This window comes from Grus americana, chromosome 9 (assembly GCF_028858705.1).
Source record: "Grus americana isolate bGruAme1 chromosome 9, bGruAme1.mat, whole genome shotgun sequence".
Lineage (NCBI taxonomy): Eukaryota > Metazoa > Chordata > Aves > Gruiformes > Gruidae > Grus > Grus americana.
Window position 1 is genome coordinate 29,245,440 of NC_072860.1, and position 141,916 is coordinate 29,387,355.

The following is a 141,916-nucleotide window of genomic DNA, read 5'->3' on the forward strand; positions in this document are numbered from 1 at the left end:
TTTTCCTGGTCTAAACAGCAGAGGGCAGAAAGTCTGTTATAAATGACAAAGGAGAATTGCTATACAATCATTTTCAGTGTTTGTCTTCTGGTAAGAATTCTTCATAGTCTCAAAACTTAGCTTGGAATGTATTTCACCTTTTATTTTCCAAATTCGTGATCAATCTTAAACTGAAAACAATAAAACTCCCAGTTTGCAGCCACTGTAAAACATTGTTTCTTGAATCTGCTAATTAATTTGCTAAGCCACTTGGCAAAGAACAACCATAACTAACCATATTCTTAAAACTCGGGATGATGTAATTTGGTGGTGTAAAATGTTTCTATTCTTTTAAGCATTAAGTAAGCTCAAGCAGCGATGCTTTTCTTCCCCCAGCTTCTTTAAATCCTTTTGAATGAACTCTGTACAATCACTGCCCATTTTGTAAAATCTATTGCTTAAGTTTCTGATCCAAGTTTTAACCGATTCCCCATCTCTGAAGTGCATTTAGACTCTCCTACAGCTTTATTTTCTTGCGCTTTTGCTTGTCCCTGCTACTCTTGCAAGCTCTTAATGTACTAGACTAAATACCTTTTAACTGGCTTTCTAATTAATTAGATGTTCTTTGGATTATATGGGGTTAGTTCAGATATACACATATGTAAATAAAATCAGTATCTGAACTTTGGATTAGGCCTACAATCCTCATTTAACAGAAAACCTACTGATCTAAGATTTTATCTTATGTTTTTAATTTAATGTTAAATGCGTTAGACCTGTTTTCAAGTGCCGTTTATGAAATGTGTCCGTGTATAGACTCAAAGGTATGAATGGTGGTTTTGTTTCGGTTCCAGTTTTTATAAGAATGCCCGTTTCCTACGCTCTGACTTTGTAATATTAACAATAGATGATGTGTAGGAAAGGAAGTCCAAGATTAGGAATAACCTGGCAAAACTCCCCGAGTAAAGCTGTGCTGTTTCTTACTTATCTCAATAAAGGGAAGGAAGTCTCCTGTCCCTCAATGCCTGGCTTTGTGGTTAGGGTCAGGTACATTACAGCACAATCTCGTTTTTCACTCTTGCTGATTTTATTTTCAAGATAAGTGCAAATTGTGGTAGTTTGATTACTGCAGTTGTATCTTGACATTTCAGTCACCCATCAGATTATTTGTATCGCTAGAAAACACTTATTTCATTTCGGGTTCTGGGTTTTGATTTATTTGAAATGTGGCAGGTTTTAAACATGACCAGTAGTTCTACTGAAGATGGAGTAGTGAGCAGACTACTTCTACTTGCATAAAAGTGTAGTTTTTACTGTGATTGTGTAATAGAATTTTAGAATACAGTTTAGGAATTACCATGACCATCAGCTTTATGACTTTCTTATTCTAGATTCTTTGTGACAACTTATTCTAGATATATAAGGACAGGCAAGCCTTCAGTACATCTATCAAATTAATGAAGTTTGTACGAGGAACACCACTCTCAATAGTTGCATCTTGATTGTCCAAAAATGTAGATAATATTCAGGCTAAGATACAAGCCATAGTGACCAGATATGCTGCAAAACACATTTAATGGTGGGGGAAAAAAATGTATCTAATACGTAAGAACTTTCTACTGATCTTACTCTTTTCCTTTCCATATCTACTGCTCTGGTTTTTTTGGGTTTTTTTTTTTTCCCCCCAAAAGGAAAACTTCAGTAAACAGAATAAAACTGAATTTCACTTTATGGAATCTTTATCTTACTTCGTAGTGTGCTTGTGTGTGTGTGTGAACATTCAACATAGTATTCCCAGTGCTCCTAACAGATACTAAAAGAGCTGCAGAAGTCAGGAAGCTTCTCTACTAGGCCTTTCCATCACCTTGCGTTCACAGGTCTGCCATAAAATAACAAAAAGTTCTGTTCTGTTAGGTTTGTCTTTAGCAGAAGCACTAAGCAAGCCCTAAATTTAGAGAAATTCTCCTGTTGGTACTTACACTATTATTGAGACAAAATCTGTTGTAAATATTTTTGTTCTGAATTTCAGGGATTTGTTAATAGCTTGACATAGGTCACCTTTAAAATCAATGTTGTTTATGTTTTATTACATCCAAATGTATCTTCTAATTTACAGATCTAAGAATTCACAAGTCTGCCAAATACTTCTCAGGTCTTGCTGAGAATCACAGTTTTGGATTTTGCTGATAGACTGTTAACAGTCTGAGGTGGAAAGTGTGAGCACACCTTACCCACTTCAGTAACAGGGCAGCCAGCTCAGCCAGCAGCGGTGATGAGCTCGTCGGATGAAGTTGGCTAAGACAGACCGTGCCAAAGTGTTCAGATGTCCCTTCCTGGGAAGACGAGCCCTCTTGGATGGGGGCATCCAGGTAGCAGATGGCTGCAAACGGTTTGAAGGATGGGAGCAACTGGAAATGTTCCGCGTAGGCCTACAATAAGATAGTGCTTTGAGAACCAAGAGTTCAAGCCCCAACAAAGCTCACTTGGGATCTTTTGAGAAACTTTGTTACATACAGAAGATGAGACTTTGTCATTTGCCTTGATTTTGTAATTACTATAGGTTGTGTCACTTTTAAAAAAAATATTTTCTTCAGTGATCTTTGCTTCTTCACGTGATCTGATTATTGAGGGAATTTCCTCCTAACTGTGGCTGATTTAGGGACGTGTTGTACCTAAAATCTCATGCCACAAAGAAGTCTAGCATACAGTCTTATAGTAGATGCAATCAAGAATTCACAAGAAAGCAAGATACGTGCCTTATAAATCAGACAACAAATATCCTAAAACGTATGCCTGCATTTTGAGTCCTTCTATTTAGGTTGGTTTTACCATAAAAAAGTTTTCATCTTTTTTGAGTAAGTTCTATAATCACACCTTGTAATTTTTTAATACCTTGCTACACCAGGTCCAATATTTCAGATCTTCCTCACGAAAAATCAGAAAACCAAAACAAGAAGGGAAGCAATACTATGTCTTCCACTCTTCCCAGGTATCAACATTAGAAAAAAATGTGCAGCTTTATCTCTGTCAGACTACATCTTCACTTCATGGTCTCTCAGCTAACGGATGGAAATTGCCTATTTCTGTCCACCTGAAGAATACAGGCGCTCACTGGTCTGCATACGAGCACCCACTCTTGGGCTTTTCCCTGTGCAGCTAAACAAAAGGGACATGGAAGAGAAGTACTTCATTTTCTGCTTTGCTGGCTGTTCTTGCTGTCACCTACATGCTCAATGGCAGGACCATACCTTAAGTGATTGTTTCAGACTCGTCAACTTCTAGAACAACAATTTGCCTCTCATTCCAACAGAGGTTCCTATCAAGGATGACTTTCCAGGCAAAAAGAAAACACATGATGAAAACAGGGAATACTGATCATGACTGTTACTTTTATTCACTAGGGGAAATAGAGGATCCTGCAATTGAAAAATACATGGAACAAATCACGTAGGCCTTATCTTCTGCAGAGAGGGGAAAAGGTGAAATACACAGCGCTGAGCAACAAGTACAACCAACAATGTGTGCTCAAGATGTGTTAAGAAATATATGACACTGTGTTTTTATTTATTTTTTTCTCTCTATATACACACTTACTAGGTAACAAGTGGTATGTTTTATGCTAGGAGCAGTAGCAGGATGTTGGAATAATTAGGCTTTGTTTCAAATTGCCCTGCTGAGCTTGAGCAAATCATATGCCCTCAGTATTGGACACAGGAAATTCAAACTGGAAGACTCTCCCAAAATATCAAATCTGATTGTAATTAAACTATTGTTTCCTGGCAAAATCTACATGAGAAAACCCTCTCCATGTACGTGCAGTTTTTATTAACAGAAAACTGTATCTTTCTGCAAGTTAAATTAATTATGCTAGAGAAAGTACCTTCCATGCTGGTATGAATCTCAGTACCCCGCTGCTAAAGTTTGCAGAGCTATTCCAGAATATTTTTTTCCTCTGTAGTTACTCCTGTGTATTTTAGTCTTGTTAGCTGGATAATTATTCTGCTATTGTCAGCAGTGTTCACACAAGGAGCCAGACTGATGTAACTATTCCAGAACAACTCTTGCCAATAAGATCATACTGTGGTAAGGAATTTATTTTTTTTCTTTTTCAATTCTGGACTTCTATTCTGAAGCACCAGAGCAAACCAGGTCCCAGTTTAATTTTACATGACTATTTTAGGATTTATTTATCTCATAGAACTTGGCCAAAAATCTTCCAAATCTGTCTTGAGTAACTGAAAGTCTTAAAGACTAGCTGGTTTTCTGTCCTTTAAACATTGCTACCGTTTCCACCAATGTAAATTTGTTTCCTATTTAATTTATGCGCAAAGTCAGCTGTATTAGCAAACTCCTTTTCATCAGCAGTTTAAGCTACCTGAACCAAGCTGACTATGGTGTGGCTACGCGTTCTGTTCCACTGTCTTCTTGGGAGGGGGCACGCTAACCTCAGTAAAGACGTTGAAACAAGCAGCTGTAGTGTGGTGACTTCTGACGTGGCTTCAGCTGTTTGCAGACTAGACACCGCAGCTTTTCCCAAATCACTGTTCCAAACTGTTTAAGTGTGATCCGACTTTGTACTGACATGGATGAGCAGTGTTTGTATGTCCCATTCCTCTGGCTTTGCTCTAAGGGGAATAACCTCTGAGACACAAACATTGGTGCAATTTTTTGGTTAGCACAGCTGTTTCTGAAACGAAATGTCTGAGCAGTCATCTACTATAGATGTTCACATAGCTTTCTTGCCAGTAAAATTACATCAACTTATAAAACAACATGAACTAAGCTGACAAAAGATTTTTTTTTTTTTTTTTTTTTTTGCTAGCAGACTGTGCACATTAGAGGTTTTGCTTGGAGATGTTGGCTGGGGAGGTATGCTGACACAGCTGTTTCGGTGAAACTGTAATATACACCAGGTCTTTGTATTAAATAAACCACATTACAGCTGGCCACATAGGATATGCTTTGCATGCATTCTGAGGTGCCAACCAAAGTCTAAAAGCTGTTAGCTACCTGAGAAACAAATAGCTGTGAAATGCACACAGGTAAAAACCAGAATCTTAAGCATTGATCCCTTTGTTAAAAACCACAATACATTAACTGAAGTGTATCTTTCCAGCAGAAGTCCCTTGAAAATTAGATTAATATAGAACTATTAGCAAGAGCATAATATACAAAAATGTCTATCAAGCAATAATCAATTGCCACAAGTGCAAATAAAAATTGATTTGCATGACAAACTATATGCTTTTTAAAGTGTAAATGTGTGTGTGATGCACATGAATACCTTTGTATAGTGAAACTTCATGTAACACATTTACTGTTCCATTTTATTCTCTGTTCTTCATTATTCATTTTGGAGGAATAGAAACTTTCTTTTCTTCCCTGAGAGCAATTAGATGTAGTTAATGACCGCTTAAAGTGTTTTTGCACAGTGCGTACCCAAACAGAAGACAGGCACTCTGCATGCTCTTCCTCGTCTGCACTGTGTAATTGTTACGCGGCTACCCAGAAACCATGAGATTTTTCCAGAGAATCCTGAATGTTCTGTTTTGTAATAAACATCACACACACATCTTCACCTATGTAGGCTTTCTCAGAAAAAAATTAATGTATGTAGGGCTTTGATACAAAGCAGTGATAGATCTGGATTAAAAATTACAACGTGTGGTATTGTTTCTTTAAACCATTAGATGTTCATTATCTTAAGGGTACATTTGAAAGTGCACTTACGTCTTCTGGCCTGTTTGTTTGGCTTTCCACTGAGGTATAGATTGAATTTGCTGCTAGAAAATGTATGACAAATAGGGTATACTCAAAGTACTGTACTTTTATAAATCCTTCAGTTGAACAGAAAAAAGACTGTACTATTCAAAAACATTTGAACAGCACATGAAATTGAGATAAAATAATGCTATTGTCTTATTTTTTATAATGTACAATCTTGTAATTAGAAGAAAGAAGTAATTATAAGGAGGTTTTCTACATCACATTTGTGGTTTGGTTCCTTTATGACTTAAACCAATCCCACTGCGATGGAAGTGTCATTGTCTTCCATGGACTTGAACGTACTGAATCATTTTCTGTAAAAGCTGGTGGTCATATCCTATTTTTGTGTCCAAAGAAAGAAGTTACTCTATTCTAGACAAAGAATAATAACAACAATACAATGAGAATTTATTCTTATGGTTTTAATCACTTTCAGATTAGCGGAGAAAGATGCTTTAGCCTACACCCAGTGGTGCAATAGCAGCTGATTATATTACTCGGTTAAAGTGCAGCTGAAATACTAACATCTTGCTGAAGATGACAGTTCTAGCTGTAATAAATACTGCTTAAGTTTAGAAAAGATGTGCAAATACGTACTCATGAGATGCCACACTGTCTTATGGAATTGGTCTAATTAATGTAGGTGAGATGGCACCAAGAATGAGGTTATCAGAGCCTTGCCTGGAATAGGCATGTCATCTGGAAAGGAATGTAATAGGTGGATGGGTGTGTCTTTACTCAAGGATACAGAGGCCTGGAGGAAGCAAAAAAACCCTTGTAAAGGCTGTATGAATTATCACTCATGTTCAGATCATTATCTGTACGATAACCACATGCACACACACACACAATCATCTAATATCCAAAGGTTTTAAACAAACAAACAAAAAAATCCAGAACAACATTATATGTACTATCTGCATAACCCTGGAGCAGGTGCTGCAATTAGCACAGCTGTCTGAGCTAGTAAAAATGCTAGCAAGGGACCCAGTAAGGAAACAGTAGAAGAATGGTACAAAAGATAGCATGGAAAATTCTCAGGGAGGGAAGCATAAACAAGTCTCAGGAGTACTGGGTTTCCTGACCAGAAATATAGCAGATGTGGGGAAAAAAACCCCAACAAAACAAAACAAAAAACCCAAGGAGGAGATCTGCCTAGCCAATGGAAACATGAACAGGAAATGTAAGGAAAAATAAATGACAGGGAATATTTGTTGAAGCAAGGAAATCAGGAAATGCACAAACAAGATCTGTTCCATAGAGCTAGCTGATCCTAATCCGGAGTTCATGTACAGGCTTAAACTGTGAATCTCAGAAGCTACGTTACCAATATTAAATGTAAGACTGATCAAGGGACAAAGTAAGTTCAGAAAAAAATGACTTACCTAAGACTTTTCTAATGTAGATTCTGATTACTGAGGAGCATGTATTCTTATCTGTCAGTATAGCCTGGACTCTGTCCAAAATGCAGAATTAAAATGAAGAAATGCATTACTAAAATGAAGTGCTGTGTTTGTATAGCCGATGTGTGATATCTGTACGTGTGTAGTCATAAAACCAGCATTGACGTTGGCAAGTGAACAATATTATTTACAGATGCAGCTACTGAATTTAAGCAAATTCTGAGTCACATCACCATTCAAAAGTCGTTCCAAGTGCACCAAAAAATGGGAATATAATATAATTGTATGTATTACATTTAAGCCTCGGGGATGCATTTTGATTACAGCTCTGGCTTCTAGCGCAGACTAAATAGAGGACAAGTGACTGTGAATAGGCAGTCAGGATAGATCCATAAAGTATCCATAAAGGATTGATGATACAACTCTGCACTGAATTCGTACCTGTCAGCAAAGGGCTAAACCTTGCCTAAACTACAACAAAGCAGTCGTAGTCCATGTCACCATGAATGCTTCCTTCCTTTTTTCCCCATTATGTGGCTACTCGCTGCCACAGCATCACTAAATTATGCTATGAAGCTTGCATGTGAACTAATTTCAGCATAATTTCGCTTCCAGAAATTCGTATCACCCACAAACTTCCTGAACAATGGCTTCAAAGCAAAGCTAACTAGGTTGACAGAAATTCAGTCGCATCAGGAGAGAAAACGCTCTAAGATTCCTTCAACACTAAAGCAGCGCTTTTAACTGCACTGCGTGACGGGAAGGCGCAGCTGCTCGGCCTGCCGCGGGCCCCGGGCGATGGCCGGACCGGGCCAGCTGCCCCGCCAAGGCGCCGGCACCGCTCCCCGCGGGGCGCCTGGGGCCCTCCACTGCGCGCAGGGCTCCGGGCCGACGGCGAGCGGGGCCGCGGCCGCCGCGCTCACCCGGAACGCCCCGCTCGGCCCCCATGGCGCCGCCTTCCCCTGGCCCCCGCTAACTTCGTGCGGGACGGGGGGTAGCGGCGGCCGGAGGGATGCCAGGACACCGGCGGGCGCTGAGGGACACCCCGGCCGGCTGCGGCTCCGCTCCCGGCGGGCTCTGAGGGACACCTCGGCGGCCCCTGAGGGACACGCCGCCCGTCCCCGGTGCCGGCGGGCTCTGAGGGACACCTCGGCGGCCCCTGACCCCGGCGGGCTCTGAGGGACACCCCGCCCGTCCCCGGTGCCGGCGGGCTCTGAGGGATGCTCCGGCGGGCCTGAACCGGCCCAGACCGTGTCCCCACCGCCCCGAGAACCCCTCTGCTGCGCGGGAAAACCGCCCCCGTCCCGCAGCGCCTGCGAGCACCCAAAGTTTCCGAGGCCGTTGTATAACTGCGGGCGGGGCGGGGGCTGGGCCCGCGCCGCTGAGGGGCGGGCGGGAGGGGCCGGCGCGGCCCTCGCCCCGCCGCTGCCCGGCGCGGCCCGGCCCGGGGGGAGGGCGCCGCGCTGCCCGGGGGCTGACCCGCCCGCCCCTCCGCCGGCCGCCCGGGACACCGACACTGCTGGCGGGGGCGCAGAGGCACTTCCCGCGCCGCCTGCCCGCTCCGGCTGAGCGGCGCCGCTCCCGCAGAGCCGTCCGCTCGGCTCCGAAGGGCACGTCCTCGGCGACGGCCTTGCAGCGGGGCCGGCCCGGCCACTGCCTGCCCCTGGGACGTCTGCGCCCGCCGCCGGGTGGAAGATGAACCCCGCTCCCGCGCCTCCGCCGCCGGGGCAGCAGGTGATCCACGTCACGCAGGACCTGGACACGGAGCTGGAGGCGCTTTTCAACGCGGTGATGAACCCCAAGCCCAGCTCCTGGAGGAAGAAGATCCTGCCCGAGTCCTTCTTCAAGGAGCCCGACTCGGGCTCGCACTCGCGGCAGTCCAGCACGGACTCGGGCGGCCCGCCGCCACGGCCCGCCGCCGCGCAGCACGTCCGCTCCCACTCCTCGCCCGCCTCGCTCGTGGGCTCGGGCGCGGCGCAGCAGCACGCGCACCTCCGCCAGCGCTCCTACGACGTGACGGACGAGCTGCCGCTGCCGCCCGGCTGGGAGATGGCGCTCACGCACACGGGACAGCGCTACTTCCTCAAGTGAGTGGGGCGGCGGGAGCTCCTGCGCTCGGCGGCGGCCGCAGCCCCGGGGCGGGCGCGGGGTCCTGGCCCGGAGGGGGAGTTGGAGTTGCCGCGGCCCGGTGCGCACCGGGGGAGGGTTGTCGGCCGGGTTTCACGGCGGCCACGCGGGGCAGAGCGCAGAGGGGCGGGGGGGGGGGGGGGTCGCCGTTCCGGCCGGACGCGAGCTGCGCCGTGAGGCGGGAGGGGACGCCGGGGCGGGGGGCAGCGCCGTGAGGGAGCGCTGTGAGGCAGCGCCGAGGCTTTCCGAGTACGAGGTGCGTGCGGGGCGCTCCTTCCCCCTTCACGGGTGCGGTGGCGGTGAAGCGAGGCGCCGGGCGCGGGCTGCGGGGCTGCTTCCAGAGGCGGGAGGAAAAGCCCTGCCCGTAAACTGTCGGTTCCGTACTTCTCTCCTGCTTGGCCACGCGTCCGAGATTCAGAAACTAATTTTTTAAAAATAAGTTCAGTAGCGGTTGTTCCAGGGAGTTTTCCAGAACGTGGGAACAGGACACTGTGTGACCCGGTGGAGGTAACGGGCGCTGTGGGTGGGGGAACTGCGTAACCCGGGCTCCCGGCTCCCCAGTCCGGGCTTTAACGGCGAAACCGCCGTGTTCGGATCCTGAGCGGCTTTTCACAGCGGAATGCGCGGCTGCAGTACAAGTGGTGTGTATTATATTTATAGCATCCATATCTGTAGGGACACGGGAGGAGGCTTCCTTATTTTAGTGACAGATTTTGAGAAGTGTGGTAACGTAGCTGCCTGTCCCTTCTGGCCAGTAAGTTTGGTCGGAGTGTTTTATTTATGACATCTGGAATTTGATTCAAAGCAGTTTAACAGGCCTGGAGATAGGTAATAATTGTAATATGTGGTAAGGCAACAGTACCTTATTTTGGTAGATTCTGTATCTCCGCTCCAGATTCACTGCAGATTAAGTGGCACTGAATTAACCTGGTGAACATGCGGTGGCAGAATGTTTACCAGTGAAATAAAACATTTACTGACAAAGCATCTACCCAAGGATTTTGAGGGAGTTAAACTGCCAGGGCTACAGGAGATCATTTACTCGTTTACTACAGCCTTCTCAGTCAGAAGAGTAGTATCTTGAGTTCACATTCAACCACGTGCGTATGTGTATTCAGCCGTTATAAATGGCATATAGACAGCGCACGATGGGACTTGGGAAGGAGAATGTTCACTGTTTAGAAGAATTAATAAATGCATCATTTACATGATTCTGTAATGATTTCTTGGCCTTGTGGCTTTGGAATCTCCAAAGGATTACTCAAGAGCCCAGTCTTCTAATTGCTCTGCACAGAGTTTAGATTTTTGCTTCTTGTCACACTCTGAGTTACTAGCAAAGCACGAAAATACGTTTCGTTTCTCTCTGCCATTCTGTATGTTACTTTATACGGTTTATAATACCGGGTGGACATGTACCAGGGTCCGAGTTAGGACTTTTTATTAATTTGGTTTACCACCTGAATGAGAAGATCTTGTTGCTCTGCACTTTGCATATATTTTTCTCAATAGAACAGGGCAGAGAAGAAGCAGCTGACTGATAGGAGTGCTGTAACAGATCATTCGTAAATAAATATTTTATATAAATTCTCACTAGGGCTTGGCCAGCAGGTGTTTTCAGATACCTCTGGCTAAAAATTACATAACGTACTCTTTGTCTGCTGTTTGGTTTTTGACAAATATCAGAATGAGCTCATCTGGTTTCACCTCCCTATCACGCATTTCTGACATAGAGACAGAGTTTTCCAAGCTGATGGATTCTTGTTGCTTAGGCCAAAAATGCAAGTCCTTTACAAAACAAAAAAAAGCTATGGATAAAACCCCAAAGTGTCTTTCATTTTTTTCCAAATCCTATCAACAGTAATATTCTGATTATCAGCATCCTTTTTATATATAAAATAAAATTTTCATTGTGTATCTAATTTATTACCTAGGTTAGTCTTTGTTTTGTTTCCCTAGTTTTATTTATCCAACAAAACTTTTCTCATTTCTATAAAAATGAATTGGAATAATGTATCTCTCTATACCTATAATGTATGTATTTATACCTCAATGCTTTTGGGAGTAATACTTAGCTATAATATAATCACATATGAATTATAATATTTTGCAAGTGGTGTAATGTTTTTCAGGTGAAAATAAGAATTTTCTGAAGAAACTTAAAATTGTTTATGGAAAGCGGCATTTAAACTTACGTGCAATAATAGGTAGGGTTCGATTAGATGATGTGCTTGAAAATCCTGTTTGGTCAAACCAGGCATACAAGGTTACATTTTCCTATATTCAAGGCCTGTCTATAAAAAACAAAACAAAACATTTCTTTCCAGCTTAATGATAAAGATTTATTTATAGTCATTAGCAAAAGAAAATTGAGGAGGAGATTAAAAGCAAATAGCCAAATTATGTCCTGTTACAGCCTTTACTATCTGTTAAAGTTTAGAATGCAATTTGTTGTATTTAAACATATTTTCAAGAATTACTAAACAAAAGTAGTGATGGGACTTTCAATGAACAGTGAGCTAACCTTGTTGACCGGGAACCAGCTATAACTTGAAGCAGTCGCACTCCTGCATGTCAGTTCCTGCAGAAATTTTCTGGCTGTGACTGGAAGAAACATAAGTAGCCTGGGGACCACTCCACCCTGTAATTAAATACCAAGCTGCAAAAGTGGGGGGGATGGAAAACAGACTAATGAACGCTCACTTACGGCAACGTTATCTAAAGCATTTTTCTGTGCGTGCATGTGTGGAAAAAAACTTAAGTGTGATAAAAAGGGTTTCTGGAAAGACAGGCAAACTGCCTCGCGTAGCTCTTATGTTGGTAAGTGGGAATATCAGTTGCGTATTGATCCACATGCTGAGCTGTGTACACATGTTCTGTAAAAAGAATTTTTCAAGTATTACTTTCCACCGATTTGTTTTTCGGTGGTACAGCCTCTTATTTCAAACGAAGACTAAGGTTTTAATGTTTTCTCAGTGTGTGTACAGTGCTTCTTGGTCAGACTGATTTCATTCCAGAAGGTAAACAGAATATAGAGAGTAGGCGTTTGCACGCAACAGATTTGTGAAACTGCTGCCGCTGTTATCTTTATCACAGTGTGTTTTTTAAAATGCTACAGTGAACATTTTGCCATTCCAGGACATACTTGCCAGTAAATCCTACTCAAGGGGAAAGAGGGCTAATTACTTTTAATATGTTATTTACTTGATGTGTTCAGATTTTTACTGCTGGTTCTGTTGGTGGAGAAGCTCGATTTAACACATGGTCAGTTTTGTATTACTGAGCGTGTTCAGCAGGACAGCAGGAGAAGGAAAGTAATGTAAACACTATGAAAATACTTTTTTTTTCCGAAAATGACAAAACAAGTAATATTAAGACAGTTGAAGTGCTCAAATGATTTCCAAATATAGCCTTTCCCTGAAAGCCGTTTGCGTTAATTCTGTAGAGATTGTTATTGTTTTATGTTGATGTTGTGCTTGGTGCTGTACGATATTCATAGTGGAGGTACTTTTCTGCCTCAGACATGGGGGAGGAGATGGACAATACATGAGACAGTTACTCGGTTAAGTTCTGATAAAAATGTGGAAAACACTAACACCTTTGTACGACACTTTTGCGGTAGCGTTCCACAGTTATGACCGCAGTTGCTCCTGGACGTGATGCATGCCCTGTCAGGTGGGGCTTACATCCAGGTAGCTTGCTTTAGTCCTTGTCGAAAAACGGTGCAAAGCAAGAGGCCGTGCATCCTCGCTGGTTTTGGTGTCATGTATTAGAAAGAGACATTTACAAAGGCGTGCTGCTTTTAGAGCATTTAATCCACGCTTGAAGGGATTCGTGTGGATTATTCAAGTGTCACTTAGTGCCTGAACTGCTCCTCTTTATTACAAGTAAGTTATAATGTGCAAGACGGTGTCAAGATGTATTAGTACTAATGACTTTTATCTGGATTGAATGCATGTATCCGCTTTAAAGAGTTCCTGACAGACGGGAAAGCTGTGATACAATACCAAAGCTTAACTGATGGAAATTCAACTTTAACTCACCTTTGTAACTCATTTTACAGATGCTTAGGAAGTTCTGAGATTGGAACGTACGCATCAAAACTGAATTTGTAAGCTGTGATTGACAGCATTAGAGGTCTATCTGATTGCTCCTTTAACTGGAAACTAGTTCAAATGCTGTTTTGATGATGGTGTTATAAATCCAGAGAACTTCCTTCATTTTTGTGCAATCAAGAATTGGTTTTTATCTTCCTGCTTCCTGGGATCAACACAACGTATGGAGTAATTTCAGCCTCTTGATTCTGAGGTTGGGCCAGATGCCATTTTGGCAAAACTTGAGTGATTTGGCTTTGTCTAAGGGACCTCTAGTGTAATCAAATAGGAGAGAGGGTCAGCACGTGAACTCCTCAGACATACGCAGTTAGGTCATTTAATTCCTACAAATTAAAACATGAAATACATGAAATACAAACATAGGAAAAATAATTTTACGATCAGAAATAAATTGTTATATTCTCCTGATTTAATCATCTCTGGTACTATCTATAAGCAACAACAACAATGGAATTTCAAAGTTGTCTCTCAAAACAGAGAGTTAGTTTGCTATTTAGTTTATTGCAAATATCAGGCCTTGATAGGATTTTTGCCCAATTGAGGACAGAATAAGAATTTCAGAAATTGACCTTATATGTTGTTCAGGAATAACTGTTTTGTTTCAGTACAAAATATTGTCTAAATATCTGGTAAGGGAGAGTTAGATAGATAAATTTTAATATGCTCCCAAAATTAGGTGTGTAAATTTTGAAGTAGAGACAATAGAGTTGGTAATCACAACAGTATTTAATAAGTTTTATTAGAGAACTGTTGATATTGAAAGTTATTATTGGAACATACTAATAAAAGCCATAGACACTAGGCCATATTCTTGCTGTTACATACTTCGTAGGCTGTTTGGCTTCATTAGAATTGCATACCTATGGCTCCAGTCACAACTTGCATTTCAGTCATCACAGCTTTAAAAGCGTCTCAATTTAATATGTATGTACAGAATGCAACCATATTTCAGATACATCTGCATACGCTTGATTTAAGTACTGTACTTGGCAAATACATTAAATAATAAACACTGGCAAAGTATAGCCATAATTATTTTGTAATAATCTGCATACAAAGTTAAGATCTTTATTTTTAATATTACATGAAAGAAATGTTGTTTCTGGGTAGTTTTTAGGTACCTTTTTGATTTATAATGTTTTCTTATCGGTATCTTCCACTAAATAACGAGTAAGTGCTCATGATTGTATTCGGCTTGATATGTAACTTGATAGGAATGTTCAGACAGAGCAAACAGTAAAGTTCATGTGACCACCTGAAAGCCTGCACTGATTTTGTTTGTTTGTTTGTTTTGTGTTTTTGTTTTTGGTTTTTTGGTTTTGTTTTTGAAGATGTTCGTTAATTTTAGATTTTAGATGAACTCTTTTACAAGTGCATTTAATCAGAGTGTATATACTGCCTAAGAAAATTCTGTATGATTAGCTCATAAGTACATCAGTAAAACAGTACCAACAAGGATTTATTAATTTATTTTTTTATTTTATTTTGTTGATTTGAAAGGTTTAATAGATTAACTTTCATATTCAGTGCTACATTAGAAGTAGTGAATTGAACTAAAACCAGAACTGCAATGGTCTCCACAGGAAAAAAAAAAGGAAAAAAAGTTTGACTGTAGTAATTTAATTGCTTTTTGCTTCTGTCAGTGCAAAGGAGTATATATAGAAGTGCAATATTGAGAAATAAAGAATAATTAAAGTAGTATGCAAAATGAATGGACAATAAATGTGATCAGTGTGTTATGCACAAAGTGCAAGCTTGGATAGGTTTTCTGTACTGTAAGTTATAAAGTTGATAGTGAAACAGGTGTAATTAGTTTTTTTTCTCTTACAGTGAATTGTCTGGCTGAACTGTTTCATGGGTTGGAATTTGCATTTTGCGTAATCTTTGAAGTTCTGTTGCTTTTAATTGAGTACACTTGCTAACATATTTTTCAGGAGAAGTAGGGCTGAACCGTTTACTTTTTTCTGGTGATCAAGTCAAAATTCACATTTTGTGTATGAAAAAAGTTTTGTCTATATTTGATGTTGCATATCTTTAACTTGGTAAGGACTTAAAATCATGTCTTTTGTAAAATATATGCAACTTTAAATATAGACTGCATCTTCATTCACAGCAGAATGGAGCTTATGAAGCATTTTCACTGACTTTCGATTGAATTTGGTGAACTGAACGTCCTTCTATTTAACAGGAGGCAGGCTCTGTCATACAACATCTGATCCTATGGTGAAATTTTTAACTACAAAGCAGGTCTCAGGACATTGTATGTGCCATATATGTTAGATGATCTGTTCTTTGTATTTTTCTGTAGCTTACATTTTAATAATTGTTGGGCTATGATAATTATTTACCCAAATTATATTTTTTAATACAGAAGTTAAGAGTAAGTTTATATGTTCATTTGCTGACAGTAGTTTACAAATAATATCTTCAGATTAATTTTCATTGAATCGTAGAATGGTTTGGGTGGGCAGGGACCCCACAGCCCACCCAGTGCCACCCCTGCCATGGGCAGGGACACCCTCCACCAGCCCAGCTTGCCCAAAGCCCCATCCAACCTGGCCTTGAACCCTGCCAGGGAGCCAGGGGCAGCCACAGCTTCTCTGGGCAACCTGTGCCAGTGTTTTAATACCTCATGTTTTCAAACTAAATCGTGAAACACCGGGTGGCCTAGTAGTTTATGGAAAGAGCTTTGTAATACAATACACAGATTTTTAAAGATCAGAATGTCAGAAATATTTTTAATTTAACGTTATAATGGACCACATTTTGGTTCACGAGCTTAAAATTTTGGGTTTGGTTTAACACACTTTTTTTGAGGTAACTGCATTTGTTGCTGAAGGCACGTGAACGTGTCAAGCGTTCAGATTTAGTTACAACAACAACGGCCTTATAGCAGAAATCCAGTGATCCTGTTTCTAGTGTCTTTGGATAGTCCTGTTCAGAGCTGGGTCACATCTTACTGACTGATAGGTGTCTATTTTAGAGCTTGGCTGAAAAGGGCTGGTGAAAAGAGCAGAACTTGGTGGTTTCAGTTGTTGTGTTTTAGACTGACTCTGCAGATCTGCTGCAGCCGGAGCGATGGATGTTGTTCATTGATGCTGGTTGTAAATGAGCTGTTTAACAAAGTCTGCTTTGAGTACTACCAGTAAGATCTGCCAGGGTTAAGCTTACAATTTACAGTGAGGTGAAAAAAAAAGTTATTCGTATGTTTATTTAACTTGGTGGAAATTAAAGTTTTTCTTCCCATTGACAATTATAAATATTTGGAGTAGATTACTTTAAAATCAGACTGATTCACTGAAGGAAATTTTGACCTGGATAGACAAATAACTTCTTTTGATATAAATTTATAAAGCATAGCTGAAAAGAGAAATTAAGCTAATTTCTATGTTGATGTTGGAGTCCCTCTTAAAAACTTTAAAAACCACCACGGATCTATAAGCTACTTTTTTTCCTCTGAATTTGGTAGTAGGAACAGCTACAGAGTTTCAGATGAAAGCTAATAATTATTCATTTTCTGGTCCAAGACAGTGTCATTTCATGATCAATAGACTATTTTCTCAGAATCTAAAATCACATCCCCTGTGGTGCTTAAGAAAATTTGGCGGTTAATTGGTGCTTAAAATATGATGCTTAATAAAATCTGAGGATGAAAGCAGATCTGGAATAAAATTGCTTCAAGGACACCTTCAATTTACAGGATGTGATCCAATTCCCTCTCTTGTTGGGTTTTCTGAGTTAGGATATAAGCTACATTTTTGACTTAGCTGTAAAGTGCCAGTGAAGAAAGCTTTAAGCAAGGCTACACTGACCTTAGAAGAGTTACCAAGAAGGTTTTCCTTTGAGGAAATGTTTAAGAAACTTATTGTAAAAGACTGTCTAGACACAAAAGTTGCACTAAATATAGACGCGTGCACTTCTAAATGATTTATGGAAATCGATGACACCGCTATACACGCTATCGTGTTGACATAAAATTGGATATGTTGGACTGATGTACACTTCGAGGCTAATAAATGAATAATGCGCATGCAGAGAATTGCATTGGTTTAATGAAATTTGTCTTAAATGAATGCTTTATTCTTAGTGTTAAATCCAAAGTCCAGGAGTATTTGTGCATTAATGGATGACAACTGGCATGCATCCATCTCATGATACAACCTGAAAATACAATTGCTTTGTGCATTAATCATTAGAAAAGAATAGCAATTAGCGTCTTTTTAGAAAGATGTGTATAGAATAGATACAGGCGTTAATTAAGAATGGTACCATGAAAATGTTTTTGGAACCGTCTGAGAGGTTATTGGCTTTACTAATGGTTTGGGTTGCTCAAAGAAAGAAAAATGAGCAGTAGGTGTATTTTTATAATTTTTGTGAGCTGCTGTACTCAACATCAAAAAGATGGTCTGCCTGACCGGCTTTACACTGTAGCTGGTAAATAGGCGACAGTACGCAGAGCTGTCTGCTTCCGAAGTTGGTGAATGTGTCCAACTTTGAACAGGTTTGATGGTGTAGAATCTGTAAAGTCTGTCCTTTCCAGCTTTTTACTGCTCACTTCTTCAAATCATGTTGGAAGAGTCGGTGGTTACGCTTTGACTTGTTTCCTGTTCGGATGCTTTGGATGAAGTTGAAAATTGGTTTTACCCATAATTCCGTCTCTTTGATTAAGGAGGTTATTACAGGACAAGAGCTTCTTTGTAACAGCATATTTAGTGCTCAGGGGCCTAGCGTGACTAGGAGGTACAAATTGTATGGAAGCAATTAAATCCAAAGGAAATGTCATGTGGGCTGAATTTCGACATACAGACTTGTGGCATTTTGCCCCTTCATTTTAGAGAGAGAGAGAGGTGGGATTGATGTGGTGTGGAGGTGGGGGGGTTGGTTTGGGGATTTTTTTACATTGAATAAATCAAAGTCCAGATCTAGGGTGAATGCTGATGCCTGTGACTGTTGTATGAACTCTTCAAGAATGTAAAACTTGGGAACGTAGCACTGCACTGCAGCGTTCCCTACCTATGACTATTTTTAAGGCAGATGTGACTGAAGCTACCGTGAAGAGGCAGATACAGGCTTGCTTAGAGAACTGAACAGAATGTATTGTGTTAAAACTGAAATAATTACTTAGAGTGTTACCACAAATTACTACGATATAAGGGGAGATGTGAGAGTTGGCTATCTTCATTTCCTCATGGCTCACAGCACGCACATAGGCAGTTAACAGCGTAAGCACAGCAGTGGTAGAGCTACAAGTCCAGGCACAGCTTTTCCTGCAGTAACGTGTTTGTCTGCCCATACCCCATGCAACATCTGCTGGCCCTTCACTTGGTCATAATGCTCCTTTTTGTTCATTGGGTATTGATCTGTCCCTAATCCTTCTAGGGTTCAATATTGTGACCGTCGTTCAGGTTTATGAATAGAACAGGCTGCCCAGGGAAGCGATCGAGTCCCCATCCCTGGAGGTATTTAAAAGACCTGTAGATGTGGTGCTTAGGGACATGGTTTAGTGGTGGGCTTGGCAGTGCTGGGGTAATGGTTGGACTTGGTGATCTTAATGGTCCTTTCCAGCCTAAATGATTCTATGATTATGAATGGTACATTTGAGTTTTAATCCCTACCACAAGTAATGCTTTTTTCTACCTGTGATCAATTTGCCTAGTCTATCCACTGTTGTAGTTTTTACTAAACGTTCTACGTTCCTCTTTTTCAATGATTGATTGGTGAATGATGGTGCAAGCGTTACAAGATGAAGTAACAGTCTTCTGTCAAGAAATTCTTAAAGGTTGTATTAAAGCGTATTGTGTTTCCAAAACCAAAAATTGTATTTGAACTGTGAGATTTCTGGTTTTGTGAGATTCTTAAAGGCCACTAGCAGTCTTAAATTCTGTGTGGGTTATTTTTGTAAGAAGTTCACAAAACTTCTTGATTGACATGTTTTCTTAGGCTTCACCTTCACTGTGAAGCCCCTAAATACAGCGGCATCAGACAAGAAGGAAGTACGAGTCATTGGGAAGCTGACCTAGGTTGAAGGAAACAGCAGTGCAGTTCCTGTTGTGCTGCAGAGTGTGACTCAGGAAATCACGTAACCTCTCTATGCCTTCATCTGTGGTATGTAGAACTAGAAGAATATGTCTTCCCACTTTCTAGTAGTTCATGTGAAATAACGTGTTAAAGATGGAGGCACTAGCACGAAACTCAGAAGTATCTATAGTGGTATTGATAATGCAGGGCATATGCATTAAAACCTCATCGGCGTCCGTTCTTGTCCATGAAAAATTTCTGTACTGAAGCAGATTTGCTCCGTGGAAGTTCTTACAATATAAGCTTACATCCTTTTGCAGTGTTACCATTCTAATGGGATACAAAGCTTGTGTTTCCATAGGGCAGCTCAGACTTTAACCACCAGAATCGTGCAGTCATTGGGGATTCTTGACCATTCTATCAGCAGCATGAGTTCAAAATCCCTGGAGAGGACTACAGATTGCTCTTTAATATCCTTCTCCTGTGGACTTGTTTGTAAAAACTAGCTATAGTTTGTGAAAACTACAGCAATGCCCCAAACATGTTTGGAAGTAGAACAGAATTTTTCATAGGAGCAGACTTCACAGATGTGAGAGGAGGGCAGCTTGCCCAACTGGAGTTTGTTAGATTTACAGACCATATTTTCAATGGTCTCTTTACCTGATAAATCATTTGGGGGATGTGGGTTTCGAGTCTCCTTTTTAAAAAGGAAGAAAGAAGAACAAACCCAAGCTGTTTCGTGTCATTTGATTGCCTAAGCAGCCTTTTTTACACATTAAGGTTCAAATGCAAATGATGTTTTCAGAATTTTCTCAAAATACGGTATTTTCAAAACCTTCAAGAACAGAAGTAATTACCACTCGAGAAAGACTTTGCATTGTCTGCTTAGTTGGACAGTTTGGACAAAGGTAGCTTTTCTAATCTTAACATCAATTGTGTATGATTTCTTTTACAGCCACATAGGACATTACATTGTGTGGATACACTTCTCTGCAGCCTCTTGCCAGTGCCATTATTCACCTAGATTAGATATCTGGGGACTCAAACAAAGCAGGCTTTGCATCAGTAAATGGGTACAGCCTGCACTGTGTGATCATCACTGTACAGCTTTGTGGGGAATGTAGTAAAAGGTCAACATTTTTGAGCTTACAAGAGCAGAATTTAGTGTGGGAGTTCTTCACAAAAGGTTTTTTTAGTTCACATTTGGTTTTGACACTACATTTTCCTAGTCATGTTTGTCATTTTACTCATTCTACTGTATATATTTAAACACAAAAGTAACTGCTTTTGCCTTGAGAGGTTAGGAAAAAAATATTTTTTTGCAAATGTATATGGCTTAATTGCATAGGCACATGTCAAAAACAAGGATTTGATGTGAAGTTAATGTGAAAATTGGGAACCGGATTTTAATGGTGAATAAATGTGTGTATATGCAATCTCCAACTCCTCTAACTGCCACGGCAGCCCTGCTAGCAGGAGGGTTGTAGTGATGTTAGTGATTCTAACCATCCCTTCATACTGCAGAGGATGTACCTAGTATAATTTTGTTACAGCCATTCCTTTAGTGAAGACTTTTCCAGTCATGGGATGATGTCACAGATGCTGCCATCACTGTCTCTCGGCCCTGACATCACCTAACCGGTAGATTATAATTTTAGACAAAACTAATTTTTCATAGAGGTGGCAGAGGGTTGTGCTTCTTTATTCATGTTTTATATTTGGCATTTTGATCTTCATCTACTACTGAAAGACTTTATGGCAGTGGAGAATTAATAAATTATGCCACTGCAAGAGAGTGGACAATGTAGAATTGAATAACTAAAGTAAAAGAGATTTCTGGTGAGACTATTTACAGCTTGTTGAAAGTGGAACATGAAATGATTGATATTTAAGATAATTTAAGGTTTTGCTAAAGATTCAGTATGAGAGTAGTCAGTAAAGGTATGTATATTGTAAAAGGTGTCTTGTCAAAGCTAGGAAAGATCCTGGTTTGAGATTTCTGACATTCCCAGGATTAAAAAAGCATCCTTTTAAAATTCTGCCAAACTTGAAAGCAGAAAAATGTTGAATCAGTCAACATATTAAGAGAAAGAAAGAGGGGCACAATTCCAATTTAAAAAAAAAAAAAAAAAAAAAGCACGTATTTATCACAACTTCTGGAGCTACTGATTTCATATGACTTTTATCTTGATTATGTTCTGTTTACATTAGTTTAATTTTTGAATATGATTTGCTCTAAGTTCCCTCCAAAAATAATATAAAAAGCTCAGTTTCAAAGTTATTCTGACAGCCTTGTAAAGGCCCCTGTAGAAAATTGTTGGTACAAAGGTTGTGGATGTGATCACCTATAGTGGAGCCTCAGCTGAAGGTCACCCAGTGAAAATTCTATAAGTTTTTCCACCCTTGGGATCACTCGTTACTGTTCTTTTTGTCTTGCTTTTAATTTACATCCGGAAAGGGAAAATAAGGTTCTCTGGGAAGTCTTGAGACATTTTTTTTCAGTGTCACACTCGGCCAAATGTAATTGAACAAATATTTTAATTTTGAATTAATAGTTCACTTTAGTGTTTGGGGGTTAATTTTTTTAAAAAAGACAATTTCAGAGGGGTTTCTTGAAATGTGCACTTGAAAAGTGCCATTGGACTTGGTCTTCTATGGCTGTTTATTTAAGTCAGCAGGAAAAAACAAGTTGATGTAATGGAAAGGCAGAAGCTTAGCTGTTTTGATAGGTTTTAAAAGTGTCTTTATCACCTCTACAATCTAAAAAAAGTGTTGCAAAACATGTTATTAGATAATTTCCTGGTACAATGAAACATCTCTTTTCCAAAAGATGCTTTGTAAAATGAAATTGGTGATTGTTACGCTGATTTTATTTGTTGCAAATGAAAAGTTTGATCTCACAAATCCATACTCGAGTTAGATTACTCTTGTGAGTAGCAATTATTTAATTAAGCATTTTCAAGATTGAATCCAGAAGCAGAGGACTCAAACCTCCCTGCTTTATAAAGGTGTGAAACACAAGATTTGAAAGACGTGCCGGGTCACCCGGCAGGGATTTATCTGTGATGGTGACGTGACTGGGGAAGGCTGCAGCGCGAGGCAGTAGCTGGAGATCGCAGCACCCGATGGCGCTCTGTTCAGCGTGCAGTCCTGTTGGAGAGACACTTCTCACCGCGGCGGGAACACTCAACTACCCGTTTCTCTCTCTCGGGTCCCACAGTGACGAAGGGCTGGTAGATCAGGCAGCCTGACTACCTGCATCTGGTATGCAGGGGTGCCAGGTGACAGTGCATCGCCGTGCGGGTGCCTGAGCTGCTGGTGACCGTGGAGCGTGGGTCGGGACTCTTCTGCTATGTTGCAGTTCCTCCTTGGAGCCTGAGTTGGGCAGAATATGTCTTTCAATGGAAATTCAATGGAAAGAATTGCATCTCTCATCTTCCCAGAGAGAAAAGAGCTACGGAGGATTAATAAGAGTGTTTCTTACCCTTTTTTAATAGTCCAAATATTGTTTCAAGTTCTTATTATCTGATACTGCCAATATTCCTCATTTATCCCAATGAGAGTCTCAAAAATCACTGGGTCGTTTTCAGTCGTAGATTGTTGTTCAGGATCTGAGAGGTGAGAAACTCTCCATAACTTCTGTAGGGAACAGGTTGTTTTAAATGCTTACTGCTTACCAAGATGAGGCAAAAGTTTACTTTTTGAGGTTTTTCCCTTTGGAATTTCTCTTTGTAGTACCAAAAGTAATGATTATTTTTTCCTGCAAATAGCTGAAGTAAGGGAATCTGTGTACTGATGTGTTCGGTAGCTGTCCCAGCATGGAGACCTCTTAGCTAGGACTTTCACCAGATGTGCTTGGCTTTTGATGTTAATTAAAATAACCCTGTTGACATGATGAATAAGCTGATGTTGTTCACTGATGCTTCCATTTGTCTCACCCAGCCATAGCATATTGTTAGATAACTCCTATTCAACAATGATTAGAATGTAAGGTTTTTTTCCTTGGATTCTATCTTGTTATGAGAAAAATAGTTCTGTTCTTAGCATGCTGTAATAGTTCTTGCCTCAATATTTTACTTTTGTGGGGTTTTTTATTCCTCAGATTTTCAGTGGATTTTTTTTCAGAGGTGGAACACACAAACACAACAAGTATATAAGCAACAAATGTACAGTTTCTTCTTTGCACTATCTCTCTTTGTGAGAGCAACATTCTTATTTTAGGATAGGCAAAGTACTTGATATGATGGAACTATTATAATGAATGTAATTACTTTAGGCTACCAAAAAGGGACTTTCAAAAAATGCTTGGTCATTTTCCTAAATTTATTAAATAAGTAAATAGCACATTAAGAGGTGTGCTATTGGAAAATATGCTCTAATTGATTTTTACCTGATTTTGCTTTAAACAGAATTAATTATTTTGGACTTCTTATGAACAAAAGAAAGAATAAAAGTGGAAAGAAAAGAAGCTAAACTATGTGTAGAAGGTTTACGTTTCAGGTTCCAGAGCAAATACCAATCTAGTGCTGATAGAAGTAGTGTATGGCGTGTGGACCCCTGCCAGCAACATCTTGGAACAGTAGTACAGGAATGTAGAGAGTTTATAGCTCACCATGGCCTTGCAGCATGCAACACCTTGGAAGTGCACCTGCAGGTTATGGGGCCAGTCGTCATGCTGCTTTTGATTGAAGACGACTTTAAAATTCTCAAAATATAGGCTGGTGTGTTACTTTAATGAAAATAATAAAAAGCAGAATGCTTCAGTAGCTAGTTCATCTGAATAAATTGCATTGCTGGCCCCGAGGTTAATCATCCAAATTGTGACCATGTACATGTCTTTCCCATTCAAATCCTGTAAGTCTTGTAAAATTACTTAACTGTAAGGGCTTTTTAACTGAGATTTCTCTGACTGGAAAGACAACTGCTTTTGAAACAGAAATAATGAAAATGAAAAAGGCATGTAAACATTCCCTCTTTAAAATTAGCAGAGTATCATCAGAAATGATGATGTACATCTGCACGGTCTCCTGTTGTGTTTTCTTTTGGGAGGGGGGCATCTACCAGGCACTGAAGGCAGTGCTAGGACAAGAAGAGATTTAAAGCTGAGTTTACTCTAACGAGATGGGAAGTGTCATCCAACTTCAAGTGAGCAGCTGGGGCCTTTATAGCTTCCCCCTCAAAAAAAGTTTAGACCAAAAGTTTGCAAAAATGTTGAGAGTTAAGTTTTTTCATGTAAGTAAATTACAGGAGAGTTTTGTCAACCTTGTTTGTTTGTGACGGTATTAAAAACCCCCTCATGTGTTCTTGAGAAAAGGAAATCTGAGTCATTGACACTTTAACAGTTTTGCAAAAAAATTTTTGCTGTGGGACTACTTAATGTAAATTTTGATATACAATGACTATTTTGTAGAAGCATGGGATGTAGTAGGAATCTAGTCCAGGCCCCTTCTATTAGAGACAACTCCTTCATATAATCCGCTTTCATTTCTTAAAAACAGTTCCTAAGCTTTTTTGACCCTGCTCTTCCTGTTAACGCAGTTGCAGAAATTTCTCTGATAGGAAGAAATCTTGTTTTAATATCCTGCCTTTTTACAGTGTGTAATGAGTGTTATTATGTGTGTGTAATGAGAATATTACGATAGGAGTATAAATTTGTAGGCTTCTATATCTATTTGTCTGCTGTAATTCAATGTACAGTAACTTCACAAATAACTTTGCAATTCTAGTCCACAAATTATAGAGAGGAGGATAGCTCTTGGCATTAACCATGCCAATACTCACCCAAATTTATGGAGAAACATTGTTTTAAGCAGTCATTTGCAGTGACTGAATGAGTCATATCATTATGGGATTTTTCTTTCCATGGTAGACTTGCTCTGAGGACAGAGGGATGATCTAACTTTGATTCATAGAACCCCAGCCTGGTTTGGGTGGGCAGGGACCTCCCAGCCCACCCAGTGCCACCCCTGCCATGGGCAGGGACACCCTCCACTAGCCCAGGTTGCCCAAAGCCCCATCCAACCTGGCCTTGAACACTGCCAGGGAGCCAGGGGCATTCCTTACATTGAGTTTAATTATATCAACAGCTAGATCTACTATTTCTTGTGAATTATTTGACAGAAACAGACTTACCGTGACTTTCCATTGCCAAGTATTTGGATGAAGTTTCATGCTGCTGTGGTTTGTCACCATTTCGTGTTGCAGCATGGCAATGTGTGAACAGTCTATGACACCAGAAGTGGTTTCAGGTGCTGTACATTCCAGAAAGCAACTCTTGCATGGTCTGGGGTTGTGCTAGATAAAAGGAATAATCCTATTCATGTCTGATGGTCTGCTTTTTAAAAAATGCCTCAGATTTGAGAGACCCACTAGCTTATCATATGGAGATGCTTGTGTTGATTTTCTTGTCAAATAATCGCCAAAATTTAGGCATTGTAATGGATTCCAGTATTTGGTGCAGTATATTTATAGTCAAATACTTCTCAAAACGTCCATTAAATTTTGAGGTTTTGACAAACTGTTTTTTAGCAATTATCACAGATCTTTCTTGTAACAGCGAATATTACATTAAAAGGTGAAAGAGAAGCATAACCTTGCATATAAACCAAATGGGGATGCCATTAGGACACAGGAGCGCTGTCAGTTCCCATTTTGTGCTACTTTTCCTGTAGATACAGACATATGTTTGCATTTGTTTGAGTAGTTTTGGGGTACTGTCTGGTTTGCTTTACTAAAAGCATGCCTTTTGCTGAGGATATTGTCTCATGAACATTTCCTTTTTCTGCTGGGATGGCCTCTACTAGAACAATATTTTCAGTAGTCTTTTTTTATCTTGGAGAAACAAATGTCTCATTCATTTTTCGAGAAAAAACAGGAAGCTGTAAAGAAGACAGACTGAAAAAGAAATGTGTACTCTTACAATTTAATTTATAAAGGTATAAAGCAAACTGGAAGTAACTCATTGTTAGATACTGAGGGGATATTACAGTTTTACTGTTTTCCTCATATTATCTAAACCTCATGTGAAGAACAATTAAAGACGAGCTTGTTAAAAAACAAAACCAAAAAAACCCACCTACACATATGAAATCTTCCAATTAAGGCAGCTTCAGCACAGCAGCATGTGTTCTGAAAACATCCAGTCTGTGCAACTGTGTGAGCTGTGCTACCTGTCACAGCGCCCAGTACTGCTGCTGCTGCGCTGTGGCTGGTACAGATTCTCACTACAATTAAGTGCTTTTCAAAGCAAGAGAAAACACCAAGTGCGGAAATTTGAGTCGGAAGTTCTTTCTGGCTTGTAGGAGTTTGAGATTTTTTGGAAATGGATAAAATGTTCCAGTTAATTTTACTGGACTGACAACCCCTGCATATTAATAATCATGTCACTAAGCATGGGTCTTTTTGCTATAGAAATGATTAGTCCTAGAGGCAAACTCTTCTCTGATTTGCATACAGATCTGTTACTCCGGCCTTCCTGTATGCTGGAAATAACCACGGACATTTTGCACCTCTCAAAAGCAGAATGACTGCACACTGAAAGGAAAGTGGAGTGTTAAAAATGACATGCCGCAGTAACCGCTGTGGTAGGATGATGGTTCTAAGTGTATGCAATCCCAAGCAATAACGAAGTGATGAGGTGTTGATACTTTGGTGTATCGCTGCTACTGGTCTTGTACTTGCCTTGCTGCACATAACCTGGTCCTCCACTCCCGTACCTTTGTTACTGTTCCTTTTACCCGGGGCAGTAGTCTTCACTGTTGCAGTCTGTCGGGGAAAAATTATTCCCTTAACACAAGCATCGTTAAAACTTAAAGATTAGGCCTTCGTGTTTTAGTATCCATGACAGTGGAAGGAAGCTTAGAAATCTAACAGGAATGCCTCCTGAGAAAAAGAAAAGTTAATAAACTTCTGTTATTCTCACGCTTCTGCCCTCTGGCAGATATGACATGAACTCCCTAAAACCTGTAATGAAATAGCTGTATTGAAAATATGTGAAGTTCACTTTTCGCTTCTGCAGATAAAACATAGAATCATTATGGTTGGAAAAGACCTCTAAGGTCATCAAGTCCAACCGTCAACCCAACACCAATAAAATGTTCTGTGGAAAGATTATCTCGACTGTATTTAAAGAGCGCTTGCAAAGTGCAGAACCATCAGAAATGAATCTGACCCTGCGTAGCTGAAGTCTCTGCTGTTGAGGCAGTGCTGGGAGAAACTGTACATTAGTATCCAGAGGAGGAGCGGTGCCGCTTAGTTCACTGCAGATTCCTTGCACAAAACAATTCAAATATATTTGACAGTTTGTAACTGCCAACGACCTGCTTGACCAGTACCAGCTCAGCTCTCCAAGGCATCTTGATCCTGAGCTCCAAAATTGCTTTTAGGCTTTTGATTGCAGAACACAAATTTTCTCATAATAAATACAGTTGGCTATTTTGAAGTGTTATTTTTTTCTTGATGACTGTATTAGGAACAGCAAGGAAGAAAAAAAAATTCCTCTTGGGGCCATACGGAAAGAGCATATCACTGCAAAAATTCCACCCGATACAAACATGACATTTGTCCTGACTTTGTTGTGCATGTCAGTGTTGCAGCTTGCCTTTTTAGATAGCCTTTTAGATACTGGCAGAAGGGAAATGTCTTCTAGTCAGTCAGTGTCCAGGATTTTTACAGAAAAGTAAAGTTGCAAAGGCTGCTTTTGGTGTTTTACCTTAGGGTCTTTGAGACAAAACTGTGCCAGTTTTTAAAATTTTAAATCGATACATGAAATTTTACCTAAACCACAGCTTTAAAAAAAAAAAAAGTTAACTGCCGAGAGATTGCAATTTACAAATGACTCATTCCTTTGAGTCATTTGAATGAGTATTCCTTTGATAGTGTAATTCCAGATGGGATATGCAAGAGTCTTGACCTGCCAAATCATCTCTGCTAGACCTAAATAAATCCTGCAAACTCTTGCCTTATACTGAATTCTCATTTTTTAAAAAATGTATTTTATTTCAGCTTAAAATCCTGGTAAGATCACCTCAATGTAAAACATTTAAATACAGGTATTTCAGAATAAAGAAAAAAAGCTTACCGATTTGGTTTAACTCTTAAGACAATTTGGATTTTACAAGGCAGAGTTTTGCTTTCGTGAATATTAAAGAAGAAATGCACAACACAAACCATACGTAGGTTTGTTCGATTGTATGGTGAGTTGCTTTGAAAGGAATATCATATGCGTGGGTTTTATTCCAAAAGAGGAATGAAAAACTTTTATGAAAAACGTGCCTATGTGTTTTAATGCAATCTGCGTGCACAAAGCAGGCAATAGAAGTACCATTTTTCACTATTTGATACAAAGAGTTTTGTCTTTAATTCACGTGTTCGGAATTAAAAAAATGTGAGTCTTAATGAAGATTATTAGCAAACATTTTAAATAAGCATTAGAAATTGATGACAAGACTGTCTTTTAATATATTTTGTGATGGACTGTTAGTCCAACATGAAAGCATTTCTAATATATTTTAGCATATTGGTTTCCAGTGGTTGAAACAGGACTGAGCGCTAGCTGATCGGCATTCTGTTCCAGTCCATCACTGCACGATGATCGAATACAACATTTGGTCTCTATTTCCATACTTTTTTTTGGTTCTTGGTAAGATCTGGACGTGGCTGAGTCCCAGAGGTATTTAACTGGAAAGTGCTAGGTGAGTGGAATGTTATTGATCATTGTAACAGATTTAAGGATCTTTATAGAACTGTCACTGAAATTAGTAGATGTGATCCATTATTTTTACTTTGTAATTTTGAGAGTCGCCTTTAACAGATCCATTTCTTTGTATTATATATCATCTTGGTGAGATCAAAATAGCAGCTTTTTTGTTGACATGACATTTGTAACGGGTGTAGTGACTAGATTGTGTTTTAGTCCTAAATCTGTTAGCATTATTAAGCTAATTCTACTTGCACTTAATGCTTACCTGCTTAAAATAATCTAAAGCAAGATGATGATCACTGTAAACATAAGCGAGGCCTACATACTTGTTCCTCAGTTCACACAGCTGGTTTGGCCTTTCCTTTCTGCGTGAGGTCAAAACTCAGATATCGGGGCTAATTATGCCATAAAAAGGAATATAAATTTAAATCCAAAGTTGATAAATGACATGATCATATGCATGCGGAGTCCAGGTTCTTTTTGCTGTTCAATAATACCATTATTACAGAAATCTTCAGAATATTTTTCTTGAGGCAAGTAAAAAAATAGAACTGCTAAGATACAAAAAGTTTCTTTTTCTGTGTCAATGAGAAAGTTTTATCCATGAAGAATATTTTAGTTAAAATGCCTTAAATGGGAGTGAGTGAAAGAAGGTCCCTTTTTGAAGACATCTACCCACTTTAAACAGTTACTGCTTTTGACCTGAACTCTTTACTTACAGAATGTTTGAATAGTTTACTCATTTCTAGCTAACATTTGTAGGAGGGCTGATTCTCAGGCCTCATGAAATGCATCTCTGCTGAAATAGAAAGTGATATTTTGGAATTCTTGCAGTGTTAGTGCAAGTGATGCAGTCTGTGCTCGTGACGTAAATGAATACTAATGCCTTTAAAGGCTTTTCTTGAAGAGGGAGAATGTGAGATTTTCTCATTTGAAGCACTTCTTACATTTTTACAATACCTTATGTACATCTTTACAAGAGAATTCTGAAGAGCTCAGTAACTTGCAACCTAAAAGATTTTTGTTTGATTGCTGATGAATGCAGTATTTAATTGTTACACTTTTTGTTTAACTTACTTGTTCATCTTATTGTTAGAAGTCATGTTACTGTTAACTGGTAGCTTTTCTTTAATGAAGGAGCTGTTAATGAAGACTTGGGAAATATCTCTTTTATTGAAAGTTGACAAATAACAGCCATTCTTTTAAGACTATATGATTCTGCAGGGGATGTTTTGTCATTCACTTCAGTAGAAGTAAGACGGGAGTTCAGCAGAATAGCTGTGTCTAGATTATCTCTTTAATAAAAATAATAAGCATTTGTTTAATGGGTTAATAAGAGTTGGTGGTTTTGGCTCTCACTAAGCAAAATATTGACTGAAATCAGTTGGAGTGTTGGATTAAAGTCCACAGTATTTGGCACCTGAGAGAAAACAGCTGATCCCTATCTGGAGGGGATTTTGCTTTGTTGAAAGATGAAAGATAAGTGTAAGTAATCATCAGAAATTGTTCATATAGCTGCTCACAGACAGACAAAAGTAAGCCTTATTAGGGGATAATTAATTGATTTCCATAACTGCTGGAGAATACTCTCCAGCTCTTGCTTTGGGGAAAGTGGTTTGCTGCTGGAGTTTGGCTCAGCTCTTCCCCTCCGCCCCCCGCTCCTTTCTGCTGATGCGAGGTGGGACTGTGGAATGGGTTTAGTTTGAAGAACTGAACAGGCGTGTTAGTATGTATGAGTCTTGTGTTTGGGTACATCACAGGTGCCGAAAAGAAAGGGACCTCTATCATACAAGATGCAGAGAGTATGTCATGTGTTATGAGAACTTGTCCTTTAGGAACATCTGTGAAAATCACTTGTTCTGGGAATAACCACCATTATTTCTGTGACCACAGAGTTGTAGCCACATGGTTGGAGTGAAATTCAAAGTATGTTTGTTTCTGCCAAAGACACCATTCTCTTGCTGGGGTTTTGGAGTCGGATGCCCCTTCCAGAATTAGTCCTTGAAGCTGATGCACCTCAGCGAGGCATACAGAAGTTCCCATCTGCTTAGGCAGTGCTCCGTGGATTTAACAAGCTAACTGCCTGCTGTGAAATACTGCAGTAAATGAGTTATGCTGCCATGGTTATGCAAAACTCATTGAAGTTATTTTTCCTTGCTGCAAGGTGTAGTGAATAACTCTTACTGATCTGCAGCTGATTACACTGTGAAGATGCTTGCTGGCCTTTTAAGCCTTTTTTTACAAACTGTATAGCTAGCAACTCACTTCTTTAGAAATAGAAGCCAGACATGCATTCTACATGAAAAAAGATCAGGGGGACTTGAAACTTGTGTATAGCTTGCAAGCAATTTAGTGCCTGAACAATTAAGAGTTCTCAACCCATCTTTCCCCCTCGGCTCCTTTGTCACTTGTGTTTATGGTAACTGGGCCCATTAACCGAATTTTTTTCTATGAAAATTCCTGCTGCATTGTTAGGTCCAGTTTTTATTTCCCTGCACAACCTTTATTTTGACCCCTTTATTTTGACAGCTACAGTGGTCTTTAGTTGGACTCTTGTGTATTGTTTCCCAGGCTTGTTGACTCATTCACAACACAGGATGAAAAGTTCACCGTTAATAAACATTTAGGTGCTTTACTTCATCTCCTTTCATGTGTTCTCGTACCTTCCTTAACTGTACACTACTGAACCTGTTCTGAAGGCAGCAATACGATTTTTTTGTTGGTGTTTCTGTGGTGCCCTTTGGTGAGCCGTGCCAGTCCTATGGATTTCCTGATCTGTCCAGTCCTTTTCCTGGTAATGAGAGAGTGCCTGTGAAACAATGGCCGGATCTGTAGTTTGCCTCCAGCTTTGAGGTTCCAAATGTGTCTCTAGTAAAATAAAAAAGGAATTAAAATCTGCCTGTCTGATTTGTGGGCACAGTCAGGCAATTGTATACTTAAAAATTCCTAATTTAAGATAACATTTAATTGTGAGTGACAAAACTGTCTTGTAAATTACAGGCACAAAATAGCGTTTTATTTTTCAGCTGAGTCTTTCAAAGCCAAGTTCTGTAACTGGGTGACCTGCAGAATGTTTTTAAGTCTAGGGGTTCCCAGCAGAAGCTGTTACATGTAATGTTCATTTCACATTGAACGCGAAGAAAACTCTTGTTTTGTTTTGGTATTTTCCTCCATATGTTCAGCTTTGGTAGAAAAACATGCACTTACCTGTTTTTGAAGAAGATGTCTGTAAGAAATGACTCGGAGTGTAATATCATGGGGTTGTGCCTGTTTGTGTCTATCTAGCACGTTCATACTTTTAGAGTATCATTGCAGTGTTTCCAGAGAGCATACAGAAGAGCTTGAGGGGGAACAATAATCACATGGAAAAGTTGGTTTTTGTCTCAGGTCATTTATTAACCTTCATGTCTTAGAGTCTGGAAGGTCCAGAGAAGATCGATGGCTTCACACTTGCTCGGGATCAGGAGTTTGTGGCGGCAGAAAGCAATGAGTTGCCATGAGAAAAAAACAGCAATTCTGTTTTCTTTCCTGTGCTTGTCTGTTTTTATTTGTGTGCTTTATGTCAACAAATCAGTATGTAAGATTGTATTATATGATGCAGTCTGTCTAACAGGAATTAGCATTACGTACTGATACCGACTTCAATGGAAATAACGGCACGGTAATATCCTTGGTAGTGGAAGATACATTGGAAAGTAAAAAACAAAGTATGTACAGTCAGTTGAACCCAGTAGATGAGTGAGACGAGAGCAGATTTTAACAGTGAAGTGTGGAAAGTAATTTTTATCCTCCTTTCTGGTGGTTCAGTTGGCAGCGGCCTACAGGCTGCCCCTCGGATTACTTACACTCTGCCTCTTGTTCAGCCATAGCTCGGTTCCCTCCGTGGTGGGACCAGGGAGCTGCTCTTGTGTTAGGTCTTCGTCCCTGCTGCTGGTTTCACTAATGGAGATAAGGGGCTGATAAGCAGCCAGGCATTGAAGTGTCCTCCCGCCCGCCTTGGTCTGGTATGACCCCTGATGCAGAGGCTGGTTGATGAGACAAGGGAGTAGCTCCATTCGCTTCCCTGCTCTGGCTTCATTGTACGCAAGAACAAAGACAACCGCACAAAGCTATCTGTGTCAAGGACAGTAATGTCATCAGTGTTTAGTCGTGGCTTTAGGGGCAGATATCTGATGTATATCTCTGGTCACAATTCAGTTGTACCCAAAGAAAAAGACTCTGGGATTTTGTTTTGGCTGATAGAAGCTGAACTGGAAACAAAAATACAGGGTGATTGCTCTTACTTCTCAGTAAGGTAATAATCTGATTACTTTCATTATTGTAAATTGTGAAAGTGCCAGCATACGGTTAAATTTTACCAGATAATTGTTTAAATAGGACTGTTTATTGCTCTCCTCTGAACTGAGTGTGCCAATAAAACATAACAAATCTTCATTAAGATGACAGAGCTCCTTGCGAGTCATCTTAATTTGCATTCTCACAAAGTTTCTTTTGCCTCCTAGTAGTTTATTTTTGGTCAAGGGCTCATTTTCATTTATTATTTCATTGAATTTGGATATTACAAATTTTTTGCCTTTTTTTTTTTTTAAAGACCATAAATGATTTTAAGGCTTTGAACTCAATAAAATACAGTCTATCAAAAATATTTACGATGCGAAATTGTAAAGGAGGACAACAAAGTCATGAAAGCAGTAGAGGGCATGACTTAGGAGGAGCAGGTAAGGTACTAGGTTTGTGCAGCTTGGGGAAGAGGAGGCTGAGGGGTGACCTACAGCTGCCCACGGCTTCCTCATGGGGGGAGCAGAGGGAGGTGCTGATCTCCCTGGCGTCTGGGGATGGCTTAAAGCTGCCTCAGGGGAAGTTCAGACTGCATGCTAGGAAAAAGGTCCTCGCTGAGAGGGTGGTCAAACACTAGAACAAGCTCCCCAGGGAAGTGGTCATGGCCCCAAGGCTGTCGTTCAAGAAGAGTTTGGACAACTCTCAGATCCCCGATTTAACTTTTAGGTTGCCTTGTGTGGAGTCAGGAGTTGGACTTGATGATCCTTGTGGGTCTGTTCCAACTCAGGATATTCTATGTTTCTATGAAATAATTCCACATTTATTTAATAAGGCGTCCAATTGAAATACAGGGAGGCTGTTTTCCAGGTAAGAAGCTGGTCTAAAATATTTCATTCCTACTAGATTTTAAATAGTTTATTAGGAAATTTTACAGCATTCTACGACACTGCCTTTTTAATGTTTTTTTCAATCAATGTCAGCATTTTTCATAGCTGTGGTATAGCATTCTAATATTAAAAAAATAATCACATCTTTTCTGAGGATAGCGAGCCTCTTTCTCTTCCGCCCACCCTGAAATTATATTTGTTAGCCAAATTTAATGTATAGGTTAAACATTTCCTGATCAGTCACTCTCTTTTGCATTACTAAATAAATAGGCTTGGGACCTGTGTCTGAACTGCTAATAATGTCGTTAATATGTGCTGCTTCAATATCACAGCATTATGCCTTTTAAATACAGCACAGTATGTTCCTTGGAAATGTACACAACTTCTCATATTTGTACCAAAAAGTATGGACTTAAATACAGCACAGTATATTCCTTTGAAATCTACACAACTTCTCATATTTGTACCAAAAAATGTGGACTTGCACTTCTGATTGAACACTGCATCCCCATTGTAAATCGGTGAGATGCACATTATGTGCATCTGATGTACGTTATTCTCAGCCCAAGGGAAATCTTGCTTGTCCACATTTGTACTTAAATTTTTAAAAGGCAGATTTCCTTTCAAATAGACTACATTTGATCAGAATGTTACTACAGTGTCAGAATTGACAGCAATTCCCTATGTTCAGCTAAATCTTGCTTCAAATCCTGGCCTCATTTGAAAATTCTCAAATTACGTACAGAGAGCACCAGTGCAGAACTGTCACCCTTCCTCAGCTGAGGTCAACTGTCAGCTACCAGACATTGTTTCTTTATTTTGGAAAGGTTTTGTTTGGGCAAAGGCTTGGTCTTTTAACCAGATCCTGCTTTTCATCTGTTTTTCATGGCAAACGATCACATTTCCCAACCATTTGCAAACAGTGACTGTCTGGCAGGATTTCCTGGATACACAGTAGTTTGAGATTGTAAAAGGCCAACTTTCTGAACTCTAGCGATTAGTATGGTTATTTGTACTGCACATTCTTCCTAGTCTTACAGGGAAGAGAGCCGTGCTCCATTTTCCTCAGCACACATCAGTTGGTTTTGGTTGATTGCTTTGCTTTTCCTCACCTTGTGAGGGGAAGGGGACTTACAAAGAGGGCAACATTCTGTTCTACCTTCTGTCTGTTAAAAATTATGTTTATGCTGAATAGTCTTTTGTCCTTACTGTATCCGTATCCTCTGTATTGATAAAAATGGTCCAAATAGGGGAAGTAAGATGAAGTCCTGATCCGTTCAAGTTCATGGGTATCTCAGTATTATTTCAGTGAAGCAGATTTTTTCCCATTGAATTTATTTTATGGAGGAAATGTCAAAGGCATCCTGATACTCTCCTCTGCCCATATTGTCCAGAGTCTAACTTTTTTCCACTGTATGAATCAGATCTAAAAGCTTTGGTTTGTAGGGTTGGGGGTGGGGGCAAGCTGTTCGGTTGGTTGTTTTTTAAATATGTATGGGTCCTCCACCCCTCTGGCTGTGATTGCAAGAATATCATGTGTAGTTACCACTGACTAGCAGGCTCGTTAGTACAGACCCTGGTGTGGGAGGGCAGGGTTCTCAAACCTTGTGAAAATGCTTGGGCAGTACAGCTCTTTCAAGTAACTGCATGTCCACATCCTTATACACATATAAGCCCTGAGGAGAAGGACTTGGGGGTATTGATTGATGAGAAGCTCAGCATGAGCCGGCAGTGTGTGCTTGCAGCCCAGAAAGCCAACCGAGTCCTGGGCTGCATCAAAAGAAGCGTGACCAGCAGGTCAAGGGAGGTGATCCTGCCCCTCTACTCCACTCTGGTGAGACCCCACCTGGAGTACTGCGTCCAGCTCTGGGGGCCCCAGTACAGGAGAGACATGGAGCTGTTGGAGCGAGTCCAGAGGAGGCCATGAAGATGATCAGAGGGCTGGAGCACTTCTGCTATGGAGACAGGCTGGGAGAGTTGGGGTTGTTCAGCCTGGAGAAAAGGCGGCTCCGGGGAGATCTAATTGTGGCCTTCCAGTACCTGAAGGGGCCTCCAGGAGAGATGGTGAGGGACTGTTTATCAGGGAGTGCAGTGACAGGACAAGGGGTAATGGGTTCAAGCTGAAGGAGGGTCAATTTAGATTAGATGTTAGAAAGAAATTCTTCCCTGTGAGGGTGCTGAGGCCCTGGCAGAGGTTGCCCAGAGAAGCTGTGGCTGCCCCTGGCTCCCTGGCAGGGTTCAAGGCCAGGTTGGATGGGGCTTTGGGCAACCTGGGCTGGTGGAGGGTGTCCCTGCCCATGGCAGGGGGGTTGGAACTAGATGATCTTTAAGGTCCCTTCCAACCCAAACCATTCTATGATTCTATGATTCTATATTACATATTATAAAAGAAATTTAGAAGTGGTTAACTTCAGACACATCAGTTTGAAAGAGTGCTTCTTATTCTACACCGTATAACACCGAAAGAAGAGCAGGGACCCAAAAATGGAGTTTGGTGGTTAGATAAGCAGCATGAAGCACAGATTCTTTCTTATCCCTCTAAGCAATTCCATACTTCTTGTATAAGCATCACTCCCAGTGAAATCAGTAGAAGATTTGCTTCCACAGGCAGCAGACAATCTTGTAACGCAACCTCGAGCTGCCCTTTTTTCAGTGTCTGCTTCTTTCATTAAGTAAATCTGCAAAAGTGCGACGCATTGCATCACTGGCAAGTTGATAAAACTTCATTGCTTACAGTTAACAGTCACGAAGTTCTCCCTGACAATTTTTCAATAACAAAAAAAATTGTTTTCTAAAACACTGAGAGATTTGAGGGGCTTGAAATTTAAAATAATTTCTAGCTACCTCATAGTCACTATTGTGGTAGATAAATATACATCAGAAATAATTTTATTCACCTGAATAGTTATATACATGATAAAATGAATGAAGCTTGTTGCCTAAACATTATTTTTAATTTCTTATGTTGTAACTAAATCATAGGAGAAAATGCTTTTGCCAAAGTCATTTTGGCAAACTAGTTAAAGTCTTAATGACAAGATGTAAATCTTGGCCTAAAGAATTAGGGATTTGGGGCTTTGAGGAAAAACAAAAATATATATTTTTTTGATCTAGTTTGGCTCTGCATGTCTGTTGTGCTGTAGCCATTGGCATTTGTATTAAAATACAGATTGCTGCCTGTAAAGTTCAGAGAGCAGAAGCTATTTTGACTTTTTTTGGAGCTTAATAAATGTACTGACCTGAAAGCTGAGGTTGTGAGAATGCTCTCTGAATGAGAGTTGCAGTACCAGGAACTGCTTTGCACAAATGTGTGTATTTTGAGCCAGAGCGCTCAATTTCCAGTGAAGGAGAATTGTCTGTTTGGGAAATATATTCCTCAAGCCAATTCATGTTATCGTTTGGAAACTCTGACCAAGCAGAACTGGAAGGAGAGAGCTTGTCATAGGAAAAAGTTAGAACAACTGCTGTGCATTTGTGGAAAGAAGTTCTAGAGACTGGGGTAATACTATTTTGTTGTCTTTTTAAGAAATGCTGTTTCCTGTATGATATCAAAACCAGAAGGTAGGGAGAATTGCAGATGTGTCTGCTTTTGGAGCAGAAAATAATTTATTTCTGCAACAAAAACCTTTTATAAAAGTGTGCTTGAATATTTGGCTTGAATATATGATCTGAAGCACTTGACAGTTATTTTTCAAGAGAAAACAGTACATGGTGCTTAGTTAAATAGCACAAATAGCAGAGTTTTATTGGTATTATGATAATGAGTTCAACCCTATTAATTCTCTGATAAAAAGGGCACTGGTACTAGAAAAAAAAATCTCATTTTTTTATGCACATGCAGAATGTACAATGCTATGGAAACATTAATGGTGATTTTCCTGACAGACTCAGAAAGCAAAGTATGAAATAAAAATCTAGACTGCAGAAGAGAATACTGGGACAGAATTCTGCGGTGTCATACATTTCTCTGCCTCTGGCCAATGCAGTGGGATACAACTTTAAAAGAGAATTCTTCTATAACTTCATAGGGATTTTACGTCCTGTTTTGTTTTAGGTCGTTTGCCTGTCCTTCTGTCTGTTCTTGCCTGGGGAAGATTTTGGTTATTTCCCTATAAGGGGATTTTGCGTAGTTGAAAGGGGGTTTCTTGTTTGTTTGTTTATTTTTATTGGAATGCAGAATATTTTAAATTAATAACAGCTTGTCTAGAAATGCCAGCTTGGTAGTAAAAGCATAGTTATTAAATTGGGCGGCTTCTCCCTTTCTTGTTACAACACAGCACCATTTTATATTTCATGTATGTAAACCCTGATTGTTCGTAAGTATGGTCACTTTTGACATGGCTTTTCTCTTGGTAAATAGAGGCATTCACAACAAAACATGATTACGGCCCTCTAGCTCATGTGGAAGACATTATCTTTCATTCTGTAACCTATTTAACAATTTCTGTAACTTCATGTATCTGAAAATGTCATGTATCTCTCACAAAGGAATATTTTGTCTTTGGATTATTACATTTTCCCCGAAATAAAATAAACATGGTTTTAAAAGAATCATTAATATGTCTCTTTAAATAGGAGTGCTGCAGGCACTCATCAAGTAAACAAATGCATTAATGCCATTATATGTTATATACATTAAAAATCCCATAACAATGTTCTATATAATACTTCCATTCAGTACCCTTTTTTCCTTTCTCTCAAGAATTGGGATTTCATCCAAATTCTAAAGGTTAAGTTGTCAATAGAACTCAAAGGGTGTTTTGTTGCCATTTGTATAACTAGTTTAATGTTTTTTAAGTCCCCAGCGTATACTAACAATGGAATCAGTCAGTTACAGGGAAGCTTAGCAGGACATTCTTAAAGTTCTCTTCACAGTAGCAAATAATGCTGAAACTAATTCAGGAAAAGAGCAACTCTTTTCACTGAAGAAGTTATTTTAATTAGTACTTAGCATAGGATGATAAATATTCAAATACTTATGTAATGTTCCAGCTTCAAGATTAGAAATTCCGATGAACGTGCAGTCCATGGCTCAATCAGTTTAATAATTACATTGTGTCTCCTTGTTAAAGCTTCATGAAATGTTCATGAAACATTATTGGTATCTGAAAAAGCAAGTGCCCTGAATTTTATTAGCTAAACCTGCAGGCTGAAGCACTCTAGACGGTCAGTTGAACATACTACAGTAGTGAATAGTTGAACTATTGAATGTTAGTTATTAATTTCTGCACTTTCAAAGGAGAAGTGATTGAGAGATACGGGGTTTTATATGTGTTTGTGTGCTTTTAGTGATATAACAAAAGATAAAATCTTATTCTTTCCAGCTGTTGAAGTGAACTGTATAAATGAAATCAATAGCAGGCAGCTTTTAAGCTCTTCAGCCTAATAGGTATTTTCTCTTCATATGTATGTACTGTGCAAATGATCTTTTGCAAAATGCTATTAACATTTTCACTTTGAATAAGGCAAACGTTTTTCCTTTCCTGATTAGCAGTGAATAATGTCAGCAGATAATTAAAATGCTGAAGTTAGAAAATAATACTTAACAGCTGTTCTGGCTGCCTACCACCAGTTGTTTCAAGGATATCTATAGGGGCCACCCGGAGTGCGTTGCAGCAGCTGTAAATGGGAACTAGCTCCGCTAGCTTGCTGCAAGTGCCAACGAGTGATTTGAGAGCGCCCCAAGAATAGGCAAATGTTTTCCGTTTTGGAGACGGAAGCTGTAAAAGTTCTTCATGCTAAAAATCTAGTAATGCATGTGTTCATTGATGTCTGGTTTTGGTATAAAACAAAAATATTGTTGTAGATTTCCATTAATCTTTCCTGTTCCTCTCTCCTCTGTTAGAAATCACTAGACCACAACTGAATATGAAATAGGCTGAAACTAACCCAACCGTCTCGCAGCTGAAGCTGTTCTGGCAGCAGGGTGCTCCTGAAAGGAGTGGCCTGATCCTGCCCTCATGTTTCCAAACCTTTTTCTGTTTTGTTTTGACTAGCAGTCATGGGGCTGCAGGGTCAGTCAGATCAATTTGTTAATCTACATGAAATAATCAGCAAGGTTTGTTTCCATAGGTTCCACAAGTTGACCAAGGTGTTCATTCATTTCACCTTGCCCCACCACATGGCTGTTGGGACTGACACAAGGGAAACAGTGAGAGCGTGCCATGCTCGTAGGCCACCCCTTTCAGCAGTGCTGTGGGGATGTTCTGTTAGCCAAGCACAGGCTACCTGCTTGTGGGTTTTTAGTGCAATCTACCGGGGTTGAATTGTGACCTTAAACTGCCTCATGTATTGTTTGTGATTTAGAACCACAGAAAAATAGAGCAGACTTTAAATCTGTTTTTTGTTTAATTTGCAACAGCCCAGGTGTCCCATGGTCTGCCCCAGAGGCTTGGAAACATCAAGAAGCATCAATATGTTAGTCAAGTCACCTGTGCTAAATAGCAGGGAACACAGCGCAACTGTCCAATTTTCCTACTTCAGAGTATTGTCCCATGAAAGGAGAATCTTGTCCATTTGTCAGGTTTACCAGCAGTACGTGCCATACGCTTGCAGCATGGCCCTGGACATAGGCCGGTGCCAGACAAATACTCTGTGTCTGTACTTAGCCAACCATATGTACACCAGTAGCCTAGATACTTGTGTTGTACTGTCACTATGGTTTTTTTCGGAGATATTTCAAACATATCTTCTTAGAGGAGATGGGACCCATCTAAAAATAAATGTACATTCCACTTGTGTGTATCAGAAAGAAGGTAATGGCATTCTTCTCTCTGTGGGGACTGTGGAATTCATCCACTTGGTGGATAAGGAATTGGCTGGATGGTTGCACTCAGAGAGTTGTGGTCAACGGCTCAATGTCCAAGTGGAGATCAGTGATGAGTGGCTTTCCTCAGGGGTCGGTACTGGGGCCGACACTGTTTAACATCTTTGTCGGCAACATGGACAGTGGGATCGAGCGCACCCTCAGCAAGTTTGCCAACAACACCAAGCTGTGTGGTGTGGTCGACACGCTGGAGGGAAGGGATGCCATCCAGAGGGACCTGGACAGGCTGGAGAGGTGGGCATGTGCGGACTGCATGAAGTTCAACAAGGCCAAGTGCAAGGTCCTGCACATGGGTCGGCTCAATCCCAAGCACGACTATAGGCTGGGCGGGGAATGGATTGAAAGCAGCCCTGAGGAGAAGGACTTGGGGGTATTGATTGATGAGAAGCTCAGCATGAGCCAGCAGTGTGCGCTTGCAGCCCAGAAAGCCAACCGTGTCCTGGGCTGCATCAAAAGAAGCGTGACCAGCAGGTCGAGGGAGGTGATCCTGCCCCTCTACTCCACTCTGGTGAGACCCCACCTGGAGTACTGCGTCCAGCTCTGGGGGCCCCAGTACAGGAGAGACATGGAGCTGTTGGAGCGAGTCCAGAGGAGGCCATGAAGCTGATCGGAGGGATGGAGCACCTCTGCTATGGAGACAGGCTGAGAGAGTTGGGATTGTTCAGCCTGGAGAAGAGAAGGCTCCAGGGAGATCTAATTGTGGCCTTCCAGTACCTGAAGGGGCCTACAGGAGAGATGGTGAGGGACTGTTTATCAGGGAGTGCAGTGACAGGACAAGGGGTAATGGGTTCAAGCTGAAGGAGGGTCGATTTAGATTAGATGTTAGAAAGAAATTCTTTACTGTTAGAGTGGTGAGGCACTGGCACAGGGTGCCCAGAGAGGTTGTGGCTGCCCCTGGCTCCCTGGCAGTGTTCAAGGCCAGGTTGGATGGGGCTTTGGGCAAGCTGGGCTGGTGGAGGGTGTCCCTGCCCATGGCAGGGGGGTTGGAACTAGATGATCTTTGAGGTCCCTTCCAACCCAAACCATTCTATGATTCTTTGAGTACCTGGAAGAGAAGCAGGCCTATCAACTTCTCTTGATATGATGTTGGAAAAAGTCTAATGGAGAAATACTTGTTCTGCAGATAGTATTCATGTTTTATGTGGTTGTTACAGGTGATAAAGCTACAAGAGAAGGATGTGATAAACGTTGTCTGTGGGGAATGCCATTTTTGTGAATTACTGCGTTTTCACAAGGTAGTCTAAAGAAAGGCTCTACTCCTTCATCTTCTCTTCATCTGTTTCAGTACTCACTGTATGGAAATGGATTTTTATCTCCATTTAACTGAATGAAAGGGTATATGTGTTTGAGAGAAAGAACCCCCTGACCTACGCTAACACACCCCCTACTCCTGTGATTTCTAACTATGCCAGGCACTCACAGTGACAGCTGAAGTCACTGGATGCTGCGTTTTGAACACAAAAGCGATACCTATTTTGTAAGATCAGGGCCTAGATGTTTCACAGTGCTCCCTGACATTACTGGATACTTCTAAATACATTGCCCTCCTGATCTGTAAAATGGGGACAGCCTTGCAAAACTGAACGGAAATCTCTGAAGTTGTACTGTAATGATTTACTCATTGTCTTTTAAAGACAATTTATTATGTGTGTCACTAGAACTGAGTTGGAGAATTTTGCAGTAAATATGGAAGGAAGCTGCATGCTAGATAAAGTACTTAATAGCACATCAGTAACTGAGCCTGTGTATAGTCAAATGCACTTAGTAAGTAAAACAGGCACTCTCGGGAAAAGTAGTGTGTGATGATATAATTAACAATGGTATCACAATGCACAACCATGAGAGGACCAAGGGAAGCTGACACTGAGTACGTTATTTTGGTTCATTGTATTAAAATTTTCACATTCCTTTTTTTGTGTGTGCAATGTAAACATAAGCTAACAGAAAAGACTAAGGCAACTGCAAACCTAATGAAATTGATGCTTTGTCTGCGCAGTCTGGCATGTCAACTGTCTGTGCCAATAAAGATTTTCCTCCAAACATGTTCTGTGTGGGCTCATGCCAGAGTGGAGCTCGTTGTCTTTAACAAGATGTGATTCAGATCATTATTTAACTCAGTCTCATTTCCACTTAAGTTTGCATTTAGCAGAGCTGTGAACAAGTGACAAGCCATGAAAATTTGGCTGTCCTACTGAAATTATTGCGTTATCTTCAAGCTTTACATTTTTAAGAGAACTGACTGTTACGTGTTTGGAAGGTAGTTCCCACATTGTGGGGACTGTTGCAGTCTACTTAATGAGTTACAGTTATCAAATGCACAGCTGGGTGCATGATGTTAGAACATGGTGCTGTAGTTTCTGTAAAGCCTTTTCATGTTGTGATGAGAGGCAGAACTTGGTTCTTGAGATTTTTCCAGTCTGTGCTGACGGAAGGGGAAAAGAAGCGTGGCAGAGGAAGAGGAATCCAACTGCATGCTACAGACAGAACAGGGTATTCTCATACAGTTACTGAACCATGTCCTGCCCTTCTTTTGTGCATGCAATGGCCATGGAGAAGACAAAATATCTGCAAAGAAATAGAAAATATTTGTATATATAAATTAGAAAATGTCCAATACTAAAGGTTCGCTTTTGAAACTAGAACTGCTTGAAGTTGAGAATTAAGTAACCCACTAGTATTTTGTTAATAATTAAGAGTAGTACTTAATGGAGGATTCTTACAAAGAAGCATTCACAAATTCTCTTTTAATACCCATACATAGCGTATGCACAGTTTTCTTGCTAGAGACAATCTAAAATGTTTCTCACTTTTTTTAATGAACGATAAATTCCTCCTCCTTTCAGGATTAGAAAGATGACAGCAATAACTGATGTGCATCCCCAAGTCTGCAGAACCAGCAGGTGTTGGTATAAGGTGACCTTGGTAGGACGTGGGGCAGGGACAGTGCTGAGGGTGATAGGCTGCGTGTGGTCTGGTGAGGAAGAATTATGCGAGTTGTTCTTGCACACCCCCCCCACCAGTCCTCCCACCGGTTCTAACAGCTGCCATAAGCTGCTGTAAAATACCGCTTAATTATAGAATTTCCTTGATCCTCTTCATCCTCTCCAGAGATTCCTGGCCCCACCCTTGCTCAAACTAACCACCTTAAGGCAAAAGGCGTTCGTGGTGGAATTCCAGCAGCGCTGCTGCTGCTGTGATCCTTAGGGAGCCGTCGGTGTTTCAGTAGTGAACAGTGGGTTTGGAAGTTTCTAAACATGCTGATAAATGTGACTGCTGCTGGTAAGCAGTTAAAAATACTCAGTTGTGAGTTAATTTTTTACCCCAAACAGTATTTTTATTTCTCTGTACACAGTGGGTCTCACCCTTCTCCTACTGAAGTTTCCTAGGAACAGACATTAGGCCTGGAAATCATTCTGAAGTGTGTGAGGGAAATGAGATCAAAGGTTTCCATAAGAAAAATAAGGCTATTTTTATAGGCACAGTTATTTTTTTCATCCTAATTGTTACACAGGACTAAATGCTTGTGCACATTTTTTTCCATTTACCTTAGAGGGGTAAAATCATACCTCTGAAACTCACTCCATGTGATTTTTGGGATGTTGTCGGAATCTTGTGACTTACTATTTTTTCTAATAAATTAAGACTGTACTAAGAAGATTTCATTTCTTTAGATTCTAGTGGTGGGTTTTGAATTCTGTGTTTAATGATAAAGAATATTGGATCTGTGGTCTTTCCTTTTGTGCTTACTCACTTGCACAATGTCAAAGATCCAGTATAGTAAAGGACCTTCGTGGCCCTTACCTTGTTTTGTTGTTGGTATTTTTTAGCTCGATACACTAGTGTATCATCTGTATACACACACAAATTCCCTTAATTTCTGTGGGAACTGGACACATGCACGTAGGGTAATTGTTTCTAAAGCTAAAAATCATTTCCATTCAATTCCTATCTTAAGTTTTATTCATTTGTGACTGCAAGACATAACGTCACTTAGAATAATAGAGCCAAGATTTTTAAGAAGTTGCTGATACTAGACTTTTACAGATGAACAACATTCTGTGAGGCTAGTGAAGCAGTTCTCAAGAAACACGTTTCAAAAAATTGTGACTTCACACTCCAGTTGAGTTCATTTTGCGTTTGAAAATCTCAAAGTAGTGTGTAGTTTAACTGGTAGAATGGGTAGATTGGCTTTTCAAAATGTTGATTCCATCTACGTTACCATGAAAAATAAGTGAGTTAATTTCAGTACCTTTACACTTTCTTTTTCAAAGCCATATGACTCTACCTGGCAAAGAATAACTGTGATATGAAAAAATGCCAAGGCTTAAAATAAATTTCACCTGAAGTGAACCGCAGGTAGAAAAGTACCTTTTACAATATCTTTAACAATGTCTTATTTAGAAAAAAAAGCTATAACATTTACAGTACATGTAGCATTTTTATAAATACTCAACATTTAGTAAAACCCAGGGAGTAGACAGAAAATTTCTTGTAAATAGCTTTTATGTCAGAACTGTTTTGGAGCTAGAAACATTTTTATGTATCTGATGTCTCTAACAGTAAGTGACATCAAACCAGACTCTTCCAGATTCATTATCTGTGAACAATCCAAATCAACTGTTCCCCAACTCGCTCAAATCCAACAAAGATTGTGAAAAGTTACCCGGAGTTTATAGTCCAAGAAGGATCTTCTTGCTGACCACTGAGAACACAGGATGTACACCACTTTTTTTTTTAACCTTTCTCAAGTAATTTAGCAAGAAGCTGAGCTTTTTATTTATTTATTTTATTTCTGTTTCTTTGTAAGGATATTTTCTTTCTCTCCAATCTACAGCACAGCTCAACTCCCACATCCATCTGGCCGTTTCCCTTTTAGTGGATAGGATCTTTAAAAACAATCTGCACTAAATGCCACCTGAAGCTGGTTTTGTGCAGTTGTGAAGTCAAACCCTAGTGAAAGGAACTAGAGTGTGAAATGAATTTAAAAGTAGAGCAAAGACTTAAGAATTTTGAGGGACCTCACAAAGCAAAGCCATAGAGGATGTTTTTTTCAATGAAAGAGTTGCAAAAAGACCCCCCCAAAAACCTAGCATGTTTTCTGCTTTAGACAAATTGAAGAGAGAGAGAGAGATCAAGCCAAAGCTGGATAAGTAAAGGACTTGAGGAGGGGAATTAAATTATGAAGTACTGTAAAATTGACTATGTCAAGTACATCGACAGTTCTAAAATGAGAAGTCATTTTGCACTGAACCTGGAATAACAGAAAACCAGTGAACTGTTTGCAGATGGGACCGATGTGCTAAAAGATACCTTTGTATAAAAGGTGCTGGGAAAGATGAAAGCAAGCTACTCTCTCTCAATACTCTTCTGTAGGAGAGGAAATGGCGGGCTGTCTCAGTGGTGGCCTACAGTCTGCCCTAAGCCAGTTCACAGGTGTTTTTGGAGACGCATGAAGGGCTGATGTGTACAGTGAACAACTGGCATTTATGGTTTGGTGCAAATGAACATACAGCTAGTAGGTACCACTATAATTAATGAGTATGCTAACGCATTAATTCTCGGTGTATGCGAGATGAAGTCTTGATTTGCTCTTGATACTCAGGGGTTTTTTACGCAAATGTACTGTATGAATCTTTTCACAGACCAATAGTTGTTGAATATTTGAATTAGACTGAAGTTTTAAAATAAATTTAATTTAGAAAATAACTGGAAAGAGTTCACTCTTGATTCTTTTTTTCACAAAAACGGGTTTATGTGCATTCAGGAGCACATGCAAACGCACTTCTATTTAGCAGTTGCCTGTTGTGTTGTGAGGTTAGTCCTCTAAGCTCCTTTTGGGCAGGCAGTGAGCGCCTAAAGATCTGAAGGGCACAAAGTATCTTGAGTAGGCCCTGGCTTGTCTTGTAAAGGAAACGATGGCAGTCATAGTACAGGTTCCTTTCATCTCTGCCCTAAGTCACCTTATTAGATCTTGCTAATAAATAGGTGAGAGGACTTTGCATGTTTAAAAGCAAGCAAACGCAACTGCTTGAGCCACCTTCTTAACCCTCTTAATTTTGTGAATGTGGATTACAGTGCAGCCCCACAAAACTGTAGTGTAACTGAGGGAGGGAGGCAGCAAACTGCACGGGGAGTGCAGGGATGAACGTCCAGGGACAGTGAGTTCTTGTGTCGGGATGCCTGGGGGGGGAGTTGCATGAAGGTCTCTGCTGAAGGCCTTATCTCTGGAAAGCGTGACGTTTTATCTAGCCCCAGCGTGACAGTCCATGAGGAAATGCGTGGAGAGTTCCTGACTTGGCCAATCACTCCAACTTTTGTACCAACCCTTAAGTTGTGCTAAATTGACCCAGTATATTAATAATTATTTTGATTAGGTCTGTTTTTAATCTGGATTGCTTCACTGATTTGAATTGCTGTCCGTAGCCTAAATCAGTTGTAGCGACTGAACTGAGGAGGGAGATGGGAATGAGCAAGGTGCAGAACTGACCGTGAGATGGTGTTTGGCCTCATGAAGTGTACAGCGAAGCGGGTGATGACTTTAAACTCCACTGAATCTTTTATGTTTTGAAGGGCTGAATGCTTAGCACCCGTGTGGGTTAGGCCCCTACACAGGTGAACACGTTAACAAAAATGAACATGAATTTCTCATTATTTCCCCTAGTGATCTTCAGGCTGTGCTGGGGCTGCGCCGAACCGGTGGTGGTGGTGTCGTGTGGATCGTGGTCTCTCAAGAATCCTAGGCCAGCTGACTTGTGATACTAATGGTTGCTTTCATCAGGATCAGTGATAAAAAATTGCTACCAGGGCCAAAATTGCCATTTCCTACTCGGGAGAAAACCCAGCTTGCCTTGAGGGAGGGAGCCCTGCTGCAGAGCGTGGCTGAGGCCACTGGCAGGGCAGGAGGGGGAAGCTCTTACAGGGAGCATCTCTGGTTGTGTCAATACGTTCTTTTATACCAGCGTGTTTTAAAGTTAGGCACTGAAGGCTGATACACAATTTCTCTTTTGCTGCTAGATCCTTCGTGATAATGGTTACTGCAACACTGTGTGGTTTGGCTCTGGCTGTAGTTTTACCAGAAATTGCACTGCAGTACTGTGAGCAAGCTCACACAACAGCCTGGGATATTGTGGCCCCAAGGCAATTTTCTTAAATTTAAAAAACTTTCCATCTGTATAAAAGCACATCTGCCGCGTCATGCAGCATCAAAGCACTGTGAGTGGACTCTTACTTGAGACAGGCTTCCTTTTTGTCCCTTTTTTGTTTGCAAGGAACAGAGGGACAGAGAGAAAAAGTTGGGCAATGGTTTGGCTCTGCTCGCAGAGATGTAAACAGATTTCCCAATGTTTGGCAATGGTGGTGTAGCCGGAAGCGGGTGGCTGGATGTTCTCCAAGGCAGGGTGAGCCGTGGCCCTGTTTGGAGCAGTTAATGAGTCAGAAGATGAGGGTTGTTGGTGCTGGTGAGTCATCAGCTTCCCACTTGCCCTGAAGCTGCTGCACTTTGATGTGGCTCAGTCACAGAATCCAGTCCCTCAGCCCCCATGAAGGACCCCGTACAAGTACTGCAGTGTTAGCCAAACTTGGTTTGTGTTATTTCAGGTGAGAGCGCGCTCATGGAATAATGTATTTCAAATCAGTTCTTCCTCCTCAATTCCCCTTAAACCTTTTTAGATGAGTAGATCTGAATTTCCTAATACTAAAAAAAAAAAAAAAAGTCTGGAAATAGAACCCACTGAGATACATTTGTTGTTGGAGTTAGTAGAAGCAGAAAGACAATTAGTATACTTCATGGTGCTGCTTGCTAATTTAAACTAACTGAGCTGTCTTGGCAAGTCCGCACTGGAAGTCAGGGATTAGAGCCTAGCAGTTAAAAAGCGCCGTACACAGCAGTAGCGCAAATTCTGAAGAGCACTGACGTTTCCAAGTGGGAAGCAGACACCCAAACAGGAAGCATTTAACAAAAGCCTAACGTACAACAGGTGAAACAGAATCAAAAAGTCCTAGTAAAATACCGAGTTGTTTAGAGCAGAGCTTTGCTTTAGTTTTTTTCTGGTGAGGGGCCACCATCAGGGTACAATTTACCACTTAATGAGCCTCTGCTTCCTAGGACTTTATGGGTGTGAATGCCGTGATTTGGGCAGTTTGGGGGCAGCACCTGTAATAGCATGTTCTGTGTAATATTTGACAGATACTTGATGTATCTCATTTGAGTTGTGAATATTTAACTTTCCCTGATTTCAGTGGGAACAGTATTAGCCCCCAGCTAAGTATTTTGAAAGTCTTATTTTCAAAACTTCTTGTTTGCCTGTGAAGACCCCCCATCAGTCTCATCTGCGATGCAGAAATAGAAGTTAAAATTAATGTATCTTCTTTCCTACCCTGCTTATTTATGAATGAAGACCTTGTTGAGAAATGGCCTGCTCTGATATGAGGATTTATAGTCATAAGAAATGCAAAGATTGCTTCTGAAAAACTTGAAAGTGAGAATGTGAGTATGTATTTTGGGGCTACTTTGTCATGAGTTTGAATATTCCTCAAATAAGAATCTTATGAAAACAGGTCTTAAAAGTTCATTTCATTTCTACGTAGCAGTTCTCTCTACTTCATAGTGAAGCTTCAATGTTATAGATGAGGCGAAATACCTTTAAAGTTTGAGGCTCCTCCTCTTGGGATTCATACACATGTAAAGGAGACACTTACCTTCAACATTTATAGCGAAGAACTGTTTCACTAATTCTCCCCCAAACTCTTATGCTGTCTCTTTGGATAATGTGTGTAGATAATGAACAGAAAATGGCATGCAATAAAAGAGGTAATAATAGATATATAATAATAGTAGAATATAATAATAATAAAAGAGCAAATAATTAGAAATATAGAGCACTCCTAAAATCAGTCTTTTTCAGAATTGTTCTGACATTGAGTTTCACCTTCTTCTTCGGTTGAGCAATCAGTATAGTAATACTTGTTACAGAAAGTGTATTTAAGTGTGATCAGCACTTTTTATTCTTACACATTTTAAACAAGAATTGTGTTACTGTTCCATCTCCTATTTTCCTCTCCCCCTGCCTTTTAGGGGAAAAAGGAAAGTAAAAATTGAAAAGGAAATTGAAAAATACTATTTACATGACTTTGGAGCTGTTTTATGAAAAACTTTTGAAAATGAAAATGTTATAATTTGCAGAAAATTATGCAAAAATTAAAAGCATAAACTAGCAATTACAGAAAAATACTTTTTTCTTAAGGGAAATGGAAACTTCTTAGAATTTACAGAAAGAGAATATAGCTTTTAGGACTGAATGAATGAAAGATGGTTTTGTTGTATTTATTATTAATTTAGACGGATTTAGTGTAACAGGTTATCCTTCTGTATAGAGTGTGTAAAGTGATTTACAATAATATAATTCCAGTGATAAAATGGGTAAAACTAGCGTACAAGTCAGTGCCTTAGGGGACACTTGGACCAGGGGTTTAACTCAGTGACGCCTAATTGTCTCAGTGATCCTGAAAGTTAAAAGCTTGATCTTTGTCCAGTAACACTGTAAAGCTCAGATATTGGGAGAAGGAAAAATTTTGCTGTCTTCCAAGCAGGTCACCCATGTAGTACAGTTTAGCGATGAAGGCAAGATTTCTAGCCTATGTTATTTGCCTTTGTCTGAAGCTTTGTTTTCTGTCTCATTGTTGTAAGCTATGTGATATATGCCAGGAAAAATATCCTTCTGGGATTAGTAGTTCTGGAAATAATAAACCAAGGAACAGATGGATCGATACAATCCCAGATAAGGATATTTAGGGGTTCTCTCCATAGTGTTTTTCTTTCCTGTGTACAGATACACATATCAGAGCCAAATAAATGGTCTTCATTACAATGAAATTTTACACGTGTGAGCAAAATAATTTTTTTCCCAGGGTTGAAGTAAACAGTGGTCAAAGGGTGTGGTTTCACGATCAGAAATGGTGATCTTCCGCCGCTAAGGTGCTGATGTGCCTCTCCCTTCCTCATGAACCGTACAGCTGGTTGGATGAGAGTCCAGCAGAAACAGAATTGGCGAAACGGAAAAGAATAAGAAGTCAGTATTAGCCATAAGGGTTTGCTTAGCCTGGTTTGGCAGACTGCTGCATGACTGTGGGATCACCGCTGTCAGCCCAAGAAAAGGGATGAGAACGCACGGCTGGGGACGTGGGACTTCCCCTCTCAGCAGCAGCGTGGACTTGGGTTGTCCTCAGCCAGTCAGGAAATCACAGCTTCAGCCCGACTCGCTCTAACGCTGAACTGTATCATGCTTTTTAAAAAAGTCACCCAGTCCTGTGGACGGTCCAGAGCTCTTATATCTGCTCGTTGTGACCGAATCTGATCTGGCTGCTCAATGCAATGTACGTTACCGAGTGTTTGTAACAGGGTTATGGAGGGGAGCCGCTGTCCTTTGGTGATTGTAAACTGGTAACTGCCTTGGAATTGATTTGAGTGATGAAAGTCCTGAAGTTTAGGACAGTACTCTGCATTTTAGTGTTTAAAATCCACCAATTCATCATTGGCCTTTAAGAAAAACAAGGCTGTTCTGAATTGAATTTTGTCAGTTCTGATACCCAGAAGGCTGTAAGAATCTAAAAAAAGGCTAATTTCTGTCACTGCTACATTTTCTTTTATTCTCCTGTATAAATAAAAAGGTACTGGGCCAAAATCTGTTATCCCAGTGTAAATCCAATACATTTCAAGTAGAAAGAATCGGTACCTGTTTCTGCAGATGTTTAACATAACCTTTTCAGTACCTATGTAGAAATAAGGGGGGGGGGAGATTTACATAAACAATGGAAATCGCACGGGGGCTTCCCTGGCCTGAAACCAAGCCCTTTATTTTAGAATCTTCGTGCTGATTTTAGGGAATTTTAGAGAATAGGGAGTTTTCAATTCTACTATCTTAAGTTCTTAAACAAGCATTGTCTAATGTTTAACAGCCTTTTCTCTAATAACTGGATAAAACCAAATCGGCTTACTGGTCATAGTAACAAATTCTAGTAACAACCAGCTATTACTTGATCTTGAATCATAACATCAATGCCATATTTGAGGGTTGTGTTTCAGACACTCTGTCTGCATGTTTTTTAATGAAGAAATGTTTGTACACTGCCAGGATGGCACCAGGAAGGGTAAGCAAGGCCACTCGTGGATCCTGGCTCTGGCTGCTGAGAAGTTATCATGTTTTACACGGAAAATTCCTGTGGGTTTTTTTGTTTTCTTTAAATGCAGTTGGATTCTTTAAGATCTGTGATCCTTAAGGGGTTTTTTAATCACTTTTTCGGTTCTTCTGTAAGTTAAGAAGCATTGCTAAATGGTTGTCATTGCCCTGCTTCTCACATGTGTAATTAAAGTACAGATTGTTTTCTCTATAAAAAGGATAAAAGAGATTTTGAACAAAAGCAGTATTAGTTTTCAGCTACAGTTTCATGACTGGTTGTTTTGCATAGCAATTTGCAGAACATTTTTATCTTAAGAGGACTTCTATGTCAGAAGAGGCTCTATGAATCTGTTAAAACTTGATTGAATATTTTTAATTTGCAACTCTTATTTCAAATGAAAAAGGAGAAAATCTGCAAGGCAATAAAGATACATCCTAGAAAGATATTAACTAAGAAAATACTTCCTTGTTTATTGATTCTAGATTATGTGTTTCTTCATGTTTTGTGCTGACTTAATGCTGACTGCCTTGGATTAATGCTGACTGCCTCACTATGTTGATAATTAAGAAAAGACACATACTTGAGGGAAAGCAAATGGCAGAGCTCTTCCTTGTAATCCTTTGTAGGCAGGACATTTTAAGCGGGCATATTTAAAAAAAAAAAAAGGGACGGAGAATTGTCTCATGGTACAATGTGGGAAAAACGTCCCTTTTAGAACTACAGCTCATTTCATCCTAATTTGGTGATCGGAAACCAAGTGTTTCAACAGGGAGTGTTATGCAAAATGTGTTTCTAAAAGAGTAACTATTGCTTGACTCTCTGGCCTTTAAAGTATATTGAGGATAATAGTAACATACTACTGTTCTTAAAAAGTTTTTTTCAAAGTCATCATTTGGACAAGATTTTGCTGAGCTGATGATAATGTTTACTGTCAGCACTATGTAAACTGTATTGCTGAAGAATATTTTAATGACTTCTGTTACCTGAACCCTATATGATTTAATTTTTTTTACAGTTTCAGTAAAGTATACCCAATGACCCTGTATTAGAAGTGCAAGACAAAAAAGTTCATAGTTATTGTAATAGACTGCCAACTGCAACCAAGCATTCCTGCTACTTTGCTCTTTCCTGAATATCTGCAATGCTGTGAATCTGTGCAAAATTAAAAGGGTATGACCCACTTTCCATTGGCATCTGTAGCAAAACTTCTGGTAAACTCAGTGTTTCGGGGTCAAGGCCTAAATGACAAATTCCATATTTTGATCAATGTCTACTTTCACTACTTGCTGACCTATTTTGCAAAGAATAGCAGATTGATTTTGCTTTTTTCTCCAGTGCATTTTGCATAAAGTAATAGCAGCATTGAGATATATTTTAGGTATAAAATAAAATTTTGAGTTAAAAATAAGACCTTTCAATGCTTACATGCAACTAAACATCAAATGCAAAAAAGAAGGTAACAAGGAAGAAACACTGCAACAACCAGTGTGTGCTCCATTGGTTTGAAAACTTCAGTTTTATGAGTTCCCTGATCATCTGAGTTTCTTGGGCAGGTTTCTTAATTCCATTTTTCTCAGAGACAAAGGCCCTTTTTCTTGAATGCATCCCTGAACATGGTATTTCAGAACGTCTGGAACATGCCTCTTCAAGACTAGAGAAGTGGGGCTTTTTTCTGACCATGTGACAGGCCATTTGTTCAACAGGAGGTAGTGCAGGAACAAAATACAAATGTTTTGAATTCAGCACTGGCTATCTTCGAGCTACTGAATAGAATAGAATAAGAATAAGAATAAGAATAAGAATAAGAATAAGAATAAGAATAAGAATAGAATAGAATAGAATAGAATAGAATAGAATAGAATAGAATAGAATAGAATAGAATAGAATAGTTGGAAGGGACCATCTGGTCTAACTGCCTGACCACTTCAGGGCTGACCAAAAGTTCAAGCATGTTATTAAGGGCATTGTCCAAATGCCTCATAAACACTGACAGGCTTGGGACATCGACCACCTCTCTAGGAAGCCCGTTGCAGTGTTTGACCAGCCCCTCTGTAAAGAAATGCTTCCTAATGCCAAGTCTAAACCTCCCCGATGCAGCTTTGAGTTGTTCAAACACATCCTGTCCCTGGATCCCGAGGAGAAGAGATCAGCACCTTCCTCCCTGTGTCCCCTCCTCAGGAAGCTGCAGGGAGCAATGAGGTCACCCCTCAGCCTCCTTTTCTCCAAACCAGACAAACTCAAAGTCCTTAGCTGCTCCTCATACAACATGCCTTCCAGCCCTTTCACCAGCAAAACCCCATGAATATCAAACTTTATCTTGAGGTAAGTTTCACAAATGTGTGTTTCATCATCTTTAGGTCAATGTCCTTGTTAGTTGCAACGCTCTCCAGCTGCGTGGTAGAGGAAGGAAAGGAGAGGTGCGTGCCGTGATCTGGTCATGTTGATTTGGCTGTCAAAGACAGGAGGAGCATCAAAGAACAGAGCAGCCACCCCCCGTTGCCATGGAGCAGCCTCCCTGCCCAGGGCTCTCCTAGCCTCACGTCAAGGCTGTCCAACCCATGTCTCTCTGATGGACAGGAGATGCCCGTCCTGGCCCAACCACATCACCAACCCCACTGCAACATGGGCCACCACCAGTATTTTCCCTGCTGTGACCTGAACTGGTGCCAGAAGCTCCTGCGTGGCCCAGCCCTTGGCTACCTGGGGAAAACGAGTGCATGGCTTTGCCATGGCTGTAGGGAGCTCCCAGCTCCCTGTAAGACCGTAACGGCGTATGGGTTGGGGCTACCTTACCTGTCCTGCAGCATGCTGGCAGCTCTCTGGCTGAGTGTTGGAGGAGGGAGAGGACAGGAATGCGCCATGGTCTGGTCGCTTTCTGTGGTCTGGTCGCAGATTTCTGCGTCATGGTCTGGTTGCAGATTTCTGTGGTACTTGCTGCTGAGATTTGTGAGTTTGAAGACAATTCTGGAAGAAAAATGTTTGTTGTGTTGACTGAAGGTAATACTTCACACCTTTGGAGTTGAAGACCCGTCCAGTGCCAAACCCTGCACCCATGAGTGGCTGATGGTGCTGAGTGTGGTTCAGCGTGAACTGCAAGACTCGTGTCTTTCTTTCCCTGAAACAAACTACAGATTTTGCCAGGGACTGTCTTGTGCTACACACTGCAGCTGGACACCATAGTGAAATGCATGGATTAGCTTCCGTCTGCTTTGCTCACTGCAGGCTGTTACGTACGGCCTCTGATTACCAGAGGCGATGGGCACAGATGGACACACAGGAGGTTCCCTCTGAGTAGCAGCAAACGCTGCCGTACTGAGGGCGACTGACCACTGTGCTGCGTAGACTCGTTCTCTTTTCCTAAATACTTAAAATGGAAGGATCCTCAGAATGTTCAGTACAAACTCACGTGCGCAATTCTGCATATGTTCATAGCTCTCACCTGAATCGAAAAATGAGTGATCATATTTTCTTGGTTTTTAATGCCCGTGAAATGTGAGAATGTTACTGCTGAAAGGAACTTTGATAACAAAACAGAATTTTGAATTCACCATTTCGGTATTCTAGTGTATCTTTTTGTTAAGAGCACTTCCTGTTATCGCTCATTGTACATAATTTGCAGTTCTAGCGAAGGGTTTCAGATTTGTAGTTAGAGTGAGGAATATGTTCAAACAAGTTACAGATTGCCTAATGCAACTGACTTCATAAATACTTTAACTTGTGCTTCCAGTTTTCCTAACAGGAATTTGTGCTTTCAGTTTTTAGAGATGAGCATTACAGGAAAAAAAGTCCGATTTAATTTTAACCTTTTTGCTTAAATTTTACAGTGTTTATATGTAAAAAAAAACCAAAGTGAGAAATGTGTTTTGATATAAGCTTCGTCAAGTCAGTATTTATTTAATCACTAAAGCTCATGCTTAAAAGCATGTTTCTCACTATCTGGGGAAAAATCTTTTCTATTATATGTTGGTATTCCAAAATTCGTAGCTTTGATTAAGTGTATCATCATCTTTATTTGAATTACAGTGCTAGAGAAACAAAAAAATGGAACTTTAAATAAAAATGCTTTTCATCTCATTTAGGCACAATTAGGACTTAACAGAAAACATTGCCCAACTTCTTGTTATAGCAGCATCATTCATTCAGAATGCCATTTATTAATTTTGGAAAAAGATGATTTAACTGAATTGGATACAAGAATTTTTGTACTTGAAAGTAAGAGTAAAAAGAAGAAAAGCTAAAATATAATAAGGGTTTACCATGAGAGACAATAAAGTGATTTAATGCGAGGGAGAAGCAATGGTGGGCAGTTTCCTTGCGAATGATAACAAATATTCTAGAAGCTGTGAAGAAAGGCAGTGACTCGACAGCTTAGAGGCTGAGTTTTAGACAAGCATCGAAGTGAAAGTGTGATCTTCAGTTACAGTTTTGGAACTGTCCATTAAATGTAAACTATTAGTAAAAGAAAATGGCTATGGACTAAATAAAGTGTTGCTTTTTCCTGATCTTTAAAAAATGAAGTTGTTGTTTTATTTTTTTTTTCCTGTTTGTAATTCACATTATTTTGGTAATATGAGAGACTTACTGTAAAGAGTTTGAGCATGGTAATATCACATTAGACAGAAACTTGCTTGTGAAATAGTCCTGATGCTCAGCTGAGTCTGAAGGTGTGGAGCGGTCACGGCATTAATGGCAGTGCTAATAACATAGGCAGCGATGAGCTCGAGACTGAGTTCAGCAAAGATGGTGTTAGACTGTGTGCTTTTATGAAGGGTGTATTGGAATGGTTTTCCAGACAGGATATTTACATTTTTATTCTTCTTTACATGTTCTTCTTACAGACTTACCTCTTGTAAAGTTTTCTAGCAAAAAAAACTAATAGAGGAAAACCCATCCAAGTCCAGGCAGTAATCTGTAGCCTGCTGAGTCAGTTGGGCGAAAGCTGGACATGGAACCAGGCAATGCCTGGATAGATACCAGACTATTGCTCTAAGACAGTTCCTTTTTCTTTTCTTGTTTCAAATAGAATTACATGCTGGTCTTTAAAGTCCTTGTCCCGATAAGTTTCTTTCAAAACGTGCATTTCAGTGAAAACCTTCAGTTGCAACAAAACTACAGTTCCCTCACCATCACCATTCTGTGGCAAAAAATATTTTACAGAGATCACACTTTATAGTTATCTGACTGTACAATCTCATGCAGATTTACAGACCACTCCATGGTTTTCATGGTAATACAGGTACATGAGGGTTTACATACTGGAGTGGTAGAAACATTGTTGACCTACATTGACACGAGTCATGAGGACATAATCTGCCCCTTTTGATAATAAGAATATATTCTCATATATTCTGATATTCTTGGAGACATACCGACAGACTAGTTTTCATGGTGTGGTAAGGAAGAAAGCAGTTGGATTTGGCAAGACAAACACTTGTCTTTCCAAAACTCGGCAAAATGACCATATATTGCTGAATGAAGAATGGCCATATATTTGAGTATGTAGAAAAACACTGGTAGGACAAGAGTAAACAGCTTTTGGACAAATAATTAATCTGGAAGATGAGTGTGTATTACAGATTTTCAGTATCATAATAGAATTCATCAGTTGTTCAAGTAAAAGTAATTATTCAACAGTGGTGCATAAGAAACTAGAATGGCAGGGACAGAAGATCAGAAGAAAAAACAAATGACAAGATGACAGATAATTTCAAGTGGGTTAGGGTGAGATGAGAAGGGCAGAAAAATGTGGGATAAGAAGAGCAAATAGGACTTTTGTGACATTATGCCTAACCATGTATATAATATACTAGCGTATTTTGTGTTAAGTTTGTGTTTTATCTTTTCTTTCTCAGTCACATAGAAAAAATTACAACATGGCAAGATCCTCGCAAAACTATGAACCAACCGCTGAATCACATGAGCCACCATCCTGCAGCTACTTCCACACCAGTACCACAGAGGTCTATGGCAATGTCTCAGCCAAATCTTGGTGAGTACTGGATGTCATCTCTGTGGTGAAAATACAAAAGAGAGAGGAGAGCCACCTTTTACGAATTTATTTCCCAAAGTAATTTTTGCTTCAAGAAGGGTAGCTCTGATTCTGCGATCAGGCTCAACAGTGTGTTCTCCACTTCATTTTCCCTCTGTAGAGTTGGCAGCAAGTGAGTTCATGCTGTTTGAGGTGAAGTTCTGACATCTCATGCATTTTATTTTAGAGTCTCTGTGACAAATTTTTGGTTGAACATAGTATTGAACATGGAAAAATAAGCTCTTCCTTTCATTCAGAGTTTGTATAAAGCCTCTAGAAGCCCACCATGTAATTTTCAAAGATTATTGTGCTGTTATATATAATTTGTCCGCAGTCTTTCCTGTGTTTCTGCAGGTCAGAGGTTGTAGCTGGTTTGCTTGCTTGCTTGTTTATGGTGGTGGGGTTTTTTTTGCATAGTTGGGTTCTGTATATATGTTCAATATACATATTTACTTCTGTCTTAAATTCATAATAAACACCTAGGCTGTCCCCTGAGGTAACTAACTTCAGTTCTTTCTTCTACCTTTTTCTCAACAACTGAATATATTCAGTAAAAGGTGTTGGTTATGTTACGTGATTCAGTGGACAGTAGCAAATTGTGTTGTGAGAGTAGGTATCTGAAGAAGAAACTGGAATAAAATCGAAAAGGTTAGGGTGTACTGCAGTGTGTCATACTACATGGTAAAAATTAACAATTGCTCTGCGCATGTTACTTCAAACCACAGCTGCGTTTAGGTCAGTCTGTTTATAGCAATTCGGAAATGGCCAAGAGGTAAGAATAGGACAGCGGGGTTTTTTGTTCATACCAACTCCTCAGCTTGTGTTGACATCTGTTACATTCTCTCTAATTAAAAAACGAAGGAGGTACCATAAATCAGGACAGCGTACAGCAAGCTTTTCCCCCCAGTTTATCAGTGGAAGTGAATCCAAGCCAAATCCTGTACTGAAATACTTGTATACTGAATTTTAGAGGAGGGTCTTTCTCGAGATACAGAGAGTTCGAAATAAAAGCATACACCTAATTAAGAGTCTGTTCTTGAAGGGACTTCAGGTGCCCAGCAGGGTCATTTCCACAGGCTTCAAAATCTGTCACATCAAATACAGACTATATTTCATTCAATACCCTTCACATTCATAGATGAGGTTCTGCTTTTTGGTAGGTATTTATAGAGTGCTTGGCATAGTGGTTCAGATCTGTGACTGAATTTCCTAAACATTAGCCCACTAGAAATAGTATGTAAAAATTTCCACAGTGTTAATATTTATTTAATCGAGAAAATATTTTGTCAGTATGTTTTGGTGAACTTTTTCTCATTCGGGTGGCTTTCTAAAGGCATGCTGTGACACTTTGGGAGCAAGCAAACCTGTTTGCACAGCTGAGTAGCGCTTTTAGCACCATATTATTAAATTCAGTGTCACAGTCCCTGGTTTTCCAATCCACCTGTTTGAACACACCAAGTGTGACACTATTTTATTTTAAAATATATTAAAAAAGATTCAATCTAGAAACTCTGTGTGTGTATATATACATATATATGCACACAGAAATTACAAGATTGCAATGATCTGAACAGAATACAGTAGCCTCCGAATACTTCATGTGAAAGTTTATATTACATGTGAGTGCAGTTTCAAGTCCTACAGTAGAATGTCTCTATTTTGAAATTATCTTGGCCAAAAGGAAGGGCCTTTCTGCTCTTTTCTGATGCTAACAGTGTTACTGCTAAACCTGCTTTCTTGGGTCTGCTCTGACATCGAAGGTAGCAATTTGTTGGTCTGGCAGTCAGAACTCTAAGCCAGCAGTGATTGTGCCAACATCTTACAGACATCAGAGGAGAAATGGAAACTGGATACCAAGTTAAGCCATTCTTCTGGCCATAATTTTGTAACTTTTTAGTAAATGAAGTCTATGCATCTGCATTTTGCCTTAGTGTTTTTGGGTACTGTAGGAATTAAAAGAAGTTTTTCTTTTGAAGATGTGCCATTTAAAAGAAGAGGATTTAAGTATTCCAGGTCTGCTTACTGGTCTGCACTTCCAATTACTAACACATGTGTTTTCCTTGCTATGCTTCTTATGAAGAGATGGAAAATACGTTCTGTTCCCTACAGCTTGTTGCTTTGGTTTATAAACTCCTTTCAGCAATATTTGCTGGGAAATGTACAAAGGCACTTACAAACTTTCTGTCAAAGGCACAGAATGTGACTAAGTGACACCAAATCATAGTATGCCTATGCTTGAAACATAGAGAAACATATAGTGAAAATTGATTGAAATTGGTGGACATACCTTAAAAAATCCGCTGTATTTTTCTTCCTTTTTTCTTACTGTGGTTTTCTGTTGTCTATTTATGATATACACATACTGGTTTTCTTCTAACTTCAGCAGTGTTAGTTTTCTCACTAACATGGAAAGCATTGCTTTTTAAATGTTATATAACAAAGGCCTCTGAAGGTATTGCTTCCATTGATGCATCTTGTTAAATTTACAGAAAACTAATACATGCTAGGCAGGTTTCTATGCTCATTTTCATACCACTCCTAAATTCAATGAAGTTTCATGAATGAAAAGGGAAATTTGTCCCAGAAATTGAAAGGATATTGTTGCAGGTTAGCATATATTCAGACTTGTTCATTCTGCTTTTTCTAAATATTTTACCTTTGTTGTTCTTCTGAGACAGTTTGTAGATGAATATACTAAGGAAAGGACAACATTAACAAGAACCTTTTAACTATATATTTGGCTGTTGGAATGCAGCAGGGAAGATGATCAGCCTCTGACTGAAGGCAACCAGAAACACTGTATTTCTTGAATCTTCATGAGTGCTTCGTAAATCCCACTTACTTTGGTGATGAATCCGCACATGTATTAGTTTTTCTGCCAATTCTGAAACATAGTCTCTTTCAGCTGATTGATAATGTATTAACTATCTATTGCCAGTCAACCCCATTATTGTGGTAGAATCAAAGACCACATGTGGAAGGAGGGGGTGGGGGTATTGTACACCCTTATTGTAAGCATCTAAGATACGTCCCTGAATTAGGACACCAAGCTCCACGGACCTCTCATGAATGAAAGGAAGGAGAGAGCAGTGTCAGCGCGCCTAGGCTAATGGTCAGACTACAGTCTGACTTGAATGCCTGCATTGTTCTCTGGAACGTAGCTAGGGAAGCTATCTGCCTTAATGGCAGTCGCTGATTTAAGATTGTGGCGGATGGGTTTTGGCTATGTGTAGCAAGATTTAGGGGGAAAAATTAGATCCTTATAAAAGTTTCTTTTGCAGCAATTTTTAATTAAATGCTGCTTGTTTTGTAGTCTTTCTATTGTACGTTATGCAACACTCAAAACCATTGTTATTTTCATCCTGCTTCCTTCAAACTGTGTAAAGAGATTTCTTTTGTGATTGTACTCTTCATCCAGTTGGTGAGCACAATCTGGTCTTCATTTAAATGTTTTTCAAGTTTAACAGTTTGCAACTTATTTTGAAATAAAATAATGAAACCCTCTGATAGTACTTATGTTTTCTATATAAATTAGCCTGAATTTATATGCATGAGTTCCTTAAAAAGCTCGTATGAAAAGAACAGACTCTATTTGCAAAAAAACTCAGAGGACCTTCTGGGCGAAGTGGCATACATCACGGTACAGTCGGTTGTAGAATTTAGGCCTTACAGCAAATACCAGTTGCAGACTGCAAGGCGCAGTTATTCTAGTTCCTGTATGAGTAACTAAGCTGTGTGTTAAGTAGCGCCCAGAGCTTGGTGGTTTGGGAGTTTTGGGCACTCTGCCACTTTTTAAAATGCCTTTGAGTTTATTTGGGCGTGGACAGGGGCTTTCCATTTATCTAACTAGAAACTGTGGTTAAAATGTGTGTTTGGTCTAACTAAACTCTCCAACGTCCGACCAGGCTGGACGTCCCTGATGCTCCCTAGTGCCTGGCTACCACTGTCATCTTTGCCTCTCTCTTCGCAGTGGGCAGTCCAGCACCAGCAATAACAGAAATGCATACCTGGTTTTACCACTTTGCATCTTCCACTTCTGGTACACAAGAGAACTTGTGTGACTCAGTAGACTTTGCACAGAGGTGGGATTGATGGGTGGAAAGGCTTTTAAAATCTGCAGTCACGTATGAGCTGGCTGTCGGGGTAGAAGTGACAAGGAGTGAAGCAAAGAGACGAGCAGAGCTATGTTTGTCTAGATCCCTTAGGCGTTAGAGCTGAGCCATCCCCTCTTACCTTGTCTGTTTTTTCCCTCCTAATCTGTTATTTTCCACGTAAGTTTGGACAAGATGATCTTTCGAGGTTCCCTTCCAAGCTGGGCTCTTCTATGATGATGGTGGTTGATAACTTGATAATTTCATGACTTGTAAATTATTATCTTAGCGCATAGTGTCTATTGGCCCAGCTACTCCTGCCTTCAGAAAATGTACCTGAATCACTCTTCATTCTGAACACTGACATAATACCTCATAACTATATGTTCTCTCAGGTTCTGTTAAGATGAATTAATATGTATATTTGCAGGAAAAAAACACCACCATGAAGATGCTTAATGTTACAATTCCTGAGGTTTCCAGTATTCCTGTGCTCTATCTGTATCTGGAGCAGATTGTTTTAATTTATCTCCGTGCTGCTGTTTTTTTATCAGTTATCTACTAGTGACATCCTCAGAGGGGTATTATAAGAAACTGTGAGCTCATTCAGATGTACTGAATTGAGGGACAGCTGCTAGAAGGTAAGTAATAACATTATGAGCTTGCAAAGGTAAGGATGCCTATTCTGAGGTAAGGAAAGAAGCTAGATGAGTTTCCACATATGGTTGAGGGTTGGGGCTTTGCAAAATTTAAGCTTGTAGCCATCTCTGAATAATTCAGGTGGGAGGGGACCTCAGGAGATCTCTAACCCAACCTCCTGCTCAAAGCGGAGTCAGCTGTGAGATCAGAGCAGGTGCTCAGGGCTTTATGCAATCAGGTCTTGAAAACCTTTGCCACAGTTTAGAGGGTCCTGGTGCAGTTCTCATGATTTCATCAGGTAGGATACTGGCACCATAAAGAAAATGGGTGTTGTATTGTCAATGCTAGGTGATGGAGTTTCAGAATGTGCAATACACACTTAAAAATGGAGAACAATTTCTGGCAGAGGGAGAAGGGTGCTACATATACCTTTGTTTGCACCTGATGCCTGCACTTACACCTGATCAGATCATGTATAAATACAGAGTATAAGAAAAATAAAACAACACTGCACATCTGTGGTAGAAGCTGGTAATATTTATCTCCATTTTATAGATCAAGCAGCTCAGGCATAAAACAGTGGAAAGCCCAATTTTAATTTGTATAGGGTCAGTGTAGGCATAGACCGTGAGAGTTCAACCATATTAACTTATTCTGTCGAACCCCAGATGAAGAACTACTTGATTCTTATTTTTTCCCCTACTGAAGAAGAGAAAACTCCTTACCTTAGGAGCTTACTGTATCGATCCAGCAGTAATCATGATCCAAGTGATACAAGCAGGATAGTTTTAACTATTAAACACACTGTTTCTCTAAGGTGAAAGACATTATGCATTACAGAATAGGATTGAACTTGGAGAACCTCTTACACTGAGAACTGTTTGTGTTATAGAAATTCATCTGTGAATCTAAAAAGTCTAGCTTTCAGCTGGATTGCTAACGGTAATTTAATTGGGTCTGGATACAACTGGGGGTTATGGCACTTTGCCTCTGCTTTCATTTTTTTTTAATCAGCCAGGAAATCCAACCAATAAAACAATGCAATAATCCTGTCTAAGAGCAATAAACACATGAACCAAAGTTTCCATATCCTGCCATGATAAAAGAGGTGTAGCTGCTATTGTTTGAGGATGATAAAATGTAGATTTGGTTACCCTGTCAAAGTGAGTCTCTGGACGTAAGAACACAGAAGCTTCCAAAGTGTTTAAAAACAGGTGGTATGTATTTTAATGATAACTAATATACATGAAATGGTCTAGATTTTGCAAGGCTTGGTTTGTATTGGCCGGAAATTTGGCTACAAATGTGTAATATTGAGAGGAACTTGGGTTTTCCCTCAGTGTAGCCCATACCCTCACACCACCTGCACAGTGGAAAGGCTTCCTGTTCCAGGTCATTTTTAATTACTGGATATCCTGAAAGAAGCAGACACAATTCAGTTGTGGTTAATGTGAATAATTTTGGCACCTGCTTCTGGTTAATGAAGTAATACTTAGAGGAGAGCTGAAAGCATTGCAGAGGACTTGCACGTTCTGTGAGAATGAGAGTTTTATGACACAGCTCTGGAAAAGAATAGAGGGGTTTTTTGTTATTTGCAGTTAAAACCTCTAAGAAGTAATTTATCAGGCAGATTTCAACTGGAATAATTTATTTATGTTTTAAGGACAGTGGCTAATAGTTCCAGAGACTAATAGGAATTAACTTCAGTATTGGGTGAATTAAATCCAGATATCTCAAAGGACACACACCTTTAAACCAGCAACTGACTGTCTAGTAAATCTGAAATGTTAAAGGTTGATGTGTTCAAAAGAGACGTTGATATTGTTTCAAAATCTAGTAATTTTTAATTTTAAGACAAAGAAGTTCCTGTTGGTGTAAGCATTTCCCTTCAAGGTTAGTAATCCAAGCATGTGCCAGTGCAAGGATGGAGTATAATTTTCATAGTTTCAAAGTGAATGAAATGCAAAAGCTGAAGATTGCATGAAACAACAGTAAAAACAATTTAATAAATATTTTAAATAGCAATGGTCATCTGTAATTGGTCATTAGCATTAAAGCTGTCTCTCCAGTCAAGCAGCCCCCACTGTTATTTTATTTGTTGTTGTTGATTTATTGTTAAAAGTGCTTACAGACTAAATCTCTAATCTTTTAAATAATTTCCTGCTAAATCATAGCTTTGATGCTGCACCTGCAGGTTGTTCATTTGGGTTTTTTTAAGCTTGAATCATTGATGATAGGAAAGATTAGTTAAATGTGAATATCACAGAACTTAACAGTTGAAACTGTTGAGAAATTTCTGTACAGCTATTTTCATCCCAGAAATCTGAATAAAGGAGTCTCTGTGCACTGGGATAGTACAACTTTTTGGTTTAATACTTTACAGATTTTTGGAACAAAATGCACCAGAACTGAAAAGCAGCATTTTTTGCTGACCTTGTTGGAAGGCTAATGCTGTTTCTGGGAAATAAGTGAAACAAGCAGTTCTTTGTTGGCAGCAGCAGAGAGAGAAAAGGAGGGGAGCCTAGTCTTTTTTTCTTCACAATGTCGTGACTAAGTCAAAACTGTAATATGGCTGGGTTCAGAGGGTTTTTAAACCTCTGTAGACATTTGGTTTTCATCAGACTGTGTTGCGTGACACCTGACGCTGGCCAGTTCATATGAATTAGGCTCTGGGCTGCCTCTAAACAGAGTAGAGAAAAAGATCCACAGTTGCATCCAGACACTTCTGACACTAAAATAATAAATGTCGGTACAATCAGTTCAACGCATATGTCAGAAACAATTTACACTTGCATGTTTTGGCTTCTGCAACTTGCAGAGTCTGTTGCCCACAAAATAATCCTCGCGTAGTAAGTATCCAGCAAAGTCATCGAGAGAAAGGTCTCCTACAATGTCAGAAAACCTAATTCACTAGAATATCATTATTAATTTAAAAGCAAACAAAAGCAATGAAAGATTTCTTTTTTTTTTCATCTAACTGGAAAAAGAAAATGAAATAGGTCTCACTTGAGATGTGATCTGAATAGTTGTAATTCCATGGACTGCAATGAAACTGTGGCCACATAGTCCAGGTTTGGAACTTGGTTCCACATTTTTACTTACTTTCATTTGAACTGGAAAATTGTGTAATGGCTATTTATTGAAGAGACTTACTTCATTTTGCAAAATAAATTTGTTTTTCCCCAAGAGAACTGAATTCAAGGCCACCCTGAGTCTGCCTGCTAGCATGGTGAATACTTTTCACCCACTATGTTAGATCCAAGCTCTTTTACCATAGAGTGGTAGATGTGAGCTTTTTGTATTTTTCCTTTGCAGAACCTTAGAAATGTTACCCTGGGAGTGCCAAACCCTGCCTAGTGAATTTAAGCTTGCTGAAGACCATTTGATTTTCCTTAGTTACCTTTTGACCTCTCAAAAACAGTCCAGAGGTCCTAAGGCTCCCCAGGCCACAGGCTGGAAAGAGTTGTTGAAGTGTCACTGATTGACTAGATGAGAGTCATTGTACTGAAACCAGTATTCATACTGGGTAGCCTACCTGGAGCATGAACTGCAGGTTTTTCTTTTGTAACCCAAACTCCGTTATGTCCATCATAGCATTGAAATACAAATTCAGAATTCAAATATAAATAATAGCAGGCATTAATAAAATTGCATAAATAGTACAAGAAATGTGCCGCGTGATTATATCATAAGGAATGGAGATCTGTAGAATGTCATTCTGTTGTTAAGTTGCTCACTAGAGTTGACACAAGACTTTCCTTTGACTTCACTGGGCTCATTCACACCTTTAGTGACAAAGGGTTATCAGCTATGTTCAGAAACAGTGTTACCGAACTGTTCTCCACGGGAGTTCAGCTCTGGTTCAGGAAAAGCAGTTAGGTAGAAGACTTTTCCCAAACTAAGCTTATGTATATGCCATAGGGGTAATTTTTCCATTGTTTGGATTCTTTTCATTCCAACTAGTTTATTTAAAGATTCACTATTAATTGAAATCTAGGCAATATCAGACATATCAAACATGCTTAAAGGTATTCTAGGTACTGTATTCTTCTGTTTTCCCCATGCATATCTTTGTAGCTCTACCCTTAAGAGAAGCAACTTACAGTTTATTCTAACTCTTTTTTTCTCCTTGTTGTTTGAAGAACTCGCACAGTGGAAATGCAAAAGCAGTGAGAAGTCTTGGTCCTGTAATAACCATATCATCACACTTTTCCACACTCCTTTTGAGGAGACTGGCGTTCTGCCTGGATGCTGGTTTTTGCCCAAGTAGATAGCATTGCAGGATAAAACCTACCTGACGTTACAGATAGTGTTGCGTGTAGAAAATACAGCGGGGGAGATTGGTAGAGAAAAAAGAGGGAAGTCGTTTTAAGTGATCATAAGTGTTGGCACAATTATATGGGAGACAAATGTGACCACAGATTTTAATGGTGTTGATTCTGTAAAGAAAATGTCTGGAAAGATGCAGGTAATTACCTGTAAAAGTACACTCAATTAGCAATTGATGTATAAACTAGAGGTTCATAATAGCAAGAATTAGATACTCTTTTGAGACTTACTTTTGGAATTGTCCTGTCTAGGGCAGTGTTTTAATTGGTGCAGATTTGTAAACTTCAGTGTCATTTTTGCAACTATAGATTAGGTAAAAATATATAATGATTTTCAACAAAAAACATGTCACAGAAAAGATTTCCAGTAAATCTGAACCTTGGTTTTAATGTATTTTGTGGAAGGCCCAGTTATAGTAATTGTATCATTCCAGGACTACATACATTTGAAACTTCCATATTTTTGCCATAGTGAAAGGAAACAATCATATTTTCTGTCATGAAATATGGAGAAGCGTACACAGGACCTATATGAGCAGATCCTTTGATTTTACAATGTGTAAGGATGTTTTCTGCAATAAGATTGGTACGGGATGAAGTTATTTTTCATACGTAGCAAAACACAAATCACTTGCTGGTGTGTTTTGGTTTATTCCCAGGCTGGCATGGAGTTAATTTCATAGCAGCCCCTATGGTGCTGTGTTTTGGATTTGTGATTAAAACAGTGTTGATAACACAACAGTGTTTTGGCTGTGCCTGAGAAGAGCTTGCAGAGTGTCGAGGCTTTCTGGTTTTTCCCCGCTCTTTCCCCCCGACACTGCAGGTAGGCTGGGGGTTCGCAAGAAACTGGGACGTGACACTGCCGAGACAGCCGATCTGAATTACCTGAGGGGATATTCCATACCATACAATGCCATGCTCAGCAATAAAAGCTCAAGGAAAGGAGGAGGAAGGGGAGATGTTCATGGTTACAGCACGTATCTTCCCACGTAACCCTTACATGTGCCGAGTACCTGCTTCCCAGGAAGCGGCTAAACATCTGCCTGCTGATGGGAAGTTGTGAATAAATTCTTTATTTTGCTTTGCCTGTGTGCACAGCTTTGCCTCTCTTATTAAACTGTCTGTATCTCAGCCCACAAGTTTTTCTCGCTTTTGATCTTCCAACCAGCCCCATCCTGCTGGCGGGGGGAAGAACAGAGTGCCTGCTGGCTGGGGGGCCCAGTCCAGCGCAGCAGGACAGCTGCACTTTTCCAAAACTGCGGATGAACTTACTGCACATGTGCGCTATATTGAACCACCTATGCCTAGCAAGCCCCAGATGGTTGGATTTGCGTTGTGTACTCGCACACGCTGTACGGCACGTGCAGATTTCTGCCAGACGTCTTAAAGCCTCGTAGCCAGCTGCCTTCCTAGTGTTCGTTCCCCAGGAAGTCCCTTTTCCCCGTCTGTCGGAACTCCAACGGCAAACGCTTTTGGTTGCAGCCTGTGCAGCACTACTGCATTGGGTTTTCTGAAGCATCATTCAGTAGCTTGAACCGCTCTGCCAAATTGCATGATTTCTGGGCCGACAGTTCATTTAGGAGGATTACAAGTGCTGCGGGTTTCACGTTAGTACTGTCAGTGCCTGTCTTCGTGCCTCTGGCTTTGTGTAACATCACCACATTTCCTTTCTGTGCATCACTTGTCTCAAGTATTCCAGCTGCCGCTAGGTTTGCAGGGAACATGGAAAGATCATTTATCATTGGTAGACTTTCTTCATGTTCGTTGACCTGGACGTTTCATTAGGTCTTCTGATTTTCTCCAGTCAGGATTTCTCAGAGATAACAGCTGTTGCTGTAGGAAGCTGCAGTTTTCAGTATGAGCCTGTCTGCATTCCGGTAGTATAGTCATCTGTCTTTACCTTGAAAGCATTATGCAGAGAATCCCAAATCTGAAGCTGTATGAAGATCTAGTCCAGGTCTGATAATGATCCTCTTAAAGCTGGTGCTAATACGCTTCCACAGAATGAAGTGGGTGCCTCTGTGCTGCAGTCCGTGGGTTCCAGGAGCCCGAACTTGGGCATGAAATGACATCTGCGTGCTTCTGGAGAAGTCATGTTGGATGACACACTGGCATCTCTGTGCTGTGCTCTCCAGAAAACTTGATTCTGAAAGCACGTTGCAAAGATGGTTTAGATATGCCTGCATGGTGTCCACAAGGTCCAGAAGGATTTATTAGCGTGAGCTTTGCACCACCTACAGGTAGTAAAGCTGCCTCTAGTCCCAAACTGTCAGGGGACTAATACACGCCTGTTCGATGCAGCTAGTACTGATGTACATGAGCAATAAAACTAATCTGCGCTCGGAACAAACCGTATAGTTAACACTTTGAAAATTCTCTGTATGTCACTGCTGGCTTATCTGGAGGATATCAATGCTGGATGCTATTCTTAGCACCATAAACAGGAAGAACTTTTGTCTGGGGTAAATCAGGAGCCCATACAGTGTCTTTGGGTTGCTTAATATCAGAAGTACTCGACTTGCTTGTGCAATTCCAGACTCCTTCACTGAAAACGACTGATTCTGACAATCACTACATTTACACAACGCTGTGAGATGCCACTGTCTCTGGCACCAGAAATTTTGAAGTGGTTCTGTTCCCCACAGTCTTTTGACTGTTGCGTACACTCTGGGAATTTTCACCACTATCTTCCTGTGCTTACCAAACTACGTTCTCAGTCAGCCTGTCTCTTTAGTTCACAGCTCCTTTAGCTGGAGCTGATACGCTTACTCGGCACTACTGCCTGTTACCGTTTTCTTCATTTTCCTGGATGTTTCAGTTAGATTTTCTGTGGTACTGAAGACATTTTGCTATCAGTTATATTGTTTTCCTGAGAGCCACAACCGTGCTTTCTATGAATGTTTCCTGTCTTGAACCAGGGACTCTTCATCTACGTAAGATTACCCATAAATTACTGTCTCTGTAGTGTATCTACTACGTCTGCGTTACTTTGGGGGATTATTCCCAGTAATATTGTCCCATTCATTTTTGTACTTTTCCCACAGATAATAAAATCTTCCCACCATTTTCTCATCTTCTGCGGTCAGTTCTGTATACAAAGTAAGATCTTTATATTGCTGATTCTGTGTTTGCAGAGCGTTGCCTAGCACAGCTGCAGCAGCAGTGCTCTTCTGCAGGCAGTGGCTCTTTGAACTTTTTTCTTGTACTGTGCCTCCTCAGGAGCACATTCTGCACCCCTCTCTTGTCCTCAGGGATGCGTTGCTGAGTGTGACACCCCAGCTGCAGGCAAGCAAGCCTGTGTGCATGTTCACACAGAACCTCAAGCTCCAGAGTTTCTATCAACGTGAGGCCGGCGAGTCAGCTGGTTTCCCGCACGATAAGGCGGGTGACGGGGAACTGAGCAAGCAGGGAAACGTGACACGTATGAAGGATTTATCTGCTGCCTGTGGGTATTTAATAGTGCACAAACTGCATGGCGTTTTGTATTGGGTTTGCCTGCAAAGGTTTTGGTAGCAAGGGGGCTGCAAGGGTGGCTTCTGTGAGAAGCTGCTAGAAGCTTCCTCTGCGTCGGGCTGCGCCCAAATCACCCGACGTGAGCCAAGAACTGTGCTGAGGAAAGTGGCAGTGGCTGCAGGGTGGCTGTTAACTGGGGGGGAAAGGAGCGGGCGCTTCATCGTCCGTGCACAGCGTGTCCGGCCTCGTGGTTCGTCCCGTGGGAGTGTTGCCCACTGGAGACGATACGCTGCGTTTCATGTAGCCCAGGCTTCAGGGGCTCCCACGACGGTGGTGGGCAGTGCTTTGCCAAAGTCTGGAGGAGCATTTGGACAGGCTGCTTTGCAGAGGACACGTTCCATGTGCCATCACATGTGAACTGCTGGTATAGAAAAGCCCTAAAACTTAACACATTAACTGCAGGCTTGCTCATAATAATTTGAATGCCTTTCACTGGAACCAATGCCAGAGTACTTCAAAATCTGGCATGATTTAAACGCTCTTCAACTAGTTCCCAGAGTCAGCTGTTTTATTACTGTACGTGTAACATTTTGACCCTTAGGATATATTTTTAGAGCAGCTGAATGCAGCAGTTGTTGTGGGAAGTGCTGCAGAATGCCCTAGTTTTTGGGTTTGTTTTGTTTTCTATAACAAATATGAAAAAAAGAATCGCCTAACAGTCTCATGTTTTATACTATTTTTATTTCCAGTTAATATTTGGTTTGAGCTATGTTAGATTAACTTAATGTTCATTACATGTGTGCATGCACACACCCAAAAACTAGATTTGACTTCACAAAAGCAGACCATATATGTCCTAAATTTGCTTATGGGACATTATCGTGATTGCACTCAAGAATAATTCAAGTGGAATGGTGCTATTATGCAGTTGCTAGGACCAAAACCTGGGCCTTAGCATTTGCATATTTATAAACTGGTTTTGAATTATATTAAAAAAAGAAAATTGACTTTATCACCATATCAATTTAATGCTTAATTTATTGAAGTTATACTTTATCAGAAACATACTCTATCCAGATACCTTGACAAACCATCTGTACTTGTTTGAAAGCACAGATACATGACTCGTCTACACTTAATGCTTCTGAGTCTGTCCACTTTGGGCTGTTATGAAAGTAGATGTCTGGTATTCAAACTGAATGGAGAGTTAACCGAATCCCATTTTTGCTTGAAGCAGCGTATGCTGGGGAAAAACGTGGTTCAAATGACCTTCGGTAAGTTTGTCTCTATGACCCAAATCAATGGTTCTTTAAAAGCCATTCCAATTACTGGTAGTTTTGAACAGATCTGTTTTTCTGTGGACCTGTGTCCAAAGATTTAGACCTCCAGACCTCTGAGGAGAAAGGCACTGACCGACAGAGGAGTAGAGCCAAATAATGCAGGTGCTGGAGTTGGCCGCGGATGGCTCCTTCCCACTCCTTTGCCTTCTGTGCATCTCCTGCACTGGAACTTGTAAAACTTTGCTGTAGCTACAGCTTTATCAAACCCAGATGATGTAAATAACTTTTTCTGGAAGTAGAATGGATTTTTGTTGTTTCTTAGAAATATGATCACCTACTTACGGCATATTTGACTTGTAGGAGATTCGGTGTGATACAATTTCCATACTCCTAATGTCATGGTGCGGGAATGCTTACTTTACTCATTGTACTGAGCTTCCTGTGGTTCCTTGATGGTATGTAACAACGAATGGTTTTGCTTGAAAGAAAAGTAATTCACTCCAAGATACAGAGTTCATTGGACCAAAATATTCTGTCTGTCCCCATGAGAAGAAATGACTTGGAGGGTTATTTGGGACCATAGCTCAGGGAGAAATATTCCTCAGCATTTTCACATTGTCTTGTTCTTTGCCTTCTTGCCTGTATAATTCCAGCTGTGATACAACATGGGTACAAATCAGCTGATAAAGTTAAGAAAGAAGTATTTTATATAGCAAAGGCAACAAATAGCCATGACAAATAGTACTACAGCTCATGCCCTAGCCCTGAGTGTATCCCAGACACACCGTACAGGCTATTAATCTTTACTTAACTTTGCCTGGTTCTACGTGCTGCTTAGATGAAAGCAGTTTTGTTACGGAGAACTCACTATATTGTGATAATCCTTCAGCCAGCCCGGATTCTTAGCATGGTTGTTCTATTCACTCAACCATTGACATGCCAAAAATGTAAGCATATGCTTATGCATACGAGAAGAGTTAAATTCCTGCCTAAGTGCTTATAGTCCTGGCAATTTAACACCAGATTTACGCTGATATAATGTATATAATTATACTTAAAATATTTCTTACTTATTTTGATGTAAGATTAGATTCACTGCATATTAAAATGTGGTTCCATGTATTGTTTTCCCATTATGAAAGTGGTTTGATCTCTGCACCCAGCTCTCATTCCTCCTTTTCTCCTCTCAGCACTGCAGCTTGCTAACCTTTCTGGGTTTTTACCACTGAAGAGTTTCTGATCGGTGGCTGGCTTTGGTCCGTCTTTTCTGCAACCAGCTTATTTTTGCCTCCCGGACTCCTACATTAGTTGCCCATAAGCATTTTCATGGCTACCCAGTTACTTTTGCTGGGACCTGACCTAGCCAGAAATTATCTTCTTCTTATCCCCAGGCAATTTTTAGTTTGCTCTGTGGCCACAAAAATGCTTTTGCCAGCTCAGTGAAGGGGTAGCATGTGGGCAGGAGCAAGCAGCTGGGTGTGGAAGAGGTGATAAACAGCAACACTCTGGTTTCATGTGGAAGCATGATGTCATTTGTGTGGATACAGCTGTTTGCGGACCACACGTAAACTGAATCCGTGGAAAGGTTATATTACTGCAGGGCTGCTTTTAACTGGGATTATTTCTTCAGCTGGATTTACCACTGAAGCTAAGATACCATACAGCTGCACTCTCAAAGGGTTCCGTAGTCTGTACGTGCTGCACCCGTGTGATACTGGATCACTCAGAAGGAAAAATCTGATTCAGATCTGATGTGAGCACATGTAAATATTTCTGTCAAATGAAGCGGAGCAAAGTTTATGCTGGCCGAATGCCTGTGTACCTGCCTTACTCCAGTTGCAGAAAGACGAGACAGTACCTGATTTGCAGAAAGCTGGTTAGCATAAAGTCAACCTTTCAAAAAAAAAAAAAAAAGAATTTAACTTGGAACTGGCAGAGCTAGCTAAGTTCAGCATTTTGCATTGTATATCATACATTTGATCCAGGCTGTAAAATCATCAACCCATTTCTTTCAATGCACACATTTAACAGTGCTTGCTGTACTGTATCCTTCAAGGTCGGACATGCAGGCAGCATAAATACGTTCAGGTCTGAGAAGCATAGACCTGAGTTGAGATTTCAGTGTCATATGGTAAGAACAAGGAGCAAAAGACAAAAAGGAAGATACACATCTTAGTCCTTTGGACTGTATCTCTTCTAGAGAGTATTTTAGTATCTGGGGTGTTCTTGTTAAAAGATAAGAGCTTTGTTAATTATGGTGTTGTCCCATTAGTGAAAGAATCCTTGCAAAAATGTCAATTACTTTTTAAAGCAGCACATGGCTACCACTTACAATCCAGACTGGCTTTAGGTACTGTGTATGTTTTTTACTGGAAATACGAGGGTGGAGAAGGAAAAGAAGGGACTGTTTGCTCTGTGGTTCAGGAAAGGTATTAGGTTGCATTGCTGGGAACTGATATTTTTAGTCAAAAATAAAAAGGAGGTACAAGCAGAGGCTACGCAGTTTCCCCTCTCTGTCTCATTTTCCTCCTGTTTTTTCCAAGCCTAGCACTAAGAGGGAAACATTTCTAGAGAGAAGGGGTGGTTCTGTTTCCATGGCCAAGTGATACCTCCCGTCGAAGGTGCCAAATGATTCATTTTAGCCTTGTGGCGTGATTGCCAGAGTGACTGTGGAGCTGCACAAAGACTTGCAATTTCTTTCATGACAGTTCTCTCAGTAAAAATGCCCATCCAACAGAGAATTCTGCTCTGATTTATGGTTTCTAAATTTGACCAGAAAAGGTTATGTTGGTTGAAGTAGCATTAACAGTCTAAGGAACATTAACTGTCTGAGCAGCAGCCTTCTGTCTGCAAGTGAAAGGGTTTAGCTGGTTTACATGGATATAAATCAGGTTTGCTTACAAAAGGTCCTGTTTCTCCCCTGCCATCTGTGGAGTTATTCCCCAGACAAACCTTTTGACTGCCCTGGCAAAGGTGAGGAACTACTGGGTCATTTCCAAATCTGAATACCCTAACAGATAAGGTTTCAGTTGCTAATCAAACGTGCAAAAGACTGTTTTGGTTTTCTTGGTAAGACATTAACTGTACAATATGTTGCTTGCATATCCAGAACTCACGTGAGAGTTACAAATCCCTCTTGTGTTAAATCAGGTCTAAAATCAGACACCTTAATCTCTAATTTATTAGACCTTTTTTTTTCATTTGCAAATGAAACCATGAATTGTAAATTCAGCCTTACCTGATTTATGTAACTCCTGAGAGGAGTTATGCCAGGCCTGAACTTGGCATCTTTTTTTGGATTAATTTTATACAGACTTGCATTTAAGAACTCATTAAACTCGATTCTTGCCCGATGTGACTGTTTAAAGCAGCAGTGAATTTGAGCAGTTCTTTCAGTACAAGATTGATAAAGATTTTTGCTGAGTTTGATAATGAAACTGGTATAACGTGTTAGTAACTTGCTGTTACTGTTTTGCTGTCGATAGTAATTCCCATACTGTGAACTCAGCTAACTTCACACTGACTGCATCCTGACACAGGGAATGGCTGAGGCCATCTGGAAAAAAGGGCAGTGTTTGTTCAAAAGAGACAAAGACGTCTATAAAGAGAAGTTAGCCGCCAATATCACTGCTTTGCTTTTTTATTTATGAATGTGGTACAGATTCAATTTCATTCTCTTTTCCTTGCATTTCACCTGCTTTGAAAAAGTAAGCGAAGGCACGTTAAGGTTATTACGGAAAGGTGTACCTCGTGATAGTTTCTGGTGTCCTTTTATTGCATTGCTTTTGTAACTTCTGACAGTCCAGCTTGTCGCTGGATCTCACTAGATGGACTTTTTTCCTTCAGTTACAGTTCTCAAGCTGCTTTTCACTACTGTAATGTGTGAGTGCTTGTGAGCTAAGGAGTGTTTAAAACACTTCTGCGAGATACAAGAATAACATTAATGCTCATTTATAAACGAGTACACAGAGGTTGTGACTTGTGCATGATAATACAGGAAGGCTACAGCCTGCCAGGGAACAGGACCTCCTACGAGGTTTGCTTCTTAGCTGGCACGTCTCTCCTCTGCGTGTCATTGAAAAAAAGTGTGTGTATCTGTCATAGTGGTGGAAAACACACAGTGCTCTTTAGGTGTGCTGGTAATTATTCTTACAATAATTAATTTAGATCTGTCAATAATGAAAATGTTAAGATTGAAAACATTTTTACTAGCTTACTGCATATTATAAGCACATACCTGTAGAGGAATTTTCAATTAAAAAAAACTTGCATGTCATTTACTACGTATCATAAGGTAAATATCTGAACATACCAGGATGAATATAAATACTTGCTGTATTATAAGTATTCATGTTTTATACACATAGGAAAAATTAAAAATAACTTATTAAGCAATTACTAGTACCAGATCTTGCCAGATGGAGTAGTTATCTCAGTCATTTGAAATACAGTAATTCTAACAGCTCTGTGCTGTAAGTGAGCAACATGTGTCCTAGGCCCTCTGTTATCTTAAAATACAATTCCACTGAACCAGCCACCATTTATTTTGTTTCCCACAGTCATGAATCACCAGCACCAAATAACACCCAGCACAGCCATGTCGCAGCAGAGTCGTCCTGCCCAGACTCCGCAGCCAGGGCTGTTGACCTTGCCCAGTGCACTGACCACACAGCAGCAGCAGCAGCAGAAGCTGAGGCTCCAGAGAATCCAGATGGAGAGGGAGCGAATTAGGATGCGTCAGGAGGAGTTACTGCGACAGGTAACGCCAAGGATACTCTCTGATTTTTCAAGAGCCTTTAATTCAATGCATCCAAAGTTTTACCAGGTGCAAGAGTCTCCAAGGGTAACCAAAGCTAATATAAATAGAACTTTTCATTTTTTTCTCTAAACTACCATTGAACAGAACACAAAATGGCCATCTGTCAGGAGTTACAGACCTGGAGTCTTTCTTACGAGCTATAATAGTGGTGTAAAGACCAAATTCCGTTCTGCGTCTGTTTATAAATCTAGAGCAACTATCACTGATTAATTCTCAGTTTAACTTGGTTTGCATAGTAGACCATGTTCATGCTTCACTGCAGATAAAGGCAGAACATACGGAGTTGTTCTTGACTCTGAACCCAATTCTATAACTTGCACCCTTTGCCTTTGAATTAAAATAAAATCACTTTCACATCTTACAAGAATAGCTCTGATTTGAAGACTTTCAGAGATGGTTCTTTGTAGACGTTTTGTTTATTGTTCAGTTTCTTAAGTTTCAGGTCTATATAATGACTCATATCGTACACAATAGATACGTAACTTCATTTACACTGCCTTAAGGAAATAAAAAGTTTTAACAATTGTGTTTCTTCTGTTACGGACAACTCCACTGGTGATGTTGTGTTTTGCATGGCATATTAATCAGCTTCCTGAAAAAAAAAATAACCTATTTTTCTCAGGAACAGTGTGAACAAAATAGGTTTTATCAAGAATAACACCATTATTGGTGGCCTTGTAAATTCTGCAGTTATAGTTCTAAGTACCTTTAAAAATGGTAACTTTCACAAAATCACAGAATTGCAGACTGGTTGAGGTGGGCAGGGACCTCTGGAGGTCGTCATCTCCAACCCCCTGCTCAAGCAGAGCCACCCAGAAACGGTTGCCCAGGACCAGCATGTCCAGATGGCTCTTGAATATCTCCAAGGATGGAGACTCCACCACCTCCCCGGGCAGCCTGTGCCAGTGCTCGGCCACCCTCACAGTGACAAAGTGTTTCCTGATGTTCAGAGGGAACCTCCTGTGTGCCAGCGTGTGCCCATCGCCTCTGGTCCCGTCCCTGGGCACCGCTGGAAAGAGCCTGGCTCCGTGCTCTTTGCGCCCTCCCTGCAGGTATTTACAGACACCGATGGCATCCCCCTGAGCCTTCTCACCTGCAGGCTGAGCAGTCCTAGCGCTCTCAGCCTTTCCTCACAGGAAAAGCCGTGGGCCCACATTTTCCCTGGCCTCCCTGTTGTCACCTAGGTACTTAGAGAAGACCTTCTTGTTGTCTTTGCCTCCCCTGACCAGATTCAATTCCAGCTGGGCTTTAGCTTTCTGTGTCCTTCCTGCGCGCTTGGACAACGTGTCTGTATTCCTCCCAGGTTACCCATGCTTACTTCCGTCCTCTCTGGAAATAATAATTCTGTGGAATTACTATTTCATGCCTTCAGTCCTTTTGCCTTTGGGATTGTACCATAATTTGTGGTTATTTTAGGGTAACGTGTTTATACTGTATTTAGAACTACAGTATGACCTTTCTTTGCAGCATGCTTGTTACTAATGACACCAATTGGCCGAACTTTTCTGATGATTTATTAGAGAACCATAAGTTGCTGTAATGTTTTTAAATGTTAGTGACTCGTGTAAAATGCACAAAGAAGCCTAAGGAAGATCCTCACGCTTAGATGCCCTCTGAGGAGGAGCAGCCGAGAATATGTCATAGGTTGACTAGCCACAATGGAGTGATGCACTTTTTTCTTCCAAGTCTGGAGGAGAATGACTGAGAGTGATGGAGACAGACTGGAGCATCTCAGTGACCTCTGGAAGACTTTGTGGGTAGCAAAGAAAGGGACATGTACCTCTTTAAAACCTGTAGGCCTGAAACAGAGATCTGGATGATCAGAGCAGATTTACCAGAAGGGAGACGTGCTCACAAAAGATTTGTCATCTTTTAGATGCGGCAGTCATGAGGAAACCTCAAATTAACAGGCCTCTCTGCAGCCTTTGAATGTTTGTTTTGCTAAATATGTTGGGTTTGGGGGGTTTTAAAACTCTCAGTAAAATTAATGGAAGAAAAGGTCTTTAATGTTTGTAATGATTGAGAATTTGAACTGCTCTTTTTTCATGCTTTTGTTTCAGAAGAAATAATTTTTAATTGCATTTTACCAAAAACATCACTTTTCAAATAGTAGTAATAGACATTATTGCAATCACTCACCAAATTAAAGGTTATTAGAACTGTATTGACAGTGCTTTTTTTTCTTCATATACAGAAAATGCAGTTTGATGTGGGTCTTTATACTAATACAGACTTCTGACAACAACAATATGATTGTACTTTTCTTCCTATGTACAAACTATGTGTCAGTGAAATTTCTCTCCAGTTGCACCACTGGAACCTTCGTAACTTCATCTTGTGCACACAGAAAGACCAAATGTAGGATGAATGTACATACTACCATGTAGCAGGCTTTTGCAAAAGAGAGATTGATAACAAAATGAAAATGGATGTCTGATGAGTAGAATTGTAAAAACTTTAGTGAGAATATTGGTAAAAACACGTCACAACGATATTTTTGCTTCGTTTATATTTATATTTTTTATTCTTTTACCTCCTTCCTCTAAATATATGTGTAAGAACTTTAAAAAAAATCCTTAACAAAAGTAATTAACAAAAAATCATTAATACATTTTCAAACTGTACAGCACCATCTAGCTGCATCTGAAAACAAAGAGCATTAAAATTATGTGCTTTTATAGCTCCTGCAGCAACGCTTGGATATCTTTGCACATGATTATTCCCATCATCTTTGAATATATATGTACACGCTGAAAGTTAAGCAAGTGCTCAGTGCTCTTGCTGAACAGGGGTGACATCTTGTGCCCATCTTCAATTGTCATTACCCTTAATTTTGGGGAGTTGCATTATAATACGTTACCTGTGCGTGCAGAACGACGTTCACGGTGGTGGTCTCTGACCCGAGCAGTGATCAAGTCTTTTGCATACCTTCTCCTTTACTGTCAAGAGCTCAGAACATAACAGAGATGGGTGTGGGAAGAGAGTGGGGATATCTGGTATGAGCTTAGTCGTAATTGTCATCATGCTAACAACGTGTTTAGCTATTTTTACTCTCTTTGGCTCTGTTCTTGCCTCAGGACAAGAGCAAATTAAGCTTCAAAACAGTTGTGCCATTTACACAAGGGCTGGTCTCCCTGCTCTGCTGACTGTGTTTTACTTTGAAACTAATACGTGCACAACGCTCTGCAGCTGTGCTGTACTTAATCAAGCCTCCAACTTAGTGTGCCCAGTACCACCCTGCACCTAGGGAGTTTGAGCTCGCTGTTACACAAAGCAGGACAGTATCCCTTTGCATTACTAACGTTTTCAGAAGTGGTGTAGCTCTTTGGGAAAAACCCATCCTTCCTAACGGAACTTTGTGAACTTCCTGCCAGTAACCTGAGCGCTCCTGAACCTTGGCAGCTGAGAAGAACGCGACGAATCCCTCTGGAGTCATCAGCGTTCAAGTACAGTTATCCTGCCCTGACCCTTCACTGCTGCTTTTGCTTTTCCAGTGTAACCTATCTAAGGCAAAAACGCTGAGTAAGTGTGCACACTGCTGCTAGCAACTGCGAGGAGGTGCAGAGAGTTTGGGTGAGAGGGGAGGAATTCTTTCGGTGGGTCACGGGCTGCCTTTCAGCCTGGCAGCAGCTGCTGGCTCCCCACAGCCATTCCGGGCTGCAGCTGCTGGGGTGGAGCAGCACACCCAGCCGGGAGGAGTATGCAGTTCTGGAAGCTCTCTGCTTAGGGAATTTGTTTCCTTCTTTGTCCTCCTCTTCATTTAGTTGGTCAAGCCTGTAGAACTGCAGACTGAATACATGCAAGAAGGGCAGCATTTCAGAAAACCAGTATGACAGGTTATATTTAAATGTTTCCTTACTCGGTTTTGTCATTCTGGAAAGAGTTAATTTTCTTTCTTACTGATTTGGTTTTGTCAGCTTTCCAAAGGAAAAGGAAGAATCTGCTTGCTGTTCAGGAGCTTCTTGGAAGTAGTTGGAGGTGATGTCAGTAAGAAATGGGTCCTGCAGGGAAGATGTGCCAGCACTTCGCCATTGTGCATCTTGTTTGGAAGGGTACAGACAGTCACAAAAAGGCGACGCTTCCTCAGAGGTTCCTTTCTGATCCCCCGATCCTGTTCCATAAATACGTGCACATTTATGGAAGGATACAGGGGCTCAAAAGATGTACTAGAAGGAGCGGTGTGTGGGGATGCAGAGGAAGATTTATCACTGTTCTGTCCTTGCAGAGTAAAACCTTACTGGCTGCTACAGCCTGAACAGAAAAATGCCCTGCTGTGCTTTTTCCACTCCACAGGCTGGCCCATAGTCTGATTTATTGACGGCACAGGCAATATCTAGATGGCTCATTTTCCACCCTAAGTTTGAGAACTGGCAGAAAAGAAATTGCAGTGACTAGCAATGTAAACTCACTATAAAAATGCCCTCACTCATCTCCCCCAGCTGGAAATGACTGTTTGGCAACTAAGCATGGAGCTCCGTTCATTTCTGCCAAGGAGGGTTGCAGGAAATGTGACAATGAATTTCTAGATTTGTCTGGCATACAGCTAAAAAGGGGGTTACATCAGAATTGTGTTCGGAGGCAGTGAATAATTAACTTACTGCAAAGCTTGGAAGCTTTTAAAGATTTTTGCAAATAACCGCTGATAAAGCTTTTTGACATGCCTTTGTGATGTCAGAGCACTGTGGGGGGTTTTAAATTTATTTTGTTTTGTTATTTATTTTGAAAATCCCCTTTGGGTTTTTAAAATCGCATATGCAGTAGTGCCAAGCAGGTCATTATGGGCGTTTGGTCTTTCTTGAACGAAATGCTGAGGACCGTCTCTGCTGGCCAACAGGAGGCACGCCTGCGTTTGAGAGCTAAGAGCTAATTCGAGTAGCTGAGGCTGTTCCTGTAGGTTGCAACTGTAATATTGCCGTGCACAGGGCTGTGAGAGGTCTCTGATATGTTTTGCCAGACTTTTTAACCTAGGGTAGGAGATTCCTGAACAGTCTTATTAAGAACCTTGTAGTCATGTTTAGGATAGAAAACAGGACGTAACCGGCCGTCTCACAGCTTTTGTGACTGTGTAATTGATCCATTACTATTGACCATTGCTGTAATAATATCAAAGAAGTGAAGAAGTCTAACATCCGTAGCAGTACCAAAATTGTAACGTGACTTCTGAACAAATCACCTGCATAAGGCAGCAGCAGAGGAGGAGCACACTTCAATGTATGGTAGAGCCAGTACTCTGTTTGCTTCCCCAGCCTAACTCTGACTCCAGTATGCAGGAGTCTGTTGTTCCATATTATAAAGTACACAATTAATAATATAAGCAACATGCAATATGTTGAAATAAAGACACGGGAGGTGCCACAGCATTCCCCAAGTGAGAGTAGGTCAAGTAACTTTATAATAAATGTAGTGTTTCTTGCAACAAATAAGAGACAGGAACTTAGATTTTCTAAATGCCTGTGTGAATCTTTCTTTGGGGTGCTGGAGGCTTTTCAGCTCACAGATTGTCTTGCTTTGCAAGACCTAAGTTGTAGTGGATTAAACATTCCTGGAATGGATTGTTGGCCCTGCTGCAGTTAGCAGTTAGGAGGGACAGTTACTGTATCTGGGGACATGATTAATAAAACCGGGTATGAATCTCTCCTTGTTGGACCAAGCAACAGTTGGCACCATTTTTTCCAAAGAGACCTCTATCCGAATTCCCTGATTGCACAGGTCAGCTGCAGGACAGAAAACAGCCAGCATTAAGGTCTGCAAATACATGTGAAATTCACAGCACTCTGTACAGGAGCAGTAAGTCCGATGTCCTGGAAAGAATGGACATTTTGCAATGCTTTCCTATTTGTGGAAGGCAGTTCAGTGAAAAACCTTCAAGTTTAACAAAAATGCTTCTCAAATGGCTAACTGTTCATCTTACTGACCATAGGATAAACGACCTGATCCATAGGAGTAACGAGGTCTCTGAGCCCTCGTTCTTACTGAGCTACTTCTGGAAATTAAATTACCATGGAAACGGGGAGTAAGTTACAGGGGTTACCAACGTTTTAGATTTTTCACCTTACAATATGATATAGAAAAATCTGTGTGTCTTTCTGGAGGAAGGCAGTGCCTGTGTCTATCCTGTAAGAAGAACGTGTGGTTGCAGCAAGTATAGGCTAGCCTGTGGTTAGGCGGCCGGTAACTGCAACACTGCAGTAGCACAGGTTTCAGCTTGGCCTACGTAGGCTTGCCCTTGGCACTTACTTGGGCATCTAGCCCGCAATGCGACCCGTTCTGTTGTCACTTGGCTCCTCCTTAGGTAAAATTAGTTGTCCCGAGTACAGACATAGCTGTTTATTGAAGTGGCAAAGACATTGCATTATCAGAAAGTTATTCTTCTCGTGTAATACGAAACAACTCGAGGTTAGAATTGGACTTGCTAAGCATGCTCACTGCAGTTACGCTGCATAGAATCAGAGAATCACAGACTGGTTGGGGTTGGGAGGCACCTTACAGACCATCGAGTTCCAGCTCCCTGCCATGGGCAGGGACACCCTCCACCAGAGTTCGCACATTGTGCCCAGGGCTTTCAGCGCTCAGGAAAACGTACTGACCTTGGTAGCTGAGTGGCTTACTCCATGTTAGATAAAGCTCATCTTGGAACTTAAGCTGTTCTGGGAGGAGTGTCCTTCAAACACAGCCTTTGTATTAACTAAACGTAGGTAATACAGACAGGTGCAGTTTTGGCTGGTTGGTTTTTGCTAGTTGCAACAACCCAGCCGCAGTAGACGTAGGAAATTATTTGCTCTTTTCAGTGTTGTTTATTTGGCTGGGCAGTTTTTGAGTCAGCCTGTAAGAGAAACGAAAAGCTATAAGGAATTCTTGCCTATTCCTGTGCAGCTCAGTGTGAGAGGAGGAATATTTACTTCGTGGAGGGTTAAAGATGTGAAACGTCCTTTGTGAACAGCACTGTGTTTTCTGCAATGCACTTTGATTTTATGTGCAACAGCATTTTGTAATTAGTTGGAGGTTCAGAAATCTCTATTAGTGCTTCGTGTTTTGCTGTTTTGGAAAGCTACCAGAGGAATCATAGACTTAAGGGTGGAGAGGTGTGTTTGTGCTTCTGTAATGAGCTCAAAGGAGGAATGAGAAAAGCCTCATATTTTCTGTGATCATTTAATTAAATGTTCTCCGTAAAGAAGAGATCTATTTCTATATTTAAAAATAATTCCATGGAATTGTACAGATTTTTCAGTGTTGTTTGGGAACCCTTCCTCACTTTCTTCCTACACATCTTTTGTCTTAAATACGGTACTTCTACAATGGCTATGGAAAGCAGTGGAGTGAATACAGGTCTTTCAGAGTAATAGAATTCACTAGTCTCAGAAATAAGCTGTCTTTGGCAGTACTGTGAGAACAATTATGTAAATAAATTACTTAGATGATAGAACTTCAGGCTGTCAATACATCATTACCTTTTTGGAAACACAAGGCACTAGAATATCATCCCTGCTAGGCATCTGGCATTTTTAGTCAAAAGAGTTTCAAAACTCTTGCTGTGAATCCACCTACTAATTGTCAGCAAATACACCCTTAAATGATGGCCTTTCTTCCCTACAGGTGCATGACTTTTCCCTCATAGATTTTCTGTGGCACTGCTCTCTGGTAGAACAGTTGGTTGTTAGCCTTCATCATCTGTGGTTAATCATTATTATCAACTTTTCAGCTTTAATATTTTTCTGGGCAGCATATTTTTAGTTCAGTTTTTCTCTTTCATGAACAGGGAGCTTGGCAAGCTCTCCCCTGCTCTCCAACACACACATACACAGTCCCCAACAAGTTGAGACACTGATTTGTACTATATGATCCATTGAGAAGTTGCTGGATACAGAAAGGTTTTTCCACCACCTCCTACAGGCAAGAAGTTTTCAGGCCTATGTTTGATACAGTGCAGTTGTATTGAGCAATACAATTGAATTTCAATCTGATAATTGAAAAAGAAAAAGGCATGACAACTGGGAAGAAATTATTAAGAAGGTTGCCCAGAACAGAAAAGCAGAATCTTGTACAGAAGGATGTATGTATGCGCACAGTCATTCTTTGATTCATAGAGTCAAAGGATGGTAGAGGTTGCAAGGGACCTCTAGAGATTGTCTAGTCCAGCTCCCGTGCTTGCAGCAAAGTCAGCTACAGCAGGTTGCTCAGGGCTGCATCCAGTCAGGTTTGAAATACCTCCAGGGATGGGGACTCCACAACCTTTCTGGGAAACCTGTTCCAATGTTAGATCACTCTTACAGTAAAAACGGGTGGTATTGGGGCATTTTTTCAGTGCATTAACACATGTGCAAAGTAGCAAAGAGAAATCATTTCCATCAAATTAGGACTTAGTCACAATATTCTGAAAGAGGCAAACACTTGGGTTTTCAACAGGACGTTCTCAGTTAATTTATTTTCAGTAATAGCATTTGATTTTTAGAAATGACAGCAACTAGAATGATAACCAACATCTGTTTTCCATGTTGGCAAACTAGGGGTAAGGCACTTTTTTTTGGCTTTTTTCCCCCCTATTCTGATCTTATCTTTATTAGTGTGCAACAGTGTCCAGTGAGATTTGAAAATGCACTGCCAAAGCATCAAAACCAGAGACTTCATTGCTGGATTGGACTTTAACAACAACAACAACAAAATCCTACCTAAGTATATCCTGCCCCATTTTATCTGTCTTCCTTTTCTTCTCTCTTCCTTTCTGTATTTCTTTCTTTCTGGCTGTCTTTTCTCTTTTTCTTTCTTGCTATCTTTCTAGTATTAGCCTTGCTTGTGTTGTTGCAGTTCCTGTTCTTATATTTAAAAAATACTTCTGATATCTTCATGTAGACAGTTAAAGAAGCCAGTCTGTGGCTTTCTGAGGCTTGTACATTTTCACAGACTTCAGCTGATTTAATTATAAATAGAAACATCACCATTAGAATTGTCACTTGACAAATGTACTGACATGCATAAGCTATCATACATAAGCTATTAAGAATCTTCAGAATATTCTTAACACTTACTAAATAATTGTACTATCTAATGTAAATTCTTATTTATCAGTGAATATATTGATAATTTGATTATAAAGGAAAAATTGCATTAATGGGCACCAATATATGTTAATTCCCAAGGAATAATTGTTACATTATTCATGAAGAGACCAGACCGGTCCTCAGTGAAGAGATCAATTGAAAACATAGTAAAACATCATATTCCCATGTATCCCAGAAGGACCTGGGAGTCCTGGGGGACACCAAGCTCTCCATGACCAGCAGCGTGCCCTCATGGCCAAGAAGGCCAATGGTGTCCTGGGGTGCATGGAGAAGAGCGTGGCCAGCAGGTCGAGGGAGGTTCTCCTCCCCCTCTGCTCTGCTCTGCCCTGGTGAGGCCACATCTGGAATATTGTGTCCAGTGCTGGGCTCCCCAGTTCAAGACAGACAGGGAACTACTGGGGAGAGTCCAGCGGAGGGCTGCGAGGATGATGAGGGGACTGGAGCATCTCTGGTACGAGGGAAGGCTGAGAGAGCTGGGGCTGGTTAGCCTGGAGAAGAGAAGGCTGAGAGGGGATCTGATCGATGCTTATCAATATCTAAAGGGTGGGTGTCAAGAGGAAGGGGCCAGACTCTTCTCAGTGGTGCCCAGCGACAGGACAAGGGGCAACGGGCACAAACTGGAACACAGGAAGTTCCATCTCAACATGAGGAAAAACTTCACCCTGAGGGTGACCGAGCCCTGGGACAGGCTGCCCGGAGAGGTTGTGGAGTCTCCTTCTCTGGAGCTTTAGTGGGGGGTTGGATCTCCAAGGGTCCCTTCCAACCCCTACCATTCTGTGATTCTGTGATTCTAGCCTCAAAAACCTGTTAATCTTTTCTGTACTTGGGAGGATGAATGACTGATTCAGTGGAGAAAAGTCTTCTTCTAGGATTTAAATGAAATATTTCCTTTGCTTATTTCATTTTAAAAAAAAAAAAGGTTGAGTAAGCTAGGTAAAAAACAGATACAGCTTTATTATTTTAAGGTCTTAGGATATTTGTTTGGAAGATCCCTGCGGAGCCAAACAACCTTTGTACAGACCGCTGTACCACTAGATGTCATGGTTGTTTCACAAAGGTAATGCTAGAAGAATTTATCTTTGAGGAAGAGTTCTGAAACAAGTTTCCTTTGGCTCTCATTGCTCATTTGTCATCCTAAAGACAGCGTACATGCGACAGGTCATTACGCAGGTGCTTATTATTGGGCAGAAGGCTCATTCTAAAGATTATTGGGTCAAAGTCTTGGTTCCAGTGGTTTTCTTCTAACATGTTAAGTACTTCATGGTTGCAAGTAATATTGTTCTGCTTTGATATATAGCAAATTATGTCATCTCGTAGCAACTCACATAGTTTCAGTGCCTGGTTTTGCTCTCTTTTGCACCAGTTTAAACTGAGAGCAATTTCACTTTTAAGGTAAGCTGTTAGATACATGGGAGAATAAATTTGAGTCTGTAGGTTTTAAACTGCTTTATTATTGCTACTCCAGCTCTCTCACTGAACAGTAAACTGATACTGTCATTTGAGTGTTACACAGCTCTAGTATGCACGTGAAAACCCTCAGCTGGACTTAGCTGGCCCATGAGGCGCGGACAGGCTGTCAATAATCGGTTGTAATGCGCAGGCCTACCAGTGCTTTATGATGAGGTGACACACGAGGTGTCTGAAGTTATAAAATAAGTAATTTGATTTTGGAGGGATTATCTCTGTGGCCAGCCGGGCTGTAGAGGGGCAGTCGTTCTGCGGGTAGTTGTGCTCGATGAAGGTTTGACTCTCCCCTGGCTGTCTGCCGCTGCCCCTCACTAGAGTTTGCCGATGTGGCAGCTCTGCCAGTAAAGCCATTTTTATGAGCGTTTCGTGATCTGCATGACACAAAAAGAGCAAAGCTAGTTTAAACAGGCAAAGAGTATCTCTGGTTTAGTGATGCTGATTAGAAAGTCCTGAAACACATCTGCCTGCTGTCCGAACTATGGGACTGGCTTCCAGCTGGGGTGGTAACTGAGAGGTACGTTGTGCGGTGTTCTAAGCCAACGCGGGTGGCTGTGAAAGATGCCGTCTGTCTACATTATGATTTTCTTCACACCAGTGTAAACAGTCATCAGTTATATTGTTTAGAATTACTTTCCTAAGTAAGAAGATGTGTATATATTACACGTTTGCTTGTTCCAAGACTGCAGTACTTCTGAGCTGTTGGAATAACCCTTCCTTTGTATTTATTTGCCTTGTCAGGAAGCCGCCCTATGCAGACAACTTCCCATGGACTCAGAAAGCCCCATGGCCCCGGTTCAGACAGCTGTGAATGCACCTGCCATGACACAAGACATGAGGCCTATTACAAATAATGGATCGGATCCTTTCTTGAACAGGCAAGTTCATGTCCTCTTCATTAGGCAATTGGTTCTGTTGCCTTCTCTACACTTCCAAAGCGGTCTCTCTGAAGTCGTTTCCTGTATCATCATCTTTTGTACTTACTGTGATCAGGGGATACGGACGAGTGGCTGACCTGAAGTCTTTCAGTTTATACTTCAAGAAAGCATCTTAGAAAAAGCAAACAAATTTTAACAGCTGGTTTTAATTGGACTGTAGGTGTATGTAGAAGACTCTAGGTAGAATAGGTACCATACCTACGTATAAACTAACTCAGCTTTTTTAGAGTCTCAGAAGTGTGTTTGTCTAGAGAGTTATATATAAAAGCCTCACTTCAGTTGCTTTCTATTTGGGCTGATGTAACATGACCGCATTAGTGGCCAACAGTTGAGAATGAGGCTTAATGACTCAGTATTTAACTTTAATATCTAACCTGCTGTGCTGTCTTTTTTCAAACACCACGATCGGGGACTATGTCTAACAGAACATCTTTACTGAGGCTTTTTCATGTTTCTATTTATAGTGGGCCATACCATTCCAGGGAACAGAGTACAGATAGTGGCTTGGGACTAGGATGCTACAGTATACCAACGACACCTGAAGATTTCCTCAGCAACGTAGATGAGATGGATACAGGTAGAATACTCTGATTTAGCTTAAAGTATAACTTTGTGTTATAACCAGTAATGTTTTATAATTGCATAAATGAACAATAATCTCTCGCTTTCCTATGTAAGAGAACAGACTGAGACTGGGGGGGCAAATGCCTAAACGGTACTTAGTGCCTAGAAGGTTCTCAGCTTTAACTTAGGTCCAGATTCTACCCTTTTACCTTAGACTGATTTTAAACAAAATAAGTAAAAGTTGGAAAATGTGAATCTTAATTTGTGTTTTCATACCTTAGTCCAAGGTAGGAGGAGTAAAAATCTGTTCTTGGGTTACGTTCTTGGTACAAATTACTCTGGGAAATCAGTCTCGTTACTAAGTCTCTCACAGTGGCAAAGTTGGATTTGCCTTCAAACAGAATGTATTTAGCTAGTTCAGGTTTTGGTATGTACTTATTTTTATATCAGTGTCCTCGTGGTGTTTAAAATACTGAAATAAATTTTTAGGAAATCAACAAGTTTTTTTCCAGATAGTGAAATTCTCAGCACTTCCTCACCTAAACTTCCTTTTGAAGTCATCAGAAGTTCTAGATAATGCAAAGAGTGAAAGGTTTCTCTATTAAAGATTTTTGTGCTTGTTATTACTAATTTATGAAAAAAAGTAGTATAATATTGCAGAGCTGAATTGCTGTAAAACACTTTTTTTCAATTACGCCCCGTGGACAGCATTCACCCTTGTGCAGAGGGCAGGATAGAGGGTTTACATAAGACTGAATTGCATCGCTCCCTGTGCAGACTACTGGACTTTGAACAATCGTGTTTCCCAAGTGGTGATTACACTGCTGGAAAAGGCCTTTTGTGCTTTTGAGAGCAAAGTAAGGATATGAAATTAACTCTTACAAGAATAGGCATTCTGCAAGCAAATAGGTTTTGAGGTACCGTTTGTAGAGGATAGGAACGCTCACAAGTGCTTATTGGAAAGGGGGAGTCTAATTTTTATATCAATTGTGTTGTTTTAAATTACCCACAAGCAGAGTTTGGTATTTCAAAAGTTCTTCTTTACTTTTCCTAGGAGAAACTATAGCACAGACAACAATGAACATAAATCCACAACAAACACGTTTCCCTGATTTCCTCGACTGTCTTCCAGGAACAAATGTTGATCTTGGGACTCTAGAGTCAGAAGACTTGATCCCTATTCTCAACGATGTGGAGTCAGTACTCAACAAAAATGAGCCCTTCCTTACCTGGCTGTAATCATTCAATGCTAATTCGGCCTACAATGCAATTCAACATTTATTTTTCCTCTTGAGATAGAGGTAGAATATCTGAAAATCCTCTAGAGATACAATTCACTGCCTTAATGACTTTTGTTGCATCATCTTTATGGTCAGTTTAATCTCTGCCTGGATTTGATTGACATTAACTTAAATATAAAATACATACATACATATATATATAAAAATACATGTATGCATTTATATTTCTTCCTCTTTAAAAAAAAAAAGCACGCTACTTTACACATCTGTATACTTTACCTTTTCAGACCAGGCAGAAATGTTTTGCTGTAAGGACAGAAAGTGGTGGTGTTTGTGCACGTCCCTGACTGATCTCCTAGGTATTGATTAACATCACAAACCCTTCATGAATCACAAAAGCTAACTACTAGGTCACTTGGTTCAAAAACATGTGCACAGCATCAGACCATTATTACTATGTTTATGACAATAGTATCTGAAGCTTTTTTTATCAACTTAGGCTTTAAAAATCTTTTTTTCTTTCTTAGTAAAACTCTGCTGTATGGAATGTAGATTAAATCTGATCCATATCAGCTGCAATAATTCTCCTTATATATTTGTAAAGGCACAAACAGTACTATTGCAGTTTCTTCTTTCAGTATATTACTGTATAGCTTTTGGAAAAGAAATACTTCCAATCTGAAAGTACCAGAATAGTTTAGCAACATTTTTACACTACAATATTGTTGCAAAATAAACCAGACTGGTACTGACTGCTGCCTTTTAAAAATAAAGCAATGTATTATAAACAAACATTTTTTTAAAAGATCTTAGATTTTGATGTTTATTATATTAAGCACTACAATTTTGTAACTTAACACATGAACAAACAATTTTATATATATATACATATATAAATTCTGTGCCAAGTATCTTAAATACAAGAACATGCTTTTAAAATCAGGTCTGAAAAATGTGGCACAACTTGTTAATGTCATATGCAGTGGGGAAAAAACCCTTGCTCATGGTGTTTTCAGTAATGTTTTTAACTGACAATGTCAAAATACATGTAGTTGTATACATGAAAAAAAATGGTAACTTTATCAGGGCAGTACTAAAGCAGTATTGTAAATTGTCTGGTAAAGTTGCTTAGTTTGAAGTCGCTCACTTTTTGTAATTGGTGTACAGGACATAGGGTGTGTTCTGTGTTTTTCTACCTATTGTATATCCTACAAATACTTTTTATCAATTTGGGACTGAGAAGGCATCAAGGACATTAAGCTTGCAGTTCCCCTGAAATGCAAATGAAGTCCTAAAATTCTTAAATATTTTGAATTATATTATTTATAATCTAGGAATTTAAGCTTTTTATATTGAAAAATATGTCTTTTTATGAAAGGCATTAAAACTTTTCTCTAAGCTTAATGCGGGCTGTGTAGAGAGAGGAAGAGATGTACGTAGCACTCAGTGTGTTTGCCGGGTCTGACAACACTTAAGAAGATCTTACCGATGCACCAGAATATTGAGCACAAAAGACTTTTTTCCATCTGGTTGGGCGAAGGTAGGTGAAAAGGTCAGAGGTGAAGTGATGGGAATGTGGAGTAGGTTTGGAAGACAAATGATTGTGTAACAAATGTAGAGCCTTGCCGGGAAGGGTGGCTGCAGAGAGGGATACACGGAAAACAAATCACCAGTGTTGAGTAAAAAACGTGATAGAAGAACTCGATACAGTAAACTTCCTTGTCAGTGATGAACTGCTGAGTGTACATGATATCAGAAGATGGAAAACAAAAAGCACACACACCGAAATATTGAAAAAAGAGATGGAAGACGAAGACCTAAAGTCATGAAGTTGTATTACATAGGGAAAAGTAGCTCTTTTTATGTTTTGGGGTTTGTTTGTTTTTGTTTTTTTAATAGATGATGAGATGTGGCAGCAGAGTTGCGTCTGCACAGAACTGAATTACCAAATGGGCATTGTGTTTCTTTTATTCTTTTGGAGGGGTTATTTGTTGTTTTTTTAAATTATTTTTGCTAGCACTAACTGTTGAGATAGCAGAAATTTCTTTTCAACAAACAGGGGACCGGGCAGGGCTGACCAATATTACTGTAATTATGATTAATCTCTCTCTTTTAAGGATTTCTTCAGGTTTTCAGCCTAAATGAAAAAAACAGATGGTCCTAAGACTTTGTTCTTTAGTGACATGACTGACTTTGGTAAAAGAATTGGAGAATTTTTGGCATCTGGTTGTCAGCTCGTCAGCACTGCATGATTGAAAGCCATCGGTGCTGGAACAATTTACAGTAGCTGCAGATCTGAGCTCCAGTATCATTCAGTTGATATTGCTCATCATTAGATTATGTTTAGAAAATGCAGTTTGTTCATTTGCTAGTAAGTCTGTACTACTGTAAATTTAAGTTTTGTCGTAACAAAACGTACTCCAAGCAGATCAGGTGCTCGGCTGGCATGCATTAGCTGACCTGTGCTGACTTCTGTGCGGCTACACTGATTTTCATCAACTGAAGGCCGTACTTCTCACAGTGAAAACTGATGCAGTTTTCTAGTAAGGTCACATGTTTATCAGAATTGTGAAGCTACAAACTTGATTCCTCTTTCATTGGTGTTTCAGGTGGTTAAGTGTCTTGGTTCAAAGACCTTAAGTAAAAAAATCAGAAACTATGCTTCCATGTTACTTCCATAATAAACCAGCAGCAGATTTGGAACAGGAGAGCGCTATGTGAAGCATTACTTCCAGTGTTAAAACAACTGCCAGAATCCTAGGTCAGATCTTTACTCATCCATGAACCAAATCATGGATAAGTTAAAAGTGATCCTTTACACTGTTAGCTTTTCATTTTTGTAATGGAGAGGATGTATCAGATGAAGTGCAGCAACAATAAAATATTTTTTAAAGTTTTCTTTTTTTCTAAGTTTCTGGCTTTAAACAGGCTTATGGCAGAACTTTTAATTATTCAAAGCATATGTAATTCTTATGAAACTAAATTTATGGCTGAAAATATTTCGCTGTACTATTTCAGGTTTTGAACTTTTACTTTGCTAAGTGTACACTGTCTACTTGTAGCATAAATACAATAAATGTGCCAGCTGGACAGTTTTATTGCTGACCATCACTGAGGGTGGCATACGTAAGTCTTGGTGATACAGAAGTAATAGGATGATGTTAATTAGAGTTTCTAGTCTGGTAATGCTGTTAGAATGTAACTTGTGGAGGGCTTGGGTTTGACTTTTTGAGAACAAATGCTGTTTGGGGGAAGGATTAAAAATGTCTATTTTAAATACAGAAAAATATGGTTGTTCAAATAAACTTGTTTCCTAATATACTACATCCATGTACATGCTAGTGCTTTAACTTTTTTATTTACTTTTTTTCATTTTGTTATATGACATGTGTGAGCATTTGGTTTTGAGTACCTTGCAATAGATTGTATGTATCAAAAGCAATCGGATCAAACTGTTGTATCCAGAGTTTGGTTCTGTTTTTTTTTATTTCTTTGATCTCGTACATGAAAAACAAATACAAACGAGCTTAAACATTTTGGATGCATATTGGTTTATAAAATTGTTTCTTTTTTTTCTTTGGAGGATTTTGGTATGTGCTTCCCAGGGAACTGTGTATCACTGCTTGGAATAAAGGTACAGACATACTATTCTATGCAAAAGGCATACATACTGAATTAAATGATTAGCACTTAGCAAATGAAATGGGTTGTTTTACCATTATGTTTCGGTTTATTAGTAGTTGTTCTGGCTGTTAGTGATGGTTACGGTTTTATTTAAAATGCTTACAACATGCTCCCCAGTGCAACCGTTACTTGTTTCTTTTAGTGGCACCTTGTAATTCATAACTCACTAACACAAATCACAGAGCCCCAGCCTGGTTTGGGTAGGCAGGGACCTCCCAGCCCACCCAGTGCCACCCCTGCCATGGGCAGGGACACCCTCCACTAGCCCAGCTTGCCCAAAGCCCCATCCAACCTGGCCTTGAACACTGCCAGGGAGCCAGGGGCAGCCACAGCTTCTCTGGGCACCCTGTGCCAGGGCCTCAGCACCCTCACAGGGAAGGATTTCTGCCTCACATCCCATCTCCATCTCCCCTCCTGCAGCTTCAGGCCATGCCCCTTGGCCTGTCACTCCCTGCCCTTGGCACCAGCCCCTCTCCAGCTTTCCTGGAGCCCCTGCAGGGACTGGAAGGGGCTCTAAGGTCTCCCCGGAGCCTTCTCTTCTCCAGGCTGAACCACCCCAACTCTCTCAGCCTGAGGTCTCCACAGCAGAGGTGCTCCGGCCCTCGCAGCATCTCCGTGGCCTCCTCTGGACTCGCTCCAGCAGCTCCATGTCCTTCTTGTCCTGGGGACCCCAGAGCTGGACGCAGCACTGCAGGGGGGTCTCACCAGAGCGGAGCAGAGGGGCAGGATCCCCTCCCTTGACCTGCTGGTCACGCTGCTGGACACGCAGCCCAGGATACGGTTGGCTTTCTGCTTTGTTATGATTTAATACAGTTACCTCTAAGCAGAAGAGTTAGGATCAAGTCCATTTGCTGTTAAGTTCTGTTTTGGGGACTTAAATAGTGCATTGTTTTCAGACTGATCCCTTATTCAAGAAGTTTCTTAAATTCTGCATTAAGAAAATACCTGTCTTCTGTCTTACAAACAAGCCATGAAACCTAAATATCCTGGGCTTGTATTTGACTATCTGGTCTTTACTGTCATGGTACCTGACATGAGTGATTTAAGATCCAATGCAACTGTTAAATAATTTTAATACTCTTCCTTGAATCATGCCCTTATATATTCTAATTAATTGTTAGAATGCTCCTAACAATATCTTGCATTTACATAAAAAAGCTCTGGAACCTCCACCAAACAGAAAGGCAAAGTGTATTAGCTTCTGACTCTGGTTTGATAAATGTCTTTGTTAATTCATGGCATATTTACTCAGAAATATTAATCACGTTTCTTTGGCATAAACACCGAATGTGTGTTTGTTTATAAAGGTCATTCAGATTGTTCCTAATGATGCCAACTCACATCTTGGAAGGTATCTTTTTCCTTCCAAGCTGGTCAGCAGTGCTCTGTGCAGATTGCCGCTCCTGTGTACCTAAGAGGTGTGATAAAACCGTTCATCGGGGAGGGATTCCCTGAGATTGCGATGTACTGAAATCCCCAGTTGTTTCAGAGGAAGCACATCACAACTCTGGCTTTCCCAGACAAGTTGATGGAGCAGTCCCACTCATGGGCCTTCTCGTTTCTCTGCCGAGTTCAGAAAGTCAGTTCAGGCTGCACCGACAACGGCACACCTGAGAAGGATTCCAGCGCTGGTGTGTTCTGCTTGGTGAGTGGTGTATACGTCACTCCTGGGACTTCAGCCTTTCACATCCGTTTCTATAGAGTTCTGTCAGGAGGGCGTCCCAACAACGTTATTTTCAGTGTGGTACTTCAGTTAAAATCTTTCTTATGCTTTTTTTCTACCTGGTCCTCAAAGTTTACTCTTCCCTGTATCATCAGCAATGCCTGCACCCCCCACCAGGTATTTTTTAATACTTCAAAATGCGATGGCTAGAATCGCATGCAATGTTCCAGAAAAATTAAGACCTGGGGGGTGGGGGTGTTTTGCTTTCTTCTAAAAAACAGGCTTTCTTGTAAACTGTGGTTTACAGAATTTCCCCAGAATTAGGAGAATGAGAACGCAGCACGGGTGAGGACGGGTGAGCAAGGGCCGAGCCGGGAGGCGGCAGCGTGCGGGAGGGCCCGGACGGGGGCGAGGAGGGCCGGCCCCCCGCCCCAGGCCGGTTCGCTCTACCCAGCCGGGCCGCGGCCTGGCGGGTCACCTCCGCCGCCACCTCAGGCGGCCGTTCCCGGGACGCTTCTCGCCACGGTCCCCGGCGGGAGGCGAGCCCAGCCGGGCCCGGAGGGCCGGGCACTCTCCGCCCGGAGCCGCGCAAAGGCTGCAACTCCCGCTCTCTCCTCAGAAGCGAGTCAGCCCGGCGGCGGCGGGAGGAGCGAAGCCGCGCACAGTAGGAGGGGGCGGGCGAGGGAGGCCGCGGCGCCTCCCCGGGCGGTGACTCCGGCCTGCGGGGCCGGGCCGGGCCGAGGGCTGCAGCTCCGCATGCGGGAGCTCCCGCTGCTCTGTTGGCCTGGCACACGCAGACCCCCCCCCCACACCCCCGCCAAGGGTTGGGCCGGCCCCTGGGGCTGCCCGGGGTCGCGCCGGCGGGGGCTGGGGTGGTGCCGGGCGGTGCTCAGCCCTGGCTTCCGCGGGCTCGGGCCTGCGGGGCCTCTCGCACCCGGCGCTATCCTGGCCGGGCTGCACCCTGCTGCCTGCCCGCCGCGGCCGGCTCGGCTGGGTGAGCTGCGGGAAGCGCTGCGGCCCGCTGTGCCGGCCCCGGGAGGGAGCGCTGTGGGCCGGGGCGCCGGGCGCTACCGCCGGTCCTGCACCTTCCGCCAGGCGTGGAACCCGACCCCGGGCAGAACTTGCACACGCAGGGGCGGCGGAGACCTTTTACTGGCGCTTTTCTCGGCACTTCTCAGTCTCCAGTTAATGCCATAAACTACTCTAACTAGCACAATTAATTAGTAGATTAGCTGTGTATTTTTCAGTGCCTACTAATTATTTTTTTCGGTTTGGATTGTTTGGATCTACAGGTGGGAGCCAGTTGTGTTTCAGCAAAGGGTCCTGCAGCAAATCAGCAGCGACAAGTGCAAGATAATGAAGATGTCTGTAAGAAAGTCCCGTTGCATTGGCAGAGCTTTTGTAGTTTCAGTTAAACTCCTTGTCCTCTCCCAATGAAAAGATAATTTGGCAAGAAAAAATTTCAGAGGTGGCCAAGGTGCAAATGTTGCCCACATAACAAGATGAAACGTGTGCGCCTTGCCTCAGTATCTACTGTATATTAGTTTATGTTAGAAAACCACCGTGTAGTTGGGCATTGACTCATGAAGCACCCATTGGTTTTGTCATCATAGTTTCCTGTCTGTTATTTCTTATCCCAAGTCTCCCACAAAGATTTGTATATTCTGTTTATTAATATATCAAAATTGTACGCTATGCAGCTACCCGTCCCTTTGTTGAATGCTGATGAGAAACATTCCATGTTCCCAAAGGCTTCATATAAATAAAACAAGACAAATGCGAGATGAGGTGCAGGACAGCTGCTAGCCACAGATGAAAGAGTAGATGTAAGATGGTTGCATCAGTGGGTGGTGATATAAAGGGTACTCTCAAATTCCCTAGCAATGCAGCAGAACAGGTGGGAAAGACAGCTGTTTCTAAGGAGGGGTTTTTTTTATAATTTCTTTTATCATCTTGCACAATGTATCACTGAGGCCGCTTTGCTTTTATTAATGTAACTCTTGGTACCTAAATCTAGCTATTTAACATTATTGCATATTGCTCATGAGCTTTTAGTGCTTCTGAATACTTTTAAGTTCTTCAGATATCTCTAGTGTGGGTTCAGAGTACATTAAATACATTTTCTGAAAGCACAGGCCACAGTATAATTATTGCAGGAGGAAAATTTTAGGGAAGAGATTTGGCAAATACGTTGCTGAACTAGAACTCTTGAGACATCCAGTCTGGCAAGCTGGTTTGTGAAAATTTGTTTTAGGAATTTCTTAAGAAGCATATCAGTTGATCTGAATCCCTCAAACTTCTCCAATCCCTCTTATTTCCTCCTTGATTTCTTTGGGAAATAGTTTTTTTCTTTTTAAGTTTTAAAAGACTAGTTCTTTCTAAAAAGTATTTTTGCCTTTCAACTCTCTTTTGCCTTTCATATCTCTTTCATAGCACTGTGCCAAACACAGGTTAATTGAACTTCTGCAAAAAAGATGAATAAATAGCATTTGCACTCATGTATAGACTGGAAACTGGAAGAAGAGGAGTTACGAGCTACTTGACTCATCTGAATAGAAATTGTAACCTGTGTTGAAGTCACAAGTCCAGTGTTCAGCTTCTGGAAGGTTGTAGGAGAAGCTTGCAGGAGGACAAGGTGAATACTGAGTTATGAAAGAACCTTGGTTATGATGAAAAAGTGAACTTTTTTTATTTTGTCAGAGTTGAGGACTGAAACCTGATAGGAGTCTCCAAATATGTACAAGTTTGCTGTGAAGAGGAAGACTTTTCCGTAAGCCTACCGGAAAGAGAACAGCATCGTACCACGGGCGTGCATGATTGCATATTAAGAAGTACTGCATACAGTTTCTGTACAAGAGAGATTCAAGACAAGGATTACAGGTATGGGACATATTTCAGCATGTAAATAGATACGTATGCTGAAGTTTTAAGTTTTCTCATCATATAGCTGGATTTAAATAGGGTATGTCCCCCCCCTTTCCATCGGTACCAATTTTATATTGTACCAGAGATGTGGAAATTTATTTGATTTTCTAGAAACGAGACTTCATTTTGTGTTTGAAGATGATGTTCTGTATAAGAAATTGGCTTGCTCTCTAACAAGACAAGACCTGTGGGATTTGCAGCAGTGACCAATCAGGTTGTGGTTCATCCTTGTCTTTGTAGCTAATGAACTTTGCTGTTAGAATAAATGCAGCATGCCTGTCCCTGGAACACTGCTGCTCTGTCCCTTCCATCTCAGAGTGTAGTGGGGAAAGCTGAAAAACTTCAAATAAAGGTGAAACAGCTTGTGTATGAGGAATGGCTAAATACACTAATGCTCTTCAGGCTAAAAGAAGAGACAACTGAGAAGAGATGTAAGAGAACCTATGAAATTGGGTATCGTGGGGAAGAGGGGATGGGACTGGCTGTGTACTCTTTCTTGCAGGCAAGAACTAGGAGGCATCAAACAAAAGGAGCAGGTGGCAGGGTCAGTACAAAGGAGATTCTTCTCACAATATGAAGTTAGACTATGGAAGGGATATTGTGATCCAAGAAACAACTGGAGAGATTCATGGAGGAGGAATCCCTCAAGAACAGTTAAATGCAGAGATGGAACCTCTCAGGAGGTCCCTGGATCACAAAGAATTGTAGGCTGGGAAAGTCTCTCTACAAGCCTCCCGTATTCTTATACTTTCTGTTTTCAGTTTCTTTTTCTACAGCCATACTCTGTTCTTACATTCCCTCTGGTGACAGTCACTGAAGGAAAATTCCTTATGGATTAGTGAAGAAGCCAGATCCCCATCATGCTCAGAAATGTCTGTGAATTGGCCTTTCTCACTGAATTATTGGTGTGAAGTAGGGTATCGTCATGTCCAAGATGACTCATAACGCCTCCGACTAGGCATCCACAGCGCTCTGTTCTTTTGCCTCTTACTTTGACCCTACACTTAGAGTGCTGCTGAATACACCCGTCAGTCAGACACAGTCAAGAAAAGAGACCTCAGCATGAGATTCATGAATCTCTTTTGTAACAGAGACTTTCTTTATAGAGAATATTTTAATTGTAGCAGGTCTGGAAGAGAGAGGTCCTCACTTTTCCATGTAATGTAAACATGTACTCAAAAAAAGTTAGCTTTGTGTTATTTCCATCTGATAAACCCCAACTGTATTACAACTGAGCTTGTACCAGCAGCATTTGGTGATCCCCAGTCGGAAAGCTGACTTGGGAGAGAAAATATTTTGCCTGAGAATACCCTCTTTTTAAATGGAAGCTGTTTTACAAAAGTAAATATGAATGTGAGAGTTGACTTTCATTTATTTTATTCCATGTTGAAGGGTTTCAGGAAGGCTAGAAAGCGAGTCAGGGCTTCATAATGTTAGTGGGGGGAAGTGCCCTTCATTCTCATCTTCTTAGCCAGAGAGGATGCGTCTGAGGGCTGCTTCATGGATCAGTTGCAAAAGGGAGCCTCCCAAGATAAAGAGGGTTGTCTGCAATATTCATATTCTTTAGACAGTTCCATCTCCCTGGAAGAATAAAAACACAGTGGTAATTTAGTGTCTACTATTCCTGTGTCTTTCAAAGGTTTTTATTATTTCCCAGTGGCTATGGGAAACTGTCAGATAAACACCATAAATATGGACTGAGATCATCTTTTCAGCACCTGGCAACACTGTAGGGTTCCAGCTGTACTTTAGAAAACATGATCATGGTGCTGAATGAAGGCTAGTTTAGTTTTTCAGACTGTCAGCTAGGCAGGTGTATATATAACTATCATCAGTACACAAAACACTGAAAGAAAACCATCAGTTGCTCACCCCACAACATCCGCAGCATTTGCAGTCCCCACAGATTGTTCCGAACAGGCCGTTCACCACCTGAATGCCACAGAGCACTGCCTGGATCCCACTCATGATGAGCAGCAAGGAGAAGAGGGTCAGGTTCCATGGGACGATGTTTTCGGGTGACTGACACTCATTCCACAGTGTGTGGTTAGCGAGGTAATTCCTGGGGAGAGAGCAAAACAGTTATGAAGAAGACTACATTAGCTCGCAGGGAGGGGGTCTGTCTCGCTAACAAGTTGTCACTGTTCTGTTCTCTTAGCCTCAGTACTGTGAGAAAGAATTCCCATTGTCACACTGGTGCTACTTATCTAGAACATGATTTCGTTTGAGTTTCTAGATCAAGTGATTTGAAAAGACAAGGCATCAGAAGGGAACAATCAGAGACGAGTATGTGTTAGATAAAATTGAACAGTTTCTGGTATTTTGGGAAGAAGAGACCTTAGCCGAGGATGTACCAAATGGATGTTCGCCTGTGCCAATGTCTTTTGTCAAAGGCGTTTTTGGTACTGATGTTGTGGTTCTCTGCTGATGAAGCAGTGCTGACATCTGGCGGTGTGTAACACACCCACACATCGTACCCCTACAGATATGGGACTCGCTGGGTCTCCTTGGGAGTGTGGCACCTTTTATAACTCCTCCTTGGCAGAAACCTGGGGGGGGGGGGCGTGCCTACACCTAAATATTTGTCTTAATTTACTGTATTACATTGTCATAAACACAGAACAACTGAATTCTCCAAACAGTATGATAAAAGATGAATAAATTCAGTTTTCCTAAAAAAACATCGTGCTACAAGACCAGTTGCCTCTTGCCCACTGAGCAGAAAAGAACAACCTTTGCTGTGCCAAGATGCCTAGTCTAAAAACCAGCAGTATTACATAAAAGTATTTTCCATAATTTTTACCTTCACATTTTGATTTAATTGTGAACTGCTTAACCACTTACTGCGTATTCTTAATACTGTTTTGTTTCTTGTGTTTTTGTCAAGTGAGTCCTTGACCGCAACCAAAATTGTATTTGAAACAGAGCATATTTTGCCAAGTACTCCCAGAATTAGACCAAAGCAGTCGGTTTCCAGCCCTCACTGGCCCATGAACAGATAATGTATAACATACAATATTGTACCGCTTTTTTTCTTTTTAACCCTAACTATAATTTTGTGGTGTATTATGCAAGAAACACTGCTAGGTCACTCTTGACTGAGGAAGACTGCGTTAAAGATCCTCAGGTGATGAGGGGCTGACTGCATGCCTTGTCCGTCTGTCCTGCTCTCCTTGGTGACACTTTGCACCCTGTTTGCTGTTGGACCTTTGCTGACTTCAGCCCTGAGCAATCGGATTTCTGGAGTTCTTCACACCACTTCTCTGAAAGCGATAAATACACGTGACAGCAAGCATGTTTGAGTTGCAGAGTGTGAGGAACAGACAACTTCCAAATTCCATAACCAAGATAAAATGACACGTAGATACTAATTATTTGAATACCATCAAATTTCAGTATAAGATGTCACTGCTATTCATCTAGGTGGAATTCATCATCGTATACTGCTTATCATCCCAAGAGTAACCTAGAAGGCTGTGCATTTCTCTTTCTTGGTTCCTTTGAGACTCAGTAGTTTTGATTGTACTTGCTAGCCTTTACATCCGTGCTCTTGAACCTTATTTAGTATTGCTGTGCGTTGCTGGCTCTTTTAAGAGCTTCTGTGTTTTAGCTAAACGGTGTAATTCCCATTTTTATACAACGGATTTGGAAGTTAAATCGTATCACGAACTTAAAACATGTATAACTTTTTTTTCTGATTGTCTTGTCTTACCCATCCTGGAAAGGATAGGTCCAGTCTGTTCCAGTGTAACATTTAGGGCCTTTGTTTATGGCTACTGCCGACAAAACAAAGCAGTATCCAGCTCCCAGAACTCCAACTGCAGCAAATATTATGGAAGAAAACATCTGATGAAGAGAAAAATAATGTTATTTTTGTTCTCATTCAAACAATGAAATGTACCCTATTAATGTGAATGTACAGTTCCTCAATTCAGCTCTTAACGGTCAAAGTAGTCAGCTCCTGAACAGCTAAAACATATTACTTTGCAATTACACAATAGGCGTATAATGCATACCTGCACTGGTATTTACAGGCTTTAAAAGAACTAGCACCGTATGCCTGAAGACAAAAGGGGTCGATGCTGACTCAGTAGATGGCACTCCTCTCCTTCAGACAGTATTTACCCAACAGGCGTTGTTGTTGTTGGAGGTCCTGTGTTTCACTGAAGTGGATGTCTTTCTCCAGAGATTATAACTAAGACTGAAGTCTTGGACCACTCAAGACATTAAAAAAAAAAATCTTCAGTACCCTTTACAAGTTAGCTTTGGTATCTTGGTTGTGTTTGGACTAAGTAATTCTATTTTTCCTTCCTGAGTCTCCCCTTCAGGTTTCATATTAGTATACTTTATCCCCTCACAGGTATTTGTCATCATTAGTTGTAACAGTGCGAATGGAATGGATTGGAGAGGCTGTCTTTATTTCTCTGGCTTTCCATTACAGCATTTATATATGTACTAATATATAAGTAAATCATGCAAAAACTTAGGCCCTGCTTGAATTCTGAAGCACTTGTAGCCATAATAGTTTGTAGGTAGAGGCAGTGTCTTTCATTGGATCAAAGTGATTTAGGTGGAGGGAAAAACGAGAGGTACTTCCAGGTCTGTGAGCTTTTATTTAGACCTCATGACAAGACTCTTGCCTTGAGTGTTGACATGCATTTTTATGTTGATACATCTGATGGGGCTAACTTAAACATTATGTAGTAGACATAATAATGGTGTTTCTGCTAACATACCAGAACAAATGAAGTTCTCGGTCATGCTGTGGGAAGGCCACCAGGACTCTTTTAGTACAGTGTACTTAGTGCTTGTAACTGTATTAATATTCCCAGTCTGTCAGTCAGCTGCACTCTACCATGAGCCGTCAACAAGGTCCTGCCCTGCAGAGGGTGGGTTGCTTTATGGGCAGCACCATGCCTGTAGCCTACAGACACCAACGGGAGTAAGCGCAGGCACCCCCCAGTTCAGGTGCACTGCAGAGGCGTGAGTGGCAGCCTGGCAGCAGAACGTTGGTGCTTTAGTAGTTGCTGAGTTATATGCGGTCTTCAAGGCTAAACTTAGACATCTTCACTGCTGACAGCAAATTGATAATACAGTGCGGTGAAGAGAAATACGTGGCTCCATTGCCCCCACCCCCCCACCTCCTGAAGTTCCACCTGCTTTGTTGGGATTGCGTGAAGACAGCACCAAAGACGGGATTTTTGTAAACCTCACAGTTGTGATTCTTTTCCTATTTGTTTTCTTCCTTTTTTTTTTTTTCAATTGAAAACCTGTTCCTTTATAAAAAAGCATAATGATCTACTTGAGCCAAGCAATTTATTTCAAAAGGATGGACTTCCCTGGTAGAAATGTATTTATTTGTTTCTTTAATCTCATTTTTAAACTGAAATGCTCAAAATGTTTACTAGTGTCTGAAGGTATCCATTTGAAACTTTTCACTTCTAGTGTGAAAGGAAGCTATAAATTGAAGGTGGAGCCTGGTCTACCCAGCTTTTAGCAGGAGGTTGGATTAGGTGACCTCCCGAGGTCTCTTCCAACCTGAAATTTCCTGTGAACCCAGTGAGATACTGACAGCCCATTGTGTGGGTCTGCAGTGAGCTGTGAATGTAGTGCCCAACTGTCAGACTAATTTTGAAAACTGCCAACAAAAAACAGCGAAAGGGAAAACTGTTATGTTCTGCAAAAGAAAGTGCAGATCTTTCAGAAATTAGTTTTGTGATAGCAACTATAAATATCTTGTTATAGCAAAATACAACAAGGCAGTACAATTCTGGTGCCCGTGCCAAAACATCAAAGGCATAACACAATTTTTGCAGCCTGCTATTTCTACTTTCAGCGCTCAGACAAATGGCAGGGCTTTGTCTCCTACACTCTGGACGACATCTGTCTAGTCTCTCAGTGACCGTGAGCAGAAGACACATGTATCGTATCAGAAACAATTTAGCTTGTACTTTTTTGCCGTGTTTCCTCTCACTTACCGCAAACCTCTTTCCACAGCTCTCATTACCACAGCAGCCACAGCAATCATTATTCTTAAGGCCCAAAAATACCAAGGCAGGAAAGATCATCTACCAATAACAGAAATACAGTTTGAATTGGGATGAATTCAAGTTACATTTGCTTTTAAATAAAATAGTTCCGTATCTTTTTTTCCTTATCACTAAATTAAATTATTTATTGCAAAACTGTTGGATGACTTGTAACTTATTCGTTTATCAAAGAAGAATTTGTAGTGTTGGAACCCGCATTTGAGGTACTGAGGAAATTCAGCAATGCAAAGTCATGCTGGGGCGGGGGGAGGTGGGGATGTCTGAATTTATATACTCACCAGTACACCAGATCCCAAGATCCCTCCGAAGTACCAAACCTCATCTGTAATGTGTAGCTTGTTTTCAGCCACTTTTCCTCCAGGGAAAAACAACAGGATGTTAGCGAGGGTACATAGCACAGCCAGGGGGATAAGAGCGATTCCCAGGCACTTAGCACAACCGCCGGTGCACATGCTTTTGTAAAGAAATGGCAAACAATTAAAGGCAGAGGAAGAAAAATCTCTCAGACGTCAGAACTGTTTTATAAAAAGGAGCTTCTCGGCGTACTTTACAAAATCCAGTTTCTGCTGTGCCTTTAGAGGAGCCGAGCCCGTAGAATACCTCCTTCCGAGATGTTGCTGCAGTGGTTATTTATACGTTCTTGCAGCCATGATGTCAACTTTGCGAACGTCCATAAATGAAATTACGTTCAGTACAGCCTCTCATTTTACTATGACAACCAATAACCTCTGTTAATATTTTACTAACGTGGATGAGGCACTTCATTATCTGGGCTGAGGTCATGGGTAGATATCTTTCTTAGTTCTGGATCATCATTTTTACAACACACAGTCCTTCTTCACACTACAGAATATTTCTTTGTAAATACTGACAAGAAAGCACATAACGAATCAGCCGATGTTAATAACAGCTGCATGCAATGGAAAAGTTCTTGTGAATTTTCTTTTCTTTGGGAAAATTGAGCTAGTCACTTGCTATTTTGAAGCACTCAGACAATTTATAGATTTGTAGTGAATTATTATGGAGGCAGTGCTTAGCAGCTGGTATCTCTGTATAAAGGCGAATGACCAAAAAAGTTGCAGTGGACTTGCTCCTTATGTTGTGTTATTTCGTGTTCTCTAAGGATAATGTGTTCCCTCAAAGCCCAGCATTTCATCTGCGCTCGGGCAAAATTTCCACTTAAAATTATGCTGCACGTGGCAGACAGACTCCTGAACTCAAGCAGAGCCTCGCTGGCTTAGCATGCAACGTTTTATTCAAGCATGCACCTCTTTTAAAGTAGGCTCTGCGGCTAACAGATACTGGGTACCTGCTCTTTCATATTTAGACTCGGTATATTGTCCTGTAGAACTTGCATTAGGATGATTCTCGTACCAATCTTCATTCCTAGCAAATAGCGATAGATGCAATTCCATTGCCGTCCCTGCGCAGACATGAGAATTCCATGTGTTTGAAATGGACAGCGGTTTCCACTTTGCTCAGAGGGTAAAGCTCAGGAAATTGTCATTCAAATTTGAAATAAGCCTTCTTTTAAAGATGTTGGAGGCTTTGTTTTGATCCACACAGTGGATCTCTGCTGTATCTTCAAAGACAGGCAGCCCACGAACATCTGAAATTTTACCTTGTACAACCACGAAATCCCGTGAAGTGCGTGATACTGCCGTGTCCGGAGCTGTGCTGAACCGTTCGGAGCTACGGCTTCAGGTTAAGCGGCAATGCTGCATGGGCTGGTGTTCGCAGCCGCCGTCCTCGCAGAAGTGACCCAGCTGAAAGAAACCCAAGCCAGCGTTCATCCAGAGTGATTCCCTCACCTGGTTCATCGCAAGGCACACGGACGGTTGTGCGGGTGCAAGGACGCTGACGGAGCAGGGCCAGGGACATCTCGAGCCATCGCTGATGCTGAAGAAAGGTATTTGGAACCAGAGCCTGCGCCTGAGCTTTAGGCTTCATTGCGGAAACAGAAGGGTATAAAGCATTTTTCTCAGACTGGAGGGCCAGGCCTAATGTTTTTAGGCAAATATCTTTTTAAGGCGATGGTTGTAATGCTAAAATCCTATTTAAGTATATATGCAGTGCTTGAGTCGTGAGGTGCAACCGGCAGGGTTGTCAAGGATTCTCACGTGCCTTTTTCCCTGAAGGTGCCAGCAGGACTGAACGCAGGCAGGTGCTGTCCCTGGCAGATAGCGTGCTTGGGATTCGCGTTTGGAGCTTACCTCCCTTTTACCTAGTTTGGGATTTTTAATTTTTAACTTACAAAAACACCAGCAAAAACCTGAGACATTGAAAAGGCCTGGGAGGTGGGACAATATTTGAAAAATAAGTGAAGCACCAGGTGGGGAGTACAATAAGTCCTAGAATTGCAGAATGCTGAAATCAGCTCTTTGCCCTCTTAAAATGGGGGGGGGGGAAACCCAGTAATGGGGTCAAATCCATCTCTTTTCCACCCAAGCTTATCTAAAACCACAACACTGATTTCAGTAGAAATAGATCGGGTTCACATAGGGATGCATTTCATATCAGAATACATCAGATCCGTATTTCAGTCCTGTTCAGCTTATTGTACACAGTTAAGATGGCCTGTTTATAAAAATGCAAAGCAAAAAACCAAACAAACCAAGCTCTCCAAAACTGCTCTTAGGGAATTTTTCTTTTCTACATGTAGGAATTCATTTACTTTTGTAGGCAGCATGCCCTCTTGCTTTATGATCTGCCTGCTGTACGCTGACTTTGTGCAGTGACATGACACTTTGGCATGAAAGGCCTTTTATGAATCACATAGGACAATGAGAGGTGAGTATTTTATCATTCATTTAGCTACACACGTAGGACGTGTCCGTGCCACTCGTTCAGCTACAGCACACGGAGTTTTCCAAGTGAATTCTGTGGAAGTTTTCGTGTCTAACAGTGCTAGCAGGGGTATAAAATTTGCCATTAAGCTCAGTTCAGTGGCAGTACCTCTCATTTGGCATTTTGCCTTTAACAAGAACCTGAATCAAAGGTCTTGCAGAAGACAACTTTCTGTTGGATACGTACATGGCAGGGGGGTTGGAACTAGATGATCTTTAAGGTCCCTTCCAACCCAAACCATTCTGTGATTCTATATTAGAGAATAAAGACAGTTGGGCTTTGTTGGGGTTTTTGGTTATTAACTAGTTGATAAGTTAATTCTATTGCAATTACGTACTCATAGTCCAAACTCTTCTTACACGTCATAAACCACGCACAGTAGATAAACCAGCTGATACAAAGATGAGACATTTATGAGACATTCACAAATCTGAAAAAGTTCTTGGATTGCAGCAGAATGAGAAATACCGGTCTACTGACTGTCGGCCTGTAGAAGGAGGTGGAATAAGCGTGGGAGCTTGGTGCAGCAGTGTACAGGGAACTGCATCCTGTGTAGTACAGATACAGCAGAGACAGAGCTACAGCGATACGACTTACATGCAAACAACTAACAGCAAAGTTACCATGGAGCCCACCTTATATTGTACTAGTCAAGAAATTATCCAAAAAACTCCTAATGAAGGCCAGCTTTTATCCCATTCCTTATGTTGTCACAGCCTCTGCCATTTTTCATTTTACTTTCTTCCAGCTCTGCAAGGAAGCTCCATCACCTAAGTGACACACAAATAAAATGTCATACCTTTAAATCCTGGATGAAGGAGACACTGCTAAGAGTTATGATCGGCACTGCAGGAGGAGTACGTGCACCTTCTCTCTCACTAGTGTAAAACGTTAATGACGCTGAAAGCCAGCTCTAAACTACAGTTTTGAACAATCCGCCTGACCCCAGTAAAATAGGTCAGCGGACCAGTTAGTAACGTGGAAGGGGACCTGGCTCACGGTTTGTTTGGTGCTGGAGGTGCCACGGACAGAATGTTATCCTTCACTGTCGCCGTATGAATGTTGCTCGCACAAGACGCTGTGGGTCCCATCTTTCAAGAGTGGGTGACTGAATAGGTGGCGTGATTCGCATCAGCTCCATACCTCTGGCACCAGGAATTCCTATGGTGCCGAGAAACTAAGAACCCATGTAAACAACTCCCCTTCGCCCAAGAGTATCAGAAGTCCCTGGGATGATGCCAGAGACTCCTTTTATTCTTTAGTTGACCTTTTCTTTGGCAGACTAGTCTGTGTAGATGACTCGCCAGATATCAGAAGCCTACAGACTTTTTCTATTGGACTGTGCCACAGAGTTTGTGTTTCTCCATATTTGGGACTAAAAGGTTGATTTTATATTTATTTTGTGATTTCTGGAAACTGTGCTACATCATACAAGACTGTTTGCAGGAAAGACTGAATTAGAAATGCTCTAATTTTTAATAGCCCTCTTCACTGAAACATGTAAGTCATATGATTCATACGATGAATCAAGACCTGAATGTATCTTCCATAGATGTATTTTGAATTATGGCATATGCCACATTTTAGGATAACACACGTGGGTTTTTTGTTTAAAAGGAGAATATTTCACATCATATATACTTAAGCCACTTCAATAAAGGATGGCAAGAAATTATTGTCACCACTGCCGAAATAATCATATGCATTCTTTTGTGTATTAAGACGATCAGAGGATGGTTCCTTTGTGAGGACCACTCCTAGGAACAAACACGTTTGTAGTGCTGTGCAGACTCATGATTCCTGAGAAAATCACACTAGTTTACTTTGTAAAAAGAGTTTTATTCAGGTATTTAGTAAGACAAATTCTCAATGGCTTCTCAAGTTTGCATATATGTTACCGTTTAACCCCAGCCCCACGCAGCCGCTCACTCGCTCCCCCACAGTGGGACGGGGGAGAGAATCACAAAAGTGAGAAAACTCGTGGGTTGAGATAAAGGCAGTTTAATAGGTAAAGCGAAAGCTGCGTGCGCAGGCAAAGCAAACCCAGGAATTCATTCACCCCTTCCCGTGGCAGGCAGGTGCTCAGCCATCCCCAGGCAAGCCGGGCTCCATCACACGTAACGGTGACTTAAGACAAACGCCGTCACTCCAAACGTCCCCCCCTTCCTCCTTCTCCCCCAGCATCACATGCCGAGCATGACGCCATACGGTATGGAATATCCCTGGGGTCAGTGGGGTCAGCTCTCCCGGCTGTGTCCCCTCCCAACTCCTTGTGCACCCCCAGCCTACTCGCTGGTGGGGTGGTGTGAAGCAGAAAAGCCCTTGACTTGTGCAAGCACTGCTCAGCGGTAACTAACACATCCCTGTGGTATCTGCACTGCTTTCAGCACAAATCCAAAACATAGCCTCATCCAGGCTACCATGAAGAAGATTAACTCCATCCCAGCCAAAACCAGTGCAATATAACGCAACATGAATGAAGTCCACAGGTTCTTGGTGTGAAGAGCAGATCTAGCAGAGCAGGCTGGACAGTGACAGCGGTTGTTCCCAGCGGACTGGAAGATCCCTGTGCAGTCAGTGCTGTTGGCGCAGGCAGTTTTAGGAGGAGCCTGTAACTGATGATTCATTGAACAGTTTCTGGGGGTTGTGCTGTGTTTGTTTTTCTTGTTGTGTCTCTGTGATTCCTTTCTTAGCCGTCTTGCTAGGAGCAGTAGAGGCTGTGAACAGCATAAGCTGTTTGGTATACATTTGGAAAGCTTGGCCCTCTACATCCCACTCCATTCAGCCAGAGCAATCGGCTCTGTCGGGCTCTGGGAGCTTCCCGCTGCTTCGGCCTGTGTCGTATCCAACCTGGGAGCGGGATGTGCCTGTCCTCCTCCTCATGGAACAGAGACTGGTGGAGGCATTGCCACTGACTGTTCGTTGGGCCCCCAAGGGAGAGAGGAGCATCTGGTCCCGTGTGCGTAAAAGCAGCGTGCGCGTGACCACTGAGGAGAGCGTTTTGAAAGGCTCGTGCTCACAAATTTAACATTTCATTCCAAGAAGGACGGCAACAGAAAAGCGTAGGGAGCAACAAAGGCGGAAGTCCTGACTGACAGGACAGTCTACACGTAGTGTTCAGGGTTAGGCCAACGTAGTCAGTTTTCCCGGCTTTCTACAGCCTGCTATTGCTTCTGTGGCAAAGAGTCAGCACCTGAAAACTCTCCGTACTTCACCTGATATCTTAAATAGGCTTCCATGGCATTCCCAGTGGGTAGAGAGCATCTGTAACTTGGCTCCCAGTTATCGCATAGTGACTCAGTGACAGGCATAGGGAAAGTATTTGCTGTAGCTGGAACATAAATCTTACTTCTTATTTTTTTCCCCTTCTCTATCAGACTTGAACGTGGCTTTATTACAGTTGTGAATCCTGGCTTGCGGCAAGGGAAAAGGTTTAGATTGTAGTACATCCAGCACCCTGCCATCCTCATTTACTGCAAGTGGCTCAAAGGCAGATGCTTCTACCAGGCTCTTGGCAGGCTTTCATGCTGAGCTTCACATCAGTCCTGCTCTCTCCCTCTTGCTCCGCTCACCAACGCTGTCAGTATCACAGAGGCCACCCAGACTCCTCTGTTCAACTATATTCCTATTTATGTATGGCCTTTTTTAACTACTGCCAACCTTCATATGAGGGTTTAAGTGACACTTACTTGTCAGCAGGGACGGCTTAAGGGGAAGTAGCATCCAGCCCGAGCTGGAAAACAAAACTCAGATTGACTCAAGTCTTTTTCCAGGGAAAAACTGAGTGACTTGCATATTCAGATCCTCTCAAAATAGTTCTTCCCTTCCGTTCTAGCCCACATTTTCCAATTCTGGACATCTATGTGGGAGGAGGACCAGTGAGCCCATTGTCAAGCATTAGCCACAACCGCTTGTCCTGGAATAAATACTCCATTGTGAAGAGTCTGAGGGCTGGTAACTGGGGTGGAGCCAGTCTCTGAATGTTGTGTCACCCTGTCCTGTTCAACAGCATTTTCCTAGCAATTGTGGAGTCATGATGGAAGGCTCTCCTTTCTGGTGTGCTATGAGAGGGTGTTTCCTCCTCTCCTTATCTCCTAAGTCACACAGAGTCCATGCTGTGCAGATAAAGGTGAAATGACATATTTCCTTATGGAAGAATAATAGGAATGGAAGACCACTGAGATGATAGTTTTGGTAGTTTCAGGAGGATGTTAGCTATGATGATACCTCATCAGTTCTTTGCCTGGTTTCTTAAAAAACAGACAGGCAATGACCTGAAAACTGCGAGGAGACTGAGAAATGACAGGAACAGATAATTTGATAGATATAGAGGATAAATATAAATATGGCTATATGCCCTGTGGCTATATATAAACCTGCAGAGTGCATGGTAGCTGGTAGCTGTAAAGGAGAAAGTTCAATAATTGGAAGCAGTGATCCTGAAGCAGAACCAGATGTAGCATAGATGGTAACCTGAAAAGTAGAGTAAATTATCCTGGCTGCAGCATACACTAGTTAACCATCCTTTTCTCAGTACCTGGGCTAGACCACTGAGACACCACCAGTACTATTATCACAAGAAGTTCCTTTTTTTTTTGTTGCCATGGATTTCTTGCTAATCTTGGTAATCAGATTTTGATTTTGTTCAGATAGATGAACGTGGCTCAACATGTATTTTGATGTATCTATTAATTTTTAATTGTAGATCGGTGTGTCTGGATCAGTTCTTGTGTCAATGACTGAACTCATTAGACAGTTATAACTCAAGGTCATAAGTTCTTGCTCTTGTGATTTGTGTAGCTGCTTCCGTATTCTTAATGTAGTTTGGATATCTGGAGCTTCATAAGCTTCTGTGAGAAGTACTGATCTTGCCTCCAATTAAGCCAGGGAGGATTTTGCTACGATTTTATAGGTAGGATTGAATTTACAGTAGCATAGCTGAAACCAGGTCTGTTCAAGCCTCTGCTGCTGCAAGTAAATTTGTGTGTGTGTGTGTGTGTGTGTTGTGGTTCAGCCCCAGCCGGCAGCCGAGCACCACGCAGCCGCTTGCTCACCCGCCCCCCCTCCCCAGCGGGAGGGGGAGGAGAATCGGCAGAAAAAGGTAAAACTCGAAGGTTGGGATACAGACAATTTAATAAGACAGGAAAGGAAGAGAAAAATAACAACAATGCTAATAAAAGAATATACAAAGCAGGTGATACACGATGCAGTTTGCTCACCACCTGGAACTCGATGCCCAGCCCATCCCCCAGCAGTGATCCCTCTCCCCGTTATATACTGAGCATGACATCGTATGGTATGGAACACCTCTTTGGTCAGTTTGGGTCAGCTCCCCTGGCTGTGTCCCCTCCCAGCTTCTTGTGCAAGTTAACAAAAACCAGGACAGGGTGTTTATATATATCTTATATATATGGTGACACATTGATCTCAAGCAAGAAATACAGAAGGAAGTTCTTGCATAAAATCACTCTGCACACACCTAACACGGCGTCGAAGTCTCTTTTGTGTTGTGCCATTCCTCTAAGGACTGGAGAGAGGCTGGTAAACTGTGGACCAAGTTCCTTTTCTTTGGAGAGAAAACAAAGCAGAATGAGCTGAAACATGTCTCCCTTCATGTCACCCCAGTCTTCACTGCAGTGAAGGATCACATTCGTACAAGCTGCCCGTTGGAGAGCACAGGAAGGTGTTGATAGCAGTGTCGTGAACCCCGGTAGCCATACAGAGGGGAGAGACCCCGCTCCTCTTCGCTAGTGATTCGGATGAGCCACTCCTTCTCTGTGGCATGCGTATCGGTGAGATGCTGAAAGAGCGGGGCTGCATAACTGGGCCCGTGCGCGTGCAAGGTAAAAGCTGTCCTCACACTCAGCCACGGGTTTGACGCGGGAGAACTTCATTCCCTTTTCTATGCACAGACTTCTCTGTCAAACCTTGGGGCTAGCTGCCTGGCGAGGCACCTGAAAGCAGAAAGGGGAAAAATGTCTAAGAGAAAACCAGGTATCGTGGGCTTCCCTGTGCCGGTGTTCTCCTGTCCCAGCCCCAGCTGCCGGACTTCCCCCGGGCTCTGAGGGCAGGCCGCTAACGTGCACGGTTTCCCTGGTATCTTGTCTGACCTTTGTTCTCTTCCTGACATTTCTGTTCAGACAAAAGCTTGTGGCGGATGTAGCTTGGCCTAGGCGGTATTTCAAGTTGCACGTTGATACCGTTGTGAATCCAGAAAAGCAAGGTATGCTAATGAAGAGTATTTGAGAGAAGTGGTCTGGAAGGCATGTTGGCGCGAAACCAAGGCTGGATTCACGTCCTGTGTGGGCAGGTCTGCTGTCAATAGTCAGGATTTAGATAGGATTTCAGCTTCCAAGAAAGATCAAATTAATTAGGTCCTACACTGAGTATCTAGTTACTATAGGTAGATAATTGCCAGCTTGGAGTGGGAGATTCTTCTGCCTCTCTTGAGAGTGGAAACAGGTCAGATGAAGAAGCCTGAATTTTAATGTCCTATTCCAAGTAAAGTTTTTATTCCGTGACATCACTCTGATATCTGATAGCCTAGTCCTTTCTTATCAGAGAAAAATATTGAAAAGAAGTTTTGATTTCCATTGGTGCCAGACATATATTTTTATTTAAAGTGAAATTACACAGAAATCTATTCTACTAATTGGACTTTTACAGCTTTACTGTAATTCAACTGTATACGTCTTTGCTGTTTTACTGTTCCGTAGCCACGTTCTGTTACTTGCCGGTTTACCCACCTCCACTGCCCATTCACCAACTTTCCCACAAATGCCCTTTTCTACGTGGAACATCTCCTGTTACGGTTTTAACAATCCCATTTCTTCATTCCCCTCAAGGCATACGCTCTCCATGGGGCCAAAGGTAACTGTCAAACGGTAGCAAATAGGCGTGTGGCCCCTACGCAGTCTCTGATGCTGCTCTGATTTATATTACTTTTAATGAAGTAAAAATTATGTAACTACGTGTATGTAATGCCTCTTTTTACTACTGTTATGTTTGTTGAGTCTTGCGATATTTATTTTTGTTCCTTTATAGAAAAGGTATTGTTACGCTTTTTTGTAAACCACAATGCCTGTAGCAGAAAAAAAGAAAAAAAGGAACTTTAATATTGCTGCAGGCCATCTAAGCACCACTGAAATACTTTTAACAATTCGTACTGAGAACTAAAATTCCACCTGAGGTATTTTCCAAAATGGGAGAACAAAGGAACTGTTTTCTTCAGGGTCACCTGTTAATTGTTTGGGGGGAGGGGCGTGTGTACTTTATAGTTTTGATATGATTTTTTGTCAAGTCTCACAAAGTAAAAAGATCAGAATTATCTGCAGAGGTTATGCAGAGTTTACAGCAATCTTCCTGTCACCATGACTGCTGACGTGCACAACTGTCTATCAGGCACCGTCAGTCTCTTGCTGAGTATAATTTATGGGTTGGGTTTTTTTTCTTCCTCTTGACCCTACAGAAGTAGGCAAACAGGCAAGAGGTGGCTGGGAAAACATGCCGGTTTCTTCAAGTTTGAGAAACAGATTAATCCGCCTGATATTTTTACCAGATGCTTTTGTTCTTGCAGTGGATGAACGGGTTCTCCTGCCTTGCGAGGGAACCGTCCCTGGACGCTGTCACCACTCTTGGTTTTCTGTAACTTCTTTCTCAGCACGACCATTCGTCACTCACTCATCACACGTCTTTAGAGCCCAGCAGTGTTCATCCTGACTCAGTATGTTTCTGAAGAATGCAGTAATGGACGGTGTGCCTCCGTGTGTATTATCCCCGCCAAAAGCAGCGCTTTTCATGCTTTGGTCTGCTTCTAGTTTCTTTTTCTAGCAGTCAGTGCACCTGATTTTTCACAAGAAAATTTCAGTTGTAAGTAACATTTATACAAGTTCTGTAAAGCTTTGAAAACACGAGAAATTTAAATTACTGTTGCTTGAGTGAAATCTTGGCTACAACTTGAAGTACGTAGTTCCCACCACGTTCAGTGAGGGCAGAATTTAATCCCTGTATTGTGGTTTCTGATAGATAGGGGTTTTATGTCTGTCCTTTTAAATTATTGTACTTTTGTGTCTTCTGCAACAACAAACAGCTTTAAACTGAGAAGTTTTCACATCTTATGTCCCTGAACCTGGAATTTCCTTCTTTGCATCTGTAAGCACTCGGATCCTGATTACCTGGCCATGCAGTGGCTGGACAATTTTGCTGCTTTTGTTTCTCTCCCCCTCTCCTTTCAAGGGGTCTTTCAGACCACCCAGATTTCGGTTGGCCTCTCTGGTGCAGATACCCGAAAGAATGGTCGCAATGCTGCTGCGGCTGCTGCCCTCAGCCTCACGAACCTGTCAGTGCTGGCGGAGGTGGAGTTTGCTTTTGTCTTCACTGGGTAAAAAAAAAAAACATCGAGTGCACGCGTGGTCTTGAAGGAAGGGAAGTTGCAGAGATAAAGCCTGGGTGTTCTTATCCCTTGCTAGATACCAGTGCAATTGAGAGGAAAATCCTCCTGTGAACTCATTAACTCACCTTACCTAGGAACAAACTGTGGCCCCAAATGTAAAGCAGGAATAATGCTGCAAATTTGTATGGAGTTGCTTTGCTTTTACCCTCAAAGAGAATACCTGGCTCTCTCATCTTTCTTTCTAGACTTGGAGGAGATGGGAGCAAAGGATGCTGCCTGTTTGTGTTGCTGATAAACAACGTTCCCCGTATGCTAGCTCTTCAACACCACGTGGGCTCCCGTGGTAGTGAGGAGGTGCAAGCTGCACATCAGTCGAACTGAATTCTCTCTCCAGCTGCATCCCTGCTGCTTGGCTTCGTATCCCCCATTGGTGTTGTCCAGGTGAGTTGTTCACATGCTTCACGGAAGTGACACAATCGTGGCCCGTTGGCTCCTTTGCCTCTCCCACCCATCTTTCTGTTAAGGCATGTGTCTGCCTTAAAGACATCTTTGCTCTAAAATCCCTTATGTGGAAATGGTTCGTGTGTCACAAAGGAAAATAATGGACCCTGGTTTGCAGGAAATAATTCCTCTGGTGTAAAAAAATGTTAATCTTTTGTTATGCTATTGATAGTTGGGATATCTGGATGGTATAGGTAGATTCAGTTTTACTTTTGGATCACCTGTCCGAAACGAGGGCACTTCTTGTTACAGATCATAAATTGCTGATTGCGTAGGGAGGCAGGAAGGCTGTCTTGTCTGTGGAAGTGCAACTGGATCAGTCACGGTTCCATTTTGGATCAAATTTGAAAGAGTGTTACGGTTTTTAATTTGTTCAAATTTAAGAATTGCTATGGATCATATCTTCCAAGCTGTGTGTCTCATGTACTTAGACGCGATTCTGTACAGCTTTTGATTGACAATAAGAATCCTATTATGTACTGCATTCATTTTAATCCGTTGGGTGTGAGACTGGGATGCTTAATGCCTCGTATTTATCTTACTCATAGCTACAAACATGTTTCCAGCTGGCTAGTCCATCTCCCGTGCTGATTTCACCGGGGACGTTTGTTAAGAATGGGGTCAGAGTCCATGTTTGCACTTCATTTCCTCTTCAGTTGTTTGTTTAACTAGCCTCTGCTTGAATTCTGTTCAAAAGAGAGATTTTCATGACCGAATAGTATTTTCTTCCATGCTGAGCTCCTCTGATAGCAAGAATCGAGAATTTCTAAAGGAATAGCCAGTTGGGTTTTTAGCTTTGGGATGCCTAGGACTCACAATTGTGACCTTTTTCTTTGTTTTTCCAGAATAAATAAAAAGTTTAATTTGTAGTTGCACATTAAGGATCTAGTTACATACCCTGTAAGTATCCATGGTTCCCACTGACTTCTACGGGAAGCCTTGCTGGAGAAGAAATGCAGAATTGAGTTGTCTTACCAAAATCTTTCTTCATGCACAATTAAGATGGTGCATTATTTTGCCCGAGATGTCTCACGTTACTGGTGGCTTGACCTTGTAGCCTCCGTACCTCCTCCACAGACTAGGAGCGCTCATCCCTACGTGCAACGTGTGGCTACGCGTTCGTGGCCTCACCTGCAGTGGATTTATCCCCAAGTCACTGCTGTAGTGCAGAGCAGAATCTGAGCAGTTTGCCTATGACCTGTCGTAGCTGTTCATCGATTTCTCAGTTAACAAATAGATTAAAAAAATGAGACAGATCATGCAACACTAAGTCTAATTTCTCACCGGTTCTGTGAAAGTTTGTGTTCTTCTTTTTATGAACCCGGTGTAAATGTATAACATCTTGGGGGTTTTGTGAATTGCACGCTGTTCGTTGGCATGCAATCCAAAGAAAAGCCCATGGAGGCAAGGAAGCGACGCGTCTGTTATCTGACTGTTATCAGACTATTGCTACCTTTTTTTTAGCTTGGATTTCTTGGCTATAGTTTTGGAGGGAGGACAGGACATCCCTCACACCTTCTCCCAACCTCTTTGTCCCTTCGGTTCTTCCTTTGCTGTTGCAGCTTTGAGAAGCTTACCCTGCTCCTTTTTTCAGAGCATTCGCATGAGGAGTGGTGCACTTTTCATATTCCTCTCCTGCCCTCCACCAAATGACTTTGCAATCGTGAAATTTGCATTAGGTATAGCAACAAATTGGTTGCTTTGTAAATAGACATCCAGATGGTCTAAGGCATATGAACTGTTGTGAATTACATACTGCTCGTGGCTGGTAATTATTGATTTGTTGTTATCAAATTTGCCAGGCTAGGAGTAGAATCATAGTGCTGGTAACAGCATCCACGTTAAACTTCAGATGGTCCTTGGCACTGAAAATCTTGCCTCTGAGTATGCTCTGTCCCTCCTTGTAGCATAGTCCCTGTCGTTGTCACTGTGTGGTGTCTGTTCAGACGGTGCTCTGGTGCCGAATTGCTGCTGAACAAAGGGATACTCTAGCTGTTCCTCCGTTTAGTTACACCTTCCTTTGTTTTGCAGGCAAAGTTTATCCCAGCTTGAAACTGAATTAGCTGTTACTCCCCTCCTGAAAGCCCATTTGGTTTTCAGGTGTAGCATACCAGTATCCTGTCAAGAGCAAGTTGGAATATGTTAACCATTTCACAGATTTGTCTTTTATTATACTCTATACTTTAGCGTTACTTTTATTTCCTGAAATTTGACATGGACCATTTCATTTTGTCAACATAGTTATTGAAAACATTCATGATACATTTTTTTCTGAAAGAATTTAACAGTCTGGGTTTCAGAAGTGAAAAAAAATGTTAAACATATTCTAAATCAGATCTTTTTATTTCAAAACAAGCAAGACAAATCTCTACGGCTTTTTTCAGGAACAAGTTATAGTCAGTTTTATAGACGGACCTTCACTTATGTGCTCCAAACCGACACAAATTGTGAATTCCTTTTCACCACTTCAGTTTAAGCTCTATCATGAAGTATATTTTAAAAAAAAGGGTGCAAGACTGTGTGCTGATGCATTTCTTGCTGAAGCATGGACTATATAAGAAATGAAGAGCGGCTGTATTTTTCTTCTTGTGTCACTGAAATGATACCAACTACATTTGATGAGAGGAGAAATGGTTTTACCAGAAATAGGTTAATTAATGGAGGTTTTGCAGCAGCCTCTGTTAAATTGGTTTTATTTCCATGGCAACTCTTTCTGCTTCCTGGGTAACTTCGTTTCAGTAAATGTAAGACCGAAGTGAGTGGCAGATAGGCCTTTCTGTGTAGTAATAAGTGGGCAACTACAATAAATTTCCGTATCATGAACAGATAAATACAGGCACTTAACCTTGTTGTGTAGGGAATGTAACGTTACAGGTTGCTGAGAACCAAATGTCAGCAAAAATAAACAGGTAGTTGAGAGTGAGAGCCTGTTGATAGTGCCAGTTCATCCGCGCTAAAAGCACATACAGGATCTCAGCTGTAGGATACATAATGCATTGCTTTTTTGTTTTCTTTCTTTCTGCTGTGAAATTTTATTGTGTTTACTAGTGTGACTAGAGCGAGGTAACCGTTAATCTATTCTATAAAAAACCTTCTTGCTCCGGTTTCTGCTTCAAATTTGAAGTCGGCTACCATGCAATTAGAAGGCCAAGAGAGAAGTTTACCAGGACACCGATTATTTCAGAGATATATCATGTATGGGTTGTAGGGCTTTGTTTTGTTTTTCTGAAGGCACGAAAGTAATCCAGTTCGAATGCAAAAGACCGGGTTGTTCCATAAAACTGTAAGAATTGCAAGCTCCGGGTTAGTTAGAAAACTTTTTTTTTTCCCCCAAACAGCTAAATAAAATTCTGACCTTTTTTCACATATGCCTGTCCTCTCAAAACTATAATGTAGCATGTCTTACAACAATTTATGTGCTTAGACTTGATTTGTTAAACTTTTTTTGTAAATGGTTAAAACTGTGGTCAGAGTCAACTCACCTTGAGTAGATTAGCTATCACTTGTGTTAATATTTAATGGTGTGGTACCAGGCTGTACCCTGTTACTTTCAGAACACTCCCATATTGTTCTGAGAGATAATGCATCTCCTGTCTTAATACCAGCTACCTGGGATAGAGCACGCTGTGTGGCCTCACAGGCCTGGTGCTTCTGTTCCATTCGTCTTCGTGTAAAGGCTGTGATGGATGCTAACAGTGCAAACGTTCAGATTCCGCAAGCCTAATTCTGGTCTTGCTCATAATGATTAGAGAAAAGTTAGAAATAGATCAGAAAAAAAATATTAAATAAATTAGAATGTTAGTTATCTGTATCTCATTGTGAAAAATATGCTGACCCCTTTGAAGCTGGCCTGAGATCAAGGGACTGTAGCAGCCCTTAGATTTTGTATTTTGGGTTTTTTATGTCTGCCTTTTTCCTGCATCTCCTGTTGTCACCAGTGCCTGAGATCAGCTGCGCAGCTGAGGTGGGCTGCTTTCTGCTGCTGCTTCCCCAGCCCTGGTCACTGCTCTGCCTCACCTGCTGCTTCCCTGGCTGTCACCGATGTCTGTGCTTGCTCAACACACCATAATCTTGAGACACTGGCAAGAGAAATACTTAAGGCGGCACCTCTGTGCTGCAGAAACAGGGATCTGTAAAGACACCGGTGTAATTCATGGACTTTTATCCTCTCTGGCAGTTGGCTAAGCTCCCTGGATTTCTCCCACCTCTCCCTTTGCTATGCTTTTAATACTGTAACAAGAGGACGGAAGATGCATCCCCTGTAGAGAGGAGCCCCATGCCTGCCTCCCTCCATCACAGCTGGGTGCCAGCCACCAGGGCTGACGTTTCCGCGTCCAGGGTGGCAGAGCTCGGCCAGGAACGTGGCTTGGCAGCTGGCTTGTGTCCGCCTGGGCTTCCACCACCCCCACGAGGAGGAGGAGGCATGGCGCTGGCTTCTTGGCAGCAACGCTCGTTCATCTGTGCAGAGGATCAAGGGACTGATCTGGCTGAAAACCAGTTGTTTGTTCACTGGTTTTTAATTTCCACCACCAGGCTAGTTTTCATCTATGTTAGTTCTCTGATCCGGTCCAAGCAAGGCCACGGGAATGCCGGGAGCAGTATCAGGGAAGAAGCTAGGAACACCCAGCTGCAAGCAGAGAATGGGACTGAATCTCCAGCAACAGTTCTCAGTTAGATCGGTTTAACTGTTAAATTGCACTTTGAGACTGTGAAGCTGACCGCTGTGGTATTGGGCCACTCCATGCAGTAACATTAGTCGGTAGTTGGTAACATTAAAGTTTTAGGGATGGCTATTTTCATTAAGATAACTTTTTTCAATCATATTCACTTAGTCTCCATAAGTATAAGATAAAACAAGGTGACGCTGGCTGCAGCTTGTTCTGCACAGGAGGTCTCAATCTGACCTAATTAACAAGATGCTTCCTCAGGAGGATGTTGCTGATCTTGGTGGAATTCCACTCCTTTAAAATGAGTGAATGCGAGCTAGGTGGGGGTGTTTGTTGTTGGGGTCTGTAGTGGGATGCTGAGGTGTTCTCAGCTCTTGCTTACAAGGGAAATCCCTGGATGTGCTCAGTGCAAATTGTTCCTACTGCTGCTCTGGAAGGTGGGAGTAAAACCTGGTGCTTGTGTTGATGGTGGAAGTATGTAAGTTGTGGTGTTCTCAAGACGCTCTATCCCTCTGGATGTCCCTGTCTGGTGTGCAGTGTCCCTTTGCCTGCCCGCCCTCCCGCCCAGCTGGTAGGCAATCACGGGGCTAATAAAGCCAGGGCAGGCTTTTTCCTTTGTTCTTGCCAGAGGAGCGGCAGTGGGTGTACAGTGTGGTGGCTGGCTACCCTGGAAGTGGTTCTCCCCAAATGCTGACTGATGATCCCTGCCCTGGGAGGGGACAACCTTGAGCCATGGCTCAGATGGGTCATATCTCATCTTGGGTTCCATAGTCAGATTTGCTCATGGTTAAAATATGTATCAGCACTGGGTTTAATAAATTCATGTTAGACGTGAGTTAGCAGCAGGATACTGCTTTGGAAACCGGCAAAAACTTACTGTGGTGGGGTCTCCCCCTTGGTTTGCCTAACGTAGAGGCGCCTTTTTGGTTTAGTTCTTTTTGAGGTATGTCTTTTTCTGGTTTCCCTTTTGGACTACTAGCAGTCTGGGGTGATTTTAGGAACCAACAATGGGCTTACATATGTGGTACTAAGGGTTTCTTTTAATAGTTTCAGGTTCAATGTGTGTGAATTGATTTCATTGCTGTGCATTTATTAATGTGTTGGTAGCTAATCCTTACATCATTTAGAGCAGTTGGGGAAAACTGTTCTTGAATTTAACCAGGTATCTTCTTTCGGGGGGGATTAAAATATTTTTAAATGGTGAATATATTTCAAAACCTTAGTAAACCTTGTAGCTTGGTTGTAGCAAAGTAGGTTCTCTTAGATCATCACCAGTATGTGTCATAATATGATGCCAGGTTGTGCTTAATTGACCTGATGGGATTCCCCTCAGTTCCTCTGACTGCTGTTACCGTATGGCCTCATGCAAGTGCTGTCACACCCTCGCCTTTTTGAGTAAAAGTATTGTATGCTCTTGCAGTATAATTATCTATAATAACTCAAAGCTACCTGACCTGCTACATGAAGTGTCATCTTAATACAATGAGGTCTTTGTACCCAGTTTCATCTTTGTATTCTGCTGTTTTTATTGACTTACCAGTCTCTGAGTGTAGACCTCATCCTGTAAATTTGACAACAGCATTGAAATGTGCTAAGCCATTTTATATGTGCATGTACATGGGATAAAATCGAATTCTCCAGAATTCAAGAGCAGGAGGAGCTCACGTGCTCAGAGCCACGCTTGTGCTCACGGGTAGAACCGGGTACTCCCAGGCACAGCAGATCTGCACTTTGACTTTTTCAGACTCCTGGGTTTTAAGGGCATGCTTTTCTTAGTTTTTTGTCTGTATTTAAATGGAAGTCACCGACGTGCATGGCTTTTTCCTTAGTGTTTTCATAAACCATTCCACTTCACAGAATGCTATTTGTCAGAGTGTCACAAACTCGCGTAAGCATTAAATCTCCCCACCTTTCTGTGATATGGGCTGCATTCCTTCTTTATAACTGGGTACAATTTAAGGACAATGTTGTCAAACTTGGCTTTCTAAAATTAGTCACCTATAACTTCTATTCAGGCAATAAAGTGACCTAAATCTCAAGACGGTGAATATCCCAATATGCTAATTGAAATCTTTGGGGTTTGGTATGCGAACTGCAACCAACTTTCAGTATGAACAGCAATTGGAGTAGTTACGTGTTTTTTCAAGAAACACTTGCAGCCCTCCAGCAGAAATCTTTCTCGTCCCCACTGTCTCTGCAGTTCGTTATGTTAGTAACTTCTTGGTACGTAGCCTGGCTCCACGTTCCTTCACTGTTTCTGTGCAGTTACCAAGCTGTGCTGCTCACACAGGAGCATCCCGTTGCCTCCTGAAAACACCACTGTCTTCTCCTGACGGTACAGAGCCACCTTCCTCAAAGCTAAGGGAGAAGTTACGTGCAGCTCATCCAGTTCTGAGGAAGCCTACTGTTCTTCAGGGCAAGATCAGGCGATGACTTTCTGTCTGGAGCTTTAATTTGCCGGATGACACTGTGTATCAGCTCTGACTTTGGCATCGTGGAAGCCACAGAATTCACGGGGGGTTTCCTGTGCTTGTTCAGCCACGTTATGCTGACGGTGGTCACTAGGAATGCGCTGGGGTTTGGTTTATATTCAAATGGTGAGAAATCTGCAGCCAGTCTTCATGGTCTGTACTCAGTGGTTATTTTCCCCGTTCCGCTTGAAAACAAGATATCTTTTTAATTCTGCTGATAGACCCTAGAAACAATACTTAGTGGTGACATCTGTTATGATGTAGAGACAGATGTTTTCAGAACTGTTGTTAGTCTTTAAAAGTCTTTGTCTTAAGTCTTCCACATCTGTTACTTTTTAAAGTCATCTCTGTTTTCTTGACTGTCCCTGTCATTATCCTTCACAAGGTGCATTTCTGTCGCATATACAGCAATTGTTACAGCGTAGTAACAAAAATGGTGGGGGGAGAAGACGACGGTACGTTTAGTTCTACAGAATGTTCTAGGGTATATGATACAAAGACTTTGCTCCTAAGCTATTTTTCAGTTGGAGTGCTTCCACTCAAAGGGTGTAGCTATGATCATATGTATAGGTGTACCTCGTCAGTATTATGCATAGAAAAGCAAAATTGCATTTTTATTTTCTTGCTGATTAGATATTTGAGCTTTCCCTAGTTATATTTCCTAATATTCCTCATACTTCTAAAAACTTGCGTAGCTCTGTTTTATACTGAGGCTATATAATAAAATGATAGTTGGGTTGCAAAACGTGTGGGGAAAGGGAAGGTTTGTATTCTTGCCATAGAAGAAGTCACTACTTGCGTTGTCTCAGCAGGCAGGTCAGCGTACTCTGCACACCCACCTGTTAGACACGGTATCCTGTAATGCCATAATGCTTCTTACTCCCACGAGCAAGCATTCCTTCTCATCCAGCACTTACAGGAAGAAGTTAGGAGTCATTCATTCAGTGCACACCCATTGCCTATTGAGAAATATTTTTAGAAAGAAGCACAAGTCCACAGCATGGCTCACAGACTATATTGAAATAACTGGCTACGTGCACACCCATGCCTGTGGCCTTTACTTGAGGAAACTTTTTAATTACATCAATGGAAGTTGTGTCCGAGTCGAACAACAGGGGAGAGACTCTTGGGACTAATGGGCTACCTGTTGGGCAAGTGAATTTTCTATTTTCAAAGCAGGAAAATCCATGTGCTGAGTAATACTGAAACCAAAACATCCAGATACATGGCAGCTTTGGAAGCAGACATAAAACTTTACAACATTTTTGTAGACTTAGCACAATAATTTGAGTTAGCTCAGTGTTAAAGGAGGTGTTTGCATTAACACTCAGCAGGTGTGTGTGTGGCATCCGAAATATTGGATACGTTTGTACACGCGCTCTGCAGAGCCAGAGCATGGCTTGCCAAGATGATGTATGCTGTAAGAGGAATGGGAAGCGCTTATCTGTCTGGACACGACCTATGGCTGGACCTGCAAAGGGGCCTCGGAATGAGCACGAACTTGCAACGGGTGCTGGGACGCCTGGCCTGGAGCTGAGGCTGCCTTCTGGCAGGGGCAGAGGGAATCCCGCCCCCGGGGGTGGGTTTGGAAGTGGCAGGTGGCTGTGAAGCTGGCTGTGGAATATGTTTTTGGCCAGGAGGAAGAGTGGGTCATGTCTTGATCCTGTCAAAGGGAAGAGGGAATTTTGGAGGTTGTGGCAAATCGGTGTGTGGAGGCACATTTTAAAAGTGGAACAAACATTGCTGCTTTTGGATCACAGCCATAGAAGAAGTTGGGGTGCCCAGTTCTTAACAACAGATCATTAAAATGCCTCCTCATCTTGAGGAAAGTCTCAGGCCTTCCTCAGCCCGAGGACACTTTAAATCACATCTCTTACTCCATGTGAAACCCTTTATCAGTAGGCTGGTTTTCCTGGAAGTGCCACCCTCTTGTCTTATGTGCAACCTCGAGTAACAAAAGGGTTTGAGAGACGCAAGGCCGTAGCAGAGTAGCGGCTAGCCCAGGAAGCTGTACCCTGGTGATCAGGACAATAGTAGCAGCTGTCCAACAAAGCAGGAGTTTAGGTACATGCGTATTTGGTGGGATTTACGGGGCATCTTGCTTCTACTGATGTCCTCTTACAAGCAAGCAGACTTGCGGTCTAGGCTCTTATTCTTTGATAGATAGTTTACAGATCCTGTGCTGAAGGCAAAAGAGGGCCGTTCATAATGTTACGTGCTTCTCACAAACCATTTTGACTGGCACATTTCCGCTGCAGACAGGTTCTGAGCTTTTTTGGTTCTTGGGAATACTGGGCAAAAACAAAGGCCACGATCTGACCCTGAATGCACCAAGTACTACGTAACCTTCAAGTGTATTATGAAAAACGTGTAGCTGTAATTAATCTGCAGTTGAAACCTATTCTGTGTGAAAGCTCAACGTTTCCCCCCATGTAGCAATAATGATGATATCAGCACTTTCTTACAGTGGATTGGGTTACTGCTGCAGAACACTGCTAATTTGTAATGCTTGTATCTTATTCTAAAAGATTGAGTTGAAGAAGCAGGGAAAGCTGCTACCTTGCTGTTGGGAGTTTGTGTTATGAAGAAATACCCTCGCTCTATGCTGGTTTTAATATAAATTTCTAATAATGCTCTTTTTGTTGTTTAAAGCAGGGGAAAGAAAGCGCTTTTTTTTTTCTTCCTCCCTGTAGTGTGTGAATGTTTGGGAAATACCTCCAAGTGGAGAAGGAATCACAGCTTTGACCCTAAAGGTTTTGGAGAATTCTAATGTAAAGGTATGGCTTTTATATCCAGTAAGTGATTTGAGAGGCATATGTTTGCTTTTCAAGTCTGGCCAACTCTGAAAATGATTCAGACACAGAAGAATGAATCCGTAGAAGTTTTCAGCTGTTTACAGTTCACAGAAAGTCTTCACTGAAGCCAGGTCAGAAGGCATGACTCCAGTTCAAGTAAACTGTACAATGAATAGTTTTCTGCTGCTAAATAAAACGTGATTTTGTTGGAGAGAGATTCTTAGTATGAAACTGTTTTCATTTTTATGTTGAAAATATTAGGTTTTGCAGGCTACAATATGAACTTCAAAGAAAATCTCCAGTATGATTTAACTGATTTTTATAAACAACTTTATACCATTTCAGGATTTCTGATAGCTAGCTACTGTGCAATGCTGTGAAAAATATGATTGTTCACATAACTTAAGGTATTAATTTAATGTCTGGATACACAGCGTTCTTTATGCGGTAACACTAGACATTTTAAAATGTGTGGTAAACCTAACGCAATTGTACTTTTGTTGTTGCTGCTTTCAGACACGAGTCATAATACAGCTGACTGAGGCGGTGAAACTCAGCGTCACTGATGCATTCTCCATCTGTACTGATCCTGAAGAAGTGCTGGTACCTAGGAAAGGAGCCTGTCCAGATCCTACGCTAAGGAGCGTTCTCACCTAATTGACTTATTTTCTCTTCCCTTGCATTTAGTCATTAGACATACAAAGTTCCTCCTCATGCTACAGAGTGTACTTGTTACTGGATATTTTAATCTGCTTCTGTACATATGATGGTCATAAGACTTCCCTCAGAATTATTTAAAGTATGTCTGTCTCAAATAATTTGGCTCAAAAAATTGTTTCTATAACATTAGTCCACGTATACTGTTGTACTAATTAAAAAATGAAAGGCAGTAGAGAGAGCAAATAACAATTGATAAATTGCAGTAAAGACTTACTAGAAAAAATTAGTCTGCAGAGTTTAAATAAACCAAAAAGTATAGAAATGGAAGAGGTGCACTGATGTCTTAACCTAATTCTAAACAAAATACGTTAAGATTTTCAATTTTAAAAATTACTCCTTAATAACTAAATGATATTGTCCTCTTACCTAAGAATGACACTAAAAACTTTGCTTGGACAGCCAGGGAACAGAAAAAAAATGAGGAAAAATTTGTCTCAAACTTCAAATCTGTCAGCATGATCAGAGAATGATATGGATGCTACGGCGCACCCCAGAGTTATTACATCTTTGTGTATCTGTAGGTCTGTGCCTCTTGACAACTGGTTCCTTCAGTGCTGGTTTGTGTCACAGGGCAGCAAATGCAGTATCGGCATCTCTCGGGCAGAGGGGAGAGGATCCGCCTCAATCGGAGATGACTGCAGCTCTCGTAAGAGCTCTGCTGCTTTCCGTGGCAAACATTCAGACCCTGAATTCGTCCCCAGCCAAGAGTTCGGTGTGGCAGGAACTGCACCCGCGCACAAGTGTGCAGAGTAGAAAGTGGAAAGTGAACCCAGGAATGGGTGAAAGCTGCCGTAAAGCTCTCCAAACACTCTCCGCGTGGCTCTGCTTACCTACCAGCCAGCCTTCAGCACAATTCTTCCTGTTTAATGATTTTGTTTGATTAGTGTGTTGGAAAGGCAGAAATGAAATATTTGAGGTTGACAGGGTTTGCAGTCTTGTCAAATTCAGTAACGCCTGTGCTTAGCAAGGTCTCGTAACTAAAAGTCATCTTGCTGTTTTGTACAATGCCAGTCTTACTGAAGGAAAACGAAGAAAGTCCTACGAGCACAGTGATTACTCACGCACAGGCAGAAATTCCCATGTGTACCATGCTGTGTTAGTCTGGTTTTGTGTACTTTAGATAGGTGTGTTTACTTTAATTTATTGGCAGGATTCTGTTTGAACTTAATCAAATATTAGTTATAACGTTGAAATGCCTTATTGATACAGGCATTACGTGGCTATAAGAGGACTTTGGTTCCATCCAGTACTTTGTCTCATATGATAACATCAGTCATTTCAAAGTGTCCATCTGAAACTTGGTGTGTCATAGAGTTGTTTAGGCTTGAAAAGACCTTTTAAGATCAAGTCTAACCATTAACTTTGCACTGCTAAATCCACCACTAAACCATGTCCCTAAGCGCCACATCTGCATGCCTTTTAAATACCTCCAGGGATGGGGACTCCACTTCCTTGGCAGCTGGTTCCAATGATTGACAACCCTTTTGGGGAAGACATTTCTCCTCATCTCCAACCTAAACCTCCCCTGGCACAACTTGAGGCCGTTTCCTCTTGTCCTATCACTTGATACTTGGGAGAAGAGACTGACCCCCACCTGGCCACAGTTTCCTTTCAGGTAGTTGCAGAGAGCGGTAAGGTCTCCCCTCAGCCTCCTCTTCTCCAGACTGAACAACCCCAGTTCCCTCAGCCGCTCCTCATCAGACTTGTGCTCCAGACCCTTCACCAGTTTCATTGCTCTTCTTTGGACACGCTCCAGCACCTCAATGTCCTTCTTGTAGCGAGGGGCCCAGAACTGAACACAGTACTTGAGGTATGGCCCCACCATTTCTGAGTACAGGGGGACAATCACTGCCCTAGTCCTGCTGGCCACAGTATTTCTGATACAAGCCAGGATGCTCCTGGCCTTCTTGGTCACCTGGGCACACTGCTGGCTCATATTCAGCTGGCTGTTGACCAACAGCCCGAGGTCCTTTTCCTCCAGGCAGCTTTCCAGCCACTCTTTCCCCAAGCCTGTAGCATTGCCTGGGGTTGTTGTGACCCAAGTGCAGGACCTGCTTTTTTATAAACCCACGCTGAATGGCCTGATCACCTGGTTGTCCTGTATGTGCTGCATGATGGCACTAAAGATGATCTGCTCCCTAACCTTCCCCAACACTAAAGTCAGACTGATGGGCCTGTAGTTCCCCAGATCCTCCTTCCAGCCCTTCTTGTGGATGGGCATCGCATTTGCTAACTTCCAGTCAACTGGGACCTCCCTGGTTAGCCAGGACGGCTGATAAAGGATGGAAAGTGACTTGGTGAGCACTTCTGCTAGCTCCCTCAGTATCCTTGGGTGAATCCAATCTGGTCCCATAGACTTGTATGTGTCTAAGTGGTGTAGCAGGTTGCTCACTGTTTCACCTTGGATTATGGGGGCTTCATTCTCGTCCCAGTCCCTGTCTTCCAGCTCAGGGGGCTGGGTACCTGGGAACAACTGGTCTTACTGCTAAAGACTGAGGCAAAGAAGGCATTAAGTACCTCAGCCTTTTCCTCGTCCTTTGTCACTGTTTCTCTCCACATCCAGTAAAGGATGGAGATTCTCCTTAGCTCTCCTTTTGTTGCTAATGTATTTATAGAAACATTTTAACAGCAGTAGCTGGCAGTAGCCATATTAAGTTCTAATTGGGTTTTGGATCTTCTAATTTTCTCATGACATCCTTGTAGTCCTCCTGAGTTGCCTGCCCCTTCTTCCAAAGGTCATAAAATCTCCTTGTTTTTTCCTGAGTTCCAGCCAAAGCTCTCTGTTCAGTCAGGCTGGTCATCTTCCCCACTGGCTCGTCTTTTGGCACATTGGGACGGCCTGCTCCTGCATCTTTAAGATTTCCTTCTTGAAGAATGTCCAGCCTTCCTGGACTCCTTTGCCCTTCAGAACTGCTTCCCAAGAGACTCTCAACCGAGTTCCTCAACAGGCCAAAGTCTGCCCTCTGCAAGTCTGAGGTGGCAGTTCTGCTGACCCCCCTCCTTACTTTTCTGAGAATTGAAAACTATCATTTCATGATCGCTGTGTCCAAGATGGCCTCCAATTGTCACATCACCCACAAGTCCTGCTGTGTTCACAAGCAACAGGTTCAGTGGGTGCCTTCCCTAGTTGGCTCGCTCACCAGTGATTGTGAGACTTCTCCCAGCTGTTTATAGAATATTTTGTCTGCCTCTTCACCCTGGTTGGGTGGTCTATAACAGACTCTCACCATGATATCTGCCTTGTTGGCCTCCCCCCCAATTCTTACCCAGAAACACTCAACCCTGTCATCACCATTGTTAAGCTCTAGACAATCAAAACGCTCCCTAACGTACAGGGCTATCCCACCACCTCTCCTTCCTTGCGTATCCCGTCTGAAGAGTTTGTAGCTATTCATTACAGCACTCCAGTTGTATGGAGTGTTTCCATGATGGTGACTATATCATAGTTTTCCTGCTGCACAATGGCTTCCAGATCCTGTTGCCCATGCTGTGTGCATTGGTATAGATGCGTGTCAGTTGGGCTACTGATCCTGCCAACTTTTTTTTGGAGGGAAGCCCTAATTCCTACATGACCGGTCTCAGGCACTTCTGTGGTTTCTAACCCACCAATAACCCTTGTGTCTTTGCTGCCTCATGGAGCTTCATCCCCTACCTCCACTGAGACGGCAGACTGAAGGACCTCGCTACATACCATCCCTCAAACATTGGCATGTTTCCCTCAGGCTTATCTCTAGTGAGCCTGGTTTTATCCCTTTCCCCCTTCAAATCTAGTTTAAAGGCCTTTCAGTGAGCCCTGCTAACTGCTGTGCAGAGATCTTTCCTCCCTTTGAGGCAGGTGTACCCCATCTGTCGCCAGCAGGCCTGATGTCATGTTTCAGATTACGGTTTGTGCTACCAAGTTGGAGTTACTCTCCTTAAATTTTCTCCAGTTCTGTATTTTAATAAAGCAAGTATGGATTAGGATCGTATTTTTGTCATTTGCCTGTATGCCTCTGGTTCTAGTAGGACAGTTCATGAGACCAGGTGAGTTATATCTTGTAGGTATAGAGTGGTTTATTTTTAACTGAGCCAGAATTTTTGTGTGCGCTAAACTTGATTATTTTCTGCATTTCAGAGCAATAAGAAATCTAGTTCTGAAAATGTCTTGCCACTAGAACTGAGGCAGTTTACTTCACTGTGGTGGATCCTCAAGGCAATGCCTGCTCTTTGATCAAGTGCAACAGCATAGGCGTTGGCACAGGACTAGATCCAGGTGGCTGAGGATTTACGCTACAAGTGGGAAAATATTTCCCGACATGATATGTTCTAGTATGTGTGAAGATTCTTTGAGAAGGTGATCAGAGAGTCCAAACTGTACTATTCTTACAGGATAGGATAGTTAATTTTCAGATTTTTTTTTAAAATACATATTGCCTGTTCTTGTTAAGCTCTGTCTGACTAAAGGAAATCATTTTTGTTTTACACAAAGCCTTCTTTGTGCAACAGGAGAACAGGGATGGAGTTCCAGCCCCTTCTGCCTGCGTTCTCGTTCTGCGTAGCAGATGTGAGGCTCCAGGAGAGGACAGGCTGACGTGTGCATTGGCCGAGTCCAGGAGGCGAGCTTGGCACACACCTTCACTAGCCTCAGCAGGTCAGCCTTGTGTCCGTGTAGAACGATGCAAATGCAGTGTTGGAGAAGTTACATTTGGGGTGCCGTGCCCATAGTTGAGCCGTTCTCCTTTAAGGCAAGGAAAGATAGAAATGTCTTCTGTGACTTCCAAGACATTTAAAAGTGACTCCTTTCGCAGTGCAAGGTTGCATTGCCCCGACAGCTGCGTACCCTGTAACCCGTATGCATAGAACTGGTGCGTGTAACCAGTGGTGAGAGCCTTTCTTTTTGCTCTTTGTAAATGTAATTTACAACGTTAAAGAAGTTCTTCATGAGATTTCATCAAGATGTGCTTGTAAATTCTAGACCTTCATTTTATTTTGAGAGAAAAGCAGAAATGTCTTATGTTTCTTGTATTACTCTTTTATAATCTTTGCACCAGTTACGCACCCACATGGGAATAGGATTTGCAATGTTACTTGTTTTTCACACTGGGGAAATTCTCATCCTCGCTCAGTTTCTGTGCTCATCTCTTCAGCAGGGTTCTGTTGCCGTGTATGTATTTCCTCCCCTTTCCTTGTTTGCTCCCCTCTTACACAGCTAAAGGGGTGGCCCAAAAACTTTAAGCATAGCATGTTGTATGGTATTCTTTTCATCAAATATAATTAACAGTTATTTTTAAATGCAAAATGCGGCATAAATTGCTGCATTTAAATACAAAATGCAGCACAAATTTAATCATTGTTAAAGATCAATAGCAATATAGGTTTGGCATAGACAGCAAGTTCTCAAACTTTGTACTGGGAGGAGTGGGGGGAGGGAATCCAAATTCTGCCTTGACAACATTATTCATTCAGAATCCTGAAATATCAAGACTGAGTTACTAATGATAAATTTTAATAGCATCTTATTGTGTATATTACTTAGCAATGCAATGTTTGGGCATTTCTGTTTGCATCAATGTAATTTTTAAAACTGAATTAATTGGTCTTATTCTGTGAAGAAACTGTGTCTTTTTGTAAAGAAAATTACTTCCTGCCAAAAAGAAAATGTCAATATGTATTTCTCTGTGTTTGTCTATTAGCTAGCTAATTCCTGTTGATACTTGTAAAAGCCATCGTATCTTGTGGGCCATACAATTTTTCTTATTTCCCAAAGTTTTTCTGTATGGTTTAAATGAAAGTGTATATATAATATATAAACTTCCATATTTACTAATCACAAATATGCCATCTGTATTTTGGAGACTTAACACTGTTTGAAGCAGGTCTCTGTTTTTTTAAACTCTACTTGTGGAGTTAAATAGTATAAATGGTACTAAATTTGGGGTTTTTTTAAATAGCTGAAATTGCTTTCACCACTCTCTAAATATAATGTAGCTGATGTTATGTAGGAGGCAGCATATAGGAGAGCACTCCACGAGGATGCTTGCGTGTATACTGTCCAGCTGCAGGATATTTCATTACAGCATTATGTCAGTTGTAACATTTATGTTGTGTAAATTTGAGAAGGAACAGAAAATGTCAGCTTTTGATTCTCTATGAAAATTTTAACCTGTGACTTAGCCAAAGAAATTACAGGTGCTAAACATCTGAAAGTCGTGGTTTATTACATGATGAAGAAAATTTGAGGCAGTTGTTTTAGCGACTTGCAAGCCATATTCAATGAACGTGCTTATACTGGCAGCCCATGGCAGGTAAAAACGATAGACATAGCTATCCCGACTGGGAGACTGAAAGTAACAACTGTGAAGAATTCTCTGTGCTTATCAGATTGCTAGAACTGTAGCTTCTTTATCAGATCAAAAAAGGTTTCAGAAGAGTCTTGACTACTACGCTAAAGTTGAGGTACCTAGGCTCTAGTGTGCACAACGTTTTCCTGGCATAGGTCTGCCACGTTTTGAGCACGCAGCAGTTGTATAATCACTGACGAGGTATTTTTCAGTTGTATGCCTCAGCTCAGGCAGCAGCTGGAAGAAATAAACTCCTGAATACACATTTCAGCAGTGCCACAACTGGCTGCAAGCAGCAGCACGCAGATGCGTTGAAGGGCTAGTGCGTTCCTGGTGCTTACTATGCTGACCAGACAGGCTGGCTGCTCCGCTCCCAAGCATTTTGCAGATGTTACAATGGCAATATAGACCTCAGAGACATCCCTCAAGCCATTTGCTTTTCATTGTTCTCCCCTTCCGTCTTCAGTCGAACAGGTACGTTACTGTTACAGGGGCAAAAGTGACAGCATATGTTAAAACACCTAAACTTCACGTGATCGGTTACTTTGTTGGCTATATCTGTATGTTATATAGGTGTTTGTGCTGCATGTTGCTTTGTAGAAAGCATCTAACTCCATAAATACTGAGAGTGCGACTCCATTTTCTGGGATTTCGTTTTCCTCCTGATTTTAACAGAGAAGCACGCAGCTGAAAATGGACTCCTTCAGCGATACAAGGGGATACAGCTAGTCATTGGCATGTCTGCCTCGACGGTCCCCTTTTAACCATCGGTATCTTCTGGTATGTTGCTGAGCGTCCTCCAGTGAACGTTTCGCAGGCTGCTGCCAACCCTGCCCACTTCTCAGTGCAGTCAGGGTCACTGTGTACCGTCTCAGATGTTATAATCACAGACTAGCTGATCAGGTCGGTCTTGCTAGCTGTCGTGCACAATTACTGTAAGTCGATTGTTCTTTCAACAACATTGTCAAATATAAGCTATCTGATCAGTTTGGTTACATAAGGTATATTATGTTTATGCTTTTTCGGAGTAGGGGAGTTAACATCTCCCTCTCTAGTAGCCACTGAAAATGTCTTGCACCAGGGAAACATCCGTATCACACTCTCAATCCCACCCTAGCGACTGCTGTAGACCATGAGGAACTGTGCCGCTCCAGTGATGGGAGAAGTCATGCAACCACAAGGACAGGTGGAGGTAACGTTTGCTTTTTGGTGGTGTACTGACAGATGGAAGGTTTCACTGCGTTTTGCTCTGGAGAGTGTTGTAACTCTCCAGGCAGGATGTAGAAACCCATAGTAGCACCAAGCTCTCCTATTTTGATCTTTATGTATTATCACTTAGCCCACTGACCTGTGTTTGCAGGTGTATTTACTTATTTTCTGGTGTTAAAAAAGAGCCTCTAAGTCTTCTAATTGGCAAATACTACAAAAAAGTTGCAATATACTTGTGAAAGCAAATTTCACATCCAGAACTGAGCTGTGCTCTCCCAAAGGGAAATTTGAGGCAGAAAGTCCTTTCTAGTGATCTGTGCATGTTTTTATTCTATTTGGTTACTGATGTGAAATGTGCTAGTGATAAATAGAAAGCGTGACAGGGATGAGAGGATGATGAGCTGGGGCTGTCTGAAGAACTGTATTTCTTCCTCGGTTAGACTGCCAGCCTTCCTTTTCCCTTCCCTTTGTGATGCTCGGAAGAGCTGCAGGAACACCCTTTTTCTTCTACAGCTCTTGTTGTGTCTTACATGAACACTTACCTTTCCTGTAGAGTCTAGAGATGTGTTTTCATTAGAACACAGAGGGTCAAGAATAGGACAATATAGGACACGCAGCCAAATTTCTGTTTCTTCAGACTCTGTTTCCAGCTGTTGGCAAGCCCTTGAGTTTGCTAGCATCACGGTGTCTGCGTTAAACTTCTACAAGAAAAAATAATCAGGCCTCTGATGTTGAATGTAAAATAATTTCCACAAAGACAGTTTATGTGCAAAACAGCAATCTTCCTGTGAAGTGTCAGAAAATGTTTTGTGATATTCGTTGCATTATATGCACTCTACCTCGTCGTACAATTTTGCTTATTCTTTTCAAAGGTGCTACTAAATATGTTGGAGTTTCAGATGAATCCTCAACAAGCTGCAGCTGCAGCCTGGCTTTGCTTGAACTCTTCCAAGAGAGGTATGATCCTGAGTGCTTGAAAAGCAAACAGGCCAGGAGTTTCCAGTCGTAGCACAGACACAGTAGCAGAAGTGACTGCGAGAGCGCGTAGCCAGCGGTTATCAGCATGATCTGCGTGCAGCAGAGAAGTAGTGGTGCTCGACTGTCGTACTTGCCTGCTGTTCTCAGGCCTGTTGGTAACGAGTATTTTGCTTGCTTAGGGCATAATCTGAAATAAAATAAATTTTCTGTGAGGTGGTGTGGAAACTCATTGCTGTTGTGATAGTCTTTTTATATTCATGGCGCATTAATCGTAGGCTGGATTAATCAGCAACCCACTTACAAAGTCTGCATATGAAGAACTGTGTAATGGCTTTATAATTGTAATGGTTCCGCAGGCCACGTTTTAATTTTCCTTCAGCCTCCTGTATGTCCCTGAGTAGCGCTCAATTAGTAAGCCCTGTGTCTTCAACTTAGGGCAGAGCGTAATTGATCAAAATCTTGGGAGCTGATGGCGAGAAACACAAAAAAAACCCAAGGTGTTTTGCATGAACGGCAAGCGCTATTATTGACGTGGCTGCAGTTGCCTCAAAGACAGTGTCTGCCTTTCTGGAGGAAAGCGTGACCTGACGAGCTCAAATACCAGGGAAAGGCTGTGATTTTTTTGTGTCCTCACCTTTAGAGGAAACTTCCAGTATTTTTGTTTGTTTCCTTTGTGCTTGTGGAGAGCAAAGAGCGGGACTACTTGTCTGCTATGAAGATCTGTAAAAGAAGAAAGCTGGTTTGCTTCCTTTTTCAACTTACCATACAGTAGAGCTTTTCCTGAAAGAGCTCTCTTCTGGAACTAGCGCCTGAACCAAATCCAGTCCTACTGAAGCCTTCAGGGTTTGACTCGGTAGGTGCGATGCCTTTGTTCAGTTCCTGCTATCGCAGAGCGCGTTGTGCCTGGCTCCTGTGCCATCGCGAAGCTGTTGCTCAGCGTTGTCGTCTTATGCAGAAGGCGGGTGGCATCCGTCGCTTGAAGATGGTATTTCACGAGCTGTTGTAGAAGACTCGAGAGCCAGAGGTCACCGGAGCCAGTGGGCACAACAGAGCCTGTTTGGTCGCAGCCTGATTATCACTAGAGGGAGCTGGCAGCCATCTCGGGGCGCTCTGTCTTCCAAGCGCTTGCAGAAAGTCCAGCGGGCAGGATCTGACCCCTGAGGAGCTGGCTGTGCAATGAAATACTACTCTGGAATGAACATGTGTGTAATTCTGCAGCTTTAGCTTCCATGTTTAGGTGCGCTGGTGACATGAATACTTTCAGCTGTAATTATAGTTCAAAGGAGTATAAAAATCCCAATTTAGAAACTTAGTCTTTATCCACCCTACAAACCAAACTGCAGTTCATTAGAATGGCACCACATGTATGAGTTAGAAGGACGTTGCAAGAGGAGCAGCCACAATAAAGCACCGTATGTAGTACAGGCACCGTGTGGCAGACAGGTATTTTGTGTATCTACAACGAATACAGTCTCAGTTATATTGTTCCAGTATGTCTCCTAAAAAAAAAAAAAAAGACTAAGAATTAATTAAAACCTAATCAGCTATTTTCTTCTGCTTTTCTCCATTAAATGTTGCTCAGATTAAAAGGGATCTTCTGTACTCTGATATTTATTCTTTAACTGTAGTTTTCAATTGTTTGGGGTTTTTTTTAATTAACTTTTTGCTATTAAAAATGTGTGCTACATTTGTATAGCATTTTTGAGGTCTTGATGTGCCCAGTGGAGAAACATGGCCATGAAATAGTTGGCTGCGTGCTTGGCAGCCATTTTAAGGGCCAGCTGGTAGCAAAAATGCAGTGCAGAGCGTATACTGTTAAATGAACCTCAGAGTTCCGATTTAAATGATGATAGCAAAGGTTGATAGAGGGGTGGGAGTGCAGCTTAGGAAATAATCTTTCAAGAGTCTTGTGGTCATGTCTGATTTGCTCTTCCAATTGCGAGGTGTGTGATCCAATTACTACTGATGCTGAAAGATTTGTAGGCAAATACAGCATGCCACAATATCAGTCATGATAACATGAAAGACACGTTAATTTTAAACACTAAATTTCACACGTTACTGCTATGGAATCAATACATAGACTGCTCCTAGCCAAGCACCTGTGGGATCATTCAGCAAGAATAATTTTACAAGTTTTTAACTGGCATGAATTTACTAATGGCTAATTCCAGAGACAAGACTGCATGAACAGTGCATGAAGCATATGCTAATGAAACAAAACGAGCAATGAAATTTGTTGCTTTTCTTTGGCTTTTTTTTTGAGCCTACAGGTGTAAAATATACGGTATCGTAGAGGTAATCTTTTTTTGCTAAGTTTTTTTGGTAAGTAGAAAACTACTCACAGGATCACTCTATGAGAAACACAGAGGTGCTTAATGATTGACTTTTCACCACAACAGCCAGAGACATAATTATATTTTTTGTTCCATGTTCTCTGAAGTGTCAGAATTGCATATCTTTTACTGGATGTCTGGTTTATGCATATTGCCACAGGGGAGGGGAGTCACAGAAGTGGCACACTTCAAGCCTGAAGACTGTTCGTGATGTGCTATGCAGAGATGTGTATGCTAAGGTAATCCCAGCTTTCTGATTCCTACAGCCATTACGTACACACAGCATAGAACAGAGTATGCTTGTAGTACAGCGGCGACAATGCTTCATGCTTGTTTAACTTTTGCAAGAATGTCATGATTTTAGGGATAGACTAGAAATATAGAATGCAAATCTGTGTGTAAATACTACAGTCCAAGGGAATCGAACTTTTGTCAGTCATTTGGCGTGGCCAAGGCTTCACTCGCAGGCTGTGGCGGAAATAGAATTTGTCTTATGTCCTACTTTTATCATAATAAGATTGCTGCAAGAAGTAATGAATGCAGGCTACATCATGGTTTTTATATGTCACCAGAAAACAGGGGTTTTGAAGTGGTTTATTTGATCATGGAATGACGTTACAGTAGCATTGCAAGTTTAGGGTCAGTAATAGTTGTTCTTAAGTAAGGTTTATGGGCTCTTTAGAGAGACGAATTTCTATACGCTCATTTAATGGTAGCTCTGCCCTGATTGTCAGCTTTTGAATCTTCGAGCTGGTCGGTTAAGTGTCAAAACTACTTTTGTTGCCTCATTGCTGACTCCTTCTTAGGTCAGCATTATTACTAATAAATTAAATCTCCTCCATATGTGCCAATGTGTAGTGTTGCATAAAAGTGTGAGCGCTCGCTTCAAGCTGACTTCTATGGTTCAGATCAGTTTTCTGTCTCAAAGTGATGGCAGAGATTGCAAGTGAGCATGTGTGTTACAGCTACGTCAGGAGCGATTGCTTTTATGTTCAGTGGTATGTCTCGTGGCAACAGGTGGTTGCTCCTCCTCAGAAATAGCTCATTAGCTCATCCGAAGAGCTGTCATGTAATTAATAAAGGTAATCTGGAAACTTTCTTCTGGCTATGGCCAGGAGACCATGGACACCAAGGACTTCAGGGGAGCAGTTTCCTCTTGTGATTGTCCAGGTGGAGTTTGCTGATTGACATGCGCTTGTGAGACGGCCTGTCTGAGGAAAGGTACGGCTACAGCATAGTGGTTTTGCGGACGACGGCTGGAAAACATGAGAAATGCATCACTTGGACATTGAGAAATGGATGGTAGCATGGACAGGTGTTTCTCCATTTGATTAAAAGGAAGTCATCGGTGCTCCTAAGGTCACTGGGAGCTCTGTGAACGGCTGGCCAAGAGGCTTCCCTTAGTTTAGCTAACAGGTACCTGCATACTCGTCATACGCTCCCAGCAGTTGTCTGAACTAGTGTTTGCCCCTGCGAGCAGTAACCTACTAAACAGTAAGAGAACGAACGAGAATAGCTGATGAGGGAATACAAGTGTGAGTTCATAACCTGTGTTGATACACATGCAGTGTGTTGCCTAGTCTTTCCAGGTGCATCCGCGCAGCCCACGCTATTATTTCCAAGGCCGTGTCTCACCTGCAGATGTCATGCAGTTACCACACCCTGCCCGTGCTTCCACAAGAGGTACTTCCCTCCCATTAACCTTTTGCTGGTTGTGGGTGGAACCAGAAGTTTTGCAAGAAAAGTTGGAATGAGAAAAATCTCTGGTAGAAGTTGTAGCACGGGGTGCCCAAATGTCAATGATATTAGTAAAGCCCAGTTGATTCACATCTGAACAGTTTTTATAATGTAAAAAATTCTTATTTGCTTCAAGACTTTTTGGCTTTTTTCTTTAGATTCTTTCCAAGGTAATTGGAAGACATTTGTCATGTATCTGTTTCAGCTGTGTCTTGATCACTATTGTGTCTTTTGGCAAACTCTATCTAGGGGTGGCTATAAGGCAGGGTAAAGCAGTAGGGCTGACCATTTGGAGCATTAGAAGGAACATGTTCTGCTTTTCAGCGGAGCAACATCTTTCTTTCCATCTTTCTGGCATCTTTAAATCAGGAGTTTGTTTATATTTGTTCAGAACCACTCATGGCAGAAACATATATTGCAAGTGTTTTATCCTTTGGTTATAAGGAATGAGAACCTCTTTAGGTGATAAAATAGTAAAAAAAAAAGCAACGTTCAGTTTAGGCAGGATTAGCAAGATTAACACTGGGGATTTGGGATAGCTGATCTATAAAAATCTCATTTCCGTGAAGGGGATAGCAGCCAGGCTGCCCTGACTGTGTGCCAGAGGGTTCTGTGGCATCCTCAGAGTACAGGAGCCTTACTCGTACAACCAGTTCAAATACGGTAGCATGCCCAGTGTCCAGTCAGGGAAACTGAGTCTAGTCTGCATGACCCCGTTCTTGATAGCGTGCTGATACTGATGTGATGGGTCTGGGTCTGTCTGACCACTTCTGTGTTTATTTTGAAGATATCCTTTCCCCCCTGGCCCCTTTGATTTCCTTTTTAATATACGGATATGGGTGTTTCCAGGATTACTGTGGGCATTAAAATATATTAGTGGAGTCCAGAGATCTCCTTTTTTTTTGTATGGCGCTTTTTTTTGCCATCGGAACTTAGTTTTTTCCGTTGATTATGATGAACCACTTTGGGAATCTGGCTTAGGGCAGAGGTGCTAGATGTGTTTGTAGTTGAAGTAATTTGCTTTTGTAGGAGAAATGTGATGCTTCATGTTTTTCTCTTTCTTGATAAAATTCTGTAGTTTTGTGGTTTTTGGTTCCCTCTCTGCAAGTATTGGGTAACTTTGCAAGTTGTGGTAACTTTGACAGTCTTTGATAAAGTTCTCCTCTTTACAATAGGTAAACTTAGGACTTGTCCAAAAATATAGCAAGGGTTTTCAATACACCACTCATCTGGAGAAAGTAACTTCTGTTACTCCTGTCATGCTGGTTGAGGAGCATGTACAGAAAGCTGACGAATGCTCAGCTTTTCAGAGCCTGAATGTAGAGAGTTCTTCTAGTTATGAGATCTTCCGCTTTTTGGCATCATGAAATACTAGTCTCTTTCTAACATCTTTATTTTGTGAAGGAAGCAGGCTTCTGGCCTCCTGCTGTGATAGAAGGACAGAAGCGACAAATGACTGTTGAGGTGGGGGGGGTTTGTTTTATACAGGGGGTGCATCCTTGGACCCCATGTGAAATTAGGCTTGTATTAGATACCTCAGTAATTGGACAAAGCACCTAATTTTAGCCGCTTCTCCGGCGTGAAAGGTCAGTGTCCTGCTCCATGTAGCACTGCTCTGCTGACAGACTTTATCCTGCAGAATTGATGATTTGGGAGTACAAGCCAGTTGCTGCAATTGTTTATAAACCAGCCCCCTTCTGCCAGGAGAGGTTATGGAAGTCTTTCACCATGGTCCTACCTGCTGGACTTTAGAGCGTGCTATCGAAATTGCCTCACTGCGCCTTTGATTGTCTTGTCCTCCTGTACCACACGCAGCAGGCGCTTCTCAGCCAGAGCTGAGGGCTAGACCTACAGTCTAAAGTAAGGCTGTAGCCTAGAATTAGACTTTTATTGTCTCTAACAACACTGGGTGGTTGATTGCTTTTTAATATGTGTTCTTTGCCCAGGACAGGCATCAGAGCTTCAGCAATAGTCCTGTGAGAGAGAAGTAGTGGAGCTTGCCATGGGCTGTGGGGAAGCACCTGTGAGCGAGTAAGCAATTATCTTACCTCTCTAAGTGCAGACACAGGGGTTCTTGTATAAAAGGCTCAAAACCCGATTGTGGTTTTGTTTACACTAGTGTGAACTCCGCTGTTTCGTGGTGCTGGAGCACGTCACAAGCTGCAGTTTGGGCCCTGCTGTTCCTCAGGTTGATGAGAAGCTCGTGTTTGGCTGCTGCTCAGTTTCATCATTGCCCACGATGCGTTCCAGAAATTCACCACTGCTCACTTTGCCAAGCAGTAAAATCAGAATTTAGGAAGCAAACAGGCATGAGAAATAAATAAGCTCAAGACTTTTGTAATCTGTGTGATTATAGAGGAGAGTGATCTGAACTACTACTATATTCTTTGGGGGGGGGGGGGGGTTGATAGTAACTGCAGACTGCAGTGCCCGTGCAATGCCCCACGTG

General features: G+C 41.4%; 2 protein-coding genes and 1 long non-coding RNA gene across 3 annotated transcripts; 2 read left to right on the forward strand and 1 right to left on the reverse strand.

The window, feature by feature from the left end:
* Positions 1-8,439: 8,439 nt before the first annotated feature.
* WWTR1 (WW domain containing transcription regulator 1) lies at positions 8,440-93,875 on the forward strand. Its single transcript, XM_054835585.1, has 6 exons — positions 8,440-9,235; positions 58,124-58,260; positions 76,650-76,849; positions 88,171-88,307; positions 88,832-88,944; positions 89,986-93,875. The coding sequence occupies exons 1-6, from the start codon at positions 8,844-8,846 to the stop codon at positions 90,168-90,170; spliced, it is 1,164 nt and encodes a 387-aa protein (XP_054691560.1). The 5' UTR covers positions 8,440-8,843; the 3' UTR covers positions 90,171-93,875.
* A 2,485-nt stretch (positions 93,876-96,360) lies between these two features.
* On the forward strand, positions 96,361-98,728 carry LOC129210047 (uncharacterized). The gene is made up of 2 exons (XR_008578292.1): positions 96,361-96,887; positions 97,953-98,728. It is a non-coding gene; the product is annotated as an uncharacterized LOC129210047 (long non-coding RNA).
* A 1,076-nt stretch (positions 98,729-99,804) lies between these two features.
* On the reverse strand, positions 99,805-105,173 carry TM4SF4 (transmembrane 4 L six family member 4). The gene is made up of 5 exons (XM_054836073.1): positions 104,773-105,173; positions 104,423-104,512; positions 102,157-102,290; positions 100,317-100,506; positions 99,805-100,025 (listed from the first exon to the last, which is right to left on the reverse strand). The coding sequence occupies exons 1-5, from the start codon at positions 104,944-104,946 to the stop codon at positions 100,008-100,010; spliced, it is 606 nt and encodes a 201-aa protein (XP_054692048.1). The 5' UTR covers positions 104,947-105,173; the 3' UTR covers positions 99,805-100,007.
* Positions 105,174-141,916: the final 36,743 nt, after the last annotated feature.

Coding starts and splice junctions, on each gene's coding strand:
- WWTR1 (XM_054835585.1), top strand. CDS start 8,844: ATGAACCCCGCTCCCGCGCCTCCGCCGCCGGGGCAGCAGGTGATCCAC. Junction 9,236..58,123: donor GGACAGCGCTACTTCCTCAA/GTGAGTGGGGCG, acceptor TTTCTTTCTCAG/TCACATAGAAAAAATTACAA. Junction 88,308..88,831: donor TCGGATCCTTTCTTGAACAG/GCAAGTTCATGT, acceptor TTCTATTTATAG/TGGGCCATACCATTCCAGGG.
- TM4SF4 (XM_054836073.1), bottom strand. CDS start 104,946: ATGTGCACCGGCGGTTGTGCTAAGTGCCTGGGAATCGCTCTTATCCCC. Junction 104,513..104,772: donor TCTTGGGATCTGGTGTACTG/GTGAGTATATAA, acceptor TGTTATTGGTAG/ATGATCTTTCCTGCCTTGGT. Junction 102,291..104,422: donor GCTGTGGAAAGAGGTTTGCG/GTAAGTGAGAGG, acceptor TCTCTTCATCAG/ATGTTTTCTTCCATAATATT.